The sequence below is a fragment of the Parus major genome, chromosome 1 (genome assembly GCF_001522545.3).
Source record: "Parus major isolate Abel chromosome 1, Parus_major1.1, whole genome shotgun sequence".
Taxonomy (NCBI): Eukaryota; Metazoa; Chordata; class Aves; order Passeriformes; family Paridae; genus Parus; species Parus major.
Window position 1 is genome coordinate 19,736,797 of NC_031768.1, and position 121,896 is coordinate 19,858,692.

The 121,896-nt window shown below is 39.1% G+C and overlaps 1 protein-coding gene across 3 annotated transcripts; it reads right to left on the reverse strand.

The window, feature by feature from the left end:
* Positions 1-3,642: 3,642 nt before the first annotated feature.
* On the reverse strand, positions 3,643-121,516 carry SHROOM2 (shroom family member 2). Of its 3 annotated transcripts, none has more exons than XM_015640971.3 (10): positions 121,231-121,516; positions 74,640-74,791; positions 48,611-48,742; positions 40,814-43,448; positions 38,813-38,916; positions 20,740-21,489; positions 16,520-17,071; positions 15,440-15,620; positions 10,637-10,909; positions 3,643-6,470 (listed from the first exon to the last, which is right to left on the reverse strand). In XM_015640971.3, exons 1-10 carry the CDS (start codon positions 121,447-121,449, stop codon positions 6,204-6,206), a joined length of 5,265 nt encoding a protein of 1,754 aa, XP_015496457.1. In that variant the 5' UTR covers positions 121,450-121,516; the 3' UTR covers positions 3,643-6,203. The 3 variants fall into 3 exon arrangements, with proteins under 3 accessions (XP_015496457.1, XP_015496447.1, XP_015496466.1); XM_015640961.3 differs by having other exon boundaries at positions 40,814-43,451; XM_015640980.3 differs by lacking the exon at positions 121,231-121,516 and adding an exon at positions 78,207-78,304 and having other exon boundaries at positions 40,814-43,451.
* Positions 121,517-121,896: the final 380 nt, after the last annotated feature.

A 121,896-nucleotide genomic window follows, 5' to 3' on the forward strand; every position in this document is an offset into this window, starting at 1 on the left:
TATGAAAGAACGTCCCAGGAACAGAAACCCAAGATCCTCTACTCCCTATTGATGGAAAGGCTGAATATTTAGATTTCAGCTTCTTGCTCTCTAAATTATGCTTTCCTGGCAGAACACAATGATCCAACTTGAACAGGAATTGGGTATTGCTCTGCCCTACCAGAAGCCTGGTATTAAATCGAGCTCCAAACAGGTGGCAATAAGGTTAGCAAAGCCCCAGAGAACCAGCCAGGTCACTCATTCTGTAAATGTGTGTTGTGCTGTAAACACCCTCAGCTCCCAGCTCATGTGACTTCAGCATTTCAGCATGTGCAGCTAGCTGGGATGTTTAGTGACTTTAGGATGACCACACAGAAAAGATGACTTCTTCCTCAAAGGGCTTCTTCCTCAAGGCTCCTTAGTGCCAGAGAGCTGTTCCAGTGACTCCTGAGCCAAGAAAGGAGTGTATGTCAGTGAATGCACAGAATGTGATGGTCTTACACAGTGAGATCTGAAATTCCGAGTTATTCCCCATAACTTGAATTTTCAAAGATGCTTTAAGGTATTTTTACATTATAGTAACTAAAATGCCTGCCCTAGCACATGGAGACAGAACACTTCTGCCATGTCACGTATGGAGAAAGAAAAACAGGAAATTCACAGCTCAGAAGCACTTTACCACTGGTTTAGTTTTTCTTCCTTAAGGGCACTGATCCTTTCAGGTTTCTTGGTTTTCACTTCCTTGTGATATTTATCACCCCATTAATAAGAGAATGGCTGCTCCACCTCTTTCCAGACAGTGTTGGCCACTTACAATCATCACAGCTTGTTTTCCCATTTTATCTTTGGAGGAACCATACCTGTGTGAGAAAGCTGCTGAAGCTGCAACTCCTGGGAATGGCAATGAATAGTATTCACAGGACTTATGCCTTTCATATTTAGATACTGAGATAAACAATCTTATCTTCCTTCCATTGCTTAATATTTAGCCTGCAACTGCTCACTGTATTTCTATTTCTCTGTGGCTTTGAGAAAAGACACAAGTGTAATTCATCAGCAACAAACACCATGGAACAGCAAACAGCTGGGAAGTGAAACAGATGTTGAAACTAAATGATTGTCATCATGAAGGTTTTTTTAATTCCTCTCAGGCTTTTGGACTTCACAGCTCCACCGAAACAATGTTTTGGTAAAACTCTTATAAGCAGACATCCATTACCCCATTTCCAGAACATGTTCTCCATAAGGAGCCCAGCAAATGCTGCTGTCACAAGGAACAGCAGAAAAATCAACAACTCCTAGTAACGTCAGACCACAGCTCCCTCAGAGCCAGTACTGGCTTGTCTTACAGAAGTTCCTTAGAATGAATAGTTTAGTTAATACAGTTGCAGCTTGGTAGTCGCTTAAGAAAAGGCTTTCTTTCACCAATTCCATTAAAATATAGGAACACAGACCTAAAATTCTTGACAGTTCTCACCTGGGACACGTAGCATGCAAGCTTCTTAGATGCCATTTTGCTGGAGATTTTATGTTACTGAAAGTAAGTACGGTTATTTTTCTGTATCTTCCACTACCTCTTCAGCTTCACAGTCACACATCCATTTGCTCTAATTAAAATCTCTCCTGCGTTAAGACAATCACAAGCAGCAAATTAAAATATTCTAACGAAAGATGAAATGCATTGGGCATCTGGTTGTTCTCTAGTGGCACTGTTGTAGATTAACAAATGACACCAAAAAAGGAGGAGATACACAGAATTCCTACTTCTGCTTCACTCCAGAAGAGGTGCCAGAATTCACCACAAATATTCTTAGCATCCCACCCCCAGCAGCAGCCAGCACCAGCAAGCAACAGGTAATGACAGTCTGAGATACATTTCTTGTTAACTTTCCCAGGAAGCAGTCTGTTGCATGGAGGGGACTTGAGAGGAAGGGAGAACACAGGCTTGACTAACACTGACTTGTTGGGCAGTACTGGAAGGCACATCCTACTCACAAGGCCATCTCCCCCTGCAAAACCTAGGAGCCTGCCTCCAAGACAGATATCAAAGTATCTAAAAATGAAGCTATTGTGAGAATTTTTAATAGGTGAGGAAAAAATTTGCATTTTGCTAGCCTTGTGCTCAGGAAAAGCTGAAGTGCTGTGACTAAAATAAAACTCAGCTCAAGACACACAACAGCCCACTGGCCCACACAGTTACAACCAAGAAAAAGGTGTTTATTGTAGCCTGTCCTGAAGTGATACTTGCTCTGCTTGTAGATGTGCTACTGTAGCCTGAGAATTACCTCCTGCTACTAAACTGCACCCAATTTATTTCAATTCAAATTTTCCTCTAGAAAGTAGTAGGTTAACCTACGTCAAATGGAACTGTGGTACGTGTGATGACCAATTTACCACTGCTGACAACTGACAATATATAATCCAGCTTAAAGATGTAATTGTTAATTTTCATAACATTCTGTGGGCATGATCTGATGAAGTATATAGAAAAAACCCTGACTTATCCTCTAAAAAACCTGCACAACTGAGAAGCCCTTAATTAGAATAGGCCTTTAAACTGCTGCAATGAATGACCAGACACCACTAAAACAGGAGTTGCTTTCTACTGTGTATCATAAGGCCTTGCTAGAGCTATTTGCCAACAGGTTACTTCAGGTGTAAAAGCTGAGACAATTAAGTACACCAAAATCAATCACTAGAACTTCATTAGGAAATTATGTCATGAAATGGTGACTCCTTTGAAACCTGAGGGTCTCAAGTACCCCATGAGAAAAAAAAAAAAAGAGCTGAATTTCAGTTTAAAGAAAGGCAATTAAAAAAAATTCAGATAGTACACAAAAACTAGACTGTTATTCCTCTAGAGCTGCCATCCTGGATTATACCTAATGCTCACAAAAACAGGCACAAACAGGTGGGTCCATGTACAAAGAGAGAGAGGGAGAAGAAGGATGAAGTTTAGAAAAATCCTATGGGTACCCAAGTATTTTTCTTTTCCTAACTCCTTTTCCCCAGATTTTATAAAGACCTCCACAGACAATCCCAGACAATTAATTTCCAGGAGCAAGCTATGGTTCTGTGATCTGTGGTAACCTTGACTATAAATTTATGCATACTTGCCAGTGTTTCCCAATAACAGAAAAGATTCTGCAGTTAACCTGAGAACCCCCATTAAACTGAAGTTTCTGCGAAAGTCAGAGTTGGAGAGTTCACAAGTCATCAGTTCTTGCAAAAAATCTTGCACACCACTGACTTTAGATACTTCTGATTGAAGTGTTCATTCTAAACGTGGGATGAAGCTGAAACAGTGGAATTGCCCAAGCAGGAAAATCTAAACTGCTCCCCTGGTACATATTCTGTAAGTGGTGAGGGACCCATTTATTTTATCGACTTCATAACACATTTTACCTTTCTGCCATCTCATATTCACACTCTTTAAAATACTAAATAGATATGGACACATTTCTGGTACTTACACTGGGAACTTGAGAATGATTGATTTCTCAACACATTAAATAAGCTGTGCAAAGACAACAAACTACTTCAGACCACAAGATAACTGGCCTGGCCTTGAAAAGCACTACTGATGGGCACCACGAGATGGCCAACACTGCAAAGCAGCAAAGCAAAGAAGTAGCTTTTGACATTAACACTGTACACAAAAAGTAACTCTACATTGAAATATACAGTTTATTTTCGCGAAGTCAAGCAATACCATTTGTCAGTAGGTACGTGTTAAGTGTCAGGCAGGAAAACTGTACATTTTCACTCTGGGCTGCAGGATCCAAACAGTTGGAGAAGGATTGTGGAAATCTTTCACTATACAAAGAGATCTAGAATTGAGAACAACAAAGGATGAAGAAACAGCCATCCCCAGGAAGCCAAAGGCAAAACATTAGCACCAGATTTTTTTCAAAAAGCAACAGTACAGCTATTTACAGATTTACATATAACATTGGGAGGCGTTTCCAGGGTGAGTGATTTCCAACAGTTTTGAAAAAGGAAAGGAGATAATTGTGTCTACATAACTGTTCTGTGAAAGGGATAATAGATACAGCTTTCACAGTATTGCTACCTTTTAACAGAGATCTAAATCAAAGTACTGTATACAAACACACTGTAATTATAGTATTATTCACATTTCACATACACACTTCAGAGTAACCACAATACGTAAAATTTTTTAAATCCCACAGATAAAACAATGCACACTTTTTTCCAAGCTAAAAGACAAGCATAATTTATTTATGTTTAGTTTTGGGATTTTTATGGTTAAGGGATAGGTTTAAGGACAAAGGGACCAGTTGTCCTAGGAACATAGCAGCAAATAACTGTGAGATGCCAGAAGACTACATTTCTGAACTAGGAGGACAAAACTAAGGTCAGCTGTAGGTCTTGTAAAATGGGAGCTCCATTTGACCTCAACTGATGCACATCAACATCATTTCAATCAAAATTTGGTCCAGGTATACAAAGTAGTGCACGATAAGGGTGTGTGCAGGGACAACAGTCCTTTTAATGTTTGCACCTGTCTGTAAAGGAACTGGCTCCAGATGATTTTTGCTCCCCAATTCCCCAACTCACAAAGAATTCACACCTTTCCAGTTCTTTCCCCACAAAAGAGAGGATTCAGGTAAGAAGGACAGAAAAACTCTTGTGAATGCTGCCATACTGCAGGAGTAGTGGAAAGAATCTGTTTCTCTCTTTTCGACAACTGATCGACTGTATTTTCAGCCTGCTCAGCTACAGACTGGCATTCACATCAGCCTTGAAAATGGCTTCTGGCTGGGGAACCTATTTGTCTGAGGAGAGATAAATCTTTTCCTTACTACAATGGAAATGGCATGTACGCAAAGTCTTCCAAGATTTTCTTTGTCTGCAAAACTTTATCTTAACATAGAACTTGACATTTAAGACTACAGAATTTCACCGTAGGTATCTAAACAAGTTAGCATATCCCATTACTGCACTGCAAACATGAGTTAGCACCTCTTTTTAGAGCTATTGAAAATTATCTAAGTCAATAGCAGTATTAGGAGAACACAAGCAGTGATCTGATACTGTGAACTAACATCCTCTCCTTTATCGCTGTTTAATGGAAAAAACAAGCAAACAGCCCCACTTATGTTCACAGTTACAACACAGAGTTGCTCCAAGTAATGCACAGTATTTACATGGCAGAATTGTTTCTATTGCATTTGGTAGTTTGAAAAAGAGGAATAAACAGCATTATGTAGGTCAACTTCGGTATAACTTGTCTACATAAAACCATCACAATGTTGAACAACCAGAAGAAAAACACAAGCAGTGTCCTTAATCTACATTTATTTCCATAAAGTGTAGTGGGTTTGGGACAAGAAGAATAAAAACATGCATAAAAAAAGCACAAAAAAGCAGATGAGTCTTCTAAATAATTTAGATGAAAAATGTTTTGAATAAAATCAGCACAGTACTTCCAGCCCATTTCTTAAATCAAGTATGACTTGGTAAAGAAAATTGTTTGCATTGCATTAAGAGGGTCTACAAATAGGTCTTGCAAAATAATTTAAAAAAATCTTCATCAAGGTAGGCATTAGGTGATTTGCAAGCTGCTTAAGAAGCATTTAACTAGACTGATTTTAATGTTGTTTTCTGCAAGGGGAAAGTGTTATCCTATATACAATATTACAAAAAAGTGTCTGATGCCACAGGATCAGTGACACTGCATTTCAGCAATCTGAATATATTAGCTATAAGAAGCATGCTTCCCCTATTTAATGTGTCTTTAAAGAACATAAAAACCCACTAAATTTAGAGCTTCTAAATGTATGTGCATTCATGAATTGCTGTGGGGTTTTCCAGCAGATTGTGCAGCATCTGAACATGAAGTATACAACCTATTCTAAAAACCATTGTTTGCATGCACAACTGCCACAGACTTTGAACATACTGAGCAGAAGGGTTAAGAGTCTCTCCTGTTTTGTGGAGCTTTCTGGAAGTTTAGCAATGAGGAACAGCTGTAGAGTCCACCAATAAAAATGTGTTCTAAAAAATTAAATACATCATTCAAAAAAAAAAAAACCAGAAAGAGAGCATTATTGCTGTTGTGAGAGCTATTTTTCTCTTGTGCACTTGCTTCTCTACCAGACACTCAAGCAAGCCAAGATACTCATTTGTATACTTGAAAACTCCCCTATCCCTTCCTTCTTTCCCATTTTTCCCATTGTTGTTGGTTGGACTCAGGGCCCTTATTTGAGCCGCTCGGGTTGGAGGCTGTCAGTCAGACACTTCAGCTGCTCCTCCCCCAGCTTGATCTTGTCCTCAAGCTCTCGCTGCTCAATGATGAGGGCTGACTTCATTTTCACAAAGTGCTCATAGTCTGCTAGGTTCTCCTCGCTCAAGTAGTTTGCCAAAATGTCGAAGACAATGCGCTCTCGACGATCCAGGTTTTCCTTCAGTTCCTTTGCATCCTCATGTTGCTGGGTCAGCAGCTTTTGCTTATCTACCAATGTCCGCTTAGGAGAAAAGAAAAACAAGTCAAAAATTCACTGGGTTCACTAGGTTGGGACAACAGCTTCACTGTTCAAATCTCAAGTCTGCTTTCCCTACAGAGACCTTCCTGAATTATTAGAAAGGTGGAAAAAGAATGCTTCTTAAAATTTAGACTAATAAAATGCATTAACAAAACTGATAAAAAAATGCAGTAAATCAATGAAAGATGCACCATTACGTTCTATTAGCCTCAAAAGCATTACTTCAAAGACTCCTTTACTATTTAATAGTGACAAATAGCTGCATACAATATAGTTGCCTTTGAAGAATAGTTCTTCAAATTAAGACTCAGCTGTCTTGCATGTTCCATACACAGCACTGGCACAGCTGTGGTTACAGAACCCAGAAAGAGACCAATTATTAGAGCAATTTGTTCTTATACAGTTTCTGACACTGTATTTAGCAATTCTGTTGCATCCACAAGCCTTCCCGATGACATGTGAAGTCCTGTGGTCTTCAGACATAAGCAAGAGTGAAAGCTGAAGCAAGACAACAAAAGGGCGAAAGGGAAGCAAAAACAAAAAAGCGTTATTCTCCAAAAAGGGCTGTAAACTTTCTGCTTTGTGCCTTCACAAGAGACAAAATAGGGGAAAGGGAGGTTGAATGGAGGAATACACAAAGAAAGAGGATGGCAGAAGACAGCAGCTATATCCCTCTCCCCCAGCATCACCTGTCTGCACAGCTGACAGTCCCACCTGAATCACCCAGCTAAAATCCTTTGACAGTACATGGAGAGAAAAAAGGAGCATCGTCAATCTAACCTATTTCAGATGTCTGGCTACAAATGATTGCCTTTTTCCAGTGACAGAGTATGGCTGGCTTACTCTGACATCAATAATTCTGTACAGATGCCTGAACTTAACTAAAAACTGTCCCTAAGAGGTACCAATCCCATGACTTCTAGCTTTGCTTCAGAGATTAATTTTCTTTGAGAAGCTGTCTTCAAATAAACCTCAGTCTGTTCTAATAAATGTGTCCATCTTTTTAATTTGCACCTTCTGTTAAATCACACATGCTGTTTAATAAGCCTGAAGGATTTACAGAGAGGTGTTTTTGTAGGATATGAAAGAGTCTTTTCAAGATGGAAGTATGAGACAAAGAGGGCTACAGACCAGTGAGCTCTAATAAACCTACCTGTCAGAACTGCACATGCATCTTGTGCCGATTCTTTCTAGAGACAGACCAAAGCTCAAGAGTGAAATGTTTTCAGATTTGTGCTCTCAATGTACTTAAAATACACATCCTAGATTAAGTCGGGATTCAAGACAGATATGGAAGACAAGTCAGAAAAATCACACACTGTTAGAAAAAAACAGTTTAATCTTCACTTCAGCTTATGCGAGGGGAAAAAAATCCCACTGCAAGTTGCAAGCAGAATTATCTGCTGCAAAGAGATGGAACTAACACTTCTCCTGAACTCACCAGGGCAAGTAGCAGACAGCCTTAAACTCAGGAGTGTGGTTAGTGTGCTCCCAGGGCAGCCTTGCAGGTGTATGCATGCTGAGCAGCAGTAACTGCCAGAATCTGATGAATTCAAGAGGACATGGACACAAAGCACAAGTAATGAGAAGACACTGGCCTTGCTGTGTAAGAGGAATGGGGCTGGTAGCTCTTCAGATGAAGCCCCTTTCAGAAGCTGAAATTGAAATACCTGATACTGTTCCCCGTGGCAAAAAAAAAAAGACCTATACCAGAGCATCTGACAGTCAAAGTATTAACTCAGTAGTCATTATTTGACTGCTTTTATTGAGAAAGTCTGGTAAGCTGTTACTGGCCCCTAAAACGTAGAAAGCTATCAGAGCAATGTTTATTAGACAATATCATCTTGGAAAGAAAAATCAGAGGTCACTGGGAATATGCTACCCAACAATGGAAGTAAAATCCTGTTTTGTTTATATGGTACATTAGTGGTTCACCACATATTATCATTTGACCTACAAAATACTAAAAGACAACCAAAAAAAGCGACAAGCACAGTCTAAATTCAACACTTCTAGATATATTTCATAGAATGATACAATGGTTTGGGTTGGAAGGCACCATAAAGATCATATAGTTCCAACCAGGCCAAGTTGCTCAAAGCCCCATACAACTTGGTCTTGAATATTTCCAGGGAGGAGGGTGGGTACCTCTCTGGGCAGCCTGTTCTAGCGCTTCACCACCCTCAGGAAAGAATATCTTCCCAACATTTGATATAAACCTGTCTTCCTTCACCTTAAGGCCATTCTCTCTTGTCCTATCACTACATGCCCTTGTAAAAACTCCCTCTCCAGCCCTCTTGTAAGCCCCCATTAGGTACTGGCAGGCTGTTCTAAGACTCCCTGGTATTCTCTTCTCCAGGCTAAGCAGCCCCAACTCTTTGCCTCTCTTCACAGGAGCAGTGCTCAGGCCTCTGATCACTGAGTGGCCTTACTCAGGAAGTGTTTCAACAGGTCCATATCTTTCTAGTGTTTTGTGTCCCAGAGCTGGATGCAGCACTGCAGGTGGGGTCTCACAGGAGCAGAGGGGCAGAATTCCCTCCCTTCACCTGCTGGCAACGCTGCTTTTGATGCAGCCCAGTACATGTTTGACTCTCTGGGCTGCAAATGTACATTGCTGGGTCATGTTGAGCTTTTCATCCACCAACACCCCCAAGTCTTCCTCTCCAGGGCTCACCTCAGTCCTGATGGATCTCTCCTGATGTTAACTATGGCAAGATTGGTGTCAGTGCAGGTGAAGATAAATGGGAATTAAAATATGTTAGGGATTTGGAGTTCTGTCAGTATAAATTTGATATCAAAATACACAGACAATTTCTGACTGTCCTTTCTATACCACCTCTTCACTATCTTCCTTTTCCACACCCAGCCAGTAATCTATTTTTATCACAGCTCTCAAACTGTGTTTCCTATGTGCACACATCATTTGGTAGCTCCTTCCCCATTAGGCAACTGCAACCACACTTAGAAAAATGTCTAATGAAGGATTAAATTTCTCCAAGTGTCAGAAGCTTTGATCTGCCATTTATTAATCTGTCAAATACTTTCCCTTCCACCTCAGTCAGAGGGAGCTGAACAGCCATTAATCAAGTATGTTAGGTCCAAACAGCAAAAGCACAGCTTCAGATCAGTCCCAGCACTTACTGGTTCTTATGTGTGACATAATGCAAGAGGCTGAAGAAACAACATGAAACCACAGCCCATGGAAAAAATTCAGTTACAACACTTAGGTGGACTGTTGGCATTTCAATCCACAATCCACAGCTACAAGTCAAAAATCCTCCGTCACATTCATTTAACTGAGAAGCCAAACTCACTTGAAACATGCACCCCTCCCTCCCCACTTTCTATTTATTATAGCCTAAGTTTCACACATATCTACATCTTTCCATTGGTGCATATCTGTATTGCTAGGTATCCTCTTCCTAGGTAAGGCCTGATGGGATTTGTTAAGTTAAACAAGTTAAATTGCTGCAAGCAGAGGTTAGATCCAACAGGTTAAGAGCATCCTTAATTGCTCCTGCTCCTCAAATTTTCACTTCTGCTGGGAGTCCTCCACATCACTACTATTCTGCTTGGATAAAACATGTTTTCTACTGAAAAATTATTTTTGCTATGCCTCCCCCTGTTTCCCCTCCCCCCTTTTTTTAAAGCTTTGTCCTTCTGTTGTTTCTTGCTCTTGCTCCTCACTAGTCATTGTGGAAGGAAGCTGCAGTAGATGAGAAGCATTTTCTTTGTAACAACCTTATAGATTTGTATTAAGATTCTCACTGTGTATAGAGAAGTCTGCAAGCTTTCTGTATTACTCCTTTTCGCATCTTGAATTGTTACAATATTTTTGTTTGCCTTCTTTTTATGCTTTTATCAGTAGATTCCCTCTTTCTTTAAACTTTTGCCAAGAAGTCTGTTTTCTAGTATGCTGCACCCCAAACCTATTTTTTCTCAGCAAGCCACATTCCAAGAAAAGAAGGCAAAGAGAAAAGTTTCAAGAAATAAAAAAAAAAAAAATAATAAAAAAAAAAGGTGTTATGAGATTTATCCACATATTATCCCTCATATTGAGCACTGCAATTTAGATAAACAAAACCAAGCAAACCTCCCCTCCCACGAGCTTCTCTAAATGCAGGAATATTACTGTTGGTCCTTCTCACCCGTTCTTCTGGAGAGGTATTGTCATCCAGGTTATTGAGGGCATTTTCCACCCGGGCCAGACGACCAGACAGGGACAGCAGGAGGTTGACCACTTTGTCAAGGTCACCAATAAACATCTTGAATTTGTCAAACTCATTTGGTTTGCAGACTTCTTTCACAATGGCCTCTACTTCCTCCCCCAGGATATTGTTTGCTTGGATGTCTTCCAGAAGTGTCTCCCGTGCTTCTCTCAGCACCTGCAGCTTCCTACTAATGCTGTCAATAAGTTCTTGCTGTGGAAAATAAAGGAGGTAAGAATTTGTTAGCACTACTGCATTCTTCCCTACTTCTGCAAGTCATGTCAGCTAGCACTTTAATACATTTCAAACTTCCATGAGACTTTGACAATGAGTGCATGACAAATAAATACATGCCTGTGTCAAAGGTCCATACCTCTGCATTCAAAGGTTCAGGATGTAGCTGCATGATGCTCAGCTTGAGACCTGTGTTAAAGCAAATTACCTTTGTGGAAAAATATAAAGGTTTTTCACCCTCCCATCAAGCCTTCCTGCTGCTGCTTTGAGCACCTTCAAAGCCTGTTACGAACAGCAGAAAGTACAGCAAGCACATGCCTGTGTCTCTAAATATCAGGTCCATAACACCTTGCTGAAGAGCTACACTTAAGAAGATGCACAGTACTAGAAAAACAATCCTGTATTTTCCACATGATGCAGTTAAAACTAGGGCACTGTCAAGTTTTCTTTTCCTTTCTGCATAATATTAGCATCCCTCCAATAGCAGTTCTTCCATGCTCAGAAAATCTTAGCATTAACAGTGCCTTACAACATTTCTGTAGGGTAGTCATAATCCCTGTGGCACAGGGAACAAAATCTACTGTATTGTACAAAGCAGCTCTGTGCAAAGCAGCTCTGCCAAAGGACCAAAGAAGCACCACTATCCTAGGCCAGGCAAATACACAACCTCACTTCAAGTCTGGGGGGCTTCTGAACTATAGTCCCCACTGCCTGAGGTGCACTTGCACTGCCTTAGAAAAGCGTATCAGGGGCAGAACCACCAGAAACCAGACCAAGAATCCAGATCTCCTTTGATCACATCTCTGGTCCCCCTGTGCTAGTTTCCTGCATTTGGGCAAGAGGTCTTGTTTCTTATGTGCCTATTACCTTTCACTGGTGCACAAGTGGTGTAAGTTAGTTCAGCCAGCTACCAACTCTGAGATACTTCACACCCTAAAAATGCCTCGTTCAGTTAAATGTAGGTGCTTATTTGGTATTCAGCTCATTTCAGGTAAAAAAAAATTCCAAAGCATTCTTTAAACATACATCTCAGTGCACATTCAGAATGAAAATTACATCCTTTAAAATAGTCATTATTTCACAGTACCCCTAGCTTTTTGTTTAATTAGTCATGACACTCTTTAGGAAGTCTGCTTTCTAAATGCAAATCTGATTACAAGCCTTCATGATTACTGAGAAACATACTGATAGCAGCTGCTGCTCACAGAGGCCACTGAACAGTCATTGCCAATTTATTTTAGGAACAAAAACCAACACAAAACAAAGTCTGCCGTCTTAACAGAAAGCAACTATACTAAAAATGTAGAAGGTTTTTTTAAAGTGGAAATTCAACCCATGGATTATCCATACTGGTTTTTTCCTTTTTGATTTAATGTACTCGGTCCAGGTTAATCTGGATCTGGGTTATCTGTTAGCCTCGGTGCCCAAAAGATTAAGGTAGTAAGCAGTTCTACAGATGCCTTGCTTTACTGACTGATTAATCTGCAGGATTTGATTTTTTTCCCCTTCTCTCAATGCAAATGCAGTTTGATTTGGATTATGTAGGTCACAGTGCTACGCTTTCATTTCCCTCAGATGACATGCACTATGCTGCTGCTTCACCAGTTGAAACACAGCAGGATACTGTGGTGCTCTGTGTTATCTCAAGCCTTTTCACTTCTGTAGCTGTGCTGCAACTTTCTTCAATTAAAAAAAAAAGCCACATGGCTGCTCAGCATTTACTGATCTGTCTGCCAGTTCACATCAGCTTTCTCAGTTCCATTTCCAGTATTTCCCAGTAACATCCTATTTAGTAACATACCAAGCAGCTGAAGCTAACCTCTAAAGCAACCATTTTTCAGGTCAGAAGACCATAAATACTAAGACTGTCATATCTATTAAGAATTGGATTATGATTATTGATTGCTTCATACCCAGATGAAGCAGCCTCTGCATGCAGCAACTGTGAACTCACTATATCCACAGCAGAAAACCTGTATTATGCTCAATATCTACTGAGCCAGAAGAGCTGCAGTCTACATCTTGAGACTGGCAGATGAATAATTTATAGCTGTGAATTCTGTACCAGTACACAAGAAAACAATAAAGTCATTCTTACTGATCTGACTAGCAACACAGAAGGTGGCTCAGCAGACTACTGCTCGGGTGGCTCACTGTTTGGCTTGCTTTTACATAAATTATACTCTGCTTTCAGCTCAACAACCCATTCCTAAGGAACTCAAGCCTCAAACCAGATAAAAGTTGGTATACATTTATTATTTTTACACTCTTCAGCGGTTGCTGAAATTTTCCTAAGGGCAAAGGGGAAACTTCCTAGACAGACATGCATGGGTTTTCCTTACTACAAAAAACATTCTTATAGCATCTTCAAAATCTGATCAGTATTTTATAATTGTGGTACACCTACATTAAACTCAGTGCATAAGACACAGACATCCCATTCGTGCTAGCTGGGAATACAGGGATTGGCTCAAAATATCAAAATAATAAATAAAAGTATTAACAACCCAATATGAAATTCCTATACTTATTTCAAAATAAGAAAAAAAATCACCACGTGTTTCTGGCTTGCAGAGCAGAGAAGGACAAATACAGGAATCATTCCACAGTGGTCTGCAATTAAGATATCTCGTAACAGAACTACCAGTTTCCAGGAATCAGGAAACAGGTTCTGGGCATATGGTCCATCTAAAACTACTGAAGTCATAAAGTGTGCCATTAAAATGTTTGGGTCCCTAACAATTCCTTGTTAAACTGTTACCAAATATGAGAAGCTGGGCCAAGCTGTATCTTCCATCCATTTAATAAAGATGCCTCAACCCACTTACAAGGAGTTTTCAATGTTTTCTGACACATTCCATGATGAAAGCCCATTGAACTGAGTGCTCCATCTCCATGTGGAAGAACAGGGAGAAAAGCAAGCTGCAGGGTGTGTGTGCTACAACAAGTGCACTTAGAGGAGAACATGGGCAGGTTCTGCTAAAAGCCCTTTGTGAAAACCTTCCTATCTCGTCATTAGTGGTATATACTGAAGCTGGGGGATGGATAGAGAAGTATGAAAAGGGTACACATGATTTTCCTGTTAAGAAACCAACAAAAGTAAATGGCCCTCTTGTTCATAAAAGTTTAAGTATTTGGTTTGGTTTGGCAAACAAGAAAGGTTTAATTTTACATCCCTCCTACTCTGTAATTAATGAAAATGAAACTAATTCTAGCAAAATCATGAAAGTGACAATCATACGTGGCACCAGATAAAACCAAATTATTTAAAATGAAGTGAAATCTTTCAATTGTCTAAGTAGTACAGTTGTTGGATTCATCAGCTTGTCTAGCATGAGGGTGAGGGAAGGGCGCCTGTTGCAGCCACAGCATCCCCCGGCAGCACACAGCACACTGAACCATGCGATGCAGAGGCAGCAGAGGGAGGCTGAAACAACACAGAGCTAACAGAAAACACAACAGAAAGCCCACTCAAATGCAGTGCCTTGTACTGAACACCTGCTCTGAACCATAGGTGAAAATTTCTCATTCTTAGTGACTAAATATAGCCCTAATAATTAAAAATAGTTTCTTTGGGACTGGATTATCAAGTGCACCCTGGCAGCTGATTTTTAAGCAGGGAGTTGACTGTGACAGAAAAGATTTGCACACCACTGCATTACTGGCTTAGGTAAACAGAGTTGAACTACATCACTTTACTTGATCAAACAGAACATTTCCTCCAGCTTATCAATACGGGGAACAATAATTAGAATATTTTGTGCCCAGTTTGTGCCCCAATGAGATCAATGCAATGATTTTACTGTAGGACATTTTCTCCAACCACACAAAAGTCAGATCATCACTGTAGTATCTAGGGAATTATGATGACCTTTGATCAGGAATAAAACACCAAAGGATGGGGATAACGAAGAAGACTGCCTCTCTCCCTTGTGACAAGCAACTTCCACTGAATCCACCAGGCTAATTAGTAATCTCCCACAATCATTATTAATTTGGGAGGCAGGAGAAAGAGTTTTCTGTTCATGAAAATAATGAGGGAGGAAAATAAGAAAGAAAGAAGAAGGTGTGTGTATGTTCCTCCTCTCAAGACAAACCCAAATTCTGGACCTAAATTTCAAAAACTTGGAACAACTAAAACCACCACCAGCTTCAGTGGGATACATAAGCACTGCTGTTTCTTGTTACATAGAGAGAAATAGAGAAGGACTTCAAATGGAAAATGGTATTTTAAAATAACCTCCTCAAGACTTCTCTCCTTGAGACTTTCTAAAACATGTGACAAGTTGCAAGAAGCATCCAATATGAAGTTCTTAAATTCACAGGTGTACACCTAACTCATCCACAAAAACAAACAAAAAAAACCCCAAAGGCGAACTGATTTTTTCCAACTGATCCTGTACATCTAGAAGGCATTTTATTGATGGGTGTTTAGTAAAACAAATTCACACTTAATGTAATGAACAGAACTCAGAACCTCCCATTACACTTTCAGAAAATGTCTTTTACCTTCTTCTCTGACAAGTCATGATCCAGTTCATCTTCAGAATCATCCTCACTCTGCTGCTGTTGCTGCTGCTCCTGCATGTCCTTCATTTTAATCAGCAGCTCTGCCTTTGGTGCAGATGTGCTGTAGTAAGTAGAATTGGTTGTCAGGGAGATGGCAGATGGTGCACTCTGCTCCTCTTTCCTGGGAAAAAGTCAAAACTTTCATTAACTGCCTTGACACACTAATCAATGAAAAGAAAGGACAATATTTTAGAGCCTTCATTTCATCAGCAAGCAGGGGGTTCAAGAGAAAACCATTACCTATGTAAATAAGATAAATAAAAACTGTGAATAAAATCTGTATGAATTCAGTACATGCTCAGCAAAAGTTAAAACTGAAATCATGCAGAACATACATGATTACAAGAATTGAAATATATCAAAGATATTGCATCTGGAAACAAAATGGAAAGTTACATTTTAGAACATAGTGCAAAAAAAACCTCATCATCATAGACCGTATCCTTTTGGATTGGGATAGTACAATGTAAGTATGTAACTTTTTTATTAGGGAATCATAAATAAACTTCTCCAGGATACAACTTATCAGATAATTTGTATCAAGAAAACAAAACAACACAGAACATCAAGGTGGATGGAATTCAATTATTTTCTTTCTTTGATCTCATTCACTTGTAGGATATGCCTCATGCCTGCTTCAAGTAGTCTTTGTAAATTTTTATCACATAAAAAAGGCAAGAATATTGTTCCTTCTCTCTCCAGTTACTAGACTGGATGGCATTGGTAAAACATGTAATCACAATGAAATGGCAAAAGTTAATTATTTCTTAAGTTGTCAAAAACTGGCTTTCAACCAGGTCTTAGAAATCTTTCATATTGTACAACACTGTTGTTTCTGTCATTAATGGTATCATTAGTAGTATATTGACTTGACTACTATCACAGAAGTCTCAGTAAACACACTCAGCAAAAAGAAGACTCACCTCCAGTCCCCATGGTATACTGACACACTCTAGATAGAAGCTTGTAAGGATATAGAAGCTTGTAAGGATATACCAGCTTACAGAAAGTAATACTCACTTCTCTTCTGAAATTTTTGGAGAGGGAACTTTCGGCAGAAGCTTCCTGCGCTGCTGAGCTTCTTCTAGGAGATGTTCATCTTTAGGGAATATACCAACCATCAGATCCATTGTTGTTTTTATTTTCACATTAGGATCTAGTATGTCTGCTAGGGATTTATCTCTTCCCACAATCTCTCTGGCAAGTTCTTCTGACTTCCAGTCTTCAAAAGTCTTTTCTTTGGCCTTTATATAGCTGGATGCTTGCGTGGCAGCACTGCTGTCCTTCAAGTTGCTCCCAGGTTCTTCAGCTGGTTGAGGGTCAACTGGTTTGGTTCTGGCTTCTGGCTCTGGCTCTACACCTTGCCTGGTGTAAGCACAGAATCGTGAATAGGATTGCTCAGAAGTGCTGAGTGTTTTAATCTGGTCCTTTTCCAAACCACTGGGTAAAGCAGGAGGCTCCATGGTACTGACAAGGCTCTGCCGACTCTCCTTCTCTGCGCTGCTCTCAGAATGAACTATCTTGATGGGAACCATTTTCACTGTAGTATTGTTGTCTATAACCCTTTCAATTCTGGTAAAGAAACAAAATTCATCCTTAGAAATGGAATAACCTTGAATCTAATTCATATATGCAAACCAGAGGGGAAGTCCAAAAAGACAGGTAAGAGAGTGAGGTAATGGACTATTGCTAGCACTGTATCTCAAACCCTAAATCTACACATTCTTTTCTGCCCACAAATCTGAAATAATATTAGTTCATTTGCAAGGTGTCCTAACATCAGCCTTGTGCAATACTCATGATGCAGGACTTCTGTTAGTTTCCATGAACACAAGGGTCCAATCTCAGCAGCCAGACCCCAGATTTCAGACAGCACTGCTGAACTGCCTTTTACCCCTTTGTTGCCACGGGCGTAGGGGAAAACGCGCCTGCAGTCCACCCTCACTGCCTCACACAGATCCAACAGTGGCCCTGCCTCTTGGCCTAACAGGCAGCTGAGCTGCCTGGGGAGTCTGTGATGCCCTCACATCAATTCTCAGCTCTTCCAAGGGAAGAGATGACAGACCAGATGGGAGCATCCCACAGGCTAGGTTTTTCCTGAGCTACAAGAATAACAAAGAATCACACATGGGAAATCTGGAAATAATTCAAAACTTAATTACATGGTTAGAAAAAAAAGAAAATTTAATTTATAAAATTTCACATGACACAGAAGCTCAATAAATAGATCCCACCATAGTGTCCTAGTATTCCACTTAAAGAGGAGAAACTAGTCATTGAAGAGGATAACATACAATTCTGAGTATTCTTTTTAAGAGAAGCTTGTAGCAGAAGTTCTGTACTGCATAACACAAAAGGCCTCCTTAGCCATTCAACAAGCTACTTAAAGCAGAGGCGAACTTAGATTTTAAACTGGACAATAACATGTTAAATAACATTTCAGAAACATCTGTACTGTATGTAAACCATATAAGAAACCGAAGTCTACTTTAGTGGTTCTGAGTTTGCAAAAAGTTTAAAATTATTGTCATAATGTGGGTTTGGAACCTCTACAGCAAGGAAAGGAACATTGCCTACTAGCTAAAATATCTGCTTTCATCTGGCTGGGTAGCATGCCGCCTTTCAGATAAGTGACCAAGGCATACTACATCTCTTTTTCTCTAAGTGTGGGTGTGTCACTTTCCCTAAAATAAGCCTTTACTTTTTGCTGTTGGTAACAGCAGTATCTGTTTGACTTGACATTTTTCAGAAGTTGTATCTTATATTTTAAAGGTATATTTGCCTCTGGATACATGTGCAGCCCCCCAGTAGATATTTACTTTCCACAAGTGCTTTGTGGACATAGTGATCCAACTTGGGGCAGGTTTTCCAGCCCATGCTGAACCTCCCCGCTCCCATTTCATCAGGCTGGTTTCATTCAAGGGGACTATCATTTTCAAGACTCACTTCTGTGCTCATTGCTTAGACCCAGCTCCCCATCTGCAGACTGGGACTCTCCTGACTGCAGAAGAGCTGGGCAATGCTAAGCCACCACCTCCCAACTCTTTATTTTGCTTATTTTAATTAAAGCCCACACGCTGGGCTTTAATTGAAACTCCACTAGAATGTTAAGAGGAACGTATTTTGGAATTCGGGGGAAATATAAGATGAATGCATAAATGCATGGGGGGGCAACTGGACAAGAAGTGAGCTGAGTGCCATTCTTCACCTAAAATGCTCAGCATCTGTTTTGAGACACTGAGTACATTCCTCTCAGCCCAGTCAAAGATTTTTTCAGAAACTTAAGGCATCATTAAATGGATTGCTTTCAGGAAAAGCAAAGTCAGTTCAACACCAGGTACTTCAAAAATTCTTTTTCTGCAATCACTACCCTCCTGATTTCTGAAGGTTTTCCATTTGTGGAAAGGCAGCATGAAATTTTGACTTGAAGCAACTGTACTTGTGGATATTCCAAAGCTTCAACCCAACCACAAACAGTCCCTCCTTGACTTGAATTTAGGTTTAGCGCAAATCTATTGATGCACTCATCTCAGCTTTGCTGTTGCTAAACAGCTGTCTGTGGCAATAGCTGTGTTGTGTACACCATGAGTATTTGCCCCACACACATTATTCTAACCTAAATCACTGCAGGAAATCCTGCACACACACTCACCTTGGCCTGCTGATGAACAAGATACTTTTCTTAACAGTACAAAAGCTATAAGCTAACATCATCAAACATTAGCTGCCCCTAGCATGCAAAGTGGCATGTCCAAAAGCCCATATGCAAGGAGCCAATACAAATAATAAGCCAAATCTGATTAACTATGTATTAAGATAAATCTACCTAACATATTTTATTCATATGAAATAAATACCATATAGAAAGTTCTGAGGTACAGCTGCCATGCTTGCCCTTTTTGGCCAAACCTGCTTTAGTGAGTAATTTCATTGTTAACCGGGGACAATACATTGTGTTCAAACAAGAGCTGTCTGGGCCTAAGATTTTTAAATGTTAACAGAAGATTTGCAGGGTAAGTATTTTAACATTCAAATATGGGCATATATCAGGCACACCTCAGTGCACATTTCAACATTAAAGCTTATCAAATTGGAAGGACAAATACAATTGGCTTTCTAGACATCCTTCATATCTGTTCATAAAATACATTAAGGAAGTTAAAGCAAAATATTAAGGAAGTCATTATTGTCATCTACTTTAGCACATGGATTCTAGGGTTCACATGACATATTGCACTTTTCATTGTAAATTATATCATTAGCTCATGTTAAAACCACTGCACAATGAAACCTCATTTTTTCCTCCAGTTGTAAGAGGAAAAACATCAAGGCCTATTTAGGAAAAAAAGTGATTCATATTTTCATGTCATAAGGCAAAATGGAAAACAGCCTGAGTTTGTTCAACTATTTACATTAGAGTAAAGCCATGCCGACTGGTTTTGCTCAGAGAAGCAACCTCTGCATGAATTCAGCTTAGAGGTTTTGTTTTCCTTCTTTAACCATGAATTATAGTGCTGAAAGATTTATGAAAACCAAGATTCCTGAGCTTCCTGGAAGAGTTCGTATCTTGTGGAAGAATAACCTTTTACGATGTTAGCAGCATCATAAGATGCAGCAAGCGATTAATTTCAGTCAGTTGTCTAATTCTGAGTTTATCTACCCTGAGAAAGGACTGAATCTCCTAATGAGTGTTCAGTCATTGTCAACATAAAGTGTTCAGAACCTCTCCACAGACAATCGAAAATCTGAAGTGCCATATTTCGCTGTAAAAGCAACATAAAATCAGTCGTGACTTGGTGAGTGTATATTACGCGGTGTGTTTTCAAAACATGTTTTCACAAAGGATCCAGCTTCCCTTCCCACATCTGCTTTGTCCCTCCCTACTCTGATTCATATTTATATACAGACTCAGGTAGAGGAAATGATGACAGGGATTTTTCTGACTTTGCCTGTACTTTCAGAGAAAAATCCCTTAGAACCCTTCTCTTTAATTTTCTGCTAACTACCAGGTGTAGCACCTGGGCAGCACAAGTCAACTAAAAGAAACCACAGACCAGCTGAAGGACATCAATGGTACCAAAAGGAATTTTACACAAGTCTGTGGTCTCTAAAATATGCTGCAATGGCTCAATGCTTAATGAACTTGAAGGATGTGTAAAGAAAATTAACAGACAACCAATAATAAGGTCTAACTGGGCAAAAAGTATTAATAAAATAGTAAAAGAGTTAACATCTAGTACCTGGCTGGGTTGTCATCCTGTAGGGACACAGGAGGTTTATCAGTGAGCTTCTGTGGTGCAAACTGTGGAGAAGGGGACCTTGATGACTCCATGCCAGGTTTTTGAAGATACCGATACTTGGAAGACTCAGACTTAAGGTGTATTTTTCCTTCTAAGTGCTGACAAACATTCTCTGTGGATGACACGTGCTGGAGCTGCTGTGGATTAGCACTCTTCAGTTTTCCATTGAAAGCTGCAGGACTCTGACAGAGAGAGGATTGACTGGAAAAGACTTCAGTGGAGCTGGAGGATGAGGACAGGAAGGGCTGGCTGGCTGCTACCAGCAGAGATTCAGAAGAGGTGCCGAGTGATGGTGCAGAAATATCTGGTCGCTTGTATTTATCTCTTTTAGGTGGTGGTGGCCTCTGAGGAGCAGGCCCACGCTTCTTGTTCAGCAGCACTGGCTCTATTCTATGGTTTTCCTCTCCTTTGCCCCAGGACTGACAGGAGTGGTTCTCGTTCAAGGTCTGTGTCTCAGAGTAGGGCAGGTGAGGCAGGCTACAATCCTTGCTCCTCTCATTCACATTTTCCTGAGAGTATCGGTAGTCACTAGGCAATGTCCCAGATCTGCCCCGACTCTCGTGAGGCAGAACTGTAGGTTCTTGCCCGTGCAAAGGTCTGACAGAAGACTTCCACTTGTGGCCTAAATTCTGGTCCAGCTGATCGCTCTTCTCTCGTGTGTTTTCCCTCAGGGCCCCTGTATCGGCTTGCCTAGAGAAAAGAACACACTTTTAGTATGCTGCTAATTTATTTCCTTCGGTGCAAGGCCAACACACCAACCCAGGCAGTTTGAACACTGAGATCACATCCACCACTGAACACCAACTACTCCAATCTATGGTAACTGTATGGCAAAAAAACATCCTCTCATGTATGGGCACACATGGTGTACCTAATCTAACGTGACGAGACAAAACAATGTCAGGCTAAATTAGGGTGTGGAGCACCACAGGATGCGACAACCTCTGGGTAACCCGAGGTGCTGCAGTGTGCACAGCTTAGTTAAACGCACAGCCAAATGGCCAAATGTTGGTAGAAAACAAAACTGACTCCAGAAAAGGAAGTCTAATACTAAAATTTAACTATCTTTCTACAAAGTCAGTAACAAAGTGTTTGAAATACATTTCTTATCTAGGTACAATAATCCTTCAGGAACTTCTTTAAACGTGAACTGAATACCAGAAACTTTATGAATCTGGAGGTTGAATTTTGTGTATCTGCTGAAAAATTAAATGAGTGCAAACAAAATGTTTGCTGAAGCTAAAAAACTAGGGAAGGGAAAATGAGTATCTCCTGAATTAAGACAGAAAAGGAAATTTAGAAAGGATAGTATTTTCCAGTCAGACTTATTTTAAGGCCTAACTTCTTTTGTCCTGTCAGCACAAATGACAAAAAATGGCCAAAAAGGCCTTATCTTATCCTAAATGTTTTTGGGTTTATTCCAGTTTCCCACTCTCTGTCTCTCTAGTCAGGAAACAGCCTTTCACAGCTCCATGCTCGTCCTTTGCCATGAGACACATAGTACATTTGTGCTCACCAGATAAAGACAAATTGGGGAAGGAGCAGAAGGCAGGAGAAAAGTACTTCTGGAGCTCCAAGAGGAGGCAGTTTTGCCCTCTGCTTTAAAGGAGGCAGAAGAGAAAACTATGAGCTTAGAAAACAAGCTGCAACAAACAAGGCTTCAGAGAGCAACTAATCTAAGTTATGCTGACAGTGCTGGTCTTTGTATTTTTAAATAGTAATCCTGTAGTCATGCACTGCCCAAGCCTTCTTTTGAGGTGACTGTGAAAAAAGCATATATCCCAGCCTATTTGTAAAATAAGGTTTAGTTGAATTTTTCAATGTAAACACATTATTAATATCACTATACTAGTTTTGAGAATGTCTATATAGGCAGTTAACACCAGAATGTAGGAAAACAAAATTTGAGATAAAAGCATTTAAAATAACTATTAGCTTAAAGTCTATTATAAGTTTAAGAAGAAAATAAAATTGACTAGTTGCACATTGAATTACTATTTTAATTAAATTAAAACAAATATTTAAAAGGAAGTATTCTTGGAAAGACAACTGATTAGATGTGGATTCCTGAGAATTCACATACACTTTCTCTCTCTCATGTAAAGTGTTATACTTTAAAATTTGGCTTTAACTGGTAAATTTTAAACTTAACATGAATGAGATTAGTATCGCTGTCATTCAAGTCTCTTCATATTGCTCTCACCTAAGAGCAGTTGGTTCAGACAACTTGAAGTTGTCTGACAAATTCAGGCTCAAGTCTGATCTACAAAACAGTATTTATTGACTCCTCTTTTAGCAGTAGATGAAGGACAGTTTTGTGAAGTAAAAAATTAGACAAATGACCAGAAAGACCACCACTATTCTGATTCTGATTTGAGATGCCATTTCAGCATCTCAAGAGTCAGCTCATTTTCCCTAGTGAGTTCAATGTAAGCAGAGCCAGGCCTGTAAATAGATCCAATAACTTTAATGGAAATATTTACTAAATAAAGACTGCAGACCTTCTTACATATGGAATACTATGTTTAAATCAGCATTTTTCATTGTCTAGGTAGCCCATGAACAGCACAATTTTATCCTTGTTAACTCATGCAAAAGCTCTTCAGGCCTCCTAATTCACCTTCACATCCATAAGCCATAACAAAAAACCAGTGCAACAGATGCTCTCAGGTGCACAGAAAAATCAAGGGTATGATACAAAATGTTGCAAAGACATCAATTACATGCATTATCTCATCCACTTTGCAAAGTATACCGTGAACTTCGCATGCACATCAGGACTGGGAGTGCTGGTGGAAGCAAACGGGATGGAGAACACCACCAATCTGACACATGTGCATATCCAAAACAAGTAACCAATATATTGGTGCATTCTGGCTCAGAAGCAATGAATGCTCTAGCAGTCCTGTCACTTTCCAAAACTGAGCAAAAGGACAAAGAATTACAATAGAGAGAAATTTGGAGATGCCATATTTGCAAACATGGAGATAAAATTCAGAGATCACACACGTGACTTCATACAGCTTCCACAAAATTAATCAAGAAATTTTGCAGTTTCACACAAAATGGGTCTGAGGTGAGGTGGTGGCTACATTCAACACTGAAGCTAAATTGCATTCAGTGTGAGTGCATCCTCATGCAAAACATGCTCATCACATTATTTTGGAGAGATGTAAGCTTACTGTCAGAAAGGAGGGAAAGAAAACAAGCTTCAAGCCCCAGGAGAACACAGTGGCAAGAACCTGCAAAGGTGTTACATTATTATCAATACTGAGAAGTCCACTAAGCTGCTTGCTATCTGTCAGTGCATCATGTAATAATATGCCAAACAATACAGCTGGTTTGGAAATGAGGCTGTAAGATTATACAAAGATAACATACCACTGAAAGGAACTCATCATTTATATCCAAACATCACAAAGTGAGAGACACAGAACAGTTTTAAACCAACTGAAAACATGACAATTGACTTAATTACTATTTTCATTATAGATAACAAACCAGCCAACATCAAAAACATTAAACTCTTAGCTATCTTCAAAATCAAAGCTCCCCCACCCCCATAATACAATGCCACAATTACCCAAGTTGCAAGAGCCTTTCTGAGACAACAGGGAAAGCTCACACCACATTCCCCATCCCAGCATGGCACATTACAGCTTGCACTGTCAGACAACTTACACCAGCCACTTAACCTGAGCTGCAAAGGAAGTGTAATTAAGAGTCTTATGCTATTGCTACGAAGTGGTATTCAGTAAGGGTGAGTCTAGTCCAGCAGTCTAACATGAGCCTTTTCTACTGCACTTGTGTTTAGTATTTTGCTGCAGGAGTTTTCATAGCTAAATGGCAGGAGGCAGAAAACCAGTGTATGCTTCTAACCGAAAAGAAGGAATTGCTTCATTACACAAACCAGCCCTCCACGTTTTTGAGAAGCTCTTATTTAGCAGAGGGCACAGCATTCCCAGAGGGGGTCTCTGTGGAGACACAAGAGGCTGAGCACTCAGCAGTGAATGCAGGAGGAGCTCTGCTCTGTCTTGTACTTTCCCAGTGGCCACAGCCACACCAGCATCACTTGCTGCAGTGGGGGTGGGAATGTGGATCTCCATACTGGCATGAAGTATTTTCTACCTAAATGGACAACTACATCTCTCAGTTTTCTTCTGGCTCCATTAGTTTGGGGCATACACACTTAAGACTGAAATGTAAAGGCCATGTAAAGACTAAGCTGGACAAAAAACTCCCAAGTCTCATCCCCAGCCTGGATGCCTCTAGTCCCCCGAGCAGTATTACAACAGGCTATTCTAACAAACCAGAGAGAGGTAACAGCAATGTGAACTCTTACAAGAATGATAAACCATATAGACATACACTGACAAGAGCCTGGAGTGGAGTTAGTGAGCATTTACAAAAATGAATTATTATGTATAGATGCCTATCAGAAGAATAACATTTCTGGTTGCCATAAAAAACAACTCCAAATCACTTTCTTCATTTGCCCCATACTCAAGACTTACCTAAATCTGAATAGATAGATTGAATGATCTGATTGAATGTTGTACCTCAATAAATGAAAGTGATTTCAATAAATTCTATGCATTTGATTTTTATCTGTCTGATTTACAGTTTCTGGAGAACACTTCAGGCCAACCCAAACAGTGCCACGAGACACTCCAACTTCAAAATCCCAGAGTAGATAAGCTTTGCAAAAATGCATTAGCCAACATTTAAAAAATGTATCATTCGTTAAAGACCTGACCTCTGTACAAAAGTTTCACCATAAAACATAAGCATGGTTATGTAACCAAAGATATGTCCTGCACTAACTCACTGGCAAAGGAGAGCAAATGGAGTGGCTGTTTCTAATTTAAATTCCTTCTCAAGAACTACAAGCTACACTGGAAAAAAGTCTTCATACCTGAGAATGACTCCTCCATGGAAGTCCTCACCCTACAAAAACAAACACTTCAAAAATCAAGGCCACAGTTTTGCAGTCCCTTTAAAGTGACCTTATGCAGATACTCTGCCAGAAGAGGCAGACTCCTTCTTAGACACTTTGAGCTTTGTCTTCCTGCTTTTTTCAGCATTCGAGCAGTAGGAATTGTACAGCCCCACAGAAAACTGGATCAAAGACTTTATCCAGCTTGAAACAGGTAATTACGTGGCTTAAAGCAATTGGAAAATACTGTCTTTGAATATGACAAAATCCTGTTTATAGGCACAGCTCCTACCAATATTTTTTAAGCTATGAACTTTATGTGCTGAAACTATGTTTTCATTGTGTCTTTGTCTGGCACATAGCACACTGGCATCCAAAAGCACTTCTGCAATAGTCCACAAATAAGGGGTAGCTTTCTTTTTATCCAGTACAGTTCTGCTCGAGACAACACAATGCTATGAAGTTAGAATGCAATGCATACGGCAAGACTGTTGGAAATTCAGGAAAAAAAATTGAGGTCTAATGCCACATTTTAATCCATATTGATAAGCACTAACTAATGCATGATTGGTGTCTTCCATGATTTCAGAAACTTTAAAGGTTCAAAGGCATCAGTTCCCCTAAGAGGTGGCAGCTGGAAACCAAGTGGGATATGCTGGGCTTTCTCAGGTCTCACTAGATACCTGTGTTTAGCCAACTGTTCAGCCTTAGAACTAAAGAATTAACTTAGAATTAAATCTGAGTTCTCTGTGGACTACAACTTGACTCAGCACTTCACTTCCATGTAGATGTCTCCCTTCTATTAATTATCTGAATCCTTATCTGAGATCTGAGTCTATATCCCTTTTTTTTTTTTTTTTCCCCTTCCAGAGGCTCCAGGACCTCTTAAGCCCTTAAATTCATTTTACTATTGCAATAGTCAGAAGACATTGACAACACAACAACACGACAACACAATTTGGACATGCAATACCAGGGCAAGTATTAGTAGTTCATATTTCTGATGAGCTCTCCATCTGCTATCACTACTGAGTCAGTACAGTACACACTATCCATCAGATAGTGATGACACATGAAGCATATTCCAAAGATGCTAAATGAGAGCTTTATGAAATTACTTAGAAATCTTTAAAGATAAATGTAGGGAATAAGGAACCTTCTAAAGAACCATGATAGCTGTACTGTAGCAGTCATGCCATGAAGAGGCACAGCACATAAGCTACTACAAAGAAGTAAAGCTGTCCACTGCCTTGGTCTGAGACAGATGATGGCAACTAGCATCCAAAAAGCACTACTGAAGCAAACAGTCCTAAAACCAAAGCATGTGTTACAGTGAAAAGAATAATGAATGCTGAATGATGAGGGAACTCTTTCCCTCTCAAGGGGGAAAAAAAAAAAAAGGCCTGCCAGAAGACAACTGAAGGTACAAACTTATCAAGATATTTCACAAAGTATATCCCAGAGCACATCACTGGTACACTACAACCTGTTTATCATAGTGCGAGTCTTGGTTTTTCAGTCCTGTCTCTGAAAGCCTGTTAACATTATCTGCACCTCAATGACAGCTATCTGTTTAGTTAGTCACACTAAATACAGCTTAGTTGCACCCAATGTGATAAAGCAAAATGTCACTCTACCTTAACAACCCTTGTATTATCACCTGGCTTTATCACAGAATGAAATACAATAACAGACACCGCTTGCCAGTCCATTGATCCCACCAGAATTTCTCTCCTGTCCTGCCTGTGTGGCAACATACACACTGCAATGTGTTTTCATCTCTCATTCTGTCTCTCTAAAAATGTTACCTCTTTCCCCATGAAAACAAGAAATAAATAACAAAGAACATATCCACTCTAATTCTGCAGTAAATAAACAAAGTTATGTTGATGGATGAATATAGGCCAGTCATGAGTAACAGCAAAAGACATAGGCCCATAACAAAAATAAAAATCTGATTAAATTTATGTTTCTTATAGCAGCACAAGGGCCTTTATGCAGAAGGGAAGAATCTTGTGGAAAAGGGCAGAGGGAGGGATGCTTTCCTTTCCTTAGTTCAGAAAACAAAAGCCCCTCCTCCATTCTGCTGCACATCAAAAATAAACGATAAAAGATAATTTTTATGGCTGTATTCTTATTGCTTTATCTATTACATGCCTCTCCTAGCACACAGGGGATTACCTGCATGGAATTAAAATTACTTCTTCTCAAGTCAACCAGTTAATGTGTTCAGTACTTACACACTGAATTCAATAATCAGAATATCCCAACAGTATAACGAGAACCATCATACTACACAAATGGCAACCATTGCAGAGACAAAAGACAGTATTTTCCAACACTGCTAACAAGAAAATCACAGTCACATTAAAAATAAAAGCTCAAAGAATGATTGTTTTGTCAATTTACTAAAAAATCCCCTACATTCCAATTGCCACTCCTTTTGATTTTTTTTTTTTCATTTAGACTTTTTCTCCTGATTATGCTGTTGCTATTTTCTTGTTGCTATTACTACTGAAAACAGCTGCTTGCAGCTGAACAAGAATTAGGTAACAGAAGACAAGCTATAAAATGAAACACTTTGTGAATAACAACTAGGTCACCTGGGATTCTCAGGCATTCTCTCACCAAAAAGAACACATAGCTAGCTCATCTCTAAAGGAAAAAAAAAAATTCCTAAACCAGTTATTTAAATTAATTAGCATGCACATGCACACATTTCAACAGCCATCTTTTCACTCTGAGCCACACTCACCGTTTGCTTCTAATAGTCACATCCAATTCTCTTACACTCCCAGCTAATAGCTCCTGCTGCTGTGGAAAAGGTCTTCGTGCAAGCCTGTACTCACAGTAACAGGCTTGCCAGGCAAATAACAAGATGAAAAGCTCTCGCACCACCCCTAGCCGAGAGGAACCCTGAGCCTGGCACCCTGAGCCACAACAACGGCACTGCAGCCCTCAGAGCAGAAAACAAGTATTTTTGAAAGGCACTGCCTTCTAATTCCAGTGTACACGATGCCAACTGTGAAAACAAAAGCTGCTAAAAACAGCACGTGTGTGTGAGCATATGCACACAGAGCATCTTAGCTGGAATTAACTCACGTTTTCCCCCTATTCTCCCAACCCATCAGTGAACAGAGCAGTCAATTGCACTAAGCTAAATAAAATTCTATAAAATTCTGTACCAAGCATCATTGCTAATTTGCTACTGTAGCTTCTGCTGATAGAGGCAGAAGATGCAGCCTGTGCTCAAAGACCTGAAGAACAAAAGAAATACTGTATGAATTAACACTGCAAATTTCTGTTCAGAACTGACAAAAAATGGTACATAAGGCACACACCCCTAACCATTTCTATCATGCTTTAACACTAAAGACAAGACAATCTTACCAGGATTTACAGCTTTTTATCCATATTCACTGGATTTGTGAGCTTTGCATCCTTGCAAATGTGCCAGCCAGTTTGAAAGCCTTGCAGAACTGAATCTGTCTCAACCTCTGCGTCTCATTTACTGTAACACAGAGGATTTTCAAAGCCATGCCTCACAACAGCTGGCTTGTTTTTGCCTGCTTCCTATGATTGACAAGTTCATACAAGCTCTGTCAACTTTAACCTTGATAAGTGAAGGCTTAGTCTGTATTGTACGTTACATCACCAGAAACTTTTGACCTCAGGGAAAAGATCTCAGAGACTTCAAAGCTTTTCCTTTCCCCCACCCCCACCCCTGGATTTTCTTATTAAAGAAAAAAAATAAAACAAAACTTAAAAGTCCTTTAATTTTTTATGAGTTTTCATTTGTGAAAATCATGATCTGCATTTCCACTACTACAGCTCTGCAAGTTATAACTATTTACAATGATTTAAAAGATCAGTGTGTTACTAGGTTCCTTTCTGAACAACATTCAAATAACCAAGTCTTTAATTTTTGAGGAGAATCTTCATCAACAGCCCTCCAGCCTGAATTATTTTGCATGTGTTGTGTGCACAGGCGCCCTCTCTTGCAGGAGATTCTGCAGGGAAAGAACTGAATGCTTTCATGCTGCATGAGCACACTGCCACCCCCACGCTCCATCTTTAAAAGGTATAGTGGCTTTCATCAGAGCAAAGCTCCAGCTCCTTTCAATTTTTCTACAATAATACGTTAAAGACTTAATCGAGAAGTTGTGGATAAGGCTTTAACATGTATGAAAAGATAATTTTAAAGATGACTACTTTAAGAGGAAAATGTTATTCAAACTGCACACAAAATCATATCGAGCAGTTAGATATCCAGTTAATAACCTCCCCTGAAATTCTTCTGCCTCCCAAAGCTGCCTGTATGATTTCAATAGAGAGTGAGAATGATTTCAAGAAAAACACCAGTTTACATAATACAATACAACTGTTAACAGACTGCAGCAAGTCTGGCTGGCCCATGCAGAGAAATGGAAGCTATAGCTGCCACACTACTTTTTAGCACAAAACTTCACTCACGTTTACTGACATAAACAGTCTCCTGCGTGACAGCAAACCATAACCATGTTGCCTAAGGGCTTATAGCAGAAAGTGAACATTTCACAGGCTAGCTTTTAGTACCAGAACACCATAAAGCCATTCCATATGTCAGAAATGTATGAATTGCTGCAATGAGGAGACAAATCAGTCACCTATTTCCAATTATGCTTTTCATCAAGTAACTTAAGGGAAAATAATATCTACAGTGCATCAGCACACGATGCTTTTATGACTATAATAACTGGAAACTGTATCTTATATTAGCTCTCAATCTCCATACTCAACTGCTCTTATCATCAACTGGGCTACATGAAGATAGCTGGATTTCAAGCAATGACACTAAAATGCACATCTTTATATGGTTTTCATTCTAATCCTCTTTGCAGGGAAAGCAGTAAAATCAAACCAGAATACAAAAATGAACTAATGCATACAAATTTATCTCTGTTTCTCTCTCCACAAACACTTTAGTATGTTTTTCTTTCACTCACTCCCAATTTCAGAATCATTAGGACTTCTTCCAGCTACTCATGCTTAGTAACACATTTAGGGGCAAGGGAGGAAACTTAGGAAGAAACTACACTCCAACATTTCATCAGCTCCTGATGGCCTCGCATACCCCTAAGCTGTCACTGCATGCACAGTGAGAACAGATGTGCCAGGAGCAATTAAGGCAAAAATAATTTTACTTGGTAGCAAGAAGCTGCAAGTAGAAAAAAAGGGATATATGAGATGGGATAGCCACCCTCAAGTTTAGAAACAGGGATTCAAAGTTCACCTAATGAAGGCAGAGGGAGAGTCCACATTTTCAAGGGTGTGAAGAATGCACAAATTGGATGGGGGAAGCAACAGGGCTGTATTACTGTAGTGTACTGTAAACCAAGCACAGGTTTTGGAGGCAGTCCAGCACCCATTTAATGAGACCCAGCAGCTGCTGGTGAGCTTGAGTGGAGCATCTCACCCATCTGCAGGATGAACACCTGACAGCTGCCGGCTGAGTGCTGCCAGGAGAGTGAGGAGTGGGGAGGCAGTGGCAGGAGCCTGCAAGTTTTAACAATCTCATTTAGCCACAACCAACCCCCAAATCCCAAAATAATGCATTTGTGATGCTTATGAAGGTGCCCACACATCTCTCGGCTCAACCAGTCTTAAAGTTTTAAAATGGACAAGAGGAAGAAAAAGAGTACAAGTGGGGCAATTTATCATGTAACTTCTGCCTTGATCCTGAAGTATGAGAAGAATCTGGTTCAACATTTTGCTATTTGAAGAGCTACCCTGTGCCAGTGGCCATATGCATTTAGATATTTTTTTTTTAAAGATTAAGAATCCACAGATTGGTATTTAATTTTTAAAAGGGCATTTACATACATGGGATGAATATTTTTTAAAAGAACAAGCCAGATGGTATAATGCTAAGAGATAACATGCAGCTGAAGATACAATATATGAAACTCAGAGGAAATGTGTAATGCCTACCAAAACACCCAACCACCGTTCTTCCTTCCCTCTCTCTGTCCCTTCCAAAGGTTGAATTAAATAGCAACTAAAAGGAACATCCACCAGAGAACTTAAGTCCTACTCAAATAAGGAAAATCCAGAACTCATCTAGCAAAGCAGATGTATAAGGAAAATATGGTAAATACAGAAATTTTAAAAGAAAAGCTGAGGTACAAATCCTTAAGGATGTGTTAGGACAAAAAACCAACCAAACAAAAAACAACAACAGAAAAAAGAGAGAGAAAAAGGCACTTATTCAAACACAGATATCTGCCAAACAGATTATAGGGATGAAAGAAAATATGGCTGCAGCAAAAAATTGCCATGGTCTCCACAACTGCACAAGCAAAGAATAGCCTTTGCAGAAACTATTTGCAGATGTTGCACACCATTAGAAGCAGGTAGCCATAAGCTACTTGGGCCATATGACAGTCACCTGAAATTTACACAGGAAATTGCTGAACTGGGATCTGTGATGCACAGCTTCCCGTTCCTCTTGGTCAGCTGTTTGAGCACAGTGACACACCCAGTGTTTGGGGAGGGAGGGTGTGAGGGTGCTGAAGACAAAAAAAATAAGAGAAAGAAAGCAAAAAAAAAAAAAAAAAAAGCTCATTAATAAAATTTATCTGGAGAACTTCAGAATCAGAAACTCAACATCTGAAATAAGCAAAAAAAGTAGAAATTTTATTAAGAGATTCAGGAGCTGCACTAATGACTAAAAATGATAAAGAATAATTTGGGCATTTGTAGAAAAGATGTGCCTTGGATGCACTACTAATCTTAGAAAGTGTCACTGCACATAGGGACAAGAGTGATCTGGATGACAGAGACTTGGGCTTTTTAGATGAGTTAAAAAACTAAATTTTATCTCACCTGAGGCTCTTAAAAATGTGACTCCCATGAGACAGTCCTCACTCATCACACCATTCACATCAGAACTCATTAGATACAGATGATTCACAAAAGGGGTGAAAAACTAGGTGGCAGCAGTTGCTGCTATGAGGAAAATATTCAGATTTAATAAATGCAAAGCAACCCACAGGAGAGACTTCTTGTACATATACAATGATGTACAACAGAAATTACTGAAGGAAAACTACAAGAAGGAAAAGCTGAATTTCACAGACTGTTCTATGAACATACAATCTTCATACTTCACAGCAGTAAAAAAACTAAACAAAGCCCCCAAAATAAAGCAAAGCTCAAAGATAGACCAGCAGAGGCTACGCAAGATACCCAGCTGCATGATACCCACTACACTCCTGGTTTGCCCTGGTTTTCTGTTTCTTCCCCAAGCACCTGCTACTGGCTCACACAGAGAAAAAAAAACCTGCCTAGGTAGAACTTTGGTCTGCTTTTAAGAATCAACATCCATCAGCTGCCATCATGTACCAGTGATTCAAAGCTCCACAGTCTCAGAGTATTTATATATATCTCTTATTAGTCAGCCACATACACTAGTACACTGAAAGGACATAATGGTTCATGGCAATGACACTTGTACAAGCATTCACAGAAACCTAAGGAAGCTGAAAGGTTACAGGAGATTTCTCATATATGACTAGATGCTGTTAGACTCACTCTCCTCTGTATGCACAGGAAGAGCTACAGTAGGTTTTTCCCATTTCAGACAAAATGCAATCTTTATAACAGCCCAGACGGTACTGTATCATTGCTATATGATACACATTGATGACATCACTGGCAAAAAAACTGGTCAGAGAAATGCCTTCATAATCTGTATCTCATGATAAAGAAATGCTAAGGACATAGACCTACTGGATCAAGTCCACAGAAATGCCAGGGAAATGATCAGAAGGATGGAACACCTCTCCTGTGAAGACAAGATGAGAGAGTTGGAATTGTTCAACCTGGAGAAGAGAAAGCTCTGTGGAGCTTGTTAACACATGCATGAAGTGTTTGCCAAAGTAATTTTTCGACTGATTTCTAAGGAAGCAGTTGCACAAGATCATACTATTTCTTCCTCACATGGAAAAGGGTGAAAACATTTTACATAGCTCTAGTAATATCTTAGTAAGTCCTTCAATGCCTGAGACATACTTGTCCTGCAATGTTCCGTCAGGAAAAGCAACTCAAAGTTTGACTGTTTAACTGCAACAATAAATGAGTACCTTCAAGAAAGTCAACAAGGCAAAGTACCAGGTTTTTCCCTGGGTCACGGCAATCCCAAGCAGAAGTTTAGGCTGAGAGTGGACAAAGACCATTCTTGGAAAGAAGGACTTGGGGGTGTTTGTGGACAAAAAGCTCAACAATGACTTAGCAGTGTGCCCTTCCAGCTGCCAAATGGCTACATCAAAAGCAGTCTGGCCAGCAGGTCAAGGGAGGGGATTCTCTCCTTCTATTCCGCTTTTGTCAAACTTCACCTTGATTACTGCATTCAGCTCTGCAGTTCCCAAAAGAAAAACATAGCCCTGCTGGAATGTGTCCAGGACCACTACTATGAGCACAAGACTGGAATGTCTCATTGAGCACAAGCTGAGAGAGTTGGGGCTATTCAGCCTGGAGAAGAAAAGGCTAAAGGGAGACCTTACAGCACCTTCGAGTACGTAAAGAGGGCTACAAGAAAACCAGAAGGACTTTTCACAAAGGCATGTAGTGATAGGACAAGGGGGAATGGCCTTAAGATGGAGGAAGGCAGGTTTAGATTAGGTATTAGTAAGAAAATCTGTACTGTGAGGGTGGTGAGGCACTGGAACAGATTATCCAGAGAAGCTGTGGATCTCCCATGCCTGGAGGTGTCAATGACCAGGCTGGGTGGGGTTCTGACTAACCTGATCTACTGGAAAGTTCCCTGGCCATGGCAGGACAGCGGGAATGAGATGATTTTTAAGGTCCCTTCTGAATCAAACCATTCTAGGATTCTATGATTCTTAATAAAGAAGTTTAAAATAGCTATGCTACACAATACTGGCAACAAACATTCTCAATAATTACTTAAGGAAACCCTTTGTTACATATAAAACTCCCAAGCCTTCAAGTCTTGTATTTCAGTAGCTCAGTTCATAGTTAAGCTGATCCTAACACTGTATATTGGTACTTTATTAATTTTTTTAACATCACAGTAAAAGAAACTCAAACAGAATATAGAATTTAACATTTCTGGAGTTACAAAAAACTGCATCATTTCTAAGAATATTTCCAATGACCAATTTATGCCATCTACTATTGTAAATATGAAGAACTAATTTGTCCCACTATGGATTGTTGGGGGTTTTTTTCCCCTACCGTTTATTAGTCCTCATAGATATGTAAACTCTATAATGGTCACAAATCAGAAAAAGCTAAGAGAAAGAACTATAAATATACACATGTATGGTTTTATATATAGATATATATATGCACACACACACACAACCATATATGCATGATACAAATAAACACATACACAAATGGACTACTGGTAATTTTAAAATTCTTTCCCATCTTACTCAATTCAGAAGACATACGGTAACTCACATTCCTGTATTGCTGAAGGTCCTCCTCCTTCCTTGAAAAATACTTTGCTGCTGCTCCTGGTGAGCATAGAGACTATGTATTCACAAGGTGTTGAAAAATCTTCCTTATAAAGAGCCTAATAAAAAACTTGGGAACATGTATATGGGCTCCTGTTTCTGGATTATCAAAGATTTTTCTAGAATTTCGGCATTTAGGATGATGTAGGCATTAACAAATCATTTTTATGTTGGTTTTGCATCATAAAGGCTGTTCCTCATCTTTAAGACTTCAACTCAAATAGGAATAACTACTAAGGTATGAAAACACTGAAAGAAATACTTTACTGTGTTTAATTAGAGTTGACTCACACTGTGGTCCTACACTTGACATGCATATGCTCTTGGACTTGACACCCATTAAATGTTGAAATATTTTCTGCAGCCTGTGATCTCAGATATCCTTTTTCACTTTTTGAAGTTATGTAACTTTAACAGACATCACAGGAACAAATTAATAGAGCTAGGAGTCAAATATTCTTAGAAAGTAAATAAAGACAATGTCTGTAAACATGTCTAATAGATGACAGGTTCTTAAGAACTAGATCATAAAGCATTATTGTTTTGAAGCAGAATAACTTCTGTGTGCATGTCATACTGCAGGAAGCCACACACTACTGGTCAGAGCATCCATTTCCCTCTTTAACCTTTTGAAAGTCTATTTCAGCTTATATAATTACCTTTCTTATAGAAGTATCCACAGTTTCTACTAGGATAAGTCATTTTACAAATGGAAAAAGAGAGACATGTTTAAAGAAGCACAGACTTTGCATCTGTAAAAAGGTAAGCTTTTGTAACTAATTCGAAATAGAAAGAGTGGCATCAACAAAAAAAAAAACAACAAAACACCATTTTTTGTTTTACAGATCAGCAGAATTGTATAATGCTTTTAAGCTGTCCTAAAGTTAAGAACATACACAGAATCACATCAACCCCTCATGAGTATAAAAATATTCGTCTCATGTTAGATGATTGCATCCCTGTAAGTTCATAACAAGAGTGGTTTGTTTCTTCCATAAGAGATGACAATGGCTGCTATGGACCACTAGTTTGTTTTCCTATATAATTAATACCCTAAACTATTAAATACTGTAAGTCAGAAAAACATGTTGCCTCTTTTTAAAAGGCAGATTAAACAACCTGAATTCATTGGAAGCACTCAGTAATCTCCGAGGGGGAAAAACAGATCTCAAAGATGAAAGAGGTTCACAAACTATCTTCATCAACTCAATATTCACACACCAGCCCCCTTCCCCCCCCCCTAAATTTTTCAAAGCAGTGTTAATTTAGCTTTTACAACCATGTGCTAAAAAAAAAAAAACAGCCACGAAAATACTGTAGCAAAAAGCTCAGGAGAAAAAAGAAAAAAATCAAAAAATGTCAAACATCTTTATTTTTGTTTCTTTATTTTTAAAAAGCCATTTGCTGTTACAATATTCTAACCCTTTTTTCATTCTAGATTCAGTGCATTAAAAGGACTTGTATTTCTGAGGAAAAGAATCAAGGAAGCTGTAGTAAATACTCAAAGTTTATTTCAAGTTCATAATTTTTTTTTTCTTTTCTCAAAACTACCGTAGGGGAGGGAGGCCAGAGGCACCTTGTAGTGCAAGGACAGTCTCTAACCTGGAGAAAGCAACCATGGACTCCACAGCTGTCTCTCAACTTGGGTTCCTAAAAATCTCACGCCCACAAATGTGGAAGGGCCACTCCTGTATTCAGCCCCACCACACTGACTTTGGTAGCACAAAGGCAACCATAGCACACAGGTCTCCAAATAACAGCTGCTAGCAATTTAATCCAAACATAAATTTTAAAAGAGATTATTAAATATGACCATAAGGAAGATCTCAGGTTTGGTTACTATTAATTTTCTAGAATATACCCTGAATTAGGTAGATTTGCTAGCCATTTGCAGATTGCTAGATTTTAAAAATAGAAAACTAAATGCCTTTAGGGCAGCTCAAAAATCATAAAGATCAATCCATGCCATGAGACCAGTTCCTTCTGAGCACAACAATGCCTCGTTAAAAAAGGAGCACATGGAAATATATATTCTTTCCCATAAGGCAGCCATTCATTATCACAGAGTGGTAGATCACAACACAGGAATTAAATGCCCAGTTAGCTTTAATTAGTTAATTAGTTTTAATTCGTTAGTTTTTTTAATACACAAGGCCTATAAACCCTCTGCATATTAATGTTGAGAGAAAGATTGTGAGAGAGACAATTTCACAAAACCTTCTGTAATGTGGTAAAATGGCCAAATACTACATCTGAAATAGTATGTCAAATAGGCTCCAGCTGAAAAAAAAGTTACTGCAGCTGGTGCCCAGTCATGTGACTTTCATGGATTCTATGGTTATAAAGGAAGAATTGTGCTGCACAAACACAGCTAAAATGCTGGCGTAGGAGTATTATTCACATGCTTTTGTGACGGGGCTTCAGCGCCGGTAGATGGGAATCATTTCACTTGTCCGAGATGCTGCCCGCCCCCAGCAGCCCGGCCGCTCCCCCTCCTTCCCTCCCCACGCGTGTGCGCACACTCGCACCCTCGTGGGCTGCTCCTTTTGGAGCCGCTGCGCTAAGTACAAAGGGCTACTAGAAACTAGGAGAACAGGGGGTGGTCTCTTCAGCTAAGCCATAAGCAATGCAAAATACAATCATATGAACCCAGAAATAAATACAAACTTTTGACAAGGTTTTATGGTCACAGCTAGAGCGTATAATTGCTACAGCTTATAATTGCCTCTCCCTTGAGAGATTAATACCACTTACAGAACCGAGGAAAGCCTATAGAGGTTCTTCTTTCCAATGCATGAGCTCCCTCTGTTATGAAACCCAGAGCTGTCAGACCTGGTGATAGCAGCGTGTGCACAACCTCAGCTCGGCTTCAGCAGCCGCAGAATCAGCGATTGCTGAAATCACTGCTTACACCACTATGGGCCAGAACGAGGACAACCCTCAGCATGTTAGACATTTAAAGGATTTTAACTACACCACTCATACAGTCACACCTTCTAAAAGGTTTGAAAACACTGTACATTGATTAAAACATAAATTAACAGAAAATCAGAGCACTTCAGTAAAATAAATTTTAGTGTCTTCTATTCATGTACTGTATTCTGTAAAGGCACAAGGAAAGGAAAGCCCAATTTACAGCACTACTTACTATGTTTCAGCAGCATGCTGTCTTTGCCAAGGATAATACTGGAAATCTCTTTTGGGAAACCTCAGGGCCCCACCTACCTCCAAAAAACCTGTAACTATCATTTCATGCAAACAAATAAGAATCAACTGCCTCTGAACAAACTATAATATGCTAAACACGCAACAATTTCTTTAAGCTCACCTTAAAGTCCAAAAAAATTTCAATCACAACATTAATTCAATCATGCACATTGAAGTATGTGGGGAGAAGGAGGGAAATAAGGGAAAAAGGCACTGCAGAAACTCAAAATCATCACAGCAGAACTTGCAGTTTGAGTCAGGAAAAGATCAGATCAGAGAAATTTGTGAAAAAGATTCGTCAAAACCAAATCTTTTAGAGAAATAATTTAAGAAATACTATACTTACCTTACAGTGCAGTTCCTTTCATTCAGTTTGTTAATGTGAGAGAAAATACACTCCCCATCTTCCTTTAAATCCTCTGCTTGCCTCCTTATTTCAACTGATACTTCCTAAAAGAGGTTTATAGTACAAGTAAGAGACCAAGTCATCATGTTTCAGACTCCCAGAAAAATCTATGATTATGGAACCTCTTATTTGTGGGTTTGCTCTGTTTGAATATATATGAAGTCAACAGCATAGCATGTTTTAAGTAGTACAGTGTGCTCTGTGACCTCCTGCACAGCACTCCCAACCTGGCTGTGCTTGTGTTGCTGCTCTGCTTTGCTGATCTACAGAAGAGCTTAACATTTATATAAACGTTTGCAACTTCCATTTGGCAAAAACAAATTAAAATAAAAGGCACAGGAGATGCAAAAGAGTTGCTCACATTTTAGGAGATGAAAGTATGCACCAGGTTGTGAATCCCTGTGTGTGTACTTCAGTTTCTCAGTAAAACACCAGCAGTGCTGTTCACGAACGTTATTATCTCACTATCTTCAAACAACCCCACCCAAAGCATAACTTTGCATTACAAACACTGAACCTACTGGAAATTTAATTGAGCATTAGCACTGGAATTATCTGAATCATATATGCAAAACAACATCTTTATTTACTTCAGTCTGTTGTAAGCATCTTCAATGCACTTATCACCATATTTTCCAGGTGCCTAAACAGGTGTCTACTTTTTGCCCCAGGAGGCCTATACTGAACTTAAAGGCACCAACTAATAAGCCAGAAATGCATACAGGGAATAGATGATATGATTTTTTTCTGCTGGGTAGGCAATTATTTAATAATTTAGTGAATTTAGTTTTCAAAATAACTTCCAGGTGAGTATTTTCAGTGCTTGGAATCTCTATCCTAGTAAATTATCTGCATAGTTAAGTATGCACATAGAGTTCAAAAATAACTTTTGCCAAACTTAAAGACACAAGATCTTATGGAAAGACACTCCAAAACTTTTATAGATCAACATTTTTGTTTCTTTTTGAGCTATTATCATTCTACTCCACTTCTGCACACAGACACACAGGTGACCTGTGTATGCAATGTTTTTAACAAGAGGGGAAAAAATAAAGAAAAATAATATACAACTACATTGCTTCAATTCTGTTCTTGCAGAATGTGAATTTCAACACAGGTTGAACACACGGTGACTCCTTACACATATCAGGAAATCTTGTAGTAGCTTGAACAACATCTTTTAACAGAGAACTAAGGAGAATTGGTTTCTGTTTACTTCCAGTGCCACCTGCCAACCATTGCCTGGCCCTGCTCTGTTAAAAATTAACATAATATTTACTTGCAAGTTGAACAGACATTTGGCATCTCTGTAAGGAATAAATGTATACATCTTAAATCAAGCAAATTGACATAAAACAAAACATTGAACAGCTTCATTGTTGCTGTGGCTTTAACATTAACAGGCATATTTGTAGTCTCTAAACTTTATTAGACAAAAGTTTTGTCCTATGTAGCTTTTGCATTAAGCAAATTTAGAAGGGAAAATCCATGGAAATTATTAGATCATTAAAAAATTAGACAAAAGTATATATTATTTACACTTGGAACACTTTTCTTCATGGTTTCAGAGAATCCAAACAGAGAAAACAGCCACACCAACAAAAAACTAAGTCTGGGTGAAAATTGCTTTGAAACTTCAAAATCTCTACTGCAAAAAAGAGGATATTAGCAAATCAATCATGTTTTTTTTCCATCTGACTACAACACACAAGGAATTACTTTGATCCAACTGCTCTTGTGCAGTACAAACTTTTACCTTCCTCATTTTACTTAAGAGAGCTACCTGTAACATTTACTCCTTTACTGACAAAAGGCAAACACCATATTACACAATGTTCCTAAACTGGAAATTTTCATAAAAATTCTCTTTTCCCCTCCACTCCTCTACTGTCCCCCACAACCTCAGGCAATTTTAAAGGATGATGCAAAAGACAGTTATACCTGTTTGTAGAAATCAGTGGAAGGGGATGATCTAGACCTCTCATGGGTGTATTGGGATTTTCCATGCTGTTCATGGCCTGTATCAAGGATATTATCGGCTGAATGGTACCTTCCTGAGCCCCTTGGCTCTACTGGCTTCCGCTGCTCCTTCCACGATGCCTCATACTCTGCAAAGGTTCCCAGGCGCCGTGGCTGTGCAGATTTCCCAATCCTCTCAGCAGGCCTACTGCTGCTGCTATAGTGGACACTATCTTTTGAAGCAGGAGCAGTTTCAAGTCCAACGGAGGTTACCCGACCTCTTCTCTCATACCATAGCTCCTCTCCCTCTTGCGCTTTCCTATCTGGCCTCTCAAGCTGTCCCTCTCCTAAACCATGGGGACCTGGTTTCTGTGATGATTTTCTAAATGCAGGCTTACTTGTTTCTTCAAAAAATTTCCACCTGTCTGCAAATGAGCCCAGGGCTTCTTCTGATATATTTGGACGGCAATGGGAATGGCATTCATCCTCTGACATGCCCACCTCATTAATTTTCTCTGGTTCTGAGTATGACTTCAATTTTTGCTCTGTTGTGAACCTCTTCCTGGCTCCAATGCGAGAAACATGATGAGTGCCATTCCCTGTAGAGTTTGGTTTGGCTTGTGTACCCTCAAGGAATCCAGAGACATCTTCAGAAACCAAAGCTAGTAATGAAGAGTTGTAACCACCAGTTTTCCGCTCAGGTGACCTCGGGAGATATTCAGCAGGGCTGGGCTCCAAGTCCCGACGTTTGAAGGACATCACACTCAGAACCCTGGCCTGGGCTTCCTTGAGGTGATCTTTGTAGGTGCTGGTAAAGTTTGTGTCTGGGGAGATGGTGACATTCTCTGTTGCATCTGGTTTCCAGGTCTCACTGCACTCCTCTGTCTCAGATGACCCTACTAGTGTAGCAGTACTTCTACTTTTCTGCAGCTTTGCTCTTCTCATTTGGATCTCATTTCTGAGGGTTGTTGCAAAACGATCACTCCTTCGTGCCTGTTTAGACAGGTGAGTGTCAAATGAGGTCTGTCGTTCTGTTACCGCTTCTGGGTTGTTGTCAGACTGTTTTTTCCCTTCCTGAGCTAAAGAGTGCAACATTGGCGTCTTCTGAGGAGAAATCTTGCTACTCTCATCTTTCCCCCACCTAAAATCTTTCTGAGCACATCTGTTTTCAGTGGTAAGGACACAGACCTTTACATACTCCTGCTGTCCGTGCTTAGTTTCACTTTCCTCAGAGCTGTTCTCACAGCTTTTCTTTTGTCCAGATTTTTCAGTATGATTAGGTTTTTCAGATTCTTCTACTACAACACACCTAGCATCTCCCTCTCTGTCTACTGGGTAATGACTACTGTTCTCACACCTTGTCAGTGAAGATTCAATAAATTGTTGAGGTAGATAGTATTTAGGGTTTGGCGCCATTGCAATAACTGCAGAATTTTCATGAGGTCCAAGTGATGCATCAGTTCCCACTGCAGGTTTCCAGCTATCATCCTTGACTTGAGGTGGCTTTGAGTTTCCTGAAGCAGGCTGTTTTGCTGTCACACAATAGTATCGACTTTGTCCAGTGTTGTCCACCTTCTGTTCAGCAGCACTGTTCAAAGAGGAAGTGTTGAGCAGACTGGCTTGGTTTGGACTATAGCCATGAAAATCATCTGTAGCTAACTCCTGAATGCCACTGTAGGACAGGTAATGTTGCTGATCTTTAGGTGCAGCTAATATTCTTGCACTGTGATAAAAGGTGCTCTCATCGCTGTACTGGTGCTGGTGGTGGTAAGTGTAAGCGGGCTGTGCAAACCTAATGTCCATGCTGGACAAGGATGGCTGTAGTTTGTTCACAGTTCCTGCATTACTGTATCTTTCACCAGCTGAAGAAAAAGTGTGTTCTGCACTGAGATCAAATTTATAATTTGAGCTGCTGATCCTCCTGTCACATGCTCTGGAGGGCCGCCGCTGCTGCTCTGCAGTTTCCAAACTCCAGTCACTCCTGGGCTGAGATCTGTTCAGGGCTGTAAAGTGCTGTGTGTTGGCACCCTCTGAGTACACAGGGCCATGGGCTTTCTCATGGCCCTTGATGGCAGCAAAGCTGTCACTACGAAGAGGGGGAGGTGGTGGGGGAGGAGATGAAGACTTCTTCTTATCAGGAACATACCAGACAGGTCCAAAACTGGATCTTCCCGAGCTAGGGAGCTTGCCATCTGGGTGTTCCTCTGATCTAGGACTTTTGCTGTTCTCATATTGGATGGGAGCTGGCAAATACCCAGGTTTGTCTTCTGTTCCACTGCTGTCATTCAGAAACTGGCCAGACTTGCTTCCATGCTTAGCTGTCTCCCAGGGGCCCACTTTATAAAGCATGTTCTCTGTCGAAGAAGTGTCTGCATTGGACAGAGTGTAGTCAGGGGTGCTAGAACTTGTTGAGAAAGACCCATAGGCTGAATCCCGCTTACTTTGGATCCCTAGATGATCAATGCTACTATTAGACCTTGCAGAAGAAAGTCTTCCATACTGGGCTACTTGGGGAGTGTGGTCCCAGCTGTCCATACTTCCCAAGGAGCTGAATTGATCAGAAGTGCGATATAGACTTGACTGGTCCCATGAGTTTGACAGGTCATGAGAAGAACAGCTACTGAAGAAAACAAAAAAAATGTGTCAGAATAAATATCAAAAATGTCACAAAATGCCACAACGTAATTATAACCACACATTTTAATAATATTGGTTAAGATACATCTGCACAGCAATTGAAGACAAACAATCTAACAAAATTGAAAGTTTGAACATGAAGTCAGAGCTCCAGACTCTATATTCCACCACTGATTCTAAGCTTGAAACCTTAGTAACTACGCTTCCCTATATAAGTTTGCCAGTAAGTAATATGCATTTATCTCCTTGAAGGGTCCCTTCTCCCCCTGCAAATGGTTGATTTTGCTGACTTTGCTTTTAGAAAAATTTTGAGCTCCATTAGCTCCCTCTTTCCCAGGACGAACACCAACTTCTTTTTCAGCTTATTTTCCAGGCACCCAGATTCTTCCAGCTATTAAACTCAAGTACTTCTCTCTTCATCTCTGAAATATGACTCTAAACTTCTTCAGCCAATGATGTTATTCCACTGTCAATAAGATATGCCCAAAAAGTTATATCCACATCTGTCTATTCATTTGATGTTTTAACTTTTAAGCAGAGACACACTATTTGCATTTGTCTCAAATACCACCTGCACACGCACCTTAGCAGTGTGGTTTCAAACAACTCTCAGGCTGACACTCTTACAACAACATTCAATTCCACCCAGTTCCACAACATTGGCAGGAAAATTTCAGGAGGAGATGCCAAAGCAAAATAAGCTCTGCATGGCCAGACAAGCTTCTAACTTAGAGAATCCTTACTGCCACCAGTTTCTCTCTACCACTCTTTCCTCTATAAAAATGTCTTTGACACTGTACTTTCTTCAGGTCTTTTTCCAAGGACACTATTCCAAAATGCTTCTGTTACTTTCCTACCCCATGAGTTTTGTTTCATTTTCTTTCATTTCTTTCCTCTCTCACACTACCCACCTCCTGTCAATCCAACGCATTGATGCTGAGATGACAGTCTTTCCAATTATTCTCATCACATCTCCCTGTTTGAACTTCACTGGCAGCTTCTCCTGCTTTTATATACCAAATTCAAATTCCTGCCTTTGAATGCAAAGCCCCTTGGTAGAAATCCCAGAATTGCCCTTCCCCGTAGCTATAATTATATGAAGCATCTATCAAATCTTGTGCTGTAAAGAGACCTGTGAAAGCTAGCAATGAAATTAGATTAGTCCACATAAAAAATACAAAGAGTGATGTAGGTCTTTTCTTCTGTCAAAAATATTGTAAAGGTCAACTCAACAGTTCTTTGGAATTCAATACTAATAGAATTGCTTTTTTCCCCCCTCTACTGCTACAGCCTTTTAAACTTCTTTTCTTATACAACATGGTCAAAAGCAATTTATATGACGAAAGAGAAGATACGCTTTATGTTTATGTTCTAAAAGCATTTTATTAACAAAATACACTAGCAATGGCCTCATCTTGTGGGGTTCTATGTTCTTTCATTTGTTTATTTTCAGCATTTAAAACATCTTGCTAAATCCTTATAAAGGTCTTAATTGTCATCTTAGGCTGATACTGTGTTTTATGTGAAAAGTATCTTGGTCATTACTAGGATTTTTTTGTCAAAGAATAATGTAAGCCAGATATTACTAAGAATTGCTGATATTCCCACTCCCTTGAGCACTAAGGAGATCATAGAACCCTTAAGGTTGGAAAAGACTTATAAGTCTATAAAATCCAAACAGATACTTGGCATTAATTAAAAGAAAGATGCCACTTGTGGAAGAAAGCCTCAATTTGCAAGTCTCATATAAATCTGCTGGTATCAAATGTGAAGCAGAGATCACCAGCATAGGAGGTCAAAGTCCTGCTAGAAAATGCCTAATGGAAACCCAGGAGAAGCAGCAAACACTTTAAAGAAGGACAGGAAGGTTTCTAACGGCATGTTATTGCAAAGCATGGCCTCCTGTGGTCCTAAACTGCAGGGCAATCCTCCTGTGAACTCTGACATGGAAGAGAGTCCAAAAGCCAGTTCTCTGCTTGAACCTGGCATCCCATGATAGTCTTCTCTCAATGGCTGTTCTGGAGTAGATTCATAAAAGCACTTACACTGATGGTCAGTCTGGTAGGTGAATTCCAGAAATAATCTACAAACACCATCCCTTGGCCACATTGGCTAGTAAACACCCTTCCCAATCCAGGGATATGTGCTTCTGCTCCTGACCCTTACAGAAATTATCTCATCTCAACAACTGCATGGGATTACAGATCAGATGTACATGACCCTAACTGCCCCAAAACCACAGTTTAGGTAGGCTTCTCAAAGCACACTTGTCCCACAGCCACACCTGTAATACCAGAATGAAGCAGAAGAGGTGTTTGGGTTCATCTGCACAACCAGGGGCATAGAGAAAACCCCAAAGGTTCCTCTGTTATATTGTACAAGAAAATGCAGGGTTTAAACTTTCTGCAACTTAAGATAATTCACTTACAATCCTACCAGAAAAGTGCACTCAGCCTTGGTTTAGGATGGGCCAGGAAAAAAGTCTGCACATGTTGTTAAGGTGCAACTTCTGTCAAAAAGACAGAAGACTAACAGGGAAATGAGGACACCAAAAGCTTTACAAGTTCTAGCTTTCTAGCCTAGCATGAGAGGCATCTAGACCTAGCCTAGTGCTCCCAAGATAAGTTACAATTTTTGCATTGAAGTCACATGATAAAAAAAAGTACATATAGTGCTGGATGTGGAGGGCTGGGTTCCAGGATCACCCCCTCTCCTATGTACTGGTACAGCCTCTTCTAGTCTGTCTTCCACTAGCTTCATCCACCTTCTCAAATGTTCAAATTCATCAGGCCAGGAAAAAGAAAGCCCCAGCAAAACTAACCAATGAAAAAATCCTAAAGCAAATCAAACTGCCCCATACCTTAACATAGCAGTAGATAGTATGGGCAGTCTTCAGGAGGCTGTATTGGTTAGCTGTGCCCCACTCCACCAACACAAAAGAAGTGTTGTCTCCCCCTCCTCCAATGAACTCTTCATGTTCAACAAGTGATTTAGTGAATTTTCACAGAGAGAATGCAGGTAGGCACATTCAGAAGAGATAGAGGCTTTGAGTACCAGTCTCAGATGCTCAGCCCAAGGAAGGGCATGAAATTCCAGAAATAACCCAGGAATGGGATGCTTGGGCTAGAAATATCCCCTTCCTGGGCTATTTCCATTATCTCCTTGCATACTGCTGCTTTCAGCTACTGACTGCTGTGCTTTCCCAGCAGCTGAACTTTTTGTGATAAGTATTTGCAAAGTGGGGAATCTCTGAGGCTGCTCACCTCTTTTTGCAGATCAGCAAGCCCAAAGAACCCCACTCTGCAGCTGAGATCCCCAAAATGTCAAAATCCTTGGGCTGCCACTTAGAGAATGCTGGGCCTCCTCCAGCAGTGACATGGTAAAAGCAGCTCTGCCACTGAAAGTCTTGGACAGCAGACACCAGAGCTGAAAAATGTCCCAAACACATCACCTTTTAAGTGAGCAGCACAGGCAGCCAAGGGGTTTAGTATGGCAGTGACCTGGGAACTGTGGTATTAGACTGTGCTAAGGCCACTAAATCTTTCAGTTGCATGTGAAAAACAATCTCGTTTTTATTAATATCAGTGTCTGCCAGCAGTTGCGGCTATTTCTGATACATGAGGGGAGAGAATTGCTCTATCCCCCTCTTCCTTTACACCCACAATTGCCTGACCAAACCTCATTTCAAACTGGCATTGAACCATTTTTTTTCTCTTTTTTAAGTATTGGGACACACCCAGCTCCTATCAAAACACAGCTTGAGACAAGTCTTGCAGTATTTTACTTTCACAAGGTACAAGGACAACCACCAGGAAGAGCAGGAAGTATACAATGATTTACAGCTTAGTGTAGAAGACTTGTTAATAATAGAAATATTCTATACCTATAGCATTGCAATGAGGAATTCTATAGAAGATTTTAGAAATTTCTAAATTTTGTGTCTATGTACAAGGACTTTTACCATCTTAAAATCTATAAATCTAAATCATCCCATCTATATGATATTTAAATATTTAAATCAGTGTAAAATAGCAGAAATTGTAATCAAAAGTTATTAAAATTAAAATATCTACTAATAAAGTATTACAAGAAACATTTTAAAAAAGCCCTTTCTACCTAATGTCAACTTTAAATGTGTATCTAATTGTAAAAATTAGATGAAAAATAAAATAAAATACTGAAGTACTAATGTTCTTTTGTTTTGACTAGCACAAAACACTAATCTCAAAAAGTAATGATTCAGCAGAGAATGTGCAACACTAGGTACAGAAAACCGAAGTCTACCTCCCAAGCCAGGACTGCATACCAGACTCATTTTCTTTAATGTTCAGTGTAACTATGGCCTAATGGGAACTGAAAAGAAAAGAGTAACAAAAGACAAAAAAAATAACATCCCCCCCCCCCCCCCCCCCCAAGAACCAAGAAAATATTTCATTAAAATATCTGATAAAGAATGTCACTTAGGAGCAGGAAACAAATAAGAACCTGTAACCAGACACAAATAGGCGTTACCTAAAGGTTTAGAGTTTCACAGCTAAAACTGCCTGGGTGTCAGCCTTCCTCCATTAGTGCTGAATGTGCCCTGACAAATATTAAGGTGCTTTAAACAGCGACTGAAAATCATCGGTCTTATTACCTCCAGACGAGCAAGATCACATGTAGGGAAGGATTACAGAAAGACAGTTTAACTAATTAAGCCAGCACTACCTTAAAAGACAACAGAAAAGCATTCTGCACCCTCTCTTTAGAAAAAGCTTTTTTAATTGTTTGAATCAGTATTTTTAATTTCTTCTCCCTTTCCTATTTCACTTTATCGATATTAATTTTGATGGGTTACTTTGCCTTAGGATTTTACCAGTGGACATTGAAAGGAAATGCAGAGCAAGAAGCATAACCCTGTGACTGCGTTTAAAGCTAGTTTCTTACCTTTCAATCACATGCACATATCACTAACTGTTTCAGAAATCCACTCATCCATACGTCAAACTTCCCCAACTCCCCCTTCATGCACTGCAAGGACAGGCAACTCTAAAGAAGTATAAAACCACGATTTTTTAAAAAAAAAACCCTCAACAACATGACCTCCATTTCCATTGCTTCACTGTGAAGGGCCGAGTGTGTGTAACTTAAGCAGAGACTCACCTTGCATGATAGCTCGAGTGCCAGGAGGCGCAGGCATTAGACGAGGGAAGGTGTGACGTGGCTGCCTCAGGTTGACTTTCTGTAAATTTGGTTGCGTGCCAGGAGTGCGGCCTGCAGGCTAGGTCATTCCTTCTGAAAACAACAGAGGCAGAGAGTGCTACTTTAATGCAAACAGCTCAGTAAAGTGATATGCAGCAAAAAATCTACAAGGGCAGCAGTAAAATATTTCACAGACAGAGGCATTATGACTTTAAATGACAACGAAACTTTCTACACGCATGCCAGTTTTGAAAAGACATCACCATTTCTTTAAAATGCAGTGAAATGCCAATTTTTTTTTTTTTAAATGGATGGTGAGATGTGTATTTTTTACAAGAAATAGACTGATAAATTTTAAAGTGCCTGACACATATCCAGAGCTTTAACAGTTAAAGATAATTCTGAGACCTAGAACTCTTTGTTGTCTCTTAGACAACAGTAGGGTTTTGATAAGATTTTACTATAGGTAGATGCATATGGGAGGAGCTAGGAAGAAACAAGTTAATGACAGGAAGGATTAAAGCCATGTACTTTGTTTCATACAAGTTAGTGATACAAGCAGTCATAGTAACTCCAGGGAAGTTCTGCTTCAGCTCTTGAAATACTTGGCATCCCAGATCTTCAGGGAGGTTTTGTTTGTTTTGATGTTTTCTGGGTTTGTTTTTAAAGAATATGTCTCAAAAACAGTTCAGAAAATCATTTAAGTCCCCAAATATCTACTATATATCACCTCCAAATGTTTCTGGTCATGTAACAGAAGAGATCCCTTCTAAGAAGTACAACAGTGCAAGTTGTTGTCAGAGCTTTGCATCTTAAAAACCGCTTTGCAAAATTGCTCCATACTCCTCTACCCCCTTCCTTCTGCTCAGGAATTAGTAACTACAGCTTGCACTGCCTTCCAAGGACTTGCTGTTTGCTACACCTCTCAGCACTCATGAAGTAAGCGCATTCTTTTTTCCCTAAGATTAAATAAATCTTCTGGGTGGAATCCAGCTACTTCTGTTTCAGTGAGCAGATGCCAAGTACAGGCCATTTGTCTAGACCCTATTAGTCACTTGGGAATGAAGCAGAATCTTCTTTGAAAGTAATTCATCCCACCCTTCTCCTTGGCTCATCTTGGAGGAAGTGCAATTTAAAATTTAGATGCAGTATGAGGTTTGACAGATCTAATCTTTCAAAGTCTGAGTCTGAAATAAAGACTTACAGGACTGTAGTTCTTAAGACTTTTTAATGCACTTATGTATTTAAGAAATTTGAGTTACAGAAGTAATTTGCTACACTAAAAACGTGTTCCATGTTTTCAATTTGAATCTTAAAGGTACTTCTACAATATTTTACTCATTCCCCCTTTTAATAAATTTGTCTGTTATCAGGCAGCCACTGCATTAAGACGCCAAAACTAAAGCCAGTATCTTCAAAACAGGTCAGCTCTGACTATATGGGTTTTCACAGTACATTCTGAAGGATCTGAAGAAATCAGTGATGAATTGCCTTTCCAAACTCTGCATGCAGGATAAAAAAAGGAGAATAACAACTCTACAGGGAAACTGTAATTTCACTATAAAGTGCAGCATCATTACTAGCACTAAAAAAAGAAGTAATTGTTTCCATAAATAAAAGCCTACTCTTCTCAGCATGATAAAAGAGAAAACAGTTAAGCAAAGCATCTGTAGTTGCGCATTCTTGGTAGGACATGACATTCAAAGAGTGGAGAAGCCCCAGTACTCTTAGTGCAAACAAGTGCAAAAGATTCTGCTCAGCCATGTGATGATGGGCTCCAGAGTCTTTGCTTGCTCCAAGCCTGTGTGCAAGTATGGAAAAAACTATGATTCCACTGTTCAGCTCCACAGAACATCACATGTCCTTTTCCCCTCCACTGCTCATCTTTAACAGTATGGATACCAACTCAGCAAACCACAAATATCTGTTAAGGCAAATTCAATAGACCTCCTAGACATCAATTTAGCTGAAAGGGTTTATCTTTTATGAGACAATTACTTTTCTATGATGTACCACATAAGGAAACACAAAACTAGGAAACTAGCACAATACAAGCAGTGTTTGGAGCATAAGGAAAAGAAGGTTGGGAAGAGGGCTTCTGCGACAGTTTGGGCTTGACAAATGGGAGGAGGAATCCAATCACTGGGAAGAAACACAAGGGATGCACACAAAGTCAGTACTGTACCTCATGGAACTTGTCAAGATCTTGATAAGATAATTCCTCGCTACATGAATGTCATTTTCAGAAGGCATTTTCTGTGCTACAATATCCACCACCACTTTCATCTTCCTGAGCAGCCAAGCAAGGGGAGGAAGAGACTGGACTGAGTTGTGGCATAAGGCAAGTCAAGTGGACAAGAATTTCCAAATTCTGTTCAATTTTCTGTATTTGTAGACACAGTATTTTTAAGAGTTTTTTTGGTTGTTGTTTTTGGGGTTTTTTTGATATAATAGTCTGAACAGTCTAAAAATACTGGTGGGATACTTAGAAGGTGGAATCACATAGACACCTGCTTTTGTTGGGAAGTTCACAACATTACTAAAAATTAATTCACTGTACATAGTCAACAGTACTTTCTGATAGCAACTGAAATTAAATGGTGAGAAGCCATCCTGCACTTCAAGGAACCTTTTTTCCTAAAAAGTGAACTGCAACATAAATATTGAATCCAAAACTCAGCAAATGGATAGAAGGACTAGAAAGAAAATATTAAAATATTCAAAACTGGAATATTTTGCAGACAACTAAAGAACCTGGAAGCTGAGCTTTTACATTCTAATGTAATACCTCTGTATTACTTCTGAGTGACAGAATGAGATCATCTGAACCTACAATTCAGAAAACCTCCGGCATTAATGGAAGCATTATTAAAAGCTTTTCACTGAAAATGTCTTTCTACCAGCATTTTTACAGAAGCTGCTGGAAGGAAAATATTTGTAAGTATAGAATATAGGTTACAAAGGAAAAAAGATAAAAGGCCAGCAGATACAACAACAGAAGCATGTACTTCCCCAGCACCACCTTCTCCAACAGAAATGGTATCATTCTCATCTACCAAATAGCACCTCTGCTGTAACCCTGCCATACATTCTTTTGCATTTGGAATAACCAAAGCAAAAAGGTAACAGGCAGTTCCAGGGGCCTGCTTCCAGGTGCAAACCAATTGCTAGAATTTATTTCACAGAACCATAAAATAGTTTGGGTTGGAAGATCAGTCAGTTAAAGATTGCTCAGTTAAAACACCCCTGCTGTGGGCAGCGGCACCTTCCACTAGAGCAGGCTGCTCACAGCCTTCATCCAGGCTGGCCTTGAACGCTCCCAAGGATGGGGTATCCATAATTCTCTGGCAACCTGTTCCAGTGCCTCCCCACCCTCACAGTAAAACATTTCCTCCTAATATCTAATTTGTCCGTTAATGTTTCATTCCAGCCCCCTGCTGAACGAGCAAAGGCCTGACTGCTGGCACACACCTCAAGCCTGAGGCTGCACACCTTTCCCTGCCAGCAGCAGCAGCCACACAGGACAGAGGCTGGACGTGCCGTTGTTCTGAAGCCAAGCTGGCTGTTTATCCCATCCCAAAGGAGCTCTTCCCTTCTTTCTCGGCCTCAGTTTCCCTGCCCCGCGCGCGCCCCCCGCCGGGCCCGGCGAGCGGCGGCTCCGGACGAGCTGCAGCTGCCTACTACTGCTGCTCCTGTCCCTGCCCTTTCTGCTGCCGCTGCTCCTGCTCCTGCCCCTGCCCCTGCTCCTGCCTCGTCTGCTGCTACTGCTGCTCCTGTCCCTGCCCTTTCTGCTGCCGCTGCTCCTGCTGCTCCTGTCCCTGCCCCTGCTGCTGCTCCTGTCCCTGCCCTTTCTGCTGCCGCTGCTCCTGCCTCGTCTGCTGCTCCTGCCCCGTCTGCTGCTACTGCTGCTCCTGTCCCTGCCCTTTCTGCTGCCGCTGCTCCTGCCCCGTCTGCTGCTCCTGCTGCTCCTGTCCCTGCCGCCTCCGGGAGCGCACCTCACCCCCGCCGAGCCCTCCACAGCCGGCAGAGCCGCACACCCTGCTGTCACCACACGGTAGTGGCTTTTCTCCTGGCGGCTGCAGAATTGCCCTCCACATCGGCAGTGATCACTGACAGCCAGAGCTTCCCACAGCACATCTAACCCGAAGGGAGCGTTAGAGGCCAGACATTGCAAATGCAGTGTCTCCCACTGCTCATCTGTATCTGCTGTGACAGGAAATAAATCATGGAATCAACCAAAGAATGGTTCGGGCTGGAAGAGACCTTAAAGATCATCCTGTTCCAACCCTTCTAATGAAGGCAGGGACACCTTCTACTAATCCAGACCATTGCTCAGAACCCCATCTGACCTGGTTTGAATGTTTTTAGGATATGGGCCATCCATAGCTTCTCTGGGCAACCTGTTCCAGTGCCTCACCACCCTCAGAGCAAAGAATTTTTTCCTAACATCTAATCTAGACCTACTCTCTTTCAATTTGCAATCATTCCCCCTTGTCATATCACTACATGCCATTGAAAATAGTCTCTCTCCAACTTCTTGTAGGCTCCTTTTGGGTCTTGGAAGACTGCTATTAGGTCACCCCAAAGCCTTCTTATCCAGGCTGAAAATTCCCAATTCTCTTGGCATTTTCACATAGCTAAGAGTTGCTGCTCCAACCCTCTAATCATCTTGGTGGCCTCCTCTGGACTAACTAAGGTCAATGGTCCTTCCCGTACTGGGGATGCCAGAGCTGGACACAGTACTCAAAGTGGAGATCTCACCCTAATAAAACATGGGTTTAGACAAGAAATCCCGATTTTTCACAAGGATGGACAAGGCAGTGGCTTCAGTAAGAACTGAGCTGAGTCTACAACAGAAAAAAAATCCCAAACAAAGCATCTATTCTTTTTAACTCTTACTGTTACACATTGTCAGCCCTAAATCTGAGTGAAAACTGTTGTAGTGATATTAAAAATTCCTTAAAAACATATATTCCCTTTTCAGTCACAGAAAGCTGTAAACCATGTTTCAAGGTACAAACATAAGAATTTGGGAACCAGTAAACGTAGTCATGCTGAAGAGCAGCTGTCAAAATAACACTTCTCCCTCCACTCACCACAACGCAACTCAGCTTTTCAGCAGTGCAGAAAAGCCTGTGTTGTTAAAAACTTTGTTTTTAAAATAGTCCACCAAGCTTGCTTTTTCAAAGTTGCAGCAGGAGCTCCAAACTACTTGAAGTCATTTAAAACCTTGTCTAGAACAGAAATTTGGCCTAATCTCAGTGTAATTGGCTATAAGACATGCCAAAGATGCAAGGCTAAGGAAATGCAGAAAGGCTGCAGCCTGACATAAAATGGAAATCTGCACATACTTAAAGGTCAAGTGCACAATTCACTGGCATTCTCAAACAAGCAGCACACTTGAGCACTGCACATACTGTGAGGCACAGCTCACAAAGTGCCCTTAGATTGTTTCAAAGCCAAATAAACCAAACCATGCTGCACTTGTTTGTCCTAAAGAAACAGACAACCAGTTAAAAACACTGCTTCCCCATGCCAGCCATGCAAATTGGCTAGGAGCGTTTCAGTTTATGGAACACCCTCAGCAAGCCACTCACACATTATTTTTTTTACTCCATGTAGACAAAATATCAAGAATTTCTAGTGACAGTGCAGGTGCCTTTGTTTGTTTGCTTATAAATCCCAGCTTTATAGTTCTCAGCTTTCCCACCCACCCCTTACAATAACAGTAGACTAGACATACCAATACTTCATTAACAAATTTTTTTTAGTAAATCTGTATATGCTGGGGGAACAAGTCTTCCTAATTCATGGGAAGTTTTGCAGTTCATCAATCTTGTGTTCAGTAAATTAAAACACACTAGAAGACCAACATATAATGTAATTAACTAGGTATGTAAAAAGCCACTTTAAAGGAATTACTAAATCATTTATTCAATGTATTAAAAACATTTTTAGGATTTTGTTAGTCTTCTGAATCCTTGGCAGGAAAAAAAGGAGGCTGAAAACCACCATGAGTCTGCAGTTACCCACAGGGGCCTCAAATAAAAAGCAATTGACAATGTAACTGTTTTTCATTCCAGAAGCTGTTATATGTATTTGTCACTGCAGATTTGAAGAACTTATCCAACTCCCTAACGTGGGAGCTCATGATTAGAACAGGATGATTTTTCTAAAATGGCTATTTTTTTTTGAGTACTTTCTCTCAAATCAGATCAATTTGATCTTTCTTCTTACCCTCCCCCTTTAAAACAGGCAAACATTCCTTTCTATAGAATACCAAAGGAGTCATCATCCTATACAAAGATATTCTGTATTATCTATCTCAGACAACAATATTCATAGAATTCAAATTACTTCATGCTACATTAGTCACCACTGGTAGATCTATCTGTCAGGGAAATATGGAAATTACCTAAATTTGGCAAAAAAGCTATTGCCCAGCAGCAAAACTCTATAAGGAATGTGAATGGTTTCTTGTGTCATTCTCAGTAATTAAATACATTCAAGAGTTACCCTAATTTGGGCTAAACCAGTTGTTATCAATTCCCTAAAAAAGTTCTTGATTAAGTCCAATACGATTCCCCGCTCCTTTCCCCTTGCATTTTCAGTGCTGTCCTGTCTCCTGACATAAAGGCATATCTATATCTTTGGATGTAACAGCAAACCAAGGGAGGACAAAGCATCCAAAACTTGGGGTGGAACATTTTTTCTGAACAGTCTCCTGCTTTATTTTTTCATTTATTTAAAAAATAAAGGAAGGAGGATGGTATGTGTCTATGAAACAATATGAAAAGGAAGAAAAACACAGAAACCCCCCAGAAAATTTCCATGCAGAAATTGTATATTAAAGGATTTCCCAAATTAAAAAAAAACTTCCAGAATATATTTTGAAGTAAACCTTCCCTGTCACTCATATCCAAGAGAGATTATATATACACACACCTATTTATTATATAGATACATATATATATATATATATATATGCGCAAAGTGAGTTTTTAGGCTTTTCTAGTTGCAAAATATGCCCACAATTTCTCTGACCAGGCTGCTGGTTTTGCACTCCAACCACTGCTTTTTTAGTCTTCTGAATACACTGAAGCACTGCTAAAACCTGTCCCACAAATCACTTATGAATTCACCTCTCTGCTGCTTTCTAGAACATCACAGCCTCAGACCTTTCCTTTCCTTGCCTTTCCTTGTGCCTTTCCCTCAGACTCAGTCTTAGATGCCCCAAGTTCCTACTGTCCTGGGGCTAGACAGCAGCAACTTAAATGCTTTTTCTAAAGTACCCTCTGTGCCAGTATTCAGACTGTCCATCCAGGAAAGCCTTAAACATCCTTTCAAGTAAGGACAGAAGATGAAGTAACTGCATTAGCCCCTCCAAAATAAAAAAAAAAAAATAAAAAAATGGGCCTTCCCCAGATGAGGCAGAAACATCAGGATGTGAAGTTATAACTGTCGAGATATTATACCCTCACTTTATATTAGGAGATTAAACTTGAGATGTGTAAAATGTCTTTTCATGGTGAGCAATAAACCCAAAAACCAATGGAAAATATCATTATGGCAAGTACTTTAGGGCCATGCCTTTTACCTTTGCAGATCTGGAGTGAGCTTTATAAAAACAACACACACCATCTCCTCCTTTCTTTCAGGGTCACTCCCTGAATGTAAAAAATGCCTGAATGGAACTCTGTTTCAGATGAAGGTAAATCCTGTCTGGATTTATATCTGGCTTGTTCACAAAAGGAATGGTTAAATCAGATGCACTGCAGGAACATTTAATGAAATATTTAATTAAGTAAATATTGAGAACAATACTGCTGATCACCATTAGGAACCATATAGTTATTTTCATCAAAAAACCCCATTGGAATAAGGAGTAGAACCAACTCAGACCCACATAAAGTCTTTTTGCTCATCAATTTAAGAGCATGCACTTGTTAAGTACTCTACTATTGCTTCTCAGCCTATTCTCACAACACTTGGAATTCTCAAGTAATCTTCCAAATAAATATTGGTCACATCAGACAGCATCCAGGACCCATTTACTCAGGCTTAGCCATAACTGAGACAAAAAGATGAGTGCAATACTGTAAAAAATTACAGTACTTTCCACATTAATAAAGAAGTGAATAAGTTTTTCATGTAGATATTTTCCCTTGAGGCATCTTGGTCTCAGAAGGACAATATACATTTGAAAGGAAAAACTACTCCACAAAAAGAACCCAAACAAAACACCAAACCAAACCAAAAAGAGATAAAAAAAAACACCTCCTCTTCTGAGGAGCCCCTACTAGATTACACATACAAGCCCATGTAAAAAATTATACTTCTTCCACTGAATTGAGGGAGCTATGAAACTGTAAATCACTCTGTGATAAATGGCACGGTTTGTAAAAAGGATTTTTATTGTAATAAAAACTATTTTCAGATTGAAACAGACATTAGAGTTTTGACACATCACAGAGCTGGTAATTTGGGCAGAAAATCTCAGCTGCCTTAACGTGTAGGAAGCCCAAGGCACAAGGTGGCTACAGTTGCACAATCATCCAAGGTAACCTCTCCCTCCTTACTTCCCGGGGCAGCTCAAGTTTCAGGTGAAGCTAATTGTTAGTTCCAAATTAAATACTGTTCTTAATATCCAGCTGATGACTGCAGCCATGACAACATTATAACACACAGCAGTATAATTTGAAACTTAGGGATCCATCTATCATTTCTCCATTGGCAAAGGGCAGATATTTTCCTGCAACTTCTTGGAGCGTGAGCTACTCTCCTCCTATGCCTCTAACTAATTCAGGCCAAATACGTTTTCTGTAGACTCTTAATGCAAGTAGAGGGAATCTGCATGGGTAAGTAAAATGTCCCAGAGCTTCTACCACCCTGAGGGTAGGAGCATGACCCTGAGAAATGCAAGCCACCACCCTCCATCCCTTGGGGGAAAATGGTGACTGCAGTAAGGCAAGTGCAAGAAGCTGGACCCTCTGCTGAGTCTGGTTCTGTGTCCTGCTTCATCTTCTGAAATTTCATTCTCCAAGAATCAGAGTGGTTTCCCTTGATTTGGATACACTGGGAAAAAGTACAAACCCTTATTTTGAGTAGATATATGGCAGCACTAGAACACAATCACTTGGAGCTAGAACTTTAATAATGACCAGACAGCTCTCATTTCTGGCATTCCTGGAGCAGCACTGATTTTGCTTGGGGAACTAGGTTTTTAGGCTTATTTCACAGAAACTGAATGTGCCAAGATGTGCACCCAATTTAACATCATTAGATTTGAAAGCTGGGTTCAGCCACTTCACAGCAAAATAAAAGCTACTCTCCAAGCAAAATTGAAAACAGAATCACGTCACAGCAATAACAACACAAATCTTCAACAGATCATTTTTCTTCAAGCCCAGCTCACACCACCCCTTGAGATCTCAATCTTTAGCCACCCTAATTATCACCAAGAGTAAGTTTTACAAGAGAGTAACTCTGGCAAAAATAGGATAATAAATGTCCATAGGTGCTTGGATACATGAAAATAAAATCAGAAACTATCTAAATTTTCCAAGTCCAGATCAGTTACAACTGATGATAAAATAAAGGAAAAAATGCTCTAGTTAATATTCCTAAATACTTACTCCTACTGCCAAAGTTTGTTTATTAAAAAGCTGCAGGAAGTATCAGCATCCCTCTGCATGATCAAGTACTTTAATAACTGAATTCATCCACGCATTCTTCCTGCATAAACTAAGGTATCTATCTATGGACAATCTCACAAGAGATCACACAGATACTATGATTACATTCACATGCAAATTGTGCCTACATCACTATTATTAAACTTGGAGCAGTGAATGCGGCTCTGACAGTGAGTACTCAGATGTTTGCATTATATGTGCTACATTTCATTTTCTTCAGATGGGAAACAAAGTTAGGTTTTAACACTCCTTCTATAGCTGTACAGAGCTCTGCACAGGGATGTCTAAATAACCTCAAGGAACAGAAATATCTTCATATAGAAGAAAATCACTGAGACACACTGAATACCATATGTGAGCTTCAAGTGACTAATGGAAGTCTAATATTTTATAGCTTTACTCAAAGTTCAGTGTAGTCACTAGAAATATGTGATGTATTTCATGGGTCAGTGCTCTGTTACATATTACTATGTGTTACTGTAAAGCAACAGTAAACTACAGCTGTTGATCCTAAGTCTTCTGGAATCCTTCCCCACAAATACAGATCCTACCTGAGCAGCCCTCTAGTGTGAGAAGGTCCATTAGCCTCACTAGATTAAGGATTTCTCTAATGGAGCTGGCTGGCCTGTCTGGTCACCACTAAGAAGGTAGAAACACATCCTGAGCCTGTGCTGCTCCAGCACTCCACCTTCATAGCATATGTTCTTGAAAAGCAGGAAGCAGTGACTGCCTGGCAGTGAAAAAAAAATCCTAAATTAATTATTTAACACTCCCTCCTCCTTCCTGAAACTGTGTAAGACAAGTGTATTTAAAAGATTAAACTGTTTTCCCCCATTTTTGCTCAGAACCTCTTATTCCTCTCCTTCCAAGGAGAAATCCCACATCCCTTTGTTTAGATTTATCGTGAGGAACAAACAATTTTGGTCTCATGTTTATCAACATACTCATTTCCTCTTGCTCTTTTCCATAAAAAAAATATCCTTTCACCTTTATGTAAGCTCTGCACATGCTGGCAAATAACTCATAGCCTGGGAAACTTTTTCCACTGAATTTTCTTTTCATTCCACTAAAAGCTCAAGGCTTAAAAACTCTCATGCCTTGACACTTTGAGTTTTACTCTGCACACTCCATCTGTCTCCATTCACATACTGGGATGAAGAGACCAGCCCAAGAAAACTGGTTGCAGAGCTCTTAGAAAGTAGTGACTGCAAACCACCCCAGTGCCTGGCCCAGCCAGGAGATGAGTGGTTTTGTTCAGCAAGACAGTGCACACTGAAGCCAGGTTTGCCTGAGAAATGGGAGGCAATTTGAAAGCAAACAACAAAATACTCTTTTCAAAGTCACCTCCCCTTCTTCCATACCTGCCGACTCCACTTCAACAATCCTACAATGAAATTTTAACCAGATGCACTTGAGACAGCAATGCATTTTTTTATCCCTCTCTTCCAAGAAGTTATAAAAGACACAAAAAAAGCCGAGAGAAAGGCACCCTGAGCGCTGGCTTATCCCAACAACGGAACGAAGGGTGAGGAGATGGCAGAACTCATGAGTGTCCCACGTCCCGTCCTGCCTGGCAGGAGCCTCCTCCCCTGGCACAGCCTTGGGTACCTACCCAGGCTCCGCGCTGGGCGGTGCCTCCTCCCTCCGGGCCCAGGCCGAGCTGCGGCTGGCGGAGCAGCCTCCCGGCATGGAGCGGGACCGGCCCGAGAGCGAAGCGGTGGGGCCGAGGCGGCACCGGGGGTGTTGGTGGCACCTTCCTGGGCTCTGTCCTCGGCAGACACGGGCGATGCCGACGGTGCAGGGACTCCTCAGCCCTCTGCCACCGGCTGCCCTGCGCTAATCTGCGGCCGCCAGCTTAGGGATATAATTAGACTCACAAAGGAGCCTTGTCAGCGCTCCCCGCTAAGAGGCCGGAGCACTTCAGATTAGTCAGACCCACGACTCTGCCGCTGAACGCTGCCCCTGAGCTCGGCGGGGAAAAGCTGAGCGGAGCCCAAAAAATGGATCCAGAGGACTCTTCCTGATGGAGGACGAAGAAGGGGGATTTTTAGTTTTCGTTTGAAGTGGTGTTTGACAAAGGAGCATGAAAAACGCACTGACATTATGCTGTTGAAACTGTTTGATCTGTTCTATCCTTTTCCAATCTTCAAAGCAAATACATGGACAGGTAAATAGATGAGTCTGGGGCACAGCATTGTAAAGAAGTTAATGTCACCTATGAGATGACTAAGCTAAAAGAAAACCTCTTAAGAGCAGATGGACTATCAATGGTAGCAGAGAGTTACAGATGCTTTTCCTACACATGAAAGACAACCAGACTGTCTTCTCAGGGACCAGCACTTCCCCTAAAAGAGAGGCAGCCTGTTACATCCCTAGAAATAAACCACCTCAGTATGCAGGCACTGGAAATCATCACCTACAGAAAAAAAGTGGCAGGTACATTCTTCCATGTCCCAAGAAGACTGATGTTACAAATACTGGGGAGTTCTTTCGAAGGATAATTTATTTTTAAAGTTTTCTTTAAAAATACGCTTTATCCCATAGTCACACAATTAATCCCCTTCTGCTAGCCAGATTTGCAATGTAAGCTTGCTTGATGGTTGCTGACCATCATTATACCTGAGGATATAAAGGATACAGTAACAGGCTGCACAGTTTCTTTGGGGGGAAATGCAGAAGATTTATTATGCTGTACCCTTAAGGATCGACACAGCAGAACAAAGATATTTTCTTCTTGCACACTGGCCTATTTGTCACAACTATGTTAGGTTCCCTAAGCCATCACACTAAACAACAACTGTACATTTTTATTGGTTCTGTTCAATAACAGAGCAGACTGCATCACAGCATCCTTACCAACCGACTGACCCCCATCCTTCATGTGTAAAATGAATGGCTTTTCACAGGTCAAAGCAGGATGCATTTACAGCTGTAAAGGAAAAGCTGGAAGTTTATGGATTTACAGAAATACTCAAACTTCAGGAAGGAGACTGGCCAAAGGGCAAGGAAGTGGTCTCATTTTATGCAGGCATACATATTTGGATTTTAATAAGAAATAAAGTTAAGATAGCATATGACAGAATTACAAATTACAAAGAAGTCCAATAGCTCAACTGTGTGAACCTGATGGAAAGTTAGATAGTGTCTGGCTAAAACTTTCTCAGCCAAATTAATATTATCTATTTTAAAATAACTGCACTTTATATAAAGGTGAGAGTATAGATTACTCACAGATGTTAAACCTAATGTAATGAGGTTTTTTGGAAGTAGTCTTCAATAAAAGTAAGCTAAACCTAGCATAATGCCTTGCTTAGTAACATTAACACACATGCCTGTGTGTGCATGTGCATACTCAGTCCAGAGAAAGGCAAACTCTGACTTAATGGCTCGCTTTTCTAACAATGTTTCAGAAAGAGTCTAAAAGCCATGGAGTTATTGCTGTGTTAATGAGGATGCAGACCTGACAAATATTATTCTTGGTGACTTACTTGGAAAAACAGAGAAGTAAAATTCAAGTAGGGAAAAAGAACGTTTTTTTCTGAATTTCCAGCAGCAAGTCCATCCTCACTCTACATAACAAAAGAATAAATTGCATAGGGTAGATACTACTGAATCTGCTGTCGAAAAAAAAATGAGAATTACATTGATACAGTGGTAAGAGATGAAGAAAACTAAGTATTTCCTTATGTTTAAAGAAAAGAAAAACCTGAGCCTCAAAATACAGTTGACTAATAGGATTTTTAATTTGTTTTAAAAAGCCTCTTTTCAGTCTTAATTTGCAATCAGATACTGCTGAGTTGTCCTGCTAGACTGCAGCCAAAACAGCAAACAAGCTCACCTTACCTTCACTTCAAAGGCTGCTGGGTATGGCAGTACATTTGCTGGAAAACAGCTATAAACAGCTGTTTATAGCTAAAAAGCTACTATGAAAGCTTTCTCAGAAGACTAGTTGAAATTTAAAAAATATCCCTGAAAGAACTAGGATTATTACAGTTCTTATGTGACATACAGGATCCAAAGATGAATGAAGGTGGGTATCAGACAAACACCACGCACAAGAGTTCAACCTACAGGAGAATAGAGACATTTCAGTCACGGGCCAAGATCCCTCTCATTCAAAGCCTTATCTCAAGTGTAAACCTGCCTCTGTAAGAGAGTACAACTAAGTAAACAACCTGGAATCATTACTCCAGTTGCTGTTGGGTTGCAGTGCAGGAGGAAAAGGAGCCTACATCCAACATCACACACTGGATACTAATAATACAGACAGGCTCATGAAGCAGTGACACTGGATGCACAATTCCAATAGTATTGAGTCCATGTAGTACCAAGAACTGTTCTTGGAAGAGGAAACTGTATGTCCCTAGTTCAAAGGAAAGGCCTGCACATCACAATCTAAGCTTCCAGAAGGCTCTGCCTCCTTACTGAAAATTTAAACATCAGCTAAAAACTTTGTATTAAAAAACAGAATAGGTCAAGAGTTAACCCCCCACCTTCTCCTTTCCCACCTCCAGAATGAGAAAATACAGATACAGGGTGAAAAGTTTTCCAAGCTTTCACCAGGAACACATATATCAGTTTCACTTCAAAAGTTTCCCAAATTGGTTTTTTTTTTTTTCATTCATTTTAATAGCCAAACTTGTGGGAAGTAACTTGCTCATCACCAAGAGCAACACCACAGAAGCAGCAGCATCTGCAGTTCAAGGCAGTTAATGAAGCTGCTCATCTCTGTCTCTCCTCCACCTGACTGGCTGCCAATGCAGATTTCCATCCCCTCCAAGCCTCCCCTCGTCTGTCCACAGGCTTATAGCTTTTCACCAAAAATACAGCAAAAAAGAGAGTAAAAACCTGAATGCTCAATATACCTGTCCCTTTGAGATCTTCTGGGGAACACACTTGGGATGCTTTTGCCTAGACTGACCTTCCTGCATTATTAAAGTATCTATTACCATATTTAATTTAGGAATGCTTATCCAATACAGACTGTTGTGTCCTAGGGCAGAAATTTCTAAATAATATACATATTTTTGAAATCCCTTAAGTAATTTAATTGAAAGTAACAGCCACAAGAGAGCGCTACCAGCAAAGGATTCAGTCACAGGGAGAAATCAGACTTTAAGCTATTCAGAGTAATAAAAAAATAAAGATTGTGGTTAGGCAGTCTTGTTTGCACATCTAAGAGGTGACCTCAGACATTTAATTCCTACAGCTGTGATCTTCCAAAGTCAGGAAATATTCTGGTTGTCTCAATATTCAAAGGTGGAATTCGAAATAGAGCAATGACTGTTTCTCTTTGTTTCAAAGGGAGATTAGTCAGCAGTTTTTGAGTTTTTGCATCTTTAAAATGACCCATTCCAACACCTGAAATTATCAGGTTTTCTAATATTACCAAGTTTTTTCCTGAATTTTTGTAGCTGACTAAAACTCAATGCAATGAGTTAAAACAACAAATCGGAGCCTTTGTTGTTATTTATGATCTCTATGTACTGATTTGAATACCATGCACTCCCCTCTTACTTATCTTTTCAAGAAAAGTGCCAACAAATTGTAACAACAAAGCCTATTTTTCTGGAAGCAGCAAATGGAACTGCAGCACTTTTGTCCGTGCTAAACAGAAGGAGTTCCTGTTTTTGCAATCTCAGCTTCTAGTATCTTATCATAAAAGGAAATAACTTCCAAAATGTATCCCCAAAAAAGACGTGACCTAGAACTTAAAAACAATCAAATAAAAATATAAACACATGCTTAACTTAATGGACTTCTAGCAGGAAGGAGAGGCTCTAAAAGAGAAAAGCAGTAATGAAAGCAACCTATTAATATTCAGATATTCTTAGAATGGCAAATTGAACCAGAATTTTGACAGACAAGTTATTGACAGAATTCTATTATATGGGTATCTGTAGAAATCCCTAAAATTTCAGCAAAGCAGCATATTCTACCTTAAGTGATCATTCTCACACAAAGGTCTACACAATTGCCTTTTGCCTTGCTGTCAACCATGGCGAGACCTATAAGGCCTGTAGCACTGCTCTTTGCTTTCTCCTCTCATGTATCAGGTAACCAGTTGGTCTCACCTCCCATTTGACAATCCTCCTACACCTGAAAAATGTAGCAAACAGCAACACCACACTTCAGCCAACATAGGCTCCTTTAAAGGAAGCCATGCTGGAAGCAGAATGACCTTGTCACAGCACAGCAGCTCCTTTCCTATCCTATACTCTAATAAATTGCATTTTACATAAAAAGAAACTACAGAGACTTGCAAAATGCTCTGCTTCTTTCTGTGAAAATAAATAAATGCAAATAAATTATCAATGCTAGTAACCTTAAAGAGTTCAGTCATTAATGTGAAGAAACCAGGATCTCTCCATCACAGTTTGCTCAGGTTTTCCTTGTTCCTCAGCCCAACTGTATAGGCTTGAGCAGGATGAACAACAATTTCTTTTATAAATAAGATATGCACTGTCAACAAAGAGGTATTAATTTGTATGAGGCATAACATCATAAATCTTCCTGCCTTCTGAATTCACAATAGACTACCATGATAAAGCTCTCATATTGTGGAACTGTTTTTCCTTGCTCTGCCTTGGGGAACTAGACAGACACATCTGGATGTCTGAGATAAAAGTGTTGCCCTTGGGATTTATGGTATATTATATAAGCTACATAAATACTTTTCCCTCATCCTTATTTTTTGCACATTCCATTACCTTTTGATGGCTAGATAGCATTAAACTCCTGATGTCACCTCCTTACCTCAATTTTTACCATGATTTATCAGAATTCCTTAGAAGGATAATAAAACATTTTTTTAGTGAGTATTTATCATTAGGAAAGATCTGAAGTGCTCCACACATTGAATAAATTGGTTCTGGCAGGATTTATTTTCAAGTATCTTGGAAATTATTATGCCATGTAAAGTGGTAAAGAAATTAACCTTTAGGGTAAATACAAACAAAGCATTATTCACCAGTAACAGTGAAGAAAAACACAGCCTCTGATAGGGTTAATGCTAACAGCAGCAGCAGGAGTCAAAACGGGGGCTTTTAGGCTGTCTTACCACGGCTGAGGTGAAGGAGCAGGAGGCAAAGCAATCCAGACACATTCCCCTCTACCATCCTTGCCCAAGACGGGCAGACTGAATTCCAGAGCAGCACACGGCTGCCTGCACCAGCCCAAAACACTGCCCTCAGCAAGAAGGAACTTGCCACATCCTTGGGGCACACAGCCACAGAAATCCTGGTGCTGCTTGTGGCCAGACACAATGGGTGTGTTTTGCCTCCCAGCCACTCACCACAATAAGCTTACCCTTCAACAGCCATCCCAACTTGAGCTTCCTCAGAAACCACATTCCAAATACTGGTCTTTCTATACAGGTGTGGTGTTTTCCCAAACCGATTTCAGCTGTAATTTACCTCACCACGTCCAAGGTGACCCAAAAACAAGGAGTGGAGAAAGGGAATTCCTCTTGCCCAGGGCATTTCAGGTGACAGCCCAGCCCTACTTTGTCTCAATCTTGGTTAAAACACTATAGCCATATGATGCAAACTATGGAGCCTCCACAAAGAACTGTGCCACAAGCTGGTATGGCTCAGGTTTTACCTGAGAAAGCTATTTTGCTCTGACATGACCTATGCCAGACCAGTCACCATTCCTCAGAGTGCTTTCTTCCCCATCAGATGCCAGCCCCAGTTCAGCTGCCCACCTGCTGGCAAGTCTGCTCCATGAGCCAGATCAAAGAACTGACTCTGGGTTTGATTGCGACCCACCAGAAATTTTCCCAAACTTCAGCTTTTGTCATTCTGTCCTTCCTCTGCACTCAGCGTGAAGCTGGACTAAAAGCACATGGGCTGTATAACTCAGCAGTGTGGTAGCTGTGACTCTGGGCCAGACTTTGTTTTGCCAGGTGATCCAGTATTATGCAGATTCAGTAGAATCGACCATAAAATACTCTGGGTTTCTTGTGCAAGAGATAAGATGCAAATTTCTTGGTTATTCAGTAACCAAGTCTGCAACACACTTGCATTCCTGCCCTTCTTTGAAGTGGTCACATTTCTGAAGTTAAGGGTTGTATTCAGAAATTATTTTAAAACTTCTTTATAATCTTTTCAAATTGGAAGGTGTTACATGTTACTTGAGCAAGTAGAGCATAAAATCTCTACACTCAATATGGTAGATACTTGATGCTGAAACATGTAAGAAATGCCAAGTTCTCCAACTTCTCAATCATTTAATCTTCAGGGTGTGAAATATGTAACCTAAAATAAAATTTCCACACAGGTAAACTGCAACACACAGGAATGGGAGTATTATTCCTTCTCTCCTGAAATTGGACACATGCATTTCAATATCATTGATTAGTGTTAAAAAACCCAACTCTTAAGTGCTTAAAAGCAATCCCAAACAATTAATTATTTCAAAACATAGAACATACACAGAATCATGCTTTCAACATGCAAAGATCATCTCTGACATAAAAACATTAGTCATTTGATCTTTAATGGGTGGGTTTATAATTCTGTTTCAGTCAGGAGTCTGAAGGTATCTACAGTATTACTGAATACATAAAAAAATCAGCTGTGTGTGCATGCAAAAGTATTATGTGAAATGAGTATGTTTTCAGATCCCCCAAGTTCAGAAGGCTCATTTGTTTTCCTCTCTCTCACCCAAGGGACTGCTACATATTAGAGTTTCTAGCACCTACACTGAAATTCACAAGTGGAAGGCAGTTTTCAGAATAACTCCAATGTACCATTTTGTAAAAAGCTATGGTTAGATCCTGTAAGAACTGGTATACTTTTTTTATCTTCAGTCATGTGAGTGCTCTTACTAAATTGGATGAGACTACTCATGCTCAAAATTAACCATTTTGACAAGTGCATGCATGACTGAAGGAAAAAAAAATCTCTACTAAAACCCAGTCATGACTCACAGGTTGTTACCATTTGATGGATATTCCCATCCCAGAAAAGAAGCCATGCTGTCCAATTTTGGTAATTATTTAAACTGAGTAGCACTGCCACAAGTAGCCTTCTGAATAAGCATATTCAAATTACAGTATATTTCTTTTACCTACAAGGAAATGTCTATGGCCTTCCTAGTAGCTCAAACTATGCCCTAACAGAGTTGCCTTGGTAAAATACTGTGACATCTGTTGTAATTTTGGCTTTCTATTATTTAAGCTTTATAGGGCAAATTTTTCAGATTTGCGAAGAAATAAATTATTTCTTTTATCATATTATAAATGATCATGTTATCATTTATTTCTTTATTGTATTATAAATTATGGAAGATGCCAGAAAACAAAAACATATCAGTCATGACATGTATTTGAGAGAAGCCTGACAGCTGTATAAGACAAACATCTAAAATCACAAGACAGCCACTTGCTCTTTGAAACCAGGGACAATACACCATCAACTGGAGGAATTAAAGCTTACCATCACCTCAAGCATCAGTCAGTGTGTCATTAACAGCATGAATCAAATCATGTTAATGCAACTAAGAAGCAGGTGAAGTGGGAAAAAAATTTAAGAAATAAAAGTGCTTTTTAAATGTACACCCCACCAAAAAGGCAGTTGGCATGGGAAACATCTTGGGTGGTACTGCTAGGGTTACAGCAAAGAGAATGTGGACTCACACTGTTAATGTGTTGGGTTAAGTGACTGTGATGCAACCAGGGAAAATGGTCCTCATCAGGGCTTTTCTAAGGTATAATTTGCTGAAAATATAAGATGGAAGTGTGTGTTACTCCTTCTGTCATGTCCATTAGCCCTCCATCAGTAATGTGGGATCACACAGATGAAGGATGAGGAGCACGGCAGAAGTTCAGCCAGCCTCGCATTTGCCCATGGAGAAGGTGGAAGGCAAACCAGATCAGAGCAGGAGGGGACCTCCACATAGGCTGGCCTAGTCTGTGCATCCCCACTTAGCATGTGTGTACAGGGTGGTTTATTTGGCAGGTGCTCCACTAAGCATTCCTTCATAGAAAGATCCTGCTGGGATTACTAGACAGCCCTTAAAGCATAGGGTATCCAACCCAATGTTCTCCTGATCTGGGCCTGTAGGTGCTGTGCAGTTCAGGTAATATGCCATGTTTGTGTCTATCTGGTTTCTGCCACCCCACTGAGCGCCATGGTAGCTCACTGGCAACAGCAAAGGAGAAAAAGACGTGCTCTAGCCTGGTCATGTCGTGTCACATATCCTGAAACATGTGGCTTATTCCCCTGTCCATCACCAGACCTGGCTGGGAGCAGCGTATGTGTCCAAAACTGGCACACATTTGCACCTGGCCATCCTGCTCAGAGCAGAAGAGGGAGCCCCCAGCAATGTACTAACCCACTTCTCAAGTCAATTTGCAAAGCTGGAGTTTAAAAGAACCCAGCCCTTCCACCAACTGCAGTCCCACAGAAATGCTCATGCCATGAACTTGAAAGCTGTGTGCATCTGTTACAGATACCTACTCCCAAAGATCTGCAGTGGCACTTGCTGTTACACAGCTGTCAGTTCCGAGAAACATAGGTGGCAAGGGGCTAGCACACCTGCCCACTTCTTACAGCAATGGTACATGTATGCAGACACAGCCCTGGAAAACCCTACTACAGTTTCTCATATGTTTCTGAAGTCTGGTTGAAAATACAGGAATTTAAAAAAAACCCAATAAACCCCCAAAAAAAGAAAAAATAAAAAAACACCCAAAAACCCCAAAACACCAACAAAACAAAACAAAAAACACCAAAAAACCAATCTAACAAGAAAAGGAAGACCACATAAAATAACCCCAAAAATCCACTCTGGTCAGTTAAGGCCACGGTCAATCTTCAAAAAGGAAGAATTATGGCTACTGGGCAACAAGAGAGAAACCACTGCTATTTGTTTTGCCATAAGAAACCCCGGTTCCAGAAGAAATGAAATCTCATTGAAAGACAAAGATTTCACTTGTAATCAACAGTGGTTCTCCACAAGTGCATTTGGTTTTTATTGAGCAATGCTTAACCATTACCATGGACAAAAGAGCACACTAAATGTTTAAAAGTAGAAAAACATGTAATTTTTCAGATTGTTTCCTGTATAATTTGGTATCTATGAAACTAGAAGTATTAAGGCCAAACACAGGTAAGAGACAGAATTCACAGGCCTCCATCTGTATCTCATAACTGTACAGCAAAAAAAATCCCTCAGTTTTCAAAGTCGTCTCACAAATTGATATTCTCAAGCTGCACAGAGTATTTCTGCAGCCACAAGGAGCCATGAAGTACACAGGTAGCTACTCTACAGGTCATAAATAGATAAGACTAGATCTCCTTGCTAAGTTATACACAACCCATTACAGAAGGGTCACTGGTAGTGTTCAGCAGGTTTCTGCTCAGACTGTGACAAATTCCAGTGATCTTCCATCTGAACATTGTAAATGACTCTCAAGATTTTTATTCACAGATTTCTGCTCAGGTCTCAGGTGTCTGAAACGGTACTGTACATTCTGAACATCCCTCAGGAGATTGATTAAAAATACCTCCTTCTGTGCTTTAACTAAGAGTTAGCTGTCTTCATGAAGTGCCACGCAAATAAAGATAACCATAAGTTTCCATGTCTAGGTGTTTATGGCAGAAGTATCATGCAAGTCACTTCTCTTGTTAGGATTTTGCACAGTAATGTCAGTATTCATACTATGCTTCTGATGACAAGTGTTTGCTCCCTCTCCCTTTCCCTTTCCTTTAACAAGGGACTTCCTTCAGCATTGCAAAAAGAGCTCGCACTTTGGCAACATAAAGGCACAACACCAAAATGCTACAGAAAAGAAAAAACTCAGCAAGCCCTCGTATGTACACAATGTGGCCAAATTCCAGAACTTTAGAGCTTGTTCTCAGGCACTCGCAGTACCTGCAGAGTTAGCCAAGTTAAACAAAGCTTCTCATCACTAGCAGATCCTGTGGAAAAGAGGCTGCTCCTTCCCTCGCCCACTCATTTCAACTGCCACTAACAGACGGTTCAAGCAGCCAAGGGGACAACCCCTGCAACTTCTTAGGGCGACTCCCAGAGGTGAAAATCTCACCCTGCCTTGAATAAATTACACATGAAAGCCTCACCTATGCACCAATTTTTAACAATTTAATATATCTCATGAATGCATAGTGAAAAATTACTCTTACTACGGATTTGTGATATATGCTTATGTCTAACACATGCAAAGGAAGGAAGATTGTATGTAATAAGTAGAAAGGAATTAAAGTTAGAAGTATATGCAAAATAATTAAAGTACACAGAATATGGCAATCACCTCAACATCAATATTCAGTATCAACACTGAGACCAAGTTCATTTGTATGTAGATATGCACACCACTTCCAAACAAAAGAAATTCACATGTAATTACTGTAAGAAATGTCCTGAACACAGTCTGCTTGCCATTTTCCTAGGAAAGGAATCTACTCAAGAAATTACTCAGTACTACACCAAAGAACTAGCATGCAATTAAGGTGTATTGTTTCTACAAATTAATTTGAGAAAAATATATGAAGCCTCCTGAATCCTATTTTAATCCAGGACCAAAAGTACACTGCACTTATTCTACCAGCAATTTATGTAAGCCACTTAAACATCATATCGAAATTGTTGTTGAGCCAGTTGCACAGTCCTGATTTGGTTTAGACCACAACTATGCAACGGCTCCAGAAAATACAGCAAAAACTGTGTATGCTGATAGCCAATACATTTATGCTGAGTACTGCAGACCATTTTATTCAAAACCAGTGTTATTTTCCCTGTGTATGTCAAGAATCATATTTTAAAATGGCAGTTAAATATGATATTTTGGAAGCCAGCTACTGCTACATAACAACATAAGCCCCTTAAGAAACTTTTGTCACAGACACAAAGTGATTGTTGTGAATGAAACACATTACTCTCACTAAAACATTTTCCCATGGTCTTCGCTGTAGGTACATTAGACTTCTAAACAGACAACAGCATGGCCTACTACATACATTTCCAACATACAGTTAAGATCAACATCAGATCAGGCTGTGGCTCTACTGCTTTGAGAAGAAATTTCACAGGCACATACTTCTCAGTAGTGACAAATAAAATATTTTCCTTGATTAGTTATACTGACATTATAGCAAGGAAAGTTCTCTACTTTCTAAAAGAATTTTGTTAAGAAGTAATTTTTTCCTAACATAGATTTTTAAAAGTTTGCTTTTCACTTCTGGATCAGTACACAAATAGATAAGACAAATGACCCCAAGGAAAAATGTTTTCCACATAAAATTCAGATCTTGGTTATTAACTCTCACAGATAGCAAGAACAACATGATTAAAGCAAAGATTCTCTTAAGCTTCAGGATTGAGCTGAACTTCAAACCTGTCTATTTTGTGTTTCAGATTATAACACTGACATCCACAGAGAATAAAATATTAAAAGAATGTTACAGGGTGGCATCACAGTGCTAGACAAAGGACACAGGGCAAGCAGACAAAAAGATGCTAAGATGACTTGCAGATCAATACTTCATCTTATATGTAACACAATAAAAGGGAATTGTGGGACTATCCCCAGTCTCCCCAGGGAACATTAAGTGTGGATCTGAAGACTGAAATAGTCTAAAAAGGCTAAACCAGCCATTCCAAGATTGCTACAATTGATTAAAATGCAGACCTCTGAAAAGTGGTGGTTCTACCCAGCTGAAAACCTACTTACTCAAGTAATTTTGTAGTCAGATCAGTTCCCTGATCCAATTCAATCCAGACCTGCAGGAGTGCTCACACAAAGACTAAACAACCAGTTTGCTTAAAAGACATGGCTGTTTAAAGTACTCATAAAAATTCAGCCTAAGATTTAGGGCAAACAAAACAAAACTAATACTGTTGTTCAAACCATAACTTCTGAAAGAAAGCATGCAACAAGGCTTTTACAAAAAACTGCATCATTTGAACTTCCAACAGGAAAAGTTATTTCAGCACAGCAACAGCAATGCATGAGAACAAGCTGGCCAAGAATAAAATGAGACTGGAAGTTAAAAGGTTTCTGACCATCAAAGGACTGATACCCTAAGGCAACTTTCCAAGAGAAAGAGCAAAGTTGAAAAACCAAGACAAAAGCCCCAGCTAGTTTAATTCAGTAAGTTTTATGAAATTGTATCTAATATTATGCAGGCTTGTCAATGACCCAAAAGGCTATTGTCTCTTTTGGAAGCTATGGAAGTTTTTAATGAATTTCAGACAATAATGTTTTCTCTAACAACAGCCACTGTTTCAACCTCTTGGCTAGAACAGCTGGCTTGTTTTTGACTATTGCACACATGCTAAGGAAAGCAAAAGGGAAGGGACGATAAAGGACTGATGAAAATCCATCAGTTTTGCACCAAAGTGCTCAAGGGCATGTACAGCAATAGGGCTCTTCTGCCTGCAGAGAATGGCCACAAATCCCCAGCAGCAGATCAGCACTTGATTAGCTGTAGCCAAGTTCTCCAAAATCACATTCATGGAGTGACTCACAGAACCATCAAGGTTGGAAAAGACCTTTGAAAGATCCAGTCCAACTGTCCACTCAGCACTACCATGGTAACCCCTAAACCACAACACCCAGCACCACATTCAGGCACTTCCAACACCTACAGGGATGGTGACCAGGGATGGACAACACCTCCCAGGGCAACCTATTCCAATGCCTAACCACACTAATGGTGAAATACTTTTTTTCTAGTATATAATCTGATTTCCCCATCTTAAAGCCACTTCCTCTTGTCTTCTCACTGTTATCAGAGTAGAAGGCCCTCACCTCACTGTAACCTCCTTTCAGAGGCTAATACAGCATGATGTGGTATGAAGAACCAAGAATGACACAGCTGTGTCACTCATGAGGGTATTTCTACACCAAACCTTCTGCCACTTCCAGAGATGGATCAGAATCCACAGATTCTGAGCAAATCACTGTCAAAGTTGAAAAGCACCAAGAGAGGGAATCTTTCTATTTGGTCTGAAGCTTTTCCTGGTAATTAAGACTTGCTGTCTTGGCAGATTCTTCAGTGTGTATAAAACTTCTCAACCCTGAAATTCTCTCTTTCTCTGACAGGAATAACTGATGTAACCTCTACTTACAAGTGCTTTTACTGGAATAGCCAATGCAAGTTGGAACTGCTGAACATCAGCATGATTTATGGTAGTTGTGAATGTATTTTATTTTATTAGCTTCAATGCTACAAAAATTTGGTGAGAGCTTCTAGAAGTAGCTATTGTTGAGGATATAACCTAGCAGCTGTGAAAGAGCTCCAGGTTCCCATAATTTCTTCTATCAAAAACACCTTCTAAAACCAAAGGTGAAAAGCATGCTTTTGTTCCTCTCTTACCTATCAGTGCTATTTCGCAAAAGACTGTCGTTATTTGAGACGGCCTCAAACGGTCATTATATTTATGGACTGGATCATCATACCTGTCAAACTCAAATTCTTGGCATTTTCTGTGCTGCATCAAAATTCTTTTTTTGATTCTAACAAATTCTCACATTAAAGACTGACTGGTATAAGTTGATAAAAGTAATTAACTAGAAAGTTCTGATACACCAGAGAAGGAAATTACTAACAAAGATCATGCTGTTCAGATTTCTGGGTCGCGACTTTTTCCAGAAATTACAAGATTTAGCCTACTTTAACATTGGTTCACTTCTGACAAAAGTATTTTATGAAAATGATTTTAAACTCAAGTTAGTAAAAGTAGTGTGAACTTAAAAGCTGTGATTCAAAATGACAAAACAAAAAGTTTTCAAACCAAAAATGTGTTCTGTTTTGCTAAACTGTTTCACTTTCCCCCTTCACTAACAACTAACTGAAAGTATTCTTTAGGCAAGCCATTTATGAAATGCTCGAAACCTCAAATATTTTCAGTGGGAAAATGCTTTTCTGAAAGCTACCCATGTAAGCCACTCCTCACAGCACAACTGGCCAGCACAGCATATGCACTAAAGAGCATTGCCTGTGTCTGTACACCAAAGGCAGGGAAGCAGGGCTGGCAGCCTGCTCTGGGCACTGCACTTCAGGAGGACAGAGGCAGTGTCCTGACTGATCACATCACAACGGCACTCACACACTGTATTGCCTTGGCTTTTGCTCCAATCAATAGGCTGCCTCTCACCACATCATCTTTAACGGGTCTGTGTTTAAGAAGGAGTTTAATACCACATAATATGCACATTTATAACACTGAATTAAAGTCATTAACTTGCCATATCTTGGCAAATTTAGTTGCTTAGTAGCTAATAGGCTGAAACACACTTGGCGTTCCAGTTAACAACACAAGCTTACCTTTTCACTACAAGCTTCAGCGTCTTGTGTGAACCTTTCACCAGACAGATTGCTTCTTGTCGGAAGCCAGACAGGCCCACATCATTGATGCCAACAATTTCATCCCCAGCCAGTAACTTGTCCACAGCTGCAGCTTTGCTCCCATCTTCTATCTAGGGGGGAAAAAAAAAAAATATGTGTAACAAATGATAGAATTATATATGTTGCAAAGTGCCACCTTTAAAATAAGCTAATGAGCTTTCAATACTGTCTCCAACAAAAATTAATACAATAATTAAGTGCTTAACATAATTTAGAAGGCTCATTAAAAATCACTATATACTGAGACAATTAGAAGAGGAAAGAAATAAAAGAGAGGAAACCTCCTGAGAAAGCTAGAAAGCTTGAGGGAAATTTGGGAATGTAAAGAAGAACTTCTTTGCTGTGCATGCACTGGAACTGGTTGCCCAGAGAGGTTGTGGAGTCTCCCTTCACTGGAGATACTCAAGAACTGTCTGGATGCAAATCTGTGCTCTGGGATGACCCTGCCTGAACAGGGAGGTTGGACCAGATGATCCACCATGGTCTCTTCCAACTTGTTCCATTCTGTGATTCTGTGAAAGGCATCTGTCATCTTGACCTCTGTTCAATACGTGAATCATACTGAACAGAGTAATCATACTTGCAAACAGAGCTTTGGGCAGGCATATGGTTCTCTAGAGAAGGCAGCCAATGATATTGACCATTTTGTCAATAACATTTACACACAGCCAACTCCAAAGATCTGGCATGCAATGAAATCCCAAAATACTGTTTAACAGACTGGTCTAGAAAATGAAGGTATTTTCATCAGGAACATAACATTTAGGAAAATACCTGAAAATTTACCATCCTTACAGCTAATTAACAGCTCTGGCTTAAAAACACAGTGATAGTAAGGGAAATTCACTGAAATATTATTTTGCCAGATGCCATAGGCATTAAATGCATTAAATTTTTATATAACTGTTCATAACATGTGGAAAAAGCACATGATAAATTAAAGATTCGGACTTTTGCAATTCTCACCCCAACTAAGTTAAAAACCACCACATTACAAGTTCCCCGTTCTTGAAATTTAAAACAGATCTCAAGAGCTTGATCAGACAGATTAGTAAGTACCAACAGTTTGAACTGATTTCAAACAATGATTACAAGGATATTATGAGGTTATAAAAGGAGAAAATTAGAAGGCCCAAAGCCCAGCTGGAACTTAATCTGGATACTGCTGTAAAAGACAATAAACAAGTATTTTCATAAATACATAAGCAAGCAATAGAGGGCTAAGGAAAAGCTTCACTGGATGTACGGGGACCATCCCTCTAAAAGATGGGGCACTAAGGTATGTGGTTTAGTGGTAGACTGGGCAGAACTAGGTTAGCAGCTGGATTCTATGATCCTAAAACTATTTTCCAAACTAAACAAGTCTGTGATTCTAAGCTGTAAGTATTGAACACTTTGCCATTCAATCCCTTGGCTTTCTAGTGTCTTCCTATCTCCTTTGCTGTCAACACAGCCTCTGGCTTCTGAGTTGCTTGGCTTCATGATCTATGTATTTAATTTTATTGCTCCCTCACTTGCTCATAATCCACAACTCACATCTTCCTATACATTTGACACTATCTTCAAAGACTTTAATTTATGTCTTCATTAAATTTTACATTGACTACAGTATCTCCGAGTCCCACATTATTAAATACCAGCAAATTTACAAAGACCCATTCCTTGTAATCACCCCAAATGCAGACAGCTTCATAAAGAACTGCCATCTTCTGAGGCACCAAAGTCAATCAGCAATGAGATAAATCCAGAGGAAAGTAACTTCATGAATTCTGAAGCTCACAGTACAGGTTTTAGAAAGAGTCCACCAACAAAAACATAAATTAAATAACCTAATAAAAAAAGCAATATCTTTTGATGAAAGTACTTTAGGATAATCTCGCAAAGCACTCAATCTCATTGCAGGCATGTAAAAGCTTTCTTTATGTAAGGTCATAATAAATGTTCTTAAAAATCTTCAGGCCTGTAAACCCAAGCCAAAAAGAATACTATGAAAAATGCTTAGTCTTCTATCCCATTCTAAACCACTCATTATTAATAGTAATCAAGAAACTTCATTTAGAGAACTTCTTATCTTAAAAAAAAAAAAACCCAAGATAATTAAAGACAGGGCAAGTTTCTACATCCCCATACATCTAGTTTTCAAGTTATGACCTGCCCTCTGACCTGCTCACATATCCTCTGAGCATCAAGAATTTACCAGAATACCAAATTATCACTGCAAACCTTAATTTAGGTTGGAAACAAGAGAGCAGCAGTGGAAATTGCTTAGAAGCAAGTAAAGATTTCAGTTCTGAGATATCAAATGTAGAGCATCTGCCCTATAAAGGACACTGAAATCAGGGTGAGCAAAACAAGAGAACAGGCAGCCTGGACATGCATCTGAAGGCCAAGTGGGTTAGAAAAGTGGTACAAAAAACATTAAGCAAAGGCAGAGCTAAATCACTACAATTGCTGGAGGAAGGTCAAGGCAAGGGGTGGGTGTTGGGATGGGACCCACATGGCAGGGGGCACAGAGTGAAAGTATCTTGGAGGAGCTTTAAATTCTAAATGTAGGTGTCAAACCACTTGCAGCCCTTATGCCCGAAGCAAGGCACCCAAACGAGGCTGAGACATCCCTGGGCCCAGAGGGGTTGGGGGGGGGGGCAAAAAATCTGTCTCCTAGGGTTTGAAGGAATGTTCATTGTTCTCAGTAAGCATGTTTGTTTTTTCTTCAGGCTGGCAATGCACTGACAGCAGGGAGTATTCAGTTACCCCCTCTGCGCTTTCATTTCATCAGGGAAACTACACATTCCACACAAAGCAAGCTTTCCAAAGAGACTCTAGCTGTCAAAAACAACATTAATCAAAAAAACCTCAAAAAGTTTTGATTTAAAAAATCAAAACCTAGAACACAAAGCTGAAGCCATCCTCATGAAAACTTAAAATGACTTTAAGATCTTGTCTTCAGATCACCTACAGGTATTGAGAATAAAAACTACACATCCATTCACGGTAGAAGTCTTTTCAATCTGACTAAATTTAAACCTTTCATACTCAGATCCCCAAATGGCTGTACAGATATGATTCTACTTGACAACATACTTTTAAGTGGAAATGGGAAAGTTAGACAGGAAAAAATACAATTTCTTCTGTTACACTAGAAGTCCTTCCTTTAGTCATAACAACTAAAAGCATTAGGCTTTGCAACATATAAAGAAACACAGCCAAAAATATCAACGAGGAAAAGGCCCTCTTGGTATATACTGCTATATTAACCTGTGTTCTTTGTGCAAAACTGGACAATGCCATTCCAGCTTCTACTTCAGGCTTTCTTCTATTAGTTTTAACACTTATTGTCTTTATTTATTCACCCACTGAGTAACTTTCCATCTCATCAGACCTTAACTAGAAGTGTAAATACCAACCAAATACATAAACATTTTAGAACTAGTAAATACACTCAAAAATGTCATTGTCACACCTCAGTCACAAATGTATTTCACTCACCATCCTTAGAGTCAGCTGTGCTATGCTGTGTTCAGGATTTAAGCCCAACTTTCAAGACTGAAGCCTGTATTACTCATCTACCTAGCAACAATTTCTTTTAGGATTTCAGGTGTCCAGAAAAACTAGGTCAATAGCTGAAAAAGCCTTGAAAATGCAGAGGGAGGTTTTAAGATGAAGTCTTTCAAGAACAGTCAGGAAGAAGAGATCTGCCTCAGTCACTGTCAGCTGGCAGATATGACCGGATGTAACCCAGCAGGAACTGAACTCCCATAAGCACACACATCTTAGCATTTTTATAGCAATAGCAGGAAACAAAAGACATAGAAGAAAAACAATCAACACCTTATTTTCTTATAAATAACAGGCATAAGCCTTCAACAAACATATAGAGTTACACAGCTTATCTTGAATGAGCAAAGGTTCTAGAAACGCCCTCAAACCATGTTTTTGTTATGTACTAAAAAACCATACCCTCATACTATGCTAAATCAACAAATGTAAACATGTTGACTTCCTATCCTTAGCAGTGATGTTGGTATGCTACCAAAGAAAGTGGTTTCAAAAGGAGATGAAAAGGATGTTTGTTGACCAAAAGCATCTGCTTAGACAGTATCTCTCACCCTGCTGTCCCTGATGACCTTCCTTACAGCCAAGAGCAAAAGCAAACTTTGGGATCTGGGCATCAGGGAGGATTGTGATTGCAGACTTTGCCATCATGACAGTATCTATATTTATTGTCGCATCTTCCCAAATTTATTTTTGCTTACATCACATCCACAAAACAGGAAGAAACACTGATTCAAAATGCAGATATGAGGATTTAAAAAAAAAAAAGAATGAGAAAACAACATATGTAAATCTAGTATGCAAAATTCTTCTTGTAAAAAGAAGACAGAGGCTTGAAAGATGGAGAAAATATCTAACAGCTAGATACACAAACATATTCAAAGGATATTTACAAGTCTGTATTCCCCTGTTGGTAATAAAGAGAAAGGGGAAAATAATGTCCTATCTTTCCAGCTTTGAACTGCTGCAGTGTTGATGAGGAGCACCAATTCCAGCATGTGACCCCTACATTTATGTTTTTATCAGGTCTGATGCTTTACTTAAAATACCCACATTCCTCTATAGGCACCTGTATAAACAAGCAGGAGACAGGTTGGGGAAATGCTGTGTCATATGAGAGATCTAGTTTTGTTTACCAAGCCAACAGTTTCTTGTCTGTGCTCTCTTTGGACAGGGTGGGAGACGGGATGGAAACCCAAACCCAAAGACAAACACAGGAAAAAACAGCACCACTTATCAGCATTCTGCTATCAGCTGTGATAAACTAGCTTATAATAATTCATTTCTTGTACAGCCAAGAAATGTTTCTGTGGCTGTTTGTATTATGAGTATCTAATACAGTTTTTCCACAAACCTAACAATCTTTGTCAAAGATCAAATAAAATGTGGAAAGTGTCAATTATTTTGATTTGCAAAGCATTAAATAAAAGAGAAACTCTACAGTTGAAGTCTGGCATTTGTGTAACTTTAAGGAATGAACAGAAAACTAACAGGTCTGACTCCAGCTATACATTCTGCAAATGCATTCTTGAGTGGCAAAGGCTGCATTCACCAGCAGCACGCACGGCTCAAGCTGAGGGAGAATAAAAATGGGGTGCAAACTCCAGCAGGACCTAACTGATCCAAAGACAATAGGTGTGTGTGTGTATATGTACAGCATCACACACAGGCATGCATACACTAGAAGTTGGGCAAGGCTAATGCATTTGACTTTACATTGCTACACATCTCTCCCACTCGACATGGACTTCGAAAGAGAGTGTTGGAAGGACACCTGGCAGGGAAGAAACTCCAGCCCCATTTTACAGATGGGTGCAGAAGCATATATGTAAACAAGGCCCTAAACAATGCAGCATGGCTGCAACAAAGCAAGGAATTCCATACAAACCTTGACATCAATGGAGGGTACCTGTAACCCTGAACCACCTCTTCCCACAGACTGCAGGTTTAACAGTTAGCATTAACTACTCAACATGAACTTTAAACACCACCACAAAAAAACAACTTAATGATGGGCTACCTACTTGCAAACTCTGTGCCCATGCAATATTATCCAATATTATTAACTTGGCAATTGCTGCACTTTGAATAGGCAGGTGGGTGTCTGCTGCATTTGGTGACGCTCAACACAGAAGGCAGAACTTCCTTTTGCCTGGTATCATAATTGCACACCCCACAGCCACTATCCATAAGTGCTCTCCCTGAGATTATATTTAAACATTACAACAAACAACATTAAATTTTAGGAATGTTTAGTCCAGGACAATGTATTTCCGTCACAGCAATTTCTTTCTTCCCTAGACCCAAGGGAAACAGTTCATGGTCACTGTCACAAAACCACTGAACAGGCAGAGAAATCCCCCTCGCCCAGCTGCTCTTTCAAAGTGTCCCACATTGTGCCACACAGACCTTGAGCTGGCAGAAGCCCTCCCATCTGTCAACAAGTGATTCTTAAATATCAAAATGGAAATTTTTTTTAAAGGATAGAGTTCAGTAACAGGACACAGTATCACAATTTCTAGTCATGTTCCAATTGCTTGTTATTGAATGTATTTAAATATTTGCATATTAACCCAGAAATCTTTTCCTTTGTTGGTTTCTGCTTGGAAAAAAGCATCATATTTTGAACAGTTAATATAGTTCAGGTATTTATTAAGTTTTTTATAATGGTGTCCATGCCACTGTTTTGACAAAGGGCTGCTGTCACTTCCACTAGAACAGGCCATTTTTGTGGGGGATTTATTAGAGCTGTAAAAACTGACTCCAGGCTGAAACCTAACTTCAGAGTTCATCATGCCAGAAATGTTTAAGAAGTATGGTAACACATCCACCACTTCCCTCTTTAACAATTCATAAATAAACTGACAAATATTTTAGTTCAACCTACATTCAAAATAATACCTACTATAAGCCTGTGAGAAAATCTTTCCAATTATTAATCATCAGCCACTATGTCTAGAAGTTACTGTTATAATATCTGTTTCTTTAAAACACAGGGCTGTTAAGGACTGAAGACCAATTAAAGTACTTGAAGTTAAAAATTTAATGAAACTCTCCCCCAAGAAACTAATGATAACAATTTCCAGATGAAAATTATCAGGAAGAGAAACTTCATGTAGATTTGTAGCTTTTTAAAAAAATGAACAACAGATGTTTATTTTTAAAGGTTTTTTTCAAAGTGATTTCACTGTTTCAGCATCAGAAGTTGGAAACTTCATCACTGCTCAACAATTTTACTAGAAATAAATTAATAATAATATTTTAAAAAACCCAAACAAACAAACAAAAAAAAAAACACAACAAAAACCCAGAACCCACAAAGCCCCAGAAACCCTTGGTTTAAAAAAAAAAATAAAATAAAAGTGGGGCGGCTGAGTGTCAAGGACTCTAGCTGGTTTTTTTGCCATTAGTATCTGAGCTTTACTCATTACATTTTACAGCTTCTAAATAATATTTGCCCACATGCCAGAGCAGCATGTCTGCATATATTCCACATCTACAAAGCAACTAAACACAGACTGTAGCAGTCTTTGGAAATCTTTCTATGCAAGAGCTCCCCTCGGGCAGCACAAGATCCTCAGGGAAGCTCCCTAGCTCTTACAGCCCCACAACCCTAGACTGGCACCCAGGGCAGAGCAAAGCCAAAACAGACTCAGCTTACCTGGAGTAAGAATAAGTCCAAGACAAGAGGGGAAAAGACTGAAGTGAGTGATGGTTCTGGAAGCAGGGGTGATGGCAGAAGTGTAGTGTTGATCCTGAAACTAAACAACTTCAGTGCTATCCCTCCCTCATACCAAAGTAACACTTGCAAAGCATAGCTTAAAGTTTGATTTTTTTTTTTTCCTAGCACATCACCAACATCTAAACACCTTCCTACTGCTGTTTGGTACAGCACTCATTCAGATAATCTGTACACAATTTGTTAAAAAATTACTGAGAAATAACTCCCATTTACTTCTAGCTGTAAGTTCGGTTTTGCGCTTTACAGAAGCTAATGGCACATCCACCCCAGAGGAACCCATCTTGTACCCACAGATGCCTTACACTGTTTTAAAACATATTTTGCTATCTTTGTTTTTTCCTTCCAAATGACAACATAATCTGTATAAGAATGGAGTGAAAAATTGTGCTATGAAAAGAAATAGCCAGCTGACCCAAAGAGAACTGCTTTCTCTATATGCAGTTTACTTATTCTAACAAACCTCCTAGCAGAGAAGTTTGATAGAGCTGGATTATCCATATTTACTTGTCCAAGTTTACTTATGGATGACTATATATATAGGCTGTTTATGTGTGCAATCTGTGCAGTTAACATAAAGCATTTTTATAGGTCTACATTTTTGTACTTTCAGCTATTATGAACAATGATAAGAATGGTTTATAAGAGGTTATGCCTAGAAACAACTTGTATTTTATCTATTTAAACTGATAACAGGAACAGACTTCCAAGAGGAAAAATATGACCTGACAAAGTAATCTTTCTGATCATAAGGCTCAAAGTTTTTTACTTTGCAACTATCGTATGCTTTCAACAACACTGGTTTATCTTTCTGCCTTCCTGTCCATCCCAGGAAAATAATGTCATCATTTGCCAATGTGCCCTTAACAAAAACAGACCGAATGCAATCCAGCAACCTAAAAAAACCACTGCATAATTAGGGAAAGAGTAAGCGTTACTGACAAATCAGATTTTAAAAAACCCTGAATGTATCTGTCTGATCATGTAGATAAGACTGTGCATTAATTAAAAAAGGGAAAGACCAGTTTCATCAACTTGTAGTTTGTTTGTAAAGGTCTGAGAAACAGACATTGAAAGACCTAGTGGATGGAAACAGTATTACTTACCAAAAATAAATTTAAGCTATTTCATACAGTCTATCAGACTAAATGTGACCATTTACAAAAATTTAAGTTGCATCTATGCCTATGTCTACAGATTGCTGTGGTTTAAAAAAAAAAAAAAAAAAGCTACACAGACACAGGTAGCTCTGATTAAGACGTAGTAACAGAAAAAAAACTGCTTCACTACCTATTAGTTTCAAAAAGCACTATGATGGGTCTGCCAAAACCCACAGGAATTTTACAGAGTATTTGGTTTCCATTTTAAATACTTTCTCTTGAACAGCCCATTTTTAACAGAATGCTTATCTTTACTAACTTATACCATCATTTGATTTTAATCACAGCTGTTGTTTGGGATCCTCCATTTTTGTGATAGCACAAATGCTCACTTCTGAGACAATGAGAAAGTATAACATTTTCCAGTAATTTTTGTAATCACATTCTTGAAAATGTGATTTTATCCCAAAAGTAAAAGTTACTTGTAATAGTTACTTTTAAAGTATTTAAGAACCCACAACTACGAACAGAACATAACATTACACATCTAAACAAAAATCTAGCAAACAATGAGAATGACCTACTCTCTTAATAACTGATAGCAATTTCTTCAGCAAGATTTCTCTGCTTTGCAAAATTATTCAACTTTAAAGAAAAAAGAGGCTCAGTAAGGTGCTGAATTTTAAACTATGTCTTCGTTGATTCCCTCATCCACTCCTCTGCAAAGAAAACAAACAAAAGACTTCAAAAGAAGGGTCAGGCTCCTCCTAAAATTTGAGTGCTTTAAACTTTAACAGAATTTGTTCTTTACATTAACTTTTGATCTCTGTTCAGAATTCATATGCACATTCACAGTGTATCCAAATTACAGACTGAAACCATCCTTTGCCACCATCTTTCTCAACAATTCAAATATTTAAAGCCAAGTTCAAAGAAGAAGACACATTTATCCTTTCCTCCCCCACCCCAGTGCTAAAACAGTGTTTATTTAACAAAACCTAAAGATGTCTTGATTCACCTTTATATAATTTATACAACCCTGTTTACTGTAAGTATGTAGTACTTTAAACTAAATAGATGCATATATCTGCTCCCACTATATGAAAGCCATGTTTCTGCTGTGCACTATGCACACCATTTCAATTCTTCATTCTTAGAGAAATAAAAACTTGGAAGCAAGTAGGATGACCCTCAAGAAAAAAAAAAAAAAAAAAAAAAGGCATACTAGTATAGAAATAAAAAAGGTCTGGGTAACCTTGCCCTTAGTTCGTCTTCTGTTCTTATTACTGCCTCAGTAAAGGAAGAGAACTTCCCTCACTCCACTTTGACCCAGGAGTCAAACATGAAAAGATGAAGCAGCAAACACTAAATTCAGCACTGAATATATTTTTCTAGGGCAGGAACTGCAATCTGATTGCTCCTAAAATTACCAAACACAGTTCACAAAGGAAGTTGGAAAGGACTGCATGGCAGTTTTTACTTGCTGAGGTCCATTTTTGCCAGCTTGCAATAACTAAGCTGCCTGGTATGGTCAGAGAGGGGCCTGCTTTTCTAGAGGCAGACTGTTAATACCATCAATGTAAATCTCTCATGATGTTCCAGAAATAAAAAGAGCATGTCAATAAAAAAAAAACACCTGTGTTTTATGCAGTTTATTGTCAAGATGGAATAATACTCATCTGCCTTCCTAAGGCACATACTTGGAGGAGCAGGGGATGAAACATTCATGCAGTTAGAGTTAAGCACCAATCTTAAGTCTGTTCTGAGTTTGGAAGCTGAGAAAAGGAACATTCGGTTCTGTGGAGAGGAACTAATCTGTAGCAATTTACACTCCAAGACATCCCTGCCCTTTTTCCTCTAGCCATCAGTACTCTGTTACCTTATATTTCAGATCTAACAAAAAACCAAACCAAACCAAGCAAAGCCAACAACAACAATAAAAAAAGGCTAACAAACCCCTGTCTGGCACAGCAAACGCAAATTTTTCTTCAAAAGAAATTTTCCTTTTTTCTAAACAAGTCTAGATGTTCATAATTTCAAATTCTTCATTTTGTGTAGTTTGTTCTATATACCATTACTTAAAACCTCTTTATTTTATGTAATCACAGAACATTGGAAGAAGTTCCTTCCTCATGAAAAAATTCACCATAGGAATTAGATATGCAACCATTTCTGGCATCTCCATGAGTATCCTGCCACCTTTTCTCTATTTCAGAGGCTTAATTCTTCCTAGGATTAATGAGAGATAATTACCCATTAAGATAATTATACCGGGTCAATGATTTTTGATTTTTTTTTTTAAGAAATTATAGGATTGTTCTGTGAATTATCAATAAATACACTAAAAGCACCACAGATTGTAAATTTACACAAATAGAAACTTCAAAAAGCAGCATGGATTTAATAGTAAATTATAATGTAGTACTCAAGAATTCTTATATTCAGAAGTTAGAGCATGCTTACTACTCTAAATGGACATTTTTCAAACTGGCTTTACTTTGCAGGCCTTTTTTCAAAAGCTTTATTGTATTACATATGTTACTGGCCTAACTTTGCTCTAGGAGCAGGCACATTACTTCAAAGACTTAAAAAATAGACATATCAAAACATTACTCACACAATTAGCTGTTTTTCCTGACTAAAAAATGTGTATTTAATTATGACAAAACTACTCAGTTTGACAAACATCTGTATTTTTGTTTGGCAAAAGTATCTGTCATCTGTGCAGATGCACTCACTATAAGACACATTCTGCTCAGGCAGCACAATTTGCAACTTCACTATGCAGCACTCACACAAGTATGAGTGGAATTTTGGGAAAAATGTCTGTATGATAGCTCTTGCAACATAGGAGAAAATTTATAATTACACTTTATTTCCTGACATTGGTGGTGGTACCACTGTACATTTACACAAGCGTCATATACAGAGCTTCTTTTCTCCCACTGCTGCCCATGCCAGCAAACATGACTGCATCTCAGGAACGTGTATTCCAGCAGCATGTAACCACACTCATGAAAAATTCATGCCTGAGCACACCAGTTTAGGATGTCAGTGCTGGCAGGGGGTTGAATGTTTAAATACCACACTGCACAGGAGATTTTGTTGTACTTGCTCATCTTGATAGCTGACAGACCATTTAAAGACTGCCTGTATTGACATCCTGAAAAAAGTCAGTAACAGGGCAAGGAATTTGAGTATTTTGTGGAACCCACAAAATCCTGTCTGTGTTATTAATAAATGTGATGCAACAGCTGCTTTTCTTCCAGAGAAGACACATCTTAAAAGCCTAACACTGAAGCATGCAAGAGCTGGGAGCAAAGCAGTATTTTAAACTACTGTTTAATAGTCCTAACAATTTTCCACAGGTATGTTCTTATGACCATATTCAGGGAAAAAGCAGCATGGTTTTCTGTAGAGCCTACCCACTGCCAGCAGTAGTTCCATTCAAAACTTGCTTTTTCTTCTCAAGCTTGTCACCACAACCTGCCTTTCCTCAAAAGCATGTTCTGAGCAGAGACCTGATTTTTCAAAGGGTAGAAGTACAAAGAACCCCCTAGACAAAAACACTGAATTTTGTTTTATGCTTAAGAGCTATGCATGTAGGCTGAGACTGAATTATAAACTAGGAATAGTACAGGATTTAGCTACATCTTAAGTTCTAGAAAGATATCAATCACTTAAAACACCAGAGAAACAATCTATTTTTCTGAATGATAAAAATTTCAATCACATACTATAGTACATTGTATGCAACAACAGTGACATACTGAAAAATTTTGTTTGTACTGTATTTAAATTATCTGCCAAATCGGTATTTTTTATGCTCCAAATTGCAGGGAAACATTTTAATAAAATTTTATTTATCATACTAAAAAGAAAGTTGAAGGCTTGACTAAAGCAGCAACAGGGGTACCTTCCACTGACTCTCCCCTCTGAATTAACCTGGGAGAATTTGTACTGTTTCTCCGTACAGATGTTCATACTAAGATACTCCTTTAAATAGCTCCTTGCTTAACAGGGAGGTTTCTGGATTACCTATTTCAAGCACTTAATTACTATAAAACTGCATATCCATTTCTAGGAACTAAACATTAGGCACTATAATGACCAATTTGTAAACCTCTGGAGTTACTTGTTCAGCTAGCTATGGACCTGAAGACCAATTAATGAATTATTTTGAAGTATGTGTCCAGTCTCAGCTCCTGATGATGAACTTTGCTATCTTTACTCATAACTGTAACTCTCCTTTTAATATAAAAAATAAATGATATTCCTAAAAGTAGACTTGGAACTTTTGCTTTTATTTTAGTATTAAAAGGGTGTATTATTAATACATAAACATTAAGGACTGTTGAGATCAAGAATGTATTGCAAGCCTTTTACTAAGCAGGTCACTTAGTACAAATCCAACTAGACAGCTACTCCTATACTTCCTGTGTTGCTGTTTGTTTCTTTACCTCAAGAACTATTAAGCAGTTTGAGAAGCCTGAATTCCCATGTCTCAGTTCCTCCTGTTTATGTTCATCTCATGTTTCAGAAACAAGGGTCTGTACCTTCACAAGCACTTGAAAAACAGTACACAGATACACCAGAAAGACATGCAGCTGATAGGAACTTTGGAGACAAGTTGCACTGACGTTCTTAGATTTTTCTTGTCTGATGGAGGTGCAAATGCACCTTTTGGGAGCCCATCCCAAAACTCTCAGCCCCCTCCCACTAAGCTGAATGCTTAATTTCTAGTGAACTGTGGAGAACAACACACTTGTTCCTGCCAAGATACAGGAAAGCAGAGATGGGCTACCAATAGTCTAAGTTGGTCTGGTTCCACACCACATAGCTAGATATTAGCAGCTGTGATATTGTGCTGCTGTGGGCTGAGGTTGATACCTCTTGAGTCACTCAAGAGAGGGAAGAACCATAGCTTTTTACATTTGGGAGTTTCCGGAGCGTGAGTAAGACTGAAGTGCAGGAAGTTAGATAACTCTGCAGTAAAAGACCTAGAATTCCCATTTCATTATTTGAGGAAAGCTGCAGAGACTCCTGCTGCGTTCACATATTTTCTGAGCTGCGTGAAGTAACTCTAAGTAAAAACATTTCATTAAGATCTCTCAAGTGCATGGACACTATCAGTTAAAGCAAGCATAGGGTATCTGTTAGACAGTACCTCTTCCTTCCTTCCTTCTCTATGCATTGGTTTATGCTCCTATGCAGAATATGCAGGAATTTTCTTACTTTGAAATATTAACTAGTTACTTGGAGAGACAGGTTGGCTACATACAAGATTAGAGCTAAAACAGATCCATAACTGTTATCAGTCATAGGTTTTTCCTTGCCTGGGCATCATCCAATTTAGGTTTACAGATAAAATTTCACTTCATTTTCCATATGGTTATCCAAACCACAAGTTTCTGTCTTGCATTCATAGTTCTCATTTCAAAGGCAAATCTCTTCCCTCTTTTATCAGTTATCTGCTATAATTATTATTTGTATTTCAATATTATTTCAAAATTTAAATTACTATTCTGAAAGCATTATGCTTTTAGTACATAATATTTGAAGTCTTCAGTTTTACCATTCCTATTTTTGAACTCTTTTGGTGTGGTGATTCTTCTATGAAGTTTAAAAGGCTGTGATCCAGAGATATATCCACACACTAATTCTGAAATACTGTTGTACTACATTTTATACTGGAACTGTGATATTTCCTATTTATCAGTGAGGCCCAATGTGCAATAAAAAGACCTTTTAGTTGGGAGACTTTTGTTATTGACAAAAGTGAATGAAGCACTTTTGGGGTCCAATACACAGCTATGTTGTTCAGCAACTTTGTGGGACTAAAACAGGAACTCTGTACAGAGAGTATTCACTCTGCTTTGGAAGTTCACCCTCTCAGCACTACCTGGCAGAGCCACTAGAGTGGCATTAAATGCTACTAATTTTCCCAATTCATTACTTCACTGTAAGCAAATCTCCAGAGGAATACAAGGAGCATAAATTCTATTGGACATAAATTCTCCACAGTGATCTTCTAAAAGATACAGGACCAGACAGTGTGCTGCCACAGAGCCAGCCCTATCATCGGCTGTCACAACTACAGCTTGTTACCTCAGTATCAATTTTCCAAGAGCTTAGCACAAAACAGCGAACAAACCACTAAGTTAGTGTACTTAATAGGGCTACAATGTACTCACTAAAATGGCTTAAAGCTGTAAAAGTGTAATTTTAAAAGTTTTCCACAAACTTGAAACTAAGACTCAAACCTGGATAAAAACATTGCCTATTTCACTCTAAACCAAAAATGCATTTTCAGGATTCTTACAGTGACATGTTTGCAAGTGCAAGCAAGGTAAAATTGGCTGAGTTTCACAAATTGTGCAACCTTAAAAATGGTCTTGTGATAAGGAACACAATACTACTTCTCCTGATAAGTGTTATTAATTGGTAATGCTTTCCTCCATGCTGGTATTGTGTTGCACCTCTGCCTTTCAGCATTCCTTTTGCGAAAGGAACACATTTTTTTCTTCAGGATGATAATCTAAATTAGGAGGGAATATAATCAGCCTCTTAATTATACATATGCAGAAGGAGCACAACAGTTGCTCTGCTTGTCAAGAGGATTTAAGATGTAAGCAGCACTGGGCCAGAAAAAAACCCCATTAATTTAGAAAATTAGTCTTCTATCAGAAGAGACAAGTAAAAAAAGGCTTCTCATTTGCTGATATAAAAATTATACATAAGATTTATCAGCACAAACTCCATGCAAAATGAAACTAATAGGAAAAGTCACTTTTTAGTCAATTTCAACATTACAGATATTTTCAGTACAGTAAATGATATAATTAAAAAGCACTTTTAAGGTAACTTCATTTTGCAACATGCCAGTTTTCTGAAGAACACAGTGGAAGAAGTTACTTTAACTCCAAAACCCTAACAGTCAACTTCTTTCCACAGAGTAGCATCACCTGTAATCTACAACACTATGAGCTGTTCCAGAAGTTAGTTTTTCATTTTAATGAGGGGAAAAAAGTCGAAAAATAAAAAGGGAAATAGAATATTAAATAAAAATCTTCCCTTACCTGACAGTTTTATTTTACTTTTATGTTGGCCTGTTACCAAAGGCAGAAAAACAAAGTGCAATTCCATCAATGTACAACTCCAAGCAGTCTCCTGGCACTGGACCAGAAAGCAAAGCTGCACCGGCCCTAGTGAGAGGCCATGGTGAGGTTTGCTGGCCACAGCCACCTCCCTCCTTCCCACAGCTCCTGCCCACCGGCCCATGGGAGGCAGCAGGGGAGGCTGCTCGAGCAGCCCGGAGGACCCAGGGGAACGTGGGGCTCCTGCTTGAGCAGACAAGATGCTGAGCAGGTGGTGCTAACGTGGCCTTTCCCACCCCACCCCAGCTATTCCCCTTGTCAAACACAGCTCTAGCATCAAAATTACAATGTAGAAAACCTAAAGAACATATAAGGTCACAGTTTTTCTCTTTCACCTAAAATAAAGACCCTTCCCTTTGCTTTCAAGCATAAAGTTTCTACACTGGACTGTCCCTCTGCACAGTACTGAATATTACCTTTATCTCAAGTATAAATTGCACTGAAATATTTATAGCATTGCAATGCTAATAATGTTAATACGTGGGGTTTTGCCTAAGCTAATCAAATATGCAGCTTGTCTTGGGGGGAGGGGTTAAGTTACAATGTATAAAATTTGAGTTAGGTATTCTCTCTGTTGGTTTGCAGTCGACAAATTTATCATGCCTTGTAATGGCTGTGCATTGTTTGCCAAGGACCACATCCCAGAGGCTGAACAAACTGATAGATGCAAGGGATGAAATACAGAATCTAGCCTTCAAAGTCTGCCTGTCTGCTCGGTCAATGGCAGGAAAGTGCAAAAGAGCATTTTTAAAGAGCTTTGCAGAAAAAAAACCAAAACAGCTTTTTCATGGCATGAAAAAAAATGACTGTATGAACATGACTGTACACCCATTCGCACTTGAGTACTGGGCCAAGAAAAAAAAACCCAAATCAATGAATCAACTGGGGAAAATGAAAGAAAGCAAAAACACCAAGTCAGACGAGGTGCACTCGTCAGCAGCTGTCCTGTGGCTGAAGACACAAAACACCTCTTTGTTAAATGAGCACACTGGTAACATTTGAGAGCATTAAGGAATTATTTTAGGGCAATGCCTAAACATGCAGACCTTTAACAGGTTTTCATTCAGACTCAGGGCAACTGCTACACAACACCAATCAAAATATTTTTTTTAACTATTTTTATAAGTTGTTCAGATTGTACGTAGGGATAAACAAGCAACACTGCTGCAGGTTATCATAACCAGCTATGTCCCAAAGTATGAAATAACCACAAATATTAGTTATTGCTTTAATTGCCACGAAAGCAATACTGTGAAATATTTACTATTTCTTTATTGCATTGAGCAACACCAAAGTAGGATCATTGCCAAAATATTTAATGCTAAAGCACATTTCTATTAATTCATCATTTGCCAAGATGCAGGGCAGGCAGAGTTAAGACACAGCAAGACTTTACCAGTTCATTTCTCTGGACTCAAGGAGAGTTTTAAGAGAATGCTTGAAGAATGACGAGGCTAGATAAGAAACTCCTCAGCTAATTTTGGCCAGCTCCCAAACTAAAATATTGGAATTGAATTTGGAAGTGGTTAAAAAAAAAAGAAAAGCTATCTGGATCGTGACATTTAACATCTGACTCATGTAAAAACTGAAAAAAAAGTCATTCTGTTAAATATTTTCACTTTTAAGACAGAATATATTAACTAAGGAAAGTAGAGGACAAATAAATGTGCTTGAACTCTCTAGCAGCATGCCTAAAGCTCAAGGTTGAAGTACAACTGACCCCACACAGAGCCATTTGAACATGTGCCAAATGCATGAAGCTCAGAAGTTTCATGCTCTGCTAAGGCAACTTTCACATCACTCACTGGCTTCATCTCAGATCAAAAGCGCTAAAGGAAAAACTGTGCAGAGAATCTGATTACAGATGGCTTTTACTGATGCTTTCTACTTAATCTCCTCTGGAATGCAAGGTCATAGCCCTCCCATATTTTAAAAGGGATCTATATACTATATGCACACTCAACTATCGTCACTGTACTATATTTTGCTTTCTTATCTGAGCAACATAACTTAAGGAGTTTACTGCAGCCCAGATTCCTACCCACAAAACACATACATGGGCTGTATGGTTTCAGAGGAGATTGCACTTCCCGCAGTGCTCATTGCTTTGTAAATGCAAAAATATTTTTAAAGTTGCAGTTACCTGTACTGCAGCCTGTAAAAGATGCAAGGACTGGAGTGAAACTCAGTGCTGTACAGAACACCTTTCAGACTCAGGATTTGTCTGCCCAGAACAAACACATCCTACATCCTTCAGGTAACATGGTACACTCTACCTTCTGTTTTGCCCATGGAGCAAAATCTATCTTCACACATCCTATGTGTCTAAGGACAGGTTTCAAACAACAAAATCCAGAGAATTCAAGGCCTAGCCACACTGGACAGAAGCTTCATTATTCTCTTAAGTCTAAATCTCCAAACTTTTAACAAGAAATAAGACTTCCTTGTTTTAACCTCAGTTTTCTCACAGAGATATTCTCCTTATTAAAAGCTTATTAAAACCCTATTGATTTGAAATATGTTTTTACTGTCCTTAAAATTCTCAACAACTATGAAAGCGTAAAACTGAAGCTGTTCAAAATATTCTACTTGAAAAACATACCCAAAAGCAAACATTCTTTGAAAATAGAAAGTATTTGAGAACTAATTCAAAAATCTTTCCTTGTTGTTCATTGGAGCATTGATCTCCTCTTTCTTTTTAAGCAGTCAAATGAAAAAGTGAAGAAAGAGAAAAAGGTTTTTTCCTTCCTGTTTTCAACCTCCACCTAAGTTTAACTTCCAGTTTTCAGTGAGTGTCTTGTGTCTTCCAATCAGCACTTTTAAAAATCATAACGAAGTAAACTGTGCCACATAAAAGATGTTAAATTTCTTCTTAGTACAAGCTGTAGTTGTAATACAAGATGCAGTGTTGATGCTCCAAACAAAATTTAAACTGTAGTCAATGACTTAAAACAAAGTCTTTCAAATTCTCAAATGACAAATTACATTGCATGAAAGTAGATCAATAATCCTAGAAAAATCAGCTGCATAGCTCCTTTCTTCTGTAGTTTTTGTAGTGGTCAGGCTCCTGGACACTGAGACCTCATGTTTTTCTATTTGTTTATTTGGCCAGAATTCTCTTCTCTAAGTAATTGTTTGTTTCACATTTTGAAACACAAAGGGAAAATGGAGATTACCTTTATGTGAATATCTTCACCTGGGGGCCCTTTCTCCCCCATTTCAATCTATGTGCATGTGCTTATAGACACCTCAAGTGTAGCAAACTGAAACAGAAGTAGTATCTTCAGGTTCAAAAGTTAGTTCTACCAATGATAAGAAACACAGACCCACAGTTAACTATACAAACAATGAAAAGCTTGCACCAGGGTCTTTCAGACACCCAGTCAAATATGAAAACCTGCTATGCAAAACATAGCTGAATGTGACTGTTTCTCTACCCAGAGAAATTAGAATTGAAGGGCACAATAAAATGCAGTGACTCATCTGAACTCTAATCACTGGTTCCATCCTTTACAGGGAGCATCTACTACAGGCTAAGTACAATACAAGCAAACATTTTTGCTAAATCTTAGAATAAGCATGAAACTGAAATTAGAACTGCAGGTGAAGTACAAATAACTCAGTAGCAGGTTAGAGAAGGTATGCTCCCTACCTTTCATGCAAGAGCAGTGTAGAAATAAAAGTGTAGAGTGGAGTCTTACTCCAAGTAATGGTGCTTTCAGACACTTTACACCTGCCCTGACTTCCTCTACACATCAATCCAAAGAATCAACTGTCAGATCTGTACAGTCAACTGCAACGCTTCCTCTGCTACCCCCATCAGCTGTGAAAGGGCTCCCAAGCATGGATGCACATACAGGTCAGCAACATTTTCAGGCATCTCTGTAATTTTTTGGGGTCTTCAAAGGATGCCACACAATCCCACTTTACAGGAGGTTCCAAAGGAACTTGTGGCCAACTTCAATTCAACTGAGTAATAGTGGCTAGCCTGAATTATTTCCCCATGTCTTATCCTAACCTAATTCAGGCTTGAGTTTCTATCTTACTGTCTCCTTCAAACAAATGTGGACACAGAGGAAACAGGCAGAACAATCAGACAGCTTTCCTGAAGGGGATTTATTTCCAACACCCCAGCTTCCACTGCCTTGCTTACCTGTTTCATGGGAAGTAAATCCATCATTGTTTGCATATATTATATCACCTCTAAAGTATCTCCAAAACTAGAGCAATGTGAACAAATGCTTTCATAAAATTAAAAAAGCATGTCTACCACTAAAATAGTGCCACCCTCAAGCCCCAAGATGATGCACCATTCCCACTAAACAACAAACACAAGCAAAACAATCTAAATGCAGGGAAAGAGACTCATGCTCTGATAATCAATTCATATCCAACAACAAGTTCAGGAGGGCTTCTCAACTCAAGTATTTTACTTAGCAGTAAATATAAATAACAAGGCACAAGCAATGCATACCAGCTTCTAAGAAATAAATCCAAGCAATCCAAACTTTTAAAAATGCATAGTCTCTTCTTATCTTGATGTTTACATGTACAGGTGGACAATAGGAAATTAAAGCTCCTTGACTCTCAACTGCTTTGAGTCAATTAGTCCTTAGTAATCAGATTAACATTAGAAGGAAGATGTCCTTCCTTATCACTAGTAAGTGCTTCCTTTGCAAGATATGTTATTTGCAACCTCGTTCAGCCAACTGAAAACTAAGGCCAAGAATTCAACATGTATGAAAGCAGAAGTCTGGCAATTGCTCGCCCTTGGGAACTAAAGAACCTTAGGGCTCTAAAGGGCAGGTTTAAGACATGTTTAGCAGCACTGCATGAGGAAATTTGACAGCTTTCTCATCATGAAGATGATAGTGAACTGATCACCAAGGTTGTCAAAATAGCAAATTTTGCATTAATCCTGATTTCAGACATGAATGGGGTACATGGAAATGGAGATGGGAAGGTAAGCTAAGCAGCTCCTAAAGCTTCTTCAACAAGAAGGCCAGAGTGCCTATTATAGGTTAGGGGGCCTGGGGGTGTGTTCAACCCAAGCCTGCGGCACAGCTGTTAAGACACAGCAGGAGGGATCTGGATATTGTACTTAGTGAATCAGCCAAAGAGGTCTAGGCAAACTGATGTTCATAATGAGAACTGTAGAATTCCATTCACACAATGGGTGGCAATGGGCCAAGGATAACTTGCTAAAAATAAGAGACCTAGAAAGATTAAAAAGCAAAAACATTTCTTGCAATATAGAACTAAAAAAGGGCCAGATAATACTGCACATTTAAAATACTCCCTCTTCCTGAAGAGCCTTCCAAGAATATAACATTTGCAATGATAAAAAAGAAAGGAAAAAAAAATGGGGTAATCCTTCATAGCTGGATGAAAAAGATAAAACTTGACCATTTGGGAGTATTAGGAATATGGTAGAAGACTTGTTTTAAATTAACACTTGAACATAATCACTAGTCAACTTGATAAAATTCGATAAGAACGTGTAAGAATGAAAAGGCCAATTTGATTGAGTCTTTGTTCAACTCACTTAGATGCTAAATAAAGATACTATTTGTGTATTTGTTTTCCCTTGATTTTTTTTTCTCTACATTTTAAAGATCAAAGCGATAAAACCTCAAAAATGAAAATACCTAGCACTGAGAACAACAAAAGTGGGGTTTTTTTAAGTACAACAGCACGGGTAGAAGTTTGCATCAATTTTTTTCCATATCCTTCATCCACATAGGTAAGCTACTGTTGAAGATGCAAGATGAAACAACAGGTTCTCATGAGTGCAAAATGGTTTGCTTGCCCATGAAAAGCAGTTCCTCGCTGTTCTCTGCATTAAGATGCACTGGCTAACAGCAAAGAACACATTCTGCTCCTACTCTGCTCCTACCCCCCACACCCCACACAAAGCTAAAATCCCATTGATATAGAGTCTTAGGGTGGAGTAACCAAACTGTTACAAAGCAGCTTGCCTTTTCCCAGACAAATTACTTGGCTGAACTTAAGAAACTCCTTTTGCTATTAAAAAATTCCACAATAACTGCAGTTCTAAGAAGAATCCCAGAATCTAGAGTGGAAAACCCCTACTGAACTAGGCTTCCAAGAATCAGCAAGTCTTAAGAGTTCATTTAAACAGAATTGTCACTCAAATACCAGCAAACTGCATGGACCACACTGAAAGGGAACTAAACAACATAAATCAGGTGACTATTGCAGCTTCCCCAACAAAATCTTAGCTCTTTGCAAAATGTCAAGACAGCTGAATCTGAGCCGAGTTCTTAAAGACGGCTGCATGCATTTAATTAAGTCAAAATCGAAGCCAGATGGCACATGATGCTTTTCCAATAGACTGGATGCTGTCACAAGAGGCACTACTTAAGCATTCCTTGATGATTCCTGGCACCAGTGGCTACAAAAATCTCTTTTTACAATCTACCATACACCCCTCCTTTTTTTTTTCCAGTCAACCGAGCCTTTAAAGAGGGTGGGAAGGAGGAAAAAGAGAGCCCCTGAGATAAATTGACTCAGTGTGTGGAATGCAAGGCAAACATTCCTGTACAAATTCAGATTTGATTTATTTTCTTTAGAAAACTTCGGTTCAGGAAAAAACCCCAATTGTCAGTCTTTGCTTTATACTCACTAAGATTATCACCTGTCTTAAAGGGAGAAAACGAAAATATGTAACCATAGTTCCAAAGTACTGCACAGAAGAGGATGATGTTTACACTTTAGCCAGCAATGAATGAAAGTGAGCTGGCTAAAAAAGTTTTCAAGAATTTGGAAATATATGGCTGAAACATTAACATTTCATCTCTGGACTGCGTAATCTCTCAGTGAAAAATGACAGTGGATGATTCTGTGGTCAGCACACATGCAGTGAACTCCTACACACAGGAAGGCTAGCAAGTTATTGCCTGTTGTAGTCAGCCAAAGTTATAAAGGGTTGAGCCAGAACAGACAGGCAATACCATATTTTACTTCCAGTACTGTACATGGAATTAAACAGAGAGGACATGAGCCATGCTGCTGATCATGCTTCTCAAGGCTGGTACAAGCCAAACTGAATGCCCACCAAGGTGTGTCTCCAAGGAGATGGGGAATAAAAAGCATCACAAGTTAATATAAATGAATAATATACTGCTGACAAAACACCTCTGCTTGATTTTTACTTAAGAGATTTTTCTGTTCCATAATTACTTAAGCAGCTGCAATATTGCCCCCAAAAGAATTCCTGAAGACGTTTACAGCAAAAGGTGGGAATCATTATGTCTTTTTAATAGAAAGGAAGGCTCAGAGCCCTTCCTTGCATTCTCTCTCCATGTTTCCATTAAAATCATACAGATTATGGTTCACTTTTTCAAGTACCTCATTATTAGAGCAATCAGACATAAATCATACACATGGACAAAGGCATAGGACTAGAAATTTAGGTTATTTCTAACTAAATTATCTCCTACTAAGCACTACTATGAACTAGGGTCTACTTAAGTTTTAATTGTGATTGTCACATTTCTACAAATTCAATCTCAATTTAAAAATGGAACTGTGCACTTGCACTGAATATCTTACTGCTCATGCAATCTGTTGAAAGCTTATTTCCAGCACTACTGAGGACAAAAACCTGTCTGCTGAAAAGGGTGGATGTGTTTAATAATTTCAGCAGAACAATTCTTCTCTCCTAGTTAGTTTAAAGCTCCATTAATCTTAATGCAAAACAAAACAGTTTCCTTTAACAGCCAAATTCTTGACCTTGAGCCGTTTCAGTGTTGGGAGTTGGGGGCTGGGAAGAAAGGACATGGACTGACTGCAACTAAGAGATGAAGAATAAAAACACTTAGGAAAAAAAACAGGGGGAAACAAAAGAAAAAACTAATGTCACAAAACTAAACTAAAATTATCTCTGCAAAAGATTAACACCTTCATTCCTGTCATTGAAACCTGGACATCATCTCATTTTTTGTTACCCATTTTCAGACAGATGTTTAGATACAAGGAGTGATAAAAATTATGAAAAGACAACCAGGAATGCACAAGCTAATGGCTTTTAAATCACCCATCCTAGCACTGACCCACATCACTAGCCACTAGAGTATTTTCTGACTAATGTTGCAAAAGAAGTCCAGTTTAACTAGGCAACAGTAAAAAAATCAGTGAAAAAATATGAGCTAGAGGTCCTATCTTTATGGAAACTGAAGATACCTCTTATTTAGATCTGTTAATTTTTTTGATTCAAGATGGATTTACTCAAACTATCATTCCTATATGAACCCAGCTAAGAGTTGGACAAAGTAAGACTTTTAAACCTAAAAATATTCTCAACAGTCAACATTCACAGGGCTTCTTACATACAGGTTTTATTTTATATTCTCTTTATCCACTGCTTTTCCATTACTAAGTGCTCAGTGCAGTGCTTTTGTTACCAGGATGTTACAACATAAGTGGCAGACTCAGGTGGCAGAAGGCATTTGAGTAGCCTCTAAAATGGCATTAAATTGCCTGCGATTTATCTTAATACTTTAAGTTGTATTAAAGCATAATTTCCTCACTACCATCTTGTAAGGGGCAAACTTCATCAATTCATAGTACTTGCCCAGCATTAACTGTGGCTAAGAGGGGACACAGCAGTTCCCATAGGATGATTTCTGGATCTCCCACATGGACACCACTTTACCCTGGAGAACAACTCCTCGAGGCAGCTTTTGTTTGAAATGCTGCTAGAAGGAAGCTTTTTAAATGGCTCAAACATCAATGAGTCATCCTGGATCAGTACTTACAAAGGTTTGAGGGGCTTTGTTTTACAGAGAAGAACTGGACAAAGGGTAAGACCTAATTTTGCTTATGAACTCTGGAGGTTCTTATCTGACTACACTTTTGGTCTAATCGACAGTTACATACAGTACAGAGAAAATTAAATAACTTGGAATACATTCACAGATCTGATTTTCTTCCACAGGTACACAAAGCTGTTTGTGAAACTAGGAGTATGCTGATCAGTACTGTCCTTTCAGTACAAGAAAAGTCCTTTGAAGAAAAGTTTCCCACTCAACACAAAGGAATTTTTCTCATCATCTCCCATGCTGACTCAGATGCTTTTTGTTTTTACCACACAGTTCTGCATGGTTTACCTAAAGTTCTATAACAAGAGTGCCCACTATTCCTGCAAGAATACTTACATAAAGACACTTACAAAACCTGAAGAATTTACTGTTCTTAAAATTTTCATTAACCAGCTATGACTAGAGTGACAGAGCTAGCCTCATACACAGCCTCAACAGCTACTTCAGTGTTAAAACCTGAGAATAAATATGCACAAAATGCCAGTTGGTTGAAAGCACATAAAGAAGGATCCATCATTCTGTGGATCCAAAAGACTTAGAAGTCATCTGTATAAAAAGTTTTGTTCCCAAATGAGGAAAATGGTGACCAGCACAGACACTTACAGCCAAGTAATACTTTAACCAAGTGGCCTCCTCCATCTTCCTCAACTTGCAACAGAAGAAATTGCATAACAGAGCAATTGAAACAGCCAAGCAAACACAGCAGGTGGTCCCGTTTTACAATACTTCCACCAATGGGTTTTGAAATTTTACACTTAGCCTGGTATGCACCCACATACATAAAAGAGCCTAAAATGTTAAACATCAGAGGCAAACCAAACATTTACAAAATACAAACCCTATTATTTTGGACAAACCTTGCTGCAATCACAGAGGAATGTTTCCTTTGGCTGCTATTATGCTCACTTCCATTTATTTATATAGAAAAAAAAAGCAAGCAATATTTTCTTACTTTTTTTTTTTAATTTGCTACATATGGCACAAAATAGTAAATGATAAGGCTGGAGAGCAAATTTCTGCCTTTTAATGAACAGACTGATATGCAAATGTTGCTAGTATGAGATTTTTAGCACTTGTCTCAGTTACAGAAGAGAGGTCCTGCAACTAGAAAATTCTTGAAAAGTTTTTTCTATCCTTCAAGTAGTGAAAAAAAATCAAATACCAAAAGATAGTGGGTTTATAATGACACCCTTAAGACAGCCCAATTTACCTCAATCACAGTAATAACAAACTGCTGCTCTATTCTTACTTCAAAAGTACCAGAATACTTAGTATAAGTCTCTCTGCATGAAAGGGTTAAAAAGCACAGACCTTCCATTAATTAATCTTTATTAAGACACTCCAGAACAAATCCCAGTTCAGTTATTTAATATCCAAACAGAAAAACCTGAGCTAGTATTATATTTTACAAACAGCCAGAAATACTGAGGACAAGCTGAGCAGTTCACGAAACAATTGTCCTACCTATTTTTCTGCATTTTATTTCAAATTTTGTTTCATGACTATTACCTCCTTATATCTAACTACAACAAATCAATGGACAGAAACAGAAAACTGTAATCAACTCAGGCTTACCCATATGTAGCTTCCCTACACACATACACAGCAGTATGGCACCTCATGGTTAATTAGCCCATTTACAGTAAATCAAGCCCACAGCTGAGCTAAGATGCCAGCCTGCTGGATTCCCCAACCAGCCAGCCCACACAGTACGTTGGGAGCAATATTTTCTCCTAAGTACTGCTGAGCTCATGTAAGTGAACAAGGGTGTGACAAAATAACAGAAAAAGGAGATTACAAAGAATGCCTGAATCTCACACTGAAGTTTCTTTTGCCAAAATGAGATATGAAGGAAGAAGTGAGGTTTTTTTAACATATCCTGAAACAGGAACCAGGCCCCTGGGTAATATCTAGTTCACAACATAACCTTACATGCCCTTATTTTCCAATAATCTCTATTTTGGTACAAGTTGCCTTGAAAAAAAAGCATCATTATGCAAAGACTTGTCATTTCAAAAAGCTCACTCACAGCTCAGAACTCTTCTTCAAATAAGGGAAGCAACACTGTGACTCTGGATTCAACACAGAACAAAAGACATGCTGCTTCCTTGCGCCTGAGAAAAGCAAATTATGTTCATACCAGTCAATGCCAGATAAGCGAATTATGCTGTCCAAACACTTAGATAAATGAAAGAAAACAAGTATAGCCAGGCAATTCACCACAGACAGAAAATGAACATACTGAAGAAACACAGAAAGCATTATCAATACATGCAAGTAGGTTTGGGCCCAGCGATTATCAAATGTCAAGCCTCAGAATACGACCTGAAAAAGGTCTTAGGACAGGACTGTCCAACAAATCCATGACTGCTTGAATAGAAGTCTAACAAATAGGACTGTTTTACTGAGAAACAGCTTCCTCCTAGAAAGACAAGGTCAATTATCCAGTTAAGAAATAAAGAACACTTAATAATTAATAAAAAAAAATAACAGGCCTGTTAGTCCATGAGACTATATACACACAAAAGCCCCAAACCCTGAAGTAAAGGATACTAAAATTTTGCTGGTAAATATCCCTGACCATAAAATGGATTAGGCTCACGTCTTATAAACAAGGTATAGGAGCATTTACAGAATGAAAATACAGCTGCTTGAAAATCTGTTTTTGGCCAGGCATCTGTGAGCACAAACCCATCACTCACACTCCAAGACAGGTTTTACTTCAGGTCATTCTCTAAAAAACATCAGGACCATGTAACTTCATTTTGTATACAGTCTTTCCTGTTCCCTTAAAGTCACAATGCTGCTATTCTAACACATGTCAAGAACTGAACTAGAGAATTTTGGAGATCAAGAGAGAAGCCTCAGTATTTGATCTGAGAAGACAAAATAAATAATTTACATCTGCGTTCACAATCTCTGCAGATCCTGAGTAACAATTTATGTGCAATAAACACACTCAGCAAGATGCTGCATTGCCACTAACAGTTAAGTGGAGCATTCTGTAAAATTTTAAAGAAAAAGAAGTTTCAGAGAGAAACCTAGAAATTCCCTTATACCAGAGTAATTTCTTACAAAGTGGACAATCAGTAGGATAGTCACAAACTGATTCAACAGCAAGAGGGAGGAATAAAAAAAAACATCCCAATCTTCAAAAAAATCAAGACCAGGCTACATTTTAAAGCAACTCCTACTGCAGAGTATGACCCCTCATTAAAAACAACCTTGCTACCTCACAAAATTAAGGCAACATATTAATGGCTACAGTAGCCCCACAAAAGCGCAGAGAAAATGAAGGCAAGTCGGTGACTACTAGTTTTTACCAACTTACACACTACAACAGCAAAGGTTCATTTGTGCAGGCTTCTATCTTGTAGTGGAGTAATATTCTCTGCAGCTCAACAGAAAGAATTACCTGAATAACATACTGTACTTTTTTTCTCCCCAGAGAGGGTTTCTTACTTTTTTGATGGTGTTTCTTCCCAAAACTTTTACAAGAAAATGTGCTGTCACAGGATTAAAATTAATTCCTCTCTAAAAGCCCAGTCAGGAGAAAACTAACAATTGAAATAAAAGGCCAGTTTCACAATACTGAAAGAATACCAAAAGCATCACACTGGCATCTACACTATGGACCATGCTGTTCAGTATTTCTGGTTTTAGGAGTTTTGGTTCTGGATTTTGTTCATGTTGTTTTTAGTAATAGTTTTTTAATTGATCTGCAAGAGGATAAACAAAGTTTGTCAGTGATGTAATACTACCTGGTTTAGTCAAAGCTGCACTGGCTGCAAAGAGCCATGCAATGAAGACTGAGTTGCTTAAAGTAGATAAGGGAACAGACACACAAAACTCAACACACACCCACACACAACAAACACAACCTAAGGCAAGCTCTGGGCATGCCAGAGATCATCACTTGCATCATGTGCTCTGCTCATGCTCTGAAAACAGCAGGTCAGTGGTCACCACCAAACAAGTAAATAAAACATCTGGAATGACTAGAAAGGGAATAGCTTGCTCTTTTTCACTCACATGATGGTCCTGTGTCACTCAATTCCCTATGTTATTGTAAACTGAAAGTTTCATGTAATCCCACCCAAACTAGAATCCGGTAGAATTTAGAACATAAGAGTGCAGAGAAGGCTAAAGTTCAAAAATATAGTGTGTTTTATAAAAAAATAAAAATCTGTCCTGTCATGAGTTTACAAATTAATTTAAACACAAATAATTCAGACATTCCAATTTTTCTACTAAAAAACTGTATCAAAAGTAAAGGAAAGAAGGGAAATAATAATTTTAAAATTACATTATACTTCTCCTGCTTCTTAGAACTATTCTTCAGTTATTATTAAAACTATTCCTCAGGTACTTCCACAATGGGAAGCAAGGTCTGGTAGACTTTGTTCCTGCTCGGTACAGCTATCCTCATGTTCCTAGATACAGCAGACATGCCCACCCAGACAATACTCTTGTCTCGTGATGCTAAGGAGGAAGATGGAGGAAATCAATCTGTAACACAGAGCACATTAAGCTGGCTATACAGCAACTACTCCAAAATGAATGCTAGCAAGTCAAGAAGAACAAAAAATAATTTCTTTTTTTATTTAAAAGTACAGGCTACTGTCAACAATTACAGGTCAGGCATTTTCAGAAAGAGGTATAAGGTCATGATGTCTCTAAGCAACATTGAGATGTTGTTTTCAGGACTAAACCACTCTAGAAAAACAGTACCGGAATCGATAGAACAGATATTCATAGGATGGTGATATCAAATGAAGGAGCTACAAAAACAGAGGTCTAACTCTGAAGACAAGAAGCAACATTGAATAATGAAGGCAATATAAAGGCCAAGAAATAAAGGCAATATACAAAATTTTTTAAGCTGTGTGGTAAAAATTAGCCTGCAATATTCATGGCAACATTGTACGTGGAACAGAGTATAACATACTAAGAGTATTATGAGTGTACTTACAAGCCAAAGTCAAACAAGCTTTTGAAAAATACAATGAATTTTATACAAATCTATATTGCTCTTTATTATATTTATTACAAATAAAAAGGAAATAATACTAACTAGAAAGCACTGCTAACTTATCAGGCTCTCTGGTTTGGACTGGACAGTAGATACATCACCATTCTGTCAGCACATACAGACAGAAGCTCATCTTAAACAGATTCTACCAGTGCCAACAGTTACTATTTATGAAAGAAAAGATTTTCAGCTGAAAATTTAAAAGCTTCATGAGGAAATTGCAACTCCAATCCCTAAATAAAACTGACAAATACTAAATTTGTGCAAAATGTCAGAATACCAAGGCCAAGTTGTGGCAAAACAAAATTACATAAATTTATGACTAATAAAAATAATTCTCAAGTTTTCTCCTTACTTGCAGCAAATCCATAAATGCACACGTAAATAAAATTAACAAATATTCCAAGGCAACATATATTCAACTGAAATTACTGGTCTCCTAACTTTTCCAGAAGTACCCTATAACTACTTTTTCCTTCTGTGAACCTGTGTTCTTTTCGACCTGATAATACTGGTTGTCTCTAAAGGTATGAAATTTTAAATGTGGAATGAATTAGAAGCTGCACTCTGAGAATACAGAGATGTTTCTGCAACAATTGTTACACAGAGACCACCAAAAATCAGGAAAAAATATGTCTAGCCCTCAATCTTTGACTGGCAAAACCAAGATGTTTTCCTCATCAGTGGGGTGGCCAGGTTATTGTTTATGACCTGCATGTTAAGAGCTCATCACATTTGCAAATGTATTAGCCACATTTATCTCCAGCAGATCTTTCCCTCTGAAACTACCAAGCAACCAGAAACTATGCCCTGACACAAATCCCACACTCAAGGAGTCACAAGCTGGCTCCAGCCAGGTTCCAACAGAGAGGCCGTACATCCGTGTGACGCAGCCTCCCGTAGGAAGTTTTCCTTGTGAGAATTACAAGCACAAAACTGATACAGCCACAGAGATAACCACAAATTGCTGCTATTGTCATCTTGTATAATTACCTCCAGTGCTGCTGCACACCCTCAGGTCTCCACCCAAAAGCAAACCCAAGCAACAAGAGCATCTTGGAAGAAATAGTCACTGAGGCTTGTTATACCCTTAGCACCAAAGAACTTTTAAGTTTTTTCCTACCTAGTGCACAGCACATCACAGAATCACAGACTAGTTGGGTTGGGAAGGGCTAGTTCCTCCCCCGCACCAAGGGTTCAGACACCTTCCACCAGAACAGGTTGTTCAATCTTTTGTTTTCATTAAAAACAGGTTATGATTAAGATACATTTACACACCATCAGACACACTGCATCTAACCCTATGAGAAGGAATTAAAAACACTACAGTAATGAGAAAAGTAGGGAACCCAAATTAAAAAGCAAATGCTATTTTGGTTTCAACCCTAAAGATTTTAAGGAGTATTTTTTACTGCTAAGGCGGTCCTTATGAAGAGAATAGATAGTTTTAAGAATTCTTCTACATCACAGAGAAGCTCAGACAAAGGAAGTTTTATCTCCAAACATTACTATGACACTTAGCATAAGACAAAGAATCACTGAGAAGAGCAGGAAATAAAACAGTACTCAAAACCACAGAGATATGACATTAAGTACAAACATTTAATAAGTTGCATCTAAGTAATCTAATTAATTTTTTCCAGAGCTACTGAAGCTATAGCCAAGTCCTTTAAAAAAAGAAAATAGGGATAAAATATAAAGAATGATGGAAGAAGTTCCAACACTATCCACTATAATCTCAAAAGTCACCCGGAGTTTAACTGATAAATGAAAATACTGTACTATTTTAGAGTAGGACTTGACCTCATATCTTATATAAACAATCTTATGATCATGAGAAACAGGGATTCAAAGCTGTGTTTAACTATCAACAAAGCCACATATTTTCATTTGATTATCCTGCAAACACAATACAATACAAAACAAAACCCATTTTTTTCCTGAATGGTATCAGTCAAAACTTTCACTGTTCAGTTGCCCTGTGACTAATTAACAAATTGATAGATTACAGATACTATGATTTACTAGAATTTACTCTGCCACCATACAGTTCAAAGCTTTTTGGTTTTGAATCCCAATGTAGTTTTCGGTTTCTTCAGAAACTGTGAATGGACAACTAAAAGGGTCCATCAGTTCACAATTCTTCTTTATTTCTGATCTGCTTTCTTCCAGGTACATTGACACTGAGCCAATAATTTCTTTCACATTGTGCAAGTATCTGTCAAAAAAATCCCACAAAAAAAAAACCAACAAACAATAAGCCACCATGCAAAAGTAAACATAAGAACAAAGTTCCAAGACATACTGCTTAAAGGTTAGGAACTATTACTATTATTTCAAACATGGCCAAGTCTTCAAGTTTGTTAAGATTGCAAATCAATTGAATTTTGGTCTGTGTTTCAATTTCCTTGAGTAAAATACATTTTGTCAGTTTTTAAGTAACTTGGGCTGTTCTCCAGCACCATACTAGATTTTCAACATACTTTTAATAAATTGGAAGCTTGTGTTATTTGTCACCACCAGGATTAAAAACCCTACCAATTTATGGTGACTGCAACCTTGGCTGTAACACCCAAGACCCTGCACTATCCCTTTTATAGCATTGTCAACTTCACATTAAAAACCTTGGGTCTCTTCTTGCCTTGGGGGGAAGTCGCCATCTCACCTGCACAACCTCCACTGCATTACCTATAACTGAGGTAACTGCTTACAGTTTGGGTTTTTTTCCCATTCCTTTGAGAATGAGCTCCAGCATTCAGTAAGCAAAGGTTATGAACTTCAAGATTTAATTTTAATACATAACTTTGAAACCTTTGAAGAAAGGTTTCATCCATCATCAGATTTTTGGTCAGTTCAGGAAATGGATCTGTGAACATAAATCAGATAAGAACAAAACACATTTGAACTGTCACATTTTTTTTAAAAGAAAAATACACTCAAAACTAAACCCCTGAATATGCGAGGTCATAAGGTGTTCCTACTTTCCTTCCAAAACCGCAAGCTTTGTACTTGTACTCATGAATGGAAAATTCCTTTTCTGACACTGTACATTAAAGCTAGCTCTGCCGTTTAAAATGCCTAACTACTACGTCATGATCCTTCTACCTCAACTCACAGCCTAACCAGAAAGGGGAAGAACTCCCAGAATATCTCAGAAAGGAGACACGATTCCAATGCTTTAATACACGTTAATCAGCACCTGGACAACTATCATCAAATATCCCCTAACCCTGCTAGGTACTCTTGCCTTCAAAACTAAAGCTAGATGAGATGTTTTAGCTGCATGAGTCACAGAGATAGAGGAAAAACAATGTGCTCTACTGCGTACCAAACTTCACAGGATACTTTTTCAGGTCACAGTTTGTTATGTATACTCTGGCTTTGAATTAAAAAAAACAGACTGATTAACTTCAAATACAACTACAAAAACATAAAAATCACTGCTCTTCCTTCCAGCTCTGGAGTTCCTGTTTGTATTTAAATTTATGGTACAGAAAGTACAGACATCTTTTTCTTGCTCTTGTTTACGTATTACACCTTCCTAATAAAGTAGTATCTAAGCCATGCTTTTACAAAAATCATCTTGTGTCTCATCTTACTTCAAGATCTATTTCATTAATCAGCCACAGGTGGTATTAACCACTTCACTAATCAAAGTTGTTCAATGCTTTCATTATGAGATCATATTTTCTTTCAGTGGTTGATGAATTTGCCATACTTTAATTAGTTAGGCAGAAACTCTCCATTGTACATGTAAGGCTCCAACACTGATTTTTCTTACATTTCAACTGAAATGGCTCATCCTGTTCTAGGAAACAAATGAACAAATGAAAATAAGAAAATAAATCCTTATGTTAGGAAATAAAACTGGAAACTATGTTTGAAACACTCTAGTGATCACTGCCTCAGAAAAAGGAGTAATCAGAGAGCATCCTCAACATTATGCCTTATGTCACCTGACCTTTAAAAACACACAGCTATTAGAAGTCTCAATCTATTGCAAGTCCTGAGAGAAGATTCTTCACGTTAAATATTTTGAAGACTTGGGGTTTTAAAGGCAAAACAAGCTTATGAACTAGGGAAAGAAATAGCATAGTTTAAGAAACTGGTGAAGAAAGAAGATTTTGAGTATTTAATTGAATCCAGAATCACTTATGTGGAGAAAGATGAGGGAAAAAGATCTTTGGATAGTAAGAAGTAACACTCAAATGGGTTAAAGGAAATTCATAAAAGTCTGGGCCCAAGCACCAGAAAGAAGAGGAAATCAGAACACACCTCCTCCAGAACCATATTCCTGAATCCAAACATTCCTCTGGTGAAGGAGAAACCTAAACCCAGTGTACAAGGTACCCCAGTCACCTTCTAACACTGACTCCCATAGGAAAATTAGTTTGGAAAAAGCAGTTCAGCAGATAAAATTACATGGACACCACTAGAACGCAACTTTTCTTTTGCTTTCTCCTAAAAAAAAACCAAAGTAAAAGCAAAAAAACCCTAAAAACTATTACAAGAATATAAAATGTAAAGACCAAATTACTCTGTAAAATGATTTCAGACTTGTGTAATTAAGTGTTACACATATACAACCCCAGCCACCATATGGGATAACAATCTAATGCTAAATTTCATGGACAAATAGAATCAAAGAATGGTTTGGAAGACACCTGAAAGATGATCTAGTTCCAAACCCCTGGCCATGAGCAGGGACACTTTTCATTACATCATGCTGCTCAAAGACCCACCCAACCTAGCCTCGAACACTCCCAGGAATGGGGCATCCAGAGTTAACAGAATTAAACAAAACAGGAAAATAAAATAAAAAAAAATTCAGTGCAAAGTTCAAAAACATTTTTTAAAAGCAGTAATTACTAGCAGCATGGTATCGAAAGGTATACAACCAATTTTATTTAGTACCGAAACAAGAGGCACAAAAAAAATCTTCATAGAAATTTCTTCAAATTCAGACAAAACCTTGGCCATAAAAAACTGTAGCCACCATCAATCAAATGGACAGAAAATTCCAAGATTTTAGGCAAGTAACTCCCTGTAAGAGATGCTGACCTAGCTATAACTGTCATGACTTAATAACTGATTTATGCAAATTTAGTGATTTAGCTAAATCATTCTGATTTAGTGAATGTGCTCTCCTAGGTAGTCAAATGTCAAGTATTTTTTGGTAGCCAAAAATAAAAACAAGCAAAATAGTTTTCTTTTTACTCTGATGATAATAATAATGACCATTTTGTCCTCAGAAGAGAGGCGAACACATTTTAGATTAAGACTGCTTGTTTATGAAAATTCAAAAGTTAGAAAACACTAGATAAGCATTTTCAAAATTATTTTAATACTTGAATTTAAGCCTGTAAGTCATTGAAGAGCATGTGACTGTATACTATGATGTTGCCACTCCCTGCTGCTCATCTCCACTCCCTCTAATCAGATAATTAAATTGCTCATGCAACATTTCCCCAGTCAGCTTTCAGCAAAATAAACCAGGTTGCTAAAGACTTGATGTTTGCAGCACTGGATTTAAGGTGGAGCCTACAATAGCCCAACACCTTTAGGATGAAATGCACTGATGTTACCAACTGACACAATACAGACAGTAGCCTCCAATTACTGCTGGTATTGTGCAGATCAACTAAATTTTTTATTTTGTTTGCACTTAGAAGAAAACATGTACATGTTCCCCTAATTATGCTGAAACTTGTATGCTGTGCTGTCACCTTAGACAACTGATGAAATCATCACCAATCATTGACAATATCTTTCTATCATAGAGCTGTAAGTGGTTCATAATCATTAAAAATTGAAAGCAATTCAAGTGGTCAGCAAGGATGCCTTTCAGTTACAAAAATTTATTTCCTTATAAAGTTTTATTACCAACAAATGCTTCAAATGGCTGGCTGACCTACTATATAAGAAGTCCATGCTCTGGGTTTTTTTTGCCTCACTCAGGTGCTGACTCACCACACTCCTCATCTCTCCTACTTTTCTGAAGCCCCAAAAGCATCTGTGTATTTTCAGTAGGTACTGGGTTTAATTTTGTAAACAGACATCTAACTGTACACTTCAGTACATTACTTATGATGAGCACTGTAGATAAAACAATACTTTGTGCTTGTGTCTGCTGTGAAGAAAAATGTACAGAATCACATAGCTATAGCCTTTTGACAAAAATCTGTGTACCCCAAGGGTTTTCAAATATCTGTGTTCTGGGTTTTACTAGAAAGACTATAAAGTTTTTGTCACTGTAATATTTCAGCCCTTCTGCATCAGGTTTGTTTCATGAGAAACAAGACTTCTGCGAAATAGTATTAGTTCTGTTCATTACCAGAGGCAAAGCAGACACGATTTCACAGAGGTACACAAGCAAACCATGGCAAAAGAGGTAATTAATTTACTAGATCTCCCGATTTTTAGTGCAGTAAATTTCCAGTTTTTTGCTTCTGATAGGGGTCTGTGGTGAAGCTTTGCCAACTCAGACCCTCTACTGGCTTCAAGGGAGCAAACACCACCAAAGAGCCACATGCATCTTCACTTGGATATTCTAATCACCAACGTCTTTGCCACTACAGATTGTGTCTACAATATTTATTAAGATGACGATTTCCTGAATCAGACAGAAAAAATTCAGTTGAGCAACAAAAGACTTTGTCTTACACCCCTCCCTAATAAGAGACTAGAGTAATCACAGAAACTCCTCAGGTGTCCAAGGTGTCAGAAAAGGCACAGCCCTACTCCCTGCTTGTGATAACAATCTTCCCCAGCAGTCAGGAAAAACATCAAGTTCCCAGAAGGTAAAAAGTGTAGGAAAAAACTTATTTTACTAATATATCACTGAACTTTCCATTATATAAGCAGGGAAGCAAATTGTTCAGTGTTGCCTTCTACAAAACAGGATAAAGGGACAAGAGTAAGTACAAAAGTTCTTACACATACTAAGAATACATAGTTTAAAAGGGGAAAAAATTGCCTCAGAACTTTAAAGTTGTGTTCTACCAATTTCTTGAAATTTAGGAGAAGCATTATGACATTAGTGTTGCATTTCAGAGAATTCAGTAGTTATATCAGTAAGTATTCAGGATTTTATTCTAGACTCATAACAAAACACTTTTTTCATTTTACAGGAGCCTTTCTATTTAGAAATTAAGGCATTTAACTAAAATAGTCATGCAAGAGGAATATTAAAAACTGTTTATAAAAGCTGTTTTTTAAAGTATACAGTTCTTTTAAGTCTTGAATTAACTATTCAAAACATTAATCATGCCTAACAGACACATAAAGCTTCAAGTTTTCCCTGTTATCCTAAAATTCTTTCCACATATAAACACCCAATAAAACACTCCTTTATGTCAACACAGTATGTTTGCATCTTTCTTTTACTTGAATGAATGGCTGCAAAATGGATGTTTTGCTATTCCATTAAAAAAAAAAAAGGAAAAGGAGACAAGTGCAAATGTTTCTGCTGAAAATCTAATGATCTGCTTTCTTCTGGGTCAACAAAATATGCATTTGTAGAGAGAAGAAAAAAATTTGAAATACTGTAATTATTGCATTATCCAGAATCCAAATACTCATCAGGAGTTGTAAAATTCACTACATCAGATATCAGTTAGCTAAACACCCACAAACTCATTTTTGCATGTAATTTGTTTAAGAAAACTAACACACTGATGACTAACTGACACTGTGGAGGAAGCACTTCCTTTGTCATTAAATCATGTTTCTATGATACTATATTAAAATACTGGTGATACTAGAGTATTTTACTTTAAAAGCTTCCAAATAAAGTATTGCTATCCCTAAGCAGTATTCACTGAATCAAATCAGAAGCCTATTTCCTAAAGAATGCTGACTAGTTTATATGTATTTGGTAAACTAGGAGACACTAGTTTATTTTATAATTTATGTTGGAAACTTTCAAAGCAACTGTGTAGTAGAGCATGTTTTACCTCAAGAGAGAAAAAAATCCAAAATAATCTGTTTGTATAATTTTGTGAAGGTTTTTTGAGAAGCAGCACATATTTTACTGAAGAGGAAAAGTACTGAAACTGCAATTTTGAGTACAGCAGTGGGTACCCGTGCATCACTTCTAAACAAATTTACTGTACTTTCATGCTCCCCACTGACAGATCCCTCCCTTCTTTGGCTATCCAGACTTGACTGCAAGTCCATTACAGAGAGAATACGCTAAAAGGACTGAGGACGAAGAACTTGTTACTCTAAAATTAAAAAGCTTGGCCATTTAAAAAGGCTCTGGGTGCTTTTTCAAGTAAGTTTCACTTACTTGATCTTCTTCCATTAAAAAAACAAATGACCAAACAATCAAAGCACAACTTAGAATGAAGTTCATGCATTTCCATTATTAAAAAAATCTTAGTTTCAGTAGGTTATGCTACAGTTTCCACAAAACCAAATTGAATTCACCTTCACACACCAGCAAAAGCATTCTAAGACTCTGCCAAACTGCTCAGCGATAACTCTCAGAAATGCTTCTCTGCTATTACCAGAACATTAAACACCTTGTTGTTGTAGATGACACAAATGCATGGCAGAAGTCTAGAGTATTTTCTGTACTGTAAGAAATGATCTAGAACTCAGAAACATGACAGAATAACAAAGAGCCTGGAAAAAAAAAGATCCCATAAAGCCACCTACAATCACAATAACACCCTCGATCATGATCCATTTTCCTTCTGAAAGGTCATTCAGCTGGAGAAATGACTGCAAGAATGGATGAACCTGCACTGTTACTAGCTATCCAAAGGGTTACACCCTCACAAGCACTGAAGTAGATTTTCCTACTATGTTACCCATTTCTAGCTTTCAGACACCAAGTTTTGTCCCACCCTTTTTTGTACCACCTTGAAAAACAGGCCACTCTACATCTTTAAAAAAAAATCATCATTACTAAGTACAGTTCTTCAGAAAATTTGTATCTAAAATATGTGACAACATATTTCCTAGCTCATATATCAGCCAATAGGTGTTTCTAAGTAAGCAGGAGGAATTTAAGCATTTCAAAGAATCTAACAATTTAGAAATGGACAGATTTAAATGGAGAGAAAGCAGGGCTGGTAGCAGAGGGGAAGTCTTTCTGTATGGGGTGAGGTACGAGAGGTACAGGCACAGGATATGAGGCATTCCCCTCAGTGCCAATGCTACTGAGCTTTTGACTAAACAGCTCAAAGCTTTCAGTAGATTTTGGCATTTCATCAGGGTTTGGAGGAACTTTGAAATAACCACCTCTTTTCTATCATCAAACACTCAAATCCATCTGTTTCTATTCTAAGAGTCAACCCAAGAATTATGTACCTGACAAAATGTATTCAAAGCTGCAATTTGCTGCATTTCCAGCAAGTTGGCTCTCTCTGCCTGGGGGAGTCCAGCACACCACAATACATACTTCAGATACACATGAAGGCCACTAAAAAAACCCCAAGAAATTGTTATGTGGCAGATGCCATTCTCTTATCTGCAATAAGAGATCTGTACTTACCAAAAATGCCCTGAATTACCCAGAGACTGAACACTAATACTGTATAAACTTATGGAGAGGGGAAGGAAGTTCTCTCCTAAGTTCATGAATGTTGCTGTCCTTGGTAGGTAACACCTCTCCCCTGATCAGCTTGATAAATCAAACTGAAAAGATGCTCAGAAACAATCATAGAAATATTTTTTTTTAAAAAATATTTTGGGTAAAGGTGCACTGCAAATACAGAGACAGTCTTGCTCAGTAATATTTCACCTTACTACAGGTACCCATGGAAGATCTAGGTATGTGTTGAGGAACAAGGGGTTTCCTCAGCTTCTCACACAGTTGACAGCAAGTGGCAGGCACCTCCAGAAAGCAATTCAGACCACTTAAGTCCTGTCTAATTTAAATACTACAAAACACATTTCAAAACTACCTCCCTTCTATTAAACATTCAATTTAAACCTGGATGAACACCAGCGGAAGTGTGTTGCTGCTTGGCAAACCATATAGGGAGGGTACAAACACATTCAGAAGTCCATCAAGTTGATTTTCAAAAACTGTTTCCAGGTAAAAACTTTGTAGACTATTCCTGTCACTGAATGAATGCATTTAAATACAAAACATTCAGTTACCCATTCCATAAGCCTTATATTTGACCTTGCTTGTATATGACCATATCTGTAAAGTCAGAAGTACTACAAAAACTACAACTCCCAATAATTTCCCCCCAGAGTAGTGATAATATTCTTGGAGAGGGTATGAACAGATAAGGAGAGTACAGCATACCTCCTGCACAAACTTTAAGGAACTGAAAATACTATGCTATGTGGAATTTGAAAGCTTCTGAGATTGTTTCTTATCTTAAAGATAAGCAAACACACATCTCCCCCCCAAAAAAAAACCCAAACAAAAAAACAAGCCCAAACCCAAAAGTCCAGAATTATGTTAAGTTTTATAGAGAGACATCAATAGCAAATAGGTTCAAAATACAGAGCTGAAACCAAGTCCTCATAAATTAAATGAAGTCTCAGTATAACTGCATTAATTTCACCTGTGAAAATCTTCATGCACTGTATCTCTTAAATACACAGCAAATAAAAAAATCTCCTTAATATCTAGGACCTGTCTCAAACTTCTATGACAAAGTGACCCACAGAAGTAAAGCCATGTAAATATCAGGTATTCCATGTATACACTACAAATGCATATGAAGACTAAATACAAATAGCTTTTCTTGTAAAGAAATAAGCTCACATGTAATAAAATATTGGCTTTGTTACTACCAAACAGTTGTTTCCTCTAATCTATTCACAGCCATGTTTCAATTCCCATTTACCTTATTTTTTCCACATTCCTATACTTTAAATACTCATTAAAGCAGGAGAACATACAATGAATCAAGGTCTGCAGATAAAAATAAGTACAGTCTATTGAGTAACTGAGTAAAGCATGTGTAGCATATGCATAAACACCACACATACCCACACTGGTTTTCCTTTTAAAAAAGAAACAAACAAAACCATAAACGTGATGGGTATCTTGATAATAAATTGCATTACTGGCAAACCTCTGACAACTGCAAGCAATAACTAGAGGTGTCTTGTAGATCTCTTATTTCCATGTTAATGTCTATGATAGCATCCCAAATTCACACTGAAAAGTACAAATTAACATATGTATGAACTAACAACCAGAGAAGTTTAAATTGTCCTTTAAACAGACCAAGCATTCAAACTATCTTCCTATTGCAGTTACTATTCCCAAAAAACACAATAATTCCTCTGGCAGACTCCACAGACATGAATAATTTTGTGTTTCTTTCAAATTAAAAAAATCATGATAAATTTGACAGCTTTTGCCCAAGTAGCTGAAAGAGGGGAATGCAGAGGAGTTAAAAAACAAGAATTTGTAAACAATCAGTATATCCAAAAGTTAGAAATTTGCTTGTTGTAAGGAAGTTTCTTTGTTCTGATTTTAGATAGAGAACTGAGTCCTCTGGAAGATTTTTCTCCTGAAATGTAGTGTGAAATGCACAAAGGAAGACTGCAATTTCAGTACCCCACTCTCACACTGTTGACTGCTAAGCACCTAAGCCTTTAAACCATCCTTTCAACTCCTTACAGTTTTTAGATCACATGTGGCAATATCCAAGATAAATTTTAAATGCAACTTCCAAAATTGATGCCAATTCAACACTTAAAGCCCTTGGAAAAGCAAAAAAACAAACAAAAACAAAAACCAACCCCCCCACCAAAAAAACAACCAAACAAAAAAAACAATGCTGCAAACCCAACCTCCCAACTTCCAAAGTCAGATCATTTACACTACATGAGCATGGTGGGCTTCATTCTCCCAGTAAATTAATAGTCATAATAAAGAGGTCATTCACCAGCCATTAAAGCACTAAAATTGAGAGCATTCCTTCCATCGATTAGCTTACCAAATTAAAAGCAGTAAGATCTTCCTGCATCAAAGCAAGCCAAAGCCAACTCCTCTCTTCTAATAATAGAAACCTGGGGTCTAACAACCAAACTCCAAGGAAAACACCACTCAGAACAGTTTCAATAACACTGAAATAAAAGGCCAGTTTTTAACATATTTGGCAGGGGGAAAAAAATACAAACTACATTATACTATTTCAAGCCTAAACAAACATCCATTAAAACATTCATTTTAATGTATACACATTTCCTAATATTTCTCAACTATCAAACTGAACAACACAAAACGGTCCAACTCAGACCATAAGCCCCTCCTGCAAGTTAAGAAGTTGAATAAAGGTTTCAAAAGCAACACATAATATGATCTGATACATTCTTTCAAAATTGTTCACTAATATACTTGTTAAAATTCTGACCCATACAGGTTAGTAATTCTACCTGGATTTGATGACCAAGAGAAAATGAATAGAAAACAAAACAGAATGAATAATCCTCTGTGTATTATCTCTCTAGAACTGAAGGAAGCGAAGGAAATTTGTTGGGATATGGAGATTAGAATTCTTTCTTGGCCACAACACAATGACCCCTAAGAACTTATAAATCAGCTATTTACACGAATGGCTGCATTTAAGTTGAAGCAGTCAGGAATTTCAGAGGATTACTGCTAAATGCTGATTTTCTGGACATCAAACTTCACAGACAAGTTTAAGAATTGTTAATGTCTATGAACAATTCAGCTCACCTCAAACACCTGACATGGGAGAAGAAGCTGGTATTTGTGTTTGATTGTCTTTTTTTTTATTATTCATTTGTATATAGCATCAATAAAACTTTTCTTCCACCCTAAATATTGCTGCAGTACGGTGATGCAAGTAATTGCTTTTAGTTACACATTTGAGGCCAAATAATAAAAATTACCTAACTAAAACAGTAATCAATTACTACTGCAACAGCAAATTAATACAAGTCACATGGAGAAGTCTAGCAGCCAATTTATAAAGAAACATTTCTTTATACAACTTAAATGATTGTTAGGTTAAACAAATTACAATTCACACCTAACCACAGACAGAAGCACATTAGGAAAGTGCAGTGGAATAAAGAAAATAAAAGTTCTGAGTCTGCCTGATACTCCTTTTTAAAAGACAGCACCTCCAGCTGGGACATGAATTCAGCACTGATTCAGGAGACAAGAACTCTATCTACTAAATCAACAACAAAACTTCTTGCAACAGTCCAGGTTTCACTTGGAAATCTTGTCGAAATACCAGCCAAGCCCAGCCTTGATTAGACTGCAATGAGATCATAGCTTGAGGAGGTATAGCTGTAGGCTCTTGTAAAGCTGATACTTAAGAGAAACTTATTTAAATGATATATCAATCTTTCCTTAAATGTATGAACTAGAATGTTCTCATATCTATTAATGTAATATGGATAAAGCTGACTGTAGAACAACTTCAGAGTTCCTAAGGATAATGTTGTACAGAAGTAAAGTGACTTTTATCCACCATCCACAATCAATAGTACGATTGACATTGCAAGCTGGGCATCTGAGATAAGAGCACTTTTAAAGTAAAAGTAATCAAGATAATGCAGCTATGGGAGATTTTCATGAGATTCACACTTGAGCACTCTGACTTTTCATTTTCATTATTTCCAATTAGATCTCCCTCTTCAGATGTTGTTTTTTTAAAAAAAGATAAAAATACAAACTGAGGCTCCTGAGATTTCCAATTATTGTCCTCAAAGTTCCCATTTCACCTTTTGTTGAAATATGCATGTTGCTATAAAAAGCAAGTCCTTTTTTTCAAGATGTCAAATTAGGCAAGAACAAGCTGCCTTTGGGCAATTTTTTTGGAATGTTATCACACGCACATGCAGAGATCAGAAAAAATGTAAAGCATCTTTTTAAAGGGACATTAAAAAATAATGGTATGCAACACAGTGACAATGCTAAAAGCCTTTTTTCTTAAATATTAGCAACACCATTTGCACTTAGGTGGGGCAAGTTTTAGACGACCAGCTATGTTTAAAGATTGAACAAGCTGTATCATGCACCATTTCTATACCTACTGCAGCAATAACGAAAAAGGCAAGGGGGGAAAAAAATTTTTAAAAGGGCTTGTACCTGACAGGTGAGCTTGATACTCTGCCTACCTGGTTCTATTTCTGGACTATTTCTCCAAGTCTTCTTTCAGATACAGAAAGAAAAGCTACTGTGAAATGGGGAAACCTACCCACCCCAAATATGCTGGGCCCATTGCTGGGCACTGCAGTGTGACTGTGCACTGACCTCTCCCGGGGCAAAGCACTTCCCTCACAGCATCAATCATGAAATGGTTTGGCTTGGAAGGCACCTTTAAAGGTCATCCAGTGCAACCCTGCTGCAATGAGCAGGGACAAAACTCCAGCAGCTGAGCACACACTTACACCCTTGGTAAGGCTGGACACATTTTCTCCTCTTTAGCATGCCTTCCCTTCTCTGATTATTGGCAATTTGGGGAATCAAGACACTCTTGCTTTAATTGACTTAATTTCCAGCTAAAAAATTCCCAAATAGTATTTGCAGCCAGTATTTGCCCTAGACTCTCCCTATGACATTTGTAACAAAAAAATTCCCTTCCTATCAACAAGTGAAATAGCCACACAACCAGAGAAATGGAGAAGTGTATTACACAGACAATGCTGAAAAGTGAACACCATATACTTGCCCATGAATTTTTCAATTACATTATTTTTTAGTGCTACTTCTCTGACAGTTGTGCCATATATGCTAAAGAAAGCTGGAAATATTTACAAACACAGACTTCCCAGCACTTACATAAATGTGCAACTTTCTTCAGAGGCTGATCTTGCTATCGAGACTGTAAAAGCAGAGACAGGCAGAATTTTAGAAATCCCCCTTAAGCAGCTGCTATCTGAGACTCCATTCACACCTTGTCACATTCCTCTCAGAGTTGGCAGCTGTCGTCATCCACCCTCACTTCCCCAGAGATGCTCTGGACTAGAGTGAGACAGAGCTTCAGAGCCAGCTAATGCTTAAGCACAGTTTGAATCCACAAAACCAGGAGTTTTTCCACAGGTGTCCTGAAGGATTTAGTCCACACGGTTTTCTTGGGTCTCCCACTGACCAGCCATCAGTCTACCTGAGAAGGAAGGACATATGCCACAGAGAGAAGCACTGGTGAAATGGCATCCCCTCATCCACGGCAGTCCAATGATCCCCACTTAGGAACAGGGTAAGAACAGGGTAACTGAAGTACAGAACTGTCTTCAGCTGAGAGGAGACAAACCTTACATCTCCAGCAAGGAGGGACTGTTTTAACCACTTTGTATTCAATTATTCTTCCCACCACGAGAAACAGTACAGTAAAAAACCAAAACACCATCATGGGTGGGCCAAATCAAGATGGAACATTTTGCAGCTAAAGAATTGTAGTCCTGGGCACACAGGTTTCAGTCCCTGGTTTCTACACTAGTTTTATACCACTGTACCCACTGTAACAACGGCAAATAAAAATATACTCCCAAAATTTAAACCCAAAGATCCAGGTTCTCTCTTACTCCTAGGTCTGTACGGATGGACCCGGATTGCTCTTCCACACAGCAGCACAGCTGTGTGGTTCCACTTAATTATTCCCTTGCAACAGACCCAGTTTAAAAGGTTCCCAGGCACAGACACTTCTCTCCACATACCACAGCCACATCCTCATGCCACAAATACTTAACGCCTGTTACTTAATACCGAGGTAACATTATGAATAAGTATCGCTGATCAGTCTTTAGACGTAGCACTTACTTGCCATTACCAGAAAGGTGGAATTATTTGAATTGGTACTTAATAGCTAGTATGTACATAGTAAAATAGCTATTTTCTCCTTTCCTCAAATGCTCCCAGGTTTGCTGTTCTGTAATTGAGGACACTGGTAAGCGGCCAAAAGTCATGCAGTCATTTTTCAGCCTATACATCTGACACTGATTGTTGTTCCTTGAAAAACATCACTAGGAAAGTGATCTAGAAACAGATGGTTTGAAAAGTCTTCACTTGGAAAGTTTGTAACACAGTTGTTTCAAGGGTGGGAGAAGGGAACCAACTAGAAAATTCACCAAAAAAAAAACCAAAAAAAACAAAACAAAAAAAAAAGATGAAAAATAAGATTAGTATCATTTCTGCTGTGGATGAAAAGGGACTTGTTGACCTCAGACACTCTCTGGCACTTTCAAAATGTGAACAGGCAGAGTCCAGAGGACTCGCAGACAAAAGCATATACATAACTTTCTGACAGATCTTGAGCAAAATGTGCTTTGCTAATGTGATTTTTTTTTTTTCACTACAACATATGGATCTATTTTAATGTGCTTTCACTGTGCAACATGAAAGCTGTTTTAACTGCAAAAACCAACAATTACTGAGAATGGGGGCTCTTAAGTCAAAACACATCCAGATGAAAAAAAAATTCTACAAAATGTGATGCATTTCTTTAACTCGTGTCCAGTACACTGAGATTAAAGCCGTGAGCATACAAGGACAAAAAAAAAGAAAAAAAAAAGAGGCAACCAGAAAGTTCATATATACACAAGCACGAACCCCTCCCCCGTCTTCGGTGCATAGATTTGGTCACTATCCACAAGACTTTTCTGTTTAAAGAAAAAGGGACAAACAAAAGGCTATCCTAATTACTTAGAATTTGCAAGTGCAACGGCAGCGGAGAAAACTCAGCCTCTGAGCCGCGAGTTTCAGTCCCCATACCCTCCTGCGCCAGGAGCCCGGAGGGGAAAGAGGGAGGGAGCAGCCCAGCAGAAGGTTTCGGGTCCCCCAGCCAGTTACCAGCGCCCACAAGGACGGCGCCGGCTTTTTACCGGAGCGTACGAGCGGCCAGAAGCGGCAGCTCGGAGCCGCCGGGCTGCCTGCGCCCACCAGCAACCTGTTGCCCGCAGAGCTGCTGCGATCAGCCCCGCACCCTCCGGTACCGCTCCCCGGGCGCTGGCGGCGGCCGTGTGGCCCCGGAGCACCCCCGGGCCGGCGGCACCTGCGCTGGGCGCGCTGCCCCGCGGTACCTGCGCCCCGGGCTGCGGGCAGGCGGCGCGGCCGGTCTGTCACCGCCGCGGGCATGGCAAAATGGAGCCGGCCGGACCCACCTCCCCCGCGCCCCGGCGCCGCTCACCTTGGTGATGATGAGGGGCTCCCCGTGCTCCCGTCCGCCCTTCAGGGTGAAGCCCCAGGGAGCCCCGCCGGTCAGCTGCACCTCCACCAGCTTGTAGCCCTCAGCTGCCCGCGGCTCCACCATCACCATGACGGGCCCCGGTTCCACCAGCCCGGCGCTGAGCCGAGGGTCGCCGACGGCCAGCCGCTCCCGTCCGCCCCGCAGCCCCACCTCCTCCATGGAGCGCCCGTCACCGCCGGGGCTGGCTCGCCTCTGCCGGCCGCTCCCCGGTGCGCGCCAGCCGGCGGCCGCCCGCGGAGCCACCTACTCGCCCCGCAGCGCCGGCCGGCCCGGCCCCATCGGCAGCCAGAGAGGGCTGCTCCGCCCGCCCCCTCCTCTTCCTCCTCCCCCACAGCTCGCGGTATTGTCTCACGCCGAGGCCGGAGCCCGGCAGCGGGGGGGCGGCACCAACTTATGGCAACTTGGCGGCGGGGCAAATGCCGCTGAGCAATGCGGGGTGTGGGGAGGAGCGCCCCCGCCTCCCCTTCGCCTCGAAAAGAGGGCGAAACCCGCGTTTCACCAGCGGGGCAGCCGCTCGCCCCTCCCGGAGAGCGGCAGCCCCGCAGCGCGATCCCCCGGCCCAGGAGGAGGGGGGAGAGGGGAGCAGCCCCGGCCGGCCGCCAGACA

What these genes read in the sequence shown, in the direction of transcription:
- SHROOM2 (XM_015640961.3), bottom strand. Translation starts at nt 121,449, where the DNA reads ATGGAGGAGGTGGGGCTGCGGGGCGGACGGGAGCGGCTGGCCGTCGGC. An exon ending in GAAAGGAACTGCACTGTAAG is followed by an intron (nt 21,490 to 38,812) that starts GTAAGTATAGTA and finishes TCTTTTCTCTAG; the next exon opens with GCAAGCCGATACAGGGGCCC. An exon ending in CAGGATGACAACCCAGCCAG is followed by an intron (nt 17,072 to 20,739) that starts GTACTAGATGTT and finishes TTTCTTTACCAG; the next exon opens with AATTGAAAGGGTTATAGACA.